General features: G+C 38.9%; 1 protein-coding gene across 1 annotated transcript; it reads left to right on the top strand.

Moving 5' to 3' along the window:
* Nucleotides 1-33,578: 33,578 nt before the first annotated feature.
* MTNR1A (melatonin receptor 1A) lies at nucleotides 33,579-90,957 on the top strand (the record flags this gene model as incomplete). Its single annotated transcript, XM_084266915.1, has 2 exons — nucleotides 33,579-33,771; nucleotides 90,089-90,957. 2 exons carry the CDS (start codon nucleotides 33,579-33,581, stop codon nucleotides 90,955-90,957), a joined length of 1,062 nt encoding a protein of 353 aa, XP_084123041.1.
* Between the last annotated feature and the right edge of the window lie 53,222 nt (nucleotides 90,958-144,179).

Genomic DNA, 144,179 nt, shown 5'->3' with positions numbered 1-144,179 from the left:
AGCACCAAGAAGCCAAATTAATGACAGTCTGACTCATTCACATAATCCCCAGGGTACTGCTTGGAAAACATGCTAAGCAGGATGAATTGCTTTCAGAGCTCGCATTTAACTTTGAAGAAACACAAAGGGAAAGATTGTGCTGCTGCATCAAAATGTTTCTGCTTTCCAATTTCATATCTTTCTCTGGAGAACTTGAAGCACTGACTAAACTTACAGCTTAGAGTTCAAATGCCTCCTGTTAAACAGTGGGAGCCTTGCAATGGCCATGCACATAATGGGAGCTTCTGCTTTGAGCTTCACTGCTGGAGAAGCCTCAACTCAGAGAAAAAGGTTAAAACACCCAATCCTATTAATTGGAGCTTGATGGTGTTTATTGAACTTCATTTTCAAGTCAAACACTATTCTGTCCCACTGAAATTTCACAGGGCTCACTTCCAGAAACTCAACGCAGCTGTTTGTTAGAAACACCTAGAAAGCAGGAGAACAAAGCCTGAGACAGATTAGAGACTTTGTGCTTAAACCCACATCTCACACTCATTGCCCACCTTGAGAGCACCTGCTGAAGTACCCAGAAAGCCATCTAACCTGGGCAACAGCAGAGATATAGAAGAGACAAGATGCACACAGTGTCCTGGGGAAACAAAGGCAACAAAACAACAGTAACAAGGATAAAAAGAAACAACCAAACACAGAAAGCCCCCACACCACACACAATAAAAACAACTTCTCAGCTCGGAGCCGGGTTGCACAGGAGTATGGTTGAGGACATTTGAAAATCAGAGGAAGGCAGATATTGTAAGTAGAGAGCAGCTGAGGCAGAGAAAGGTTTTGCTTTAAGTCCAAGAAAGTATATTTTAACAGTCTCAAAATCTTCTAGTAGGACATGTCTTAGGTGTTTTAGACACCTAAATTTGTAGCCTAGAGATTTCCTCTGATTTAGTGTGGGCTGATTCTTGCTCAGTCTGCAAGCTTTTCTGAGAGCTAGATACATGTTCCTCAAGTCAAAGCCCCATCTTTGGGGCTAGCAAACCTTCCCAGGCTGCCCTTAACAGCCTTCTTAAATGGAATATAATTTCCCTTTACCAGGGCTGCTAGAATCCATATGTACCACTGTACTGCTGCCATGACTGTCCTATCAGCCACCCTAAAAATACCACAAGGGGTTTTTTATCATTACAAGGAAGTGAGGCAGATGTATGATTAAGCCTCCTGGGTCTCGTGGGGACAGCAGTTCATTTCCTCTCCACTTCCTTAGTTCTGGTGGAGGTTAATAAATCCCATTGCCAAAATCCCATTAAGGAGCCCACAGCCACCTTGCAGGTCAGCACAGGTCCCTCCCCTCTTACCCCCACAGCACAAGCACACAGGAGGGATGAATTCACGTTCCCAGAAAGCAATGGCATCCACACTCACTGCTAAGTGGAGAAAAGGTCCCTCACTAGAGGGCTGACCATACCTGGCTCCACATATTACCAAGTCGACCCTCAGGCAAGGAAAACACACCAGTTACACCATACTTTAAATGCCAGGGATTATTTCTCTATATCCAGAGCAAAGCATGTTATTTTAAGCAGCCCTGATCTTTAGGGAGAGATTCTCCCTTTTGGCTATAACCAGTCACTTTCCTGGGGAAAAGGCAGAAGTATCTTCCCCCTGTATTCATATTCCATTTAAGTCCCCTGCTAGAAATGTGCTTAAATCAAAAACCACACTCACAAGTGTCCAGTTTGGCTGATCTCTCACAACAGGCTTAGAGTCTTATGGAAACCTTTCAAAACAAACAGATTTTCTCTCTCTTTCTCTCTAGAGATGGTAAAAGAGGATGGTGTAAGCACAGAGGGGATATTGAATAGTTCAGTCCATGTCTGAGGACTAGTGTACCAGGTTGAAACTACCTCGTTTCTATACCCTGCATATGCAGGCTTTCCCATTAAGATCAGCTAAACACATTGACATCCATTAACGACCAATAACCTACAGATTCTGAAAGATTAGAAAATTTTAGTCCCTTGACATTAAAAAACCCCTCAAAAGCTTACCTGATCTTTGCGTCTGTCAGTCTGGATCACAAGAACAATTGTGCTGCACTCTTCTTGTGAGTAGTCCTGATAATCTTGCTTCCCATTAAATCAGAAAGAAAAAGCCTTTTACTTTACTGAATCAAATCAAGTCTATTTACATATAAACAGAGGCAAAATTAAGACTCCTGGTGACTAAGTGAGGTTCCTGGCACTGTGGAAACATAAAGAGATCACCTTGACAAAATCTGACCCTAATCACTTGAGGAAGGAATCCTCAGGTGAACAGAGCATTTCAGAGCAATTCACATTTAACATCTTTATTGTCCCATACTTCCCACATAGCATTTGTTTACCACAAGATTAACTGTATAGCACCTTACCTCAAGACAGGTAGGGTACCTATCCTTTCCATGATTCTCTTTTGTGTTGGTGTTTCATGAACACCCTCAAGATGGGCCATCTTTCAACCTCCTCCCTGCCAGTGACTCCTCCCCAGCATAAACCACCCCTAAGAGCAAAAGTAACTCCTGAACTTGCCCTTTGCAATATGCATCACCCAGTGAGTAATAATTGAAGATTATCTTTAACAAAAGAAAGTTTTAAATTTAAACTTTGTAGGAGCATCCAAAGTCAAAGCTTCTTATGGCCATGATCAAAACCACCCAACCACCACAGAAGCAAGCAAGGTTTTCAAAGAGCCAAGAGGCAGCTGAAAGGCAACTCTTACCATGGAGCACACATTTTACAAAGATGTCACATCAGCAGGCTTGTACTGTTCATCTCAACAAGAGCTGAAAGACAGAAACGGAGACTGGCATGGTAAAACAGCAGAGCAAGGAAGGCTACAAGCTCCAGGAGACTGAAGTTGTACAGAAGTGAAGAAAATCATAGAATCATAGAATGGTCTGGGTTGGAAGAGACCCCAAGGACCACAGAGCTCCAACCCCCCTGCCACAGGCAGGGACACCAGCCTCCAGGCCTGGAGCTACACAAGGTTGCCCAGGGCCCCATCCAACCTGGCCTTGAACACCTCCAGGGATGGGGCATCCACCACCTCTCTGGGCAGCCTGTTCCAGCACCTCACCACTCTCTCTGTAAAAAACTTCCCCCTAATATCTAATCTAAACCTTCCCTCCTTTAGCTTTAATCCATTCCCCCTTGTCCTGCCATTATCTGCTCTTTTAAAAAGTTGAATCCCCTCCTGCTTAAAACAAGAAGGAACAAGCTCTGGTTAGTACAGTGCAGAGGAAGGTTATCCAGAAATGTTTGAGGAACAATGAAAACATGAAAAATGATTTTTTTTTAACAAACACACAAAAAGCAGAAAGTTCTATAAATATAAAAATAGTGGGAGATCAAGGTGTAACAGGAACCTTGGAGAACACAAGACTAGCAGACCTTCTCCCCACTGTGTGTCTGTACATTATGAGGAAAGTTGAAGTGTTTCACAGATTTCCAATGTCTTGCCATGAAAAATCTCACAATAAAAGGATATTAATGAATAAGAAGCAGCAGCAAAGACAACGTGGCACTGATTCAACACTCACAGAGCACATTAGGACCAGAGGGACACTGCCAAAACTGCCTCAGGACCATGAGACCAACCACTGACAAAGACACAAGATGAACCAAGTACCAGGTTCCCATGGACACAGCATTCAGGAAAGAATGCAAACACTAAGAGCAGGAAACTGCTGGTACTTGGTTCATTGTCAAACTGGACAATCTGGTCCATGGCTTGAAAAAAACGAGAACTGAACCCAATCACGTGGCTCCTGTCTGGGCATTTGCAGATTCTTTGTACAATCCTTTCATGTTTTCTTTTTTTCTACACATAAGAGACAAAAGAACACCTGACAAAATGATCATCATAAAAAATGTGCATCCAAACAGCTTGGTTTTAGCTGGTCTAAAAGCAGATCTCATACAGGCAACTGTGACATCAGGAGTGGAGTCAACATCAGGGGACAAAAGCTGCACATTTCTGCTTTCAGAAACACAGCTTCAGGTAAAAATATTAGGATCACTACCCAAAGATAACCAGATGAATATTTCCCAAAAGACAGAGGTAGACAGCAGCCAGCTTTGACTCTGAAAGCAAAAAATGGAAACCTGTGCTTTACGTAAAGCAGTGTTTACCCAACGTTTCCCACAAAAAGGTCAATTGTTTCAGCAGTTCGGAGCACTGAATAAAGCTGTGGAGGAGTTGTACTAGCGCCTTCTCCTGGCTTGTGTGAATTATTTCAGTTCTGTTCCTTCAGCATTTTGTTAAATAAAAGAAACAGGACTCACTCCTTCCAAGATGAACTACGGTCCACTTGGCCCCAGGGTGTTTTGGGGTTGTTTTTTTCAGAGTTCATTTTAGCAAGACACGGGAGCTTTCGTGTGGCTGTGCAGAATGAAGTTTTCAGTTTGGTGCCTGAACCAGGGAGAAGTTATTTTTACTGCCCTGTTTCTGAAATTGCTTTTCATCCTGGTTACTGTGTGGCAATACTGTCAGCTATGTCCTAGAATGGAGTTCCTTCTATGCCTTTCTAAGGTAACAAAGCACCAAAGAAATCTATTTTCCTCCACTAGAAACAAGCCTTTGCAGAAATAACTGCTACAGGAACACTCTTGAGTAGTATGTTAATTCACAGCTTCTAATCTTCCAAAAAGGCAAAGCATTAGTTATAATTAAAAACCTGTTACTACATCAAGTATTAGCTGTAATCATAACTTCTTCTGTCCCTCCCTCAACTAACTTTAAATGTAAATTAAAGGCCAGTAAAACAGGTAAAGCTGCTATCAAACTCTACAGCCTGAAGTTAATAATGCAGCATCTCACAGCACACAGACTATAAGAATGCAGAAAATAAAACTAGATTATGGTTGTTTTCCCTTTCAGGGAATATCATAGGTTAAAGGAAAAGTTTGCTTCCTCCTAATATTGCTCCTGAGCACTTTGATCACTATACACTTCATAGAAATTAATTCAGACTCAGTGAAATGTCTTTTCATTAGGATTTATAAAGCCAAGCACACATTCTGTATAACTAATAACTATTATTAGATACACTTATGAATTGACAGGATTTTATCCACCAATATTTTTGTATTTCGGTTCCACGTTCATTCAGAGGAATGATGTGGGAAACACAGATCAGCACCCAACAGCATCACAGGGCAACACAGCAGTACTGACACCACAGATTTGGGAAACGCTGGTAACCCTAACACCAGCACTCAAAGGCCAAAGACCACCCTACCTTTTCCAACTCCAGTTCTTTCATGATTTATCCATGAGTGCTTCCTCCTGAGTCTTTCAGGAGCAGCTCATACAACTCAAAACACACAGGTACATTCACTGTGTGTGGTGAAATATTTGTTACCCCTGACAAGGTGGAACATTTCTCCAGCCTCCTCTCTCTTTGATAAGTTAGACCTCACCACTACAAAGTGCCCCTCCTTCACAGTACACTGCTGGGCCAGTAACAAACAGAAAGCACAACAGGAATCGTGGAGAGTTTTTCAAGGATTCAGCTCTAGTTGCAACTGGTTCCTGAAAGGGCCAGTGCCCCAGAACAGCATTCACTGCTTAGCAGCCACTTCCTTCCCAACTGTTTCCTTTTACAAGAGTAGATAACAGCCCTGCTCACATCTCTCCCCTCGACAAGTCCAGTTCTGCCTCTCATGTAGGCGCTTCCCCAACTCTAGGCTCTTTGCTGGAGCACATCCCTGCAGGAGCTCAGCATGTGGGGGAGAAGCCAGTGGCCTGGCACGGCAGCCAGACCTCCGAGAGTCCCTCTGTCACCATTTCTCCCCTTCCCACTGCCGTCGATTCCCACTAACGCCGCTGCCCCGAAGGCGGCCGTAGCCCTTGGAGGTCGGAAGCGGAGTTCAGCTTCCTCCGTTCTGCAGCAGCTCGGGAGCATCTCTGACCAGCGCTGCTCCTCTGGAAGCCCTGCATGCACCACCGGCCCTTCTTGCCATCACAAGGGGCCGCTGTTCGCTGTTATAATCAAAACAAGCGGGTTTGGGAAGCCCTGCACGCATCAGCACCAAGCAGAATTCATGAGATCAGAGCAGAGCAATTGAGTGTTCAGAAATGCAGCAGCAGCTCCCGAGCTCTAAGGCGCACGCCGTGTCTTCCCAGTGAGAGATGCTTGTTTATAGGGAGAAGGGATTCGGGTTACTGCTACTGTTTTCAGGGAACAAGAGTCTGCGTACCACTAGTGTGCTGTTTATTAGGCAGCCACAGAATTACAAGTAACACTTGAACTGACCTTTAGATAGTGCAGATGGCACGCCAGCCTGAATCAGTGACACCGGGCATCGCACAGCAAGATTGCCATGGTTGCCTGGTGCACGAATTAGCACAGAAAAAAAGTCTTCCCTAAGGAAAACACACACATAAAGACTTGAAAGTAATGTGACTGAGAGCTGCAGTCGCAGTCAAAACACAGGATCTGACACCGGACAGATGAGACACCCAAGGGACCCCTGTGTTTCAGATCTTAGGATGACATCAGACTCCACAGCTGAGAGCTCATCACCCAGCACTGCATCTATCTGAGCCAACACACCTACAGCAACGCTACCTTAACAACTACTTCTATTACCAAGGCAGCATGATGGTAAGGGAACTTCAGTCTGAGGCTGATGTGTAATTAAATATTCTCTGAAGCATCTGAAAAGCATTTATTCCCAGGTAGAATTAAAATATAAATGATTTTTTTTTAAAAATGACTGCAATTTCTCATTCAACTTGTGATCACACCACCAGAGCGGTTCCTTGTGCTTAAATTATCAGTTCAAAGATGTCTCTGCTATTCTGTTTTTACTATTGACTTAGGACTTGGCCCAGCTGGGTTGTCAGCTTCTCGGGCTGAAGGAGCCACCTCCAGCCTTCCCATCTACATGCCTGGTTGTGCTCAGAGTTGCTTGGGTAGGAGAATTACCCACCATAGTACTCACGAGTTCTAAAATTACAGAACATTGTTCTGTTTGAACTGCACCACGTGCTGCTGTTTGTTACCAATAACATACTGGTGCAGCTGTGGAGTGGGTCCCTCCTCCCATTTTAGAGGATCGGGTATCATAAGGATCAAACAGTGATCACCTTATTCCTCTGAGGTAACGAGGAGTTAAACAGGAAAGCAAATTAATAAAGGCTTGTCATAAAACTGCCACACAGAGACCTGAACACTGCACAGACTGACTGGACATGGGCATAGGAGGGACCGTTGCTAGTCCAGACTCTGCTTCACGAAATGATATTGATAAGACCAACTAAAGGAAGACATGGTGAGACCTACACTGATACCCATCTTCTTCTCTGCTTCCTTTTTGGAAGACTGAATTAGAAAATAGAAATAATTTTACCCCTTGGTCTGCCTGGCCTCCTGTGCTGCCCACCTGCTAGCTGCTGGCTGACCTTCCTTCAAGTCTGCCCCCAAAGCAGCTCAGGTCCTTGCAGGATTCCCACTTCCCACACAACTCCAGCAAGATAAGCAGTCCTTTTGCAGCTTACCTCTGCCAAAGGCCTTATCCCCAGCAAACCTTCTCCTCTCTGTCCATTTCCAAATGCTGGCAGCCTTCCCCATATCTTCACCCCACTCTTCAGGTGCAGCCAGGGCACAGAGGATGCCCACTCTTATTAAGCCCTTCATACCAACATGTGGTGTTTAATGCAAAGCTTCACAGAAGTGAGCTTTCAGCAGCGATCTGAAGAAAGTCCACTTGACAACACGGATGGAGGGGTGGGGAGAAGGCAAATAGGATTTTGTGACTTCTGTTACTCAGGTTTAAAAGGGAAGAAGTAACAGACCTTTTACTTGTGCACAAACTGCTCAACAACGAGCCAAAACAAGTCCTCTGCTTTATTAGCCATCTAAACAGACAGATGTCAGAGACATTAATTCTCTTCCAAGCATACGTGCTGCAGTTCACCTGAAGCCTTGATGTGTTCACAGTTCAAATTGCCACCCTGGCTAATCTCCAGGTTGAACACATCCTTTTTTGCCACTGTGTATCTGCAGTCTTCACAGAACAATAAGCAGCACCACATTATCCTTAAAGATTCATCATTCCCCCCCTGCCCCATAAACCCCCTTGTTAGGCCCATCTACCTTGTCAAATAATATATTTTCCTATATTTACTTCCTATGGATACAGGTCAACATTTAACAACAATTTTTAATGGAGACATTTGTCTTAGAGTTCCCTTTCTCATACTGTTCACCTCTGGCCTTGCTTACACATCCCCATATATACTGACTTAGACTCAGGTTGAAAGTTCACCACTTTCCAGTTCTGTCAGCCAGCAAACAAACCTCAGAAATCTTAACATCAAGTCCCCTGTGACTGATTCAGCTTCTAAAGCATACAGTTCATTGGGTTTAACAACACATTTTCTTTCACACCAGATATGTTGTACAGTTCCACAGGACACCAAATGCAGAATGGCTTTCCTGAAATTGCAACCTAATAGTTGTAAACAACAAGAGTATTTGTATTGTGCATGCTCTGAAGTGGTTGCCTCATTTACAAGACAAAATATCAAGTTAAATACTTCTGGGTGGGTTTTTTTCCCCTCTCCAGAAGTATACATTTTTTGTGTATGATGCCATTTCTTTGGAATAGCTTCTGTTTTGGTTTTTAAACGTGCTGCATTGCTCAGCAAGAGGTGAAAGGCATTTCAGTGTTTCATCAGCTCTTTGCTGTAATTGCTAATCCTCTGCACCATCATGAAAGATATCTGTTTACTGTATTGTAATAGCACACTTCAGGGTGCACAGAGAATACTTATTTAGAGAGGGAGAAAATTACCTTGAAAAGCAAATACAAAGATGGAGGTGGAGGAAAGGCTACAGTAATAAAAGACAGTCCGCTAGGAAGAAAGCTAAATCAATAAAGACAAAAAATGGGGAAATATTTTTAGAGAACTAACTCTTGATAACATGTAGTTGCAAGGGACAACTACATCAAGTAGGGAAAAACATCCTTTTCTTAAACATTTGGCTATTGTGTACCTTCTTTACAGATAAATTGTGCCCAACAGGCTTCCTCTATAAGAAAGGATACAGAGCTGTGCCGGGAGAGCATCTTGAGACAGTCTCACAAGATACATGGATATTGCTTTTGAGACACCCCAAAGCCACTAAGACAGTCCCGTAACTGACCCAAAACCCGGAAGACAAATACAGCTCTGGATGAGGCTGGAAAGTGAAGTCAAGAATGTATCAACCCTCCCACCACCAAACATACTTGGTGCCCTATGCTGGAGTCACTCCCATTGCCCTTCACCTCCTACTCCTAAATCCATCTCCCCACCACCTTGTTCTTGTACAGCCTTCAGCATTGCAACAAGCCAAACCAAGGAGCCCACCTCACACAGCAGCTGAGCACAAAGCAGACTCCATTTCCCATGCTAGTTTGTTACCTGTCTGCAGAGGGACAGACAAGGGTTTTTAGAGGGCAAAAAGTGAATTCCCATTTTTCCTGGGAACATCATTTTCTCTGTGGCTCTTTTTAAATCAGTGAGGCATTGCTGTAGTCCTGTAACCCACAAATATTTTGGAAGTCTTTTCCTTCTTTTCACAGGCACCCAATCAGAAATAACACACTATCTTCCCCACCCTGAATCTGCCTTATTTGGAATCATAACATTGGGTTGGAAGGAGCCTTTCAAGCACTCCTTCCTCCTTCTGATTTGTAACTAATGAGGTCCTTGTCACATCCTCTCACTGTGGAAGAGGATATCCTCCCTCCTTTTCCTTGAACATAACACATGCAAGTCATCAGTTGCTTCACCATAGACAAACCTGACTTTACCTGCACACCCTTTGCAAGCTAACAGATGCCTGTCCAGTGACACGAGACTCTGTTAAGGCAGAAACTTAATCCTAGTAAGACACTCTAGGTAAATATCCTGGATGCCTCCCACAGGCTTCATTCCTTCCAGCACACAGGCATGTCTATCCACACCTTTTTCTTCCTCACCAGGCTCCTTCCAATTCTGCTGCTCAGCCTTTTCAGACACACACATCCTCCACCTGGACAGCAGTGGCAACAACAACATGAACCCCACAGGATTCAGGTGTGTATTTGCTGTTTGACACTTCTCAGAGGAGCACCTGACCTGGAGTCTTACTCTGCTATCTGGACATTGACACCTCTCAGTGGGAATTCACATTGATCTTGCATCTGCTTTGTGAAGAGCTACAGATTCTGGAAGGTATCACAAGGAACAGAAAATTAAGTGGTACATTTTTTGTAAATATTTATGATTTATTATTTCTTGAGTGCTAATTATTATGTGGCAGGTGTATTTACCAGAGGACAAAACCTTATTTCTGTGAAAACAGGATTGAAAAAAGAAAGTGATACAGGTTATTTCTCTTTATAAGCTCTTATAAATACAGGCTGCCATTCATAAATGTTAAGACTATGTTTGTTCTGCAAACAGATTGAAAATAAAAGCATCCTGGTGTAGCCCATAACATAACTCTGACCTCATACTATTCATGTGAACAGATAGCCTGTAACAGCATACAGAGTGTTATGCTGAGAGCAATTTAGGAAAGCATACAAACAATCTTTCCAACAGAAACTGTTTCTTCTAGTACATGATGCAGTAAGGTTAAGGCTGACTTTAAGGATTTTTCTTAACTTTGTCATGCATTTTGATCTAAGCTTTAAGGTTCATCTGGTATAGTTTAAAACTTCTTGCAGAGCCCTGGGGGAAAATACAAGACTAACAACATACAGGGTGTTAGGAGATGGAAAACACCTGTCTTATTGATTAAATACCTATTTGTACTAGGTTCATTTCCTTGATTTTGCCATTTACTTGAGTTCAAGCACCTACATTGTTGGGCTTCCCCCCTACTCCCCCCATCTTAAAAAATGTCTAAATACAATAGCTGTCCAGATTTAGATATATAAGTGTCTCCAGCATTTAAACTGTCTCTCACACAGCATAGAGGACTTTCTTTTGCAACTCAGCTATCTACTCTTGTTTTTCAGCTCCCATGGTGTGAGGGGCTATAGAGAAAGGATTGCAAGACTCATGTTCCCACTGTGCCCATATGCCATACATCTAAAATCCATTCTCATCAGAACCAGGACATAACTAGCTCGCTGAAGAAGAGCCATAACAGACTCTCACACTGGTAACAGGAATGCTTTATTGCTATTAAAGCTATTAATCTCCATAGAGAAAATAAACTATTAACTATAACATTACCTCATTTGCTATTATTAGCAAAAGCTACAGGATAGGTGTTAGGAATAATATGCCAGAAGAGGCAGAAGGATCAAAGAGGACGCAACACCTATCCAGGGCTTATCCCACCTCTTTTACCTCACTGAACTACTTCCCTTACACTACTGACAGCAGTACAACTGATCTCCTGATAGAGCTGTACCAGGGTTTCCAAGACCTCTCCCACCCAAGCTGATCCCACCCCTGGCAGCACGACAGGAGTTGCACATTTTGAGAGACATGCCTCCTTTCCCTCTGTAGGAAGTCACCCTGGCAGTACTGTCCACACAGAAGTCTCCTTGAAGTCCAGTCATCTAAATAATCCTTTGGGTTTTTTTTTTGTATCTGCTATGGAGCATAGGTTTAAGCAGGGATGCAGAGCTCATTCAAACACAGCAGGAACATACACCACAGTTGGCCAGACTGAAGATGCTGCAGTAATCACAAGTTATAGAAGAGAAAGGAAGGGGATGGATCCTGTCCAGCCAGTGACAGTGTTTGTGTTCAGTCATTGAGCACTCTTTTCCCTACTCATTTGAAAGGAGTTTCTGTCTCTCAAAAGGTAGTTACTGTATGTCAAAGTGATTTCAAATGGAAACAGAAGATACGTGATAAAGATGCAGGGCATGTGTGAGAAGAAAGCTTTTCCAGGTTTTTCCAACCTGGCCTCTCCAGACAAGCAGAAAGGATCTTAAAAAGAGAACTGACCTTGCTTGGACTACTTCTCCTGGCCATCAACTCCACACAGTGAAATTGGAGGACTCAAGGCAATTCTGGCAGCTAGGTTTTCCACAGGAACACACCTTCCCCAGAAGTATAAGCAGCAAAGTATCTGGAAATAAAGGTTCTCTGCTTTCACCTAAGGTTTCACTTGTCTCAAGAGCGTAACATGCACAGCTCAGTCTTGACACTGAATTCTGATATCTTGACCTAGAACGGAGACACTAAATTTTACTTCAGCATGGATTCTGAGCCACCTGTCATAGGGCATGGTTGTCAAGTTGAGAGCACCCACACCATCCCACAACTACACTGCACAGCCCCATATAAACAGTCTTCCCTATTACCAGGGGAAGGCACCATGTTTTACATTCACATGGCAGCACAGGGTCTCTGGAATGTTTGTGCCTTGACCCAATCTGGACTTTTCTCCATTTAATAGTTGTGCAGTGGTCAGTGACTGTTGCCTGACACATTTTGGCTTGAGAACAGGACTGGACTCCAGCCCTGGACTCCAAGATAGAGAAGGAAGTAATTCCCTGCATCCCATGTCAAACTTTTCCTCAAGACAATGAACTAAGATGATTTGCTTTGACACCCTCAACCTTTCTACTTCAGAGATATTAGTGCCATCAAGCCTCAGACTCAGAGGATCATCAGGACGACCACACCACCAGAGAAAAGGGGCTGATGCTAGTAAGTTTTCTAGCATGCCAGTTTCTATCAATGAGACCTCTCTGATTCAACATAGTCTGAGTTCATTAACCATTAGAGGGCACCTACTTACTCTGGTAAGTAACACCCTAATATTGTCACTGGATTTATAATATCGTTGTTGAGTTTTGACTAGCACCATGTATATGCAATGTTGTCTTTTTTTCCCATAAAAAGATTTAAAGCCTAATATCCAAATGTTTTCAAATTTCATTTACTCTTCTCTATACACTGCTTTACACTCAGTGTGCTGCACTCGCTTCTCACCTCCAATGTCACACTTAAAGATGATACTGTGTGTTTGTGTTGCTGGATCTCCAAAAGGGCAATTTTGAAGCCACAGCTGCCCTCTGAGGATTATACAGAAAAAAAACCTTTGCCCTTAAAAAGTATCTCCAGAGAGTAAGGAGCTCAGCCCACAGAGCCTCTCCTCATCCACAGTAACTACCCTTACCCAGGTTTCCAACAAACACCAGGCTCCACATAACCCTGAGGTTCCCTTCTCCTTGCTACTCCACATACACCCAAAGCTCAGCAGCTTTTTACTCAAATTCAGTGGAATTTAGAGAAAGCAAACATACACAAAATGATAAAAATCCTTTCCTCCTCTGCTTCTGTACTACCCATTGCAGACAGTACGTTATGCATGCCTTATTTTTTTCAACAGACTGGAAATATGTATTCTCATCTTCATTCTAAGTTTTGATTCCGCTACACTGAAGTTCACCTTGTGCTTCAGTGAGAACATTTTCTGGGCTGCTTCCTCCAACTGGCCTCTGAAACAAGCCAGTTGTGCAACTAAAACACACAATGTGTGCTCATTAAAGGCAATGACACACACACACACAACCTGGTCACACAATTACAGGTTAATCTGAACCAAGTCAGGCAGGGAAGAGACATTAAACAGCTGGTGACTCGATGAGGAAAACTGACTTCTTTTCAAGTGTGGAATTTCATTCAACAAGCATTAGAACATGTCTAACACTGGAAAAACGTACCCATGACACCCCCAGGCAGTTCTCTAACTCTAGGTTGCCTTTCCTACGCACAAAGGAAAATAAGGCACAGATAATCTCTGAACTCATCCCTAATGGGTACGTCTATGAGGAAGATAGAGCAATTTTGCCCCAGCTGTTCTCTCAATAGTTTTCCATTTGCTCTTTCTGTGTTGCACTGTAGGAGTGATTGCCACTGCTGCAAAAACCATATAGGGAAGAAGGTTGTGGAGGAAAGAGTCTCTGCTCTCTCCCTTAAGCGCCACCCGTGTTTTAGCCCCAGTTCTGTGAGGTACTGATCAATTCCATCAGATTTATTGGTATTTTGTGTGCAGACTTCACTAAATTGGGAAGAGATTATATTAACTCCAGGTGTCCAGATTCAAGAATATTTAAATAAGAAAAAAAATTCCTTTTTTTCCCACTACTGCCCAGAGTTTTATCTGTCTGGAAGTAAAAGCATCACAACATGAGAGACATCTGAAAATTATTCTAGTTACCACTGAAAGGGCAACAGCAGAATTTAGAATGGAATTTTTCTTTGAACAAATCACATTATAGGTGACAAAACCCAAGGAAATAAGGATAAAGTCCACGACATCAACTTAATTTTCTGCTAGTCTCAATATACCTGTAGTCAGGCAAAAGGCACACATCAGCTAAATGAGGGTATCCATAACTGAGCCAAGGGTTTTATGAGTCACTCATTCTAATTACAACTCTATTTCTTTGTTCTCCTCCTTAAAAATTCCTAAATATCACAATAACTGGCAGTCCCTACACTAAGTTAGCTCAGTGCTACATACTGAACTTTCTTAGTGAATCCTGAGGCATTAGTAGTGCTGACAAGATTACTAACAGTGCATAAGACAAACATACAGCGAACTAAGCCTGACACTTGTTTTATCTGGACACCACAGAACTATACCAAATTAAGGTATAATAACAAACAATAGAAAAAAATCTTAGCCCTTAACTTAGTAAAAGTTGTCATATCATGGAAAGCCTGGGTACCTTCAACTGGTAATAAATTATGTCAGCGAGTCAGTAAAAGAAAACACGAGCAACTTTGTACTAACTATGGATCTTCCCTCTGTACTGACAGTTACTTTTCTCTATCCTGACAGTTACAGGTAATTATGACAGATTGCATTTCTTTGGTAGTTTTCTTATCTGGCATACATTGTGACAGCCAAACAAGACATCATCAGCAGCACATGCTGATCCCAAGTAACATCACTGAAAACAGGGCCTAAATGACCGAGTCTATAAGGAATCAAGGCAAGAGACACAAACAAGTAACTCGTCCTGTACACCAGAAAAGAAGGTTCTTCATAAGTAACATCTAAGTGTTAGGCAGAGAGACAGATGTATTTCTGTACTGTAGGTCAACCTGGAAATCTATTTTCTCATTTAAGAAAAAATTCACAGCACCCAAAACCTGCTAGACAAAAAATAGAAGGGCACTGAAAGAAGTTCATAGAGATTCTATACAAGTAAGCATGGAAATAATGAAGGACTTTAAAATTGAGACTCAAACACGAAACCCAACCACCACCTTTCTGAAACTGCTCTCAGAAAAAAGCATCACACCAGGGTAAAAATGCACAAATCCTCAAAGCTTGTACTGGCAAGTTTTGCAACATTTGTTCTATTTAGTTTTCCTTTATTCAGCAAACAGCTAATTTCTGTATTTGGGGTAATTTCTTCAAGATACTTCATCAAAAAAAGTAGTCTATTTGACCAAAATTAGCCAATAATGCTAAGTAAATTTTGCAAATAAAAAAGGCAATGTGGTCAAATTATTCCACATGGTTTGAAAGAGTGAAAAACTTTGCTTTTGGATTACTTATCTCAAAATCCCAGTTCTTTACTTATAATAAAATAGCTAAAAATTCAATTGTCTCAATTAAAACATTTTAAGCAGTATTATGCCTGACTTCCTTATTAGTGAGATAGTTGTTCACCAAAAGCTGTTTTAAGTGGATTCTGTCCACAAGTAAATTCCTAGGTTACCAGATATGTAGAAGTCTCTGTACAGGCCAATTAAAAATAATAGTAACTCTACCACTCTCATGTGCTAGCTGTAACCTTGAGTTACACTCAAAGATGAAAGGGCAAGTCGTTTTCCACCTCCATCACTTTCTTATTGCGTCAGCTGAATTTGCTACAAAACAGTAATAAAAGGTTTCTCTTTGACCATTGCTTTATCCATTAACTAGGTGAAAAGCACTTCTTTATTTCATATAAAACAGTGAATGGCGAACACTTATCAAATAACTCAGAATAAACATGAGGAAAATAAATCCTTTTGTGGGATATGTTTTTATGTCACAGCTATTGGAGTTCAAAATAAGCTTTGGAGTTTAATACCACTGAAGTGTTATTATGTATTTGCCCCTTTTGTTTGATGCTATAGTATTTAAAAAAAAATACATAATGCAACTTTGGAAATCTCCTCTCTTGTTAACAGCTCAATGGTTTCCTCATCTCTTACATAAATAATAAACACAGCTTCAACCACTGGTATTCACCTCTCACAATGTAGTGCTACAGGTCAGCTCCTCACACATAAATAAGGGGTTACCACAGGGATCAGATAAAATATTGCTGACCCATTTTCACTGATTAAATTGCAAATTTGTTCAAAAATAAATCCAAAAGATGTGCACACCTGTCTAAGAAATCACAATGATATTGCCCTGTCTTCAGCTGGGGTAGAGTTAGATTGCCTCCTAGCAGCTGGCACAGTGCTGAGGTTTGGATTGAGGATGAGAATAATGTTGATCACAGTCTGATGTTTTGGTTGTTACCAGACAATACTTGCACCAAGTCAGGGACTTTGCTGCTGCTCACTCCACCCCACCAGCAAGCAGTCTAGGGGTGCACAAGAAGTTGGAAGGGGAAACAGCCAGGACAGCTGACCCCAACTGACCAAAGGGGCATTCCATACCATATGACATCATGCTCAGCATGTAACATGGGGGAAGTTGCCCAACAGTTTACACCACATCTCAGAACTAGCTGGGTATTGCTCAGCAAGTAGCAATCAACTGTGCCATGCATCTGTCATGGAGAGATAAGAGGGCTGCACTTCACTCTTAAGAGAGAAGCAACAATTGATATAAAACAAAGGGTGTCACAGTGTGTGATAATAAACACACCAGTAATTAAGATTCAGTGGTGAGGTAATCTTGATTATTTAGTGCAGAGAGAACAGGGTCAGATGAAGCTGTCCGGGAGACCCTTCCATTGAGTGATGAGGTTCAGAAAGGACCCCCTTGCTTTCTAAACTCCTGCTCAGAGAGGAGCCCAGGTGTGGCTGGATCCAATCTTAGTCCCAGACTTGGTTTATGTCTAAAGGATTATATAACACACAATCAATCCTTTATACTTCTTAGCTAAGATCACAAAGTTTAGTGCACTTACTTCCAATTCACTTACCAAGGATCTGTTGCAGTAAAGATTCTCTTGACCTCAAGGAGTAACCTTGAAAGGTATCCCTTTCAAGGGGAGATCCTGACATACAGTCCACTGTCACCTCAGAAGAGCTCTTGGGCTGCTCACTATTCATGGAGTAAGATGATTGGCTCATAGTCATATTTACATACCACCCACTGGTGCCAGGGGACACTGACTAGCACTCTGTCCAGGTGGGCACATTAGCAAAGATAGTCCTTGGCTACTGTGTTATCTGTCTTCCCAAAATCACGTGACGCAGATGCAGCCATCATAACCATAACCAATGGTTATCCATTAATCCAGATGTATGGAAAAAAGTCAGGCAAAGAGGGTGATATGGGGGGGGGGGGGGGGAGGGGAGGCAGCAAGCAAACCATACTGTCACAGCATCTTGTATATTCTTTCCTTATTCTCTTTTTCTTTTCTCTCATATTAAACTGTCTTTATCTCATCTCAAGAGTTTTACCTTTTTTCCCCATTACTCTGGCCCACATCCCCCTGGGGAGGAAGGGTAAAGGGAAGTCAGCAAACAGCTGTGTAGTTATTTTAGCTGCCTTGCAGGTTAAACCACAACAGATATAACATACAGCTAAAATTGTTAAGAAATTCTAAATCAAAAGAGCTTGTCTGCAACTTTTCACACCCCCAGCTTCAGTACTAATTCAGGTAAATCTCAAAGTCTATCTGCATAGTACACAACATCATACCCACACCATTAATGCAACATCCCAGACCACATACAAAGTATATGGCAACTTTAAACAATGTTTTACTGTCATTAAATATGAAAATAAGTCTAAAAGCAATATGTCCCTTCATAAAAGAGATCAAAGTTATATGGATAGTTATAGAGATCTAATCAATGGCAGAGAAAATAAACTTTAGAGAACAACATACCTTCAGTAGACCTTGCAGCAAATCACTGCTGTAATTAATCAGTCACACCAGCAAAGGAACTGTAGATCTAACCAATATAATTGAAACTGATGGTATCAAAAAATCACTAACACACAGCTTTGGCTAGCACAGATGACTTCTGAACACAATCTCTGCATTTTTATATTTAGGTTATTGCTGCAGAATTTTTCATAGTGGAAGTCCCAATAGGTAAAAATTTAGTTGAAAACTAAACTGATAGCACAAAGCTGATCAAACACTTCATCTGGTATGTATTCTTCATGCAAGCTACTGTAACAATCTTGAGCCTCCAAATCATATTAGCTTCCTTGAAAAGATGATAAATACTAAGGACAATAAGCCTTTGATTAATTTGCAATTACAATTGAATGCAACCCAATAAAGCTAGTAACACACACTACAACTACACAAGAAAGCAGGATAAATCTGACACCTTGGTTTGGTGGCTTTGTAGCTGTTAGGAACCCATCTGCAGATGCAAAACTTAGCTGTGACTGATTCACCCTACCAGGTGCAGCTCCTTAACATCAGCTGCCAGGCTGGTTGTAAAACATCTTAACAAAATGGGATAGAAAGACTGACAGGCTTTTGAAGCTGGGAAGTTTTAAGATGATCTGGCATCAAACAGTTCAAAGTGCTCGCTGGGTAATCATGTTAGTGATACTGATTAATTAGTGAGGAAAATCTCTTGTCAGATTCACTCACTCATGCACGGTCCCAGAAGTAGAAAATAGTGCTAGTGGAAGAAAATTGTAATCACAAGCCCCAACAAAACAGATATTTTTGGGGAAGGTGAAGTCCACTACAGAAGGAGATATTTATTTGTAGATCCATGTTGCTACTTTGACTGGAGCTGCCAAGGGTTGACTAAGATTCTGCATCTGTAGCCAAATCTTCTAGGACAAAGACCAGAGGGTGTTAGGGACTGATCTGCCAAGGTGGGCTTGACCACAAGTTTGCTCCAGAAGGCTGGCTTCTATGGGATTAACTCCTTTTCTGGGTATGAGAAATCCAGAGAAATTTGCTGACAAATGTCTGATCACATAAGGTCAGTGCAGGACTTTGCCTTCACATGACTGCATCATAACTGTACCCAGATTTCATTCCTGCCACCATCTTCTTAAATAACTTGAATTTCTTGGTTTTGCTTGCCCCTCTAAGAATCCTGAAGACGACCACAACATGTCAGTGATGAAGAAGGGTGTTTATAGGGATTTACATATCAGATTAAGTTCTGACAATAGGCAAAGTGGCAGCAGTACAAATTCCTTGTAGAAATACAAGAACCCAGAGATCATGATAATCTCTTCAGACTCTGTAGCTCAGCAGACTTCCCTGCTGCTACTGTGGTTTGGTAATATTCAAAAGCAATATAATTCATGTATCAGGAATCAGACAAAGTATAACATAACCCGATTCTTCTAATACCACCACTGATACCATCATTGCTCTGATCAAATTCTCCTTAAGGACTTCAACCTTTAAAGTTGCTTATGATGGGCTTGCTAATTATTTAATAATAATAAAAATGAATTCTTTAAAAGAATGACCATGTCCAGCTCAGTTCTCTTAAAACCACTCATGCCAATGAGAAAAAAAATTAAGCACACAAATCTCATCTACTCTTAGTCTCGAACAGCCAAATAATTCTAGGTTCAAACTAGGTTGCAACAGCTGTTGGTTTTTCAAGCTTATTACTAAACAATTGAGTACTCAATAAAACAAACATCCCTTGGATGTTTGGGGGTTTTAATTTTCTTTTAATCCCAGAAGCTATAAGATAGCCTGCACCTTCAGCTGTTATGAGATTCCAAGAGGAAGGAAAAACGTTTTCTGCAGTTTGTTATCCTTCTCAGCTAAACATTTGACTAGAATATGTGTGCTGCGATTTCATAATTTGATTAACTATGGTTAACTATGTCTTTCCCATACACATGGACCTCTAAAAAGCTTCTGGGCTTCTTGATCTCTCTCCAGCACAGGGTGCTCTCCATACAGGTAAGATACTATTTGAGGCACTGAATGAGTTCCTTGGGCAGAGCTGCCTCAGCCTTTGACTAAATACACTCTGTGATACCTCAACCTCTCAGTTCCATGGCTTCACAACTCCTAACAGATGACAGACCACACTTTACCCACTTTTGTCTTGGTCCAGTTTGCAGATACGCACAGAACTTTTTCCAATTCAGATGATGGGACCATGAACCACAGCAGTTAATTGCAGGTCAGCAACACACTTTTATGAGAACAGAATCAAGTCCATAATCTTTGGACCCGATAATCTCTTGAGGTCCCTTCCAACCCCTGGGATTCTGTGATTCTGTGATCTTCAGGCCCATTATAGTCCTTGTTCTGCCTGTAGCCTCTTTGATATTGACAAAGTCAAACCCATACCAAGCAGCAATTTGAGATGCAGTGGATCAATAGCCTGTCAAAATAAAACGTTAGTAGTCACAGTCACTCTGTCCATTTAAGAAACATCTCTTTATAACAATACAATGATATAGGCTATGTAGGACTGATGTGTAGACAATAAAAAAAAAGGTGAACGTGGAAATTTATTGCCCACCCTTTTGTGAAACTGCCCTAAACAAGGCCTGTAGCACAGCTACAAGCAGTGCCAACTGCACAAAGCCCACACACACCTTCATTTGCTGATTAGCTTTCCTCAGCACGATGTTTCAAAGCCTGTTGTCAATATTTGCCATGCATCTCCTTTCTCTGATTTTGCCTTTGCTCAGTCTTCATCACTAATCCAAACCCAAAATAGTTTGCAACCTTTAATTGCTAGTGGTACTAGTGGTACAGTACGTAAATTGAGTAGATATTAAATAAATAAATAAAAGGTAAGAAATTCTGCCAAGACACTTGAACTGAGACAGGAGAGGAAAATTCACAAGGCAATCGAGTTTCCTTTCGTGCCAGCTGTGATCGCTTATGACCTTGTTAGCGAAAAACACTTTTCTGTAGTTTGTCTTTATTTTTGTTTGTTTAGGTTTTTCTTGGATTGATTTTTGTTTGTTTTGGTTTGTTGTTTGTTTTTTTTTTTTTTAATTTGTGCTTTGTGTCCTCAGAGACAGCATAGCTTTTCCCCACAAGGAGCAGGGTCAAGTTAGGACTCAGTGAGGATAAAAAGTGCCTCACAGGATACAGCTACAATACTGAAGTTATCTTAAATTTTCACCAAGTGCAGGTAACATTCTGAAATTTATACTAGTCATTACTGAAGCTAAAATTTTACTGAATCGAAGGTTCATTCTGTTTCTTGGGTTTGTGAGGTTTCCTGGGGTTTGGTTTGGGGGTTTTTTGGGGAATAAGGGAGTGTATGTGGTGTTGACTTTGTGTGGGGATTTTTTAAAATAAGATAAAGGAATGGCAAAAGCCTCATCCAAATGTCCTGATTTGACTTTGATTGAGTCATAGTCAAATGTCAAATACACATTAGTAGTTGGTTATATTTAAGGATTGCCTGGAGGATCCAGTCAGATACAATTCCAGTTTAACTACAATGCAAACATTTAATGAGAGATTGTGTCTATCCTAAGAAGCTGACAGTTAAAATAGATAAGATTTAGAAATATGAGAGAGAATATGCAATTATCTCCATTCTACAGATGGAGAACTAAAGCATGCAGAGACTAAATGACCCGTCCTGGGTAAAGGAAAGGTTAGGTTAATACAAGACCTGGGCTAAGGGGTTCTTTCTGTATCCCCCCCAAAAAATCTTCCCAGCTGTAAGGATAATTGAATACTGTAATCAATGTCCTATGGACACTACAGAGCATCCATCCCTGGATGGAAGACTAAGTTAGAAAATAGGCCAGGAATCAATTTGGTTGTCTCTGTCACACAATAATGGAATACCTCAGAAAATGTCTTAGCATTCCTCCTAAGCCTGTTCTCCATAATGAAAAAATTACTTTTCTGGTCAAAAAAAAAGAGGTGTGCTTTATGCACATGTTAGTTGCTGGAAAAAAAAAATCACTACTTTGATGGAGTTGTTTTCTTTGCATTGTTTTGTTTGTTTTACTAAGCCTGCATCTGTGTCTTCGCAGGTAGTGACAAGGGACTTCTTATATACTTGTCAAGCGGGTCTCTAGTTCTAAAATAATTTCCATCTAATGCATCTCTCTCACATCAGGATTCTCCACCTGGGCCAAATGTTCTCTATTTATTCTATCCTTTTGCTATTGTTATTACTTTTTGTTATTTTAAAATTCTAACTGCAGCATGGCTTTTCTTCTGAGACCCTTCTAAGCGTATATCTGCATCTTGAGCTAATGTTATTTCTCTATCTTTCCCATAAGAAACCTGTTTATTTTCCTTGATGATGCAGTGCCTGGCCAGAATCTACTGTGATACTGCACAATTTACATGCCAGTTGTTCATTATCCATATTGCATTTTGCCTGTTGTCATTCTTTCATATAATGGCATCAAACCAGGATTCCTCCTCCCCAATAACCTAAGGCTGGTTTAATTAAAAACATTACTTGAGAAGTCATTTTAATACTCATTCGTATCAATGTTGATAAAAACAGAAAACAATTATATATAATAGGATCCCAAATAAGCCAAAATCAGTGTTTTATCTTAGAAAGCAGAAGTGCTGCCACAGAAAATGGCCTTACCTCAAGTTAACCAAACCAGTCAAACTGCAATTAATCAGGTGTTGAATCACAGAGGAGTATGAGGTTTGAGGAAGACTATGAAATATTGAACAAAGCATAGGCAATAACGTCTTGATTTGGGTTTAATTATTCTTAGAAGTTCCACACTGCCATTATTAATAACTTTATCTTTCCACTATTGCTGTTCCCATCTCCTTGACTATTGCCAGTGATAAAGACATGCAACTTCCATGTTATATATACAGATAAGATCCACTACTTGTGGCACAATGTGCACACTGTGCAACATGTAGAAGGCTAACAATTCTTCTGAAGTCCAGGGCTTCTACAGGAACACAATCAACCTGGGACTGAATCTTTGGAATATAGACTAAAAATCCAAATTTGCTGTTTTGACCATCATTTAATCTTTAAAGAAAAAATAAATCTAAAAAAAATAATAAAATAATCCACTAGCGATTTAGAATGCAAACCAGTGCAAAATTAGATCCTTTGGGCACTAAATACTCCAAGAAAACAGAGTAATTTCTGGTTCATTCAGTTCAGTAAGCATTCCCTTATGGTGCCTCCAGTTGTTTAACAGAGTGTATCAGAGATCAGAGAGGATGTCTTTCTGGATTTTTCGCCTCCTTTTTCCTGGTTATAACAACTTCCAAAGAGAATTATCTCACAGATAATTCTCTCTTGCTATAAATCTAGAAAGAAAAAGGGATCTTTCCAAATGTGAGAAAATAGAAAGTGGAAACCCACAAAAATGGAACAGCATTACAAAGACAATGAAGAAACCCGTAAAGTTAATTAAACCCCAGCAGGTTTTATTTGAAGTATGTTAGAGCAAGAGAAACGCAATGAGCCCGTAGCAAGATCACACTAATGCACACTGCAGAATCTTGGTTTCGTAGCCCTAACTTTTTTGTTTACATATCCTGAACACTTGGCAGAGACAAAAAAAGTGGCTTGTAAAGTAAATTGCTCGAGGACTATGTGAGATTTTCATCTATGTGAGAGTTTCTTCTTCTGCATCGTCATAATACGCAATGAACCTGCATGAGTGGGGTTCAACTGCTATGTTCAAGAAAAACTCCTATCTTGCTGAAACAAACAAAAAAGATTTATTATAACCTTTGAAAGCCAAAAGTGATTAAGAAAATATCAGTGAACAGGTTTTTAATGTGTATCCTATGAATTTAAGTAATTCCTTCCATTTTTTGTAACTTTGATGTGAGGTTTTCCAGAGGGTGAAGGAAGGTTCATGCATATTTTCAAGAACTCTTTTTACATCTGTAAAAAGAACCATTCCACTACATCAGATTATTAAATATTGTAGCATGAGCTGAGATACAAATATTACAAATTCTTATGTTAAATAAAACAGTTTATAAGAGCTTAGCCTGGAAACCTTGTGGATATAAGTAATTATACTCATGTGAACAGTGTCTAGCATTTTCATGATCGGAGACTAACTGGGTATGTTGGGTTTTTGTATTTGGCTTTTTTTTTTTTTTAATAGTGAGAATACATAAACTTTATGTTAACTATCATAATTCCCAAGGGGAGAAGGTTTTCAGATTTCTACTGATAGCTTTTCATTACCATGCATGTTGTCTTTGCAGGCAGTTTTGATTTGTGCATTGTCACTTTTTTCTTTTTGTTTTAGAATGCAAAACAGTTTCAGTGAAACCAGAAATATTTTGTCAAGGATTAATCATGGATTAATGATGTCAAATTTCTAAGCCAATACATTTAAATGGTGACTTACTGACTGTGTGTACTGCAAGTGGTGTTTATTGACTGATTAATCACCAGATTTATTTTTTCCTGTTTCACTGTCTTCTCATTTATCTTCATCTATTCTGTACAGGCTTTAGAGGTTTGTTGTTGGAAGAGGGGAGTAATTCCCATGAAACAGCATCCTCTGAAGGAGGAGAGAGCACAAGTTAATAAATACCTCTGTCTTATCATCCCAGGCTGAGGATTTAAGGATGGAAGTGAAATGAAAAACTGCAAGTGCAGAAATTACATTGCAGGGTGAGACTGTCTCAAAACTGAAGAGAACTTCTGTGGCTAAGCACAAGGACTGGGGCAAAATTGGTCAAACAAACTGGATTCCCCAGCAAAAGCATAGGGACATGTGGAGGGAGATAACATAAATACTAAAGCAAGCTGCAAGATGGTACCTGCTAGATAAGCACACACCCACGTGCACATCTTGCCACGAGGATGCAGAAAGCAGCGGATCAAATGAATACAATCAACCCTGAGCAGGCTGCGTGAGGAATCGCAAGATACAGTCCATGTTACCTGGAACAACCTGGGCCGAGTGTGACAGAGTGATGCAGTGCTGACCACTGACTTCAGCAGGTTCTTCTGGCCTCCCTTCACTGCTCCAGCCTTTTTCTGAGCAGAGACAGGAAATGAGACAGTCTCTTCGTGCATGCCCAGAATGACATTAACTGCCTCAGTACAGCCATCGCCGAGCTGGGTACCCTGACTGGCAGTTTCAGAAGAGATGTCAAGCTCCTGCTGTGAAGGCAGAATTTCCCTCTCACACATCACTGTCTCTGAAGTATACATTCGGGTACAACAGTAATAAAGACAGCATTTCTATCCCCTGGGTGTACTACCTATAGGAAATATTTCCCAGAGCTCTGAAGAGCACTGTATTCGCTTAAAGAAGTGGGGTTTGATTACTGAGCAACACTAAATGTGTTGACTCCTTTAGAAAAAGGACCACTGATGTGATACTTGTTTAGTCGTTTGAGGAAAACATCCCATTTGTTGACTTTGATATCCCAGAGAAGATTGAGTAACCTTTGCTGACTTTGTGGTTTATTTTCTGGCTAGGCTTTATATTGATGTATGACTCTTAACGACCTGAGGAGTTACTAATACTAATAAGGATGAAGTCTGGTGCATCATACTGAGCAGGGAATTAACAGGTTACAGCAGAAATTGTCACTAAATCCATTTTTTGTTCAACAGTGAAACAGAAAGGTAGGAAATAAAAATAAATTAAATGTGAAATAAGCTGTTGAAAGCAGTAAGAAAAAATAATATAAAGAGAAGCTGAACAAACAATTCAGCAGTACATGATTGCCTGCTCAAACAAAATCACCTATTTCACCTTTCTAGCCTCCATTTCTTCACACACATTCTGTCCTTAGAAACTGGTCATAGTGGCATATCACCTGGATGATTTAGTGTAAGTTTCATCATCTTCATAGACAAAGGGGGAATGGTAAATCAATGTCATGAGTTTATTCTCATCCACGAACTATACCTAAGCCTACTCTGGGTTTATTGGGGGGAGAGGGCAGAGGAAAACAAACAAGCAAAAAAAAAAAAAAACCAAACCAAGAAGTTATTTGAAGACCCAACACTAAAACAGGTTTTGGAAACACTGCAGACCAAAAAGACTGTTCAAAGATCTCCTCCTTACTTTACTGATAATACTCTAAATTAAGAAAATAGCTCAGCCCTTATTTGCTGGATAAACTTTACAAGCAGCTAGGCTACTGATTCCTTTTTCATGAGGTTCTGTACAGTATCAGAACCACTCATTACTTAGTTCAGCCTCTGATGATTTCTAATCCAATTAAGTCTTAGTGTTTTTCCTTCAATTCTAATTGCACATCTTGCCTCATTTTTTAAAGGGCCCATTGCCAGGTGCTCCATAGCATTACCTCATGGAATGGTGTCATCACCATTTCAGTCAAGTTATATTCCACTGATTTCAGTAAAGAATTCACAGCTTAAAACTAGAATATTGACTACATACAACAACCTATTGTGAGCGTTTTAACCTCTTCCCTTCCCCCACACTCCGCACCCAACCCCACACCCGGCTCATTCTTATCTAGCTTCATGCCAAAGACTATCAGTTCCAATTCTTCCCATTCATTTCAAACATTTCTATGTTAAACTTCTTTATGCATTCTTTGAGCTTGTATTTTTCCACTTTCATACACTTGGTAAGAACTATTCTGGCTGGATTTTATTATACAAAGCTTTACTGCAGTCAATTCTTTTCGTAGTCCCTTTCCAGTTCAGTGATTTCAATTCAAAACATGTCCCCTCTCTTCTCCATATTTAAACAAAAGGAAAGCCAAAGAAAACATTCATTCAGACTGAGAAAACAGTCACAGAAGAGAATACAAGGGAATATTGAAAGGTGTTAAAAGCTGAGAAGGAAAAACACAAGAGAGCAGAATATTCAAAGGCAAGTATAAAAAATATACAACCAGAAAGAGAATTGTATTTCTACTTTAAATCATTTTTCATGCTCTGTTACAGGAATACAGTATTTCCCTCCCTGTCATATGAAGTAAGAGTCCTGTGTCGAAAAGAAGTAATTGTGAAGCAGACAGGCTGCATTTGGTCAGCACAGTGAGAACGCTGGAGAAATGGGGGCACTGGAAGCAGCATGAACTTCGGTTTGCTAAATAATAAAGCACTGTAACAGCATATATAAAGGGGCAACAGCCTTGCAAGAAGGCAGCAGCCTGACAAGCTGCACCTGCAGGTATGTTCTGGGCCTTCTGGCAGTTTTAATTTCACTGCTGGATCATTTGAACTTCTGCAGTTAATGCGAGTGAATGGTATGTACCAGGCAGTGTCTGGAACCGTGCCCAGGAGGCAGGGTGGCAGAGTGACACGTTGTCATGACACTATAAATAAATGCTAGCACCATGGAAATCCTTATTCTTAACATTTTAAATGCAGATCTGTAGGAAGCAGAAGGCAGTCACAAATAATAAAACAGTTGTGTTCCCTCAGTGCATAAGTACGCAGCAACTCAGGGTGTCCTGAGGAGCAGCTTTGCTTCTTGCTCCCTGGGCCACTCAAAAGCAGTTCTTAGGGATCAGTATCCTGAAGAATCACTAGACAAAGAAATGGACAGGGCAAGGGAACAGATCATGTAGCAGAAGTACGGACTGAGGTGAGTGACCTCACTCTATACTTGCATAATAGCAAGTTAGGTGCCTTAGTGAGATCTACCACTAAAAGCACTGATGGAACACAGAGTTGGAGCCACTAATGACAAAGCCGAGTATTAATTCACTTATCTCAGCAACTTTGGTGTCAGGCTACAGACTTCAGAAAGTATCAGTCAGGACTTAGAGCCCTGAACCTTACCCACCTCATCCCCCTCCCCACACCCCAGGTTCAAAGTTAGCTCCAAATTATCCTGTAAAATCAAACTTGAAGGGTAGTGTGCTTTAAAGAGTCAGCTACAATATGCAGCATTGCACACTGCTACCCTAAAACACAGATGAGCCAAGATTTATTCCTATTTCTGTTTGCAGTTTCAAAGATAATTTTCTACTTATCTTGGAGAATGCTTCAACCAGTTGAGAATTTGCTGTTCTATAGCAAGAAACTACTGTTGCTTCCTTTTGATGCCTCTTGAGCAGAGAGTATTTATGTAGAGAAGAGTCCTAGTACATATTCCCATTTCTACAGAGTATTTTTCCTTGTCCTAGCCAGGTGGTGAGTCGCATATCACCTTAGACACTCCAAAGCCAGAAGCAGAAACAACCCATGATGCACAAGAACTGTTATAACAGCTTGATCTGAAAGCAAAACGTGTGCACTGAGGCAGTGCTGAATGAGGAACTAAAGAGCTGGTGTATCTCCCATCAATCTCTTACATCACCTGCTCAGAAACGGTATTCGTAGACAGGATGCAATTCACACAGTTATTTTAGGATTTACAATGTGTAAGTAGAAGATGCCACAGACTGCAAGTGTGAAAAAACCCACATAAATAAAAGACTTGTCACACAGATGCAACAGGGAAAGAGATGTGCAGATCGTGAAATAAAACGTGGTGAAATTTCAGAGCTCAAAATCATTCCTCTAAAAACCAGAGGGAGCAACAGCCAAGCATCACAACCAAGGGCATGATGTAATGAAGAGCAAGTATCTCCCACCACGGGATGAGGTGTGACATACTTATTGCCATGCTAATTTTACTGTTGAGGAAGTGGAATTGTCCCACATGTTTACCCACGGGCATATCAGCAAGAGATGAACATCAGCTCTCCAGGCAAGTTTGTGTAAGCACTTGAGGAGACCAGCCCAAAAGGCTGGAAGTTTCCATGACAAAAGTGGCTCAGCACATCACAATTAAGAGGAGCTATGAGGTTTTGGGTTTTCTTTTCCCTAGAGTGCCCAAGACCTGTCAGAGTCATAACAGTTCTTCAGCATAATGGGGGAACTCTGAAGGTCTCAAAATAATAAGCTTTACTATAAGGAACAGGACCAGGCAGAATCTGCACCCACGTAATTTAATGTTGAGCATTCAAATGAGAAGCTGTTCCTACTCTCCCAACTACTGCCTGCCACAGAAACACGCTGCCACTTCGTTTGCCTCATCCCTTTCCCCCTCAACCCTCAGATAGTTTCTACATTTCACCACCGAAATGCCTATTGGGATTGAGCAGAACACAGTCTGCATTTATTTCATGCAGCTCCTGGGCTTCTCTGCAGAAGATAAAACACCAGAACATAAAGGATATCAGAAGCTGATGCTTCACTGCCACAGGCACCACAGCTTACCTACCTTCTTGTCCCAGTACAGCCCTCTGAGGGCTTCTTCCCAGATTTGTGTCCCAGCCAGCCCCTTCCCAACTATGCTGTCATCAGCCTCCCCAGCTATTGCCTCTGATGGAAGAAAAACACTCAGTAAGTACCCTGGTGAAGACTTGTCCACGTGCAGACAAATGTAACACCTTTTGCCTTCCCACTCCATTCTCCACCAGGCACCCAAACCAGCACAGTTTCAATACTTACTTGGTCCTGTTTCTGATCACCACATATTCTAGTCCCCCTGCCAGGCAGCCTCCATTCTCTTGTGCAGAGAACCAGCTGGATTCCTAATTTCTTCTCATTTTCTATATTTCCACCTATCTTTTCAGATAGATGGTGTGGATTCATTACCTCCACACACTCCCTTGCTGGGTAGCAGCAAGAGCTTCTCCACAAGTGAAGGCAAGCCAGGAGTCAAGGGAAACCACCACACAGGTAGTGCCCACACCAACCAGAACACAGTCTCACAGGGTGTAAGAGCAGCATGCAGTCAGATGCTGACAACAGCCTCAATTGGCCCCAGACAGGGCAAAGAGACAAATCAGGATCAGCACCCATCTAGAGAAGCCAGGTAAGGTCCACGGGAGACAGGACTAAAGTCAAGACTGCACCATCAGTCCAAGGTCAGCCAGGAAATGAGGCCAGAGACAGGCCATGCAACAGGCACACAGAACACACCCACAACAGAACTGAAGCAAAGACAAGTCAGTGTACTTCTAAGAAAGACCAAGCAAGTTCTGTGTTTCTTTGTGCAATAAAGTAAATTCACTGAAAACTGATTTGGATCTCTGCTAACTTACAGTGAAGTCAATCCTGATTTAAATGATTGTAATAGGGGGTGACTGGCCCTAGTCATTTGCTTGTTCTCATGCCTTGATCACTTCTGCACTGCTTTCATGTAAAGCATAATTTAACTTCACTTGCTTACACTTTGAGAATGCTTATGTAGGAAAAAAAATGTTGAAAATGTGATGAAAGAGAGACCAGTCCTGGAAAATGTAACAGACAGTACCAGACAAACTGCCTCAAAGACTGTCTGACTGACTCTGAATGCCGATTGGTGTGAACTAGCCTGATCTTGTCAGAACTGCTCCTCTGCAGCTTCTACAGCCTGCTAATTTGGGTGGCACCTTAAAGTCTCCAGTTGTCCCAAATGTGAGTATACACCTGTGAAACCTTAAAAAGCAGAGTGTTTCCTAGGATGAGGTGTCCCTGTCAAGGTGAAAGGAGGACAGCTCAGGAGAAATGGGAAGGTAGCCCTGAGCCAAGTATGATGCTGTTCCCATTCTCCAGGAAGCAAAGTTATCACACAGAGGGATAGATAGCACAAGGGTTCTCAACGCATCTTGGTCCTTGCTGGGTCACCCTGAGGTCTCATAGGGTTTTCTGTTAGGACCTCTCCAGTTCCCTTTTCGGGAAGCATTCCCTTCCCTGAGCACTGCTCTCGCCAGCAGAAGCAGCTTTTGTGCAGAGTGTTCTCTCTTGTCACAAGACTAAAGCAGGACTGAGTGATGTCTCCACTCCCCTGTGGATCTAAATCCCGAACGTGTGGCTGAACATCCCAGCTAATGAGACAGATGACAGCAGTCTCCTCACGACCAGATTCCCTTTCTTTGAAGCAAAACTCTGGGCTGATCCTCATCGCTACTCTACCTTCTGGTTAAAAATATCTGACCTTGTGAAACTTCACAACTCTCTGTGGGCAGCCCCTCCCCGTCCACTGAAACACCCGATGAGGTCTACTGAGGACTAGGCAAGGCAGTTCTGCCTGTCTCCATGTGTACCTGCCCCTGATATGATGCCCCCCGTTCCCCCGTTCCCCCTTCCCCCCCCCCCCCCCCGATATTGGCTCCTCCTTATTTTTGTCTTCTCTCCCAGTTTGATAACCTTCTTTTATGCACCTAAAAGCCAGGCACCCTCGCCTTTTCTCTCTCCGCAAGAGCACCTACAAGAGGGGAAGAACGGACCGGGGCCGGGCTGGGAGAGTGCGCGCATCCCCCGCCCCCTTCCTCTGCCCGGGGACTGCGACACCGCGATGAAGGGGGGTGGTGGGGGCTGGTGGTAATGCACCTACTGCCCTCCAGTGCGGGCTGCTGCTCTCTATCTCCCCGGATGGGCTTTGCTCTCCTCGGGGCCATCTATCTCCCCGGGTGCGCTGTTTATCGCGGGAAGCGGGGGAAAGACAGGACACGCTGCCGGGATATTGAGCGGGTTTAGAGTCAGTTTAAGTGATCAGGCGAATCAGCGCTCTCCCACGAGGAAAAAACAGACAGATGCTGTCACGCAAGAGCGGGAGGCTGAGCTGCTGTGCTCCGTGCTCCGCTGCCCGCGGTGCTGCAAGAAAACCCCGGGTGAATCGTGAACCTCGGGGTTTCCCTCCCACCCACCTCCCTTACAGCCCAGCCCACCCGTGGGGGGCTGGCGGGGGTCCCTTCGCCGCCGCCCAGCCTCTCCGCGGCTGCGCTGGAGGTGGCGGCGGGCAGGCTGCCCCCGGAGGGTCCGAAGAGGAGGTTCAGTCCTGGGGTAAAAGCGCGGCCGTCGGTAGCGCCTGGGGGTCCGAGCAGCCGCTGCCGCCTTCGCCTAGGTCCCAGAGGGAAGGGTCGGACCCAGGCGCGCTGCCGCCGGTTTCTTATCACACCCGCGGCCGTTACGTAACGTGGGCGGCGAAGCCACCCTTGGTCATGACGGGTCTTAACGGCTCGTAACGGTGGCTTTAATTATTCACCACCAAGGACTCCCAGCAGAAGCGTGACCCTGGAGCGGGCGGGTGAGCGCAGGTTGCGCTGCGTGACTCGGTCGCGGCAGCAGCCGGAGCCTCTCCCGCCCCGCGCAGAAGCCGCGCAGAGCCGCGCAGTGCCGCTTCTTGCGCGCCGCCTCGCCTGCGCCGCCCGGGAGGAGCCCATACGCTCCTACTGCGGACCCCTCCGCTCCCTCAGCCCTCCACAACAGCCCAGGTTTCGGGTGCTCCCAAGTCGCCGTACCCCTACGAGTGCTTCAGGAGGGATCGCGCCCGCAGCCCTGTGCTTCGCGGAGTACAATGGGAACGGCCGCTCCCAGCCGCTGCTACCCTGAATAGGCGAGCAGTTCCTATGCCCGGTTTGCTCAGGTATTTTAAACAGCTTCACACCACGCAAACGACCAGATTCGGTGCCATTATTACAGTCAGAAGAAAGTGCCTATTTGGGGGTTGTTTTTTGAACCGCAACACCCACCGCACGAGGGTGGGAGGGGGTACCCCATTCATTCCACGTCGTCACGGCTGGGAATAGCTCACTCTTCCCTCCGCGCTGTTTTTGGAAGCGGCAGAGCCAGAGCCCACCGGGCTCGTAACTGCGGCGCGCAGCTCAGCCCGCGCTACCGAGGGGGTGGGGGAGGAAGGGAAAAAGGGGGGGTGCGGGGCGGCGTGTCTCCCCCTCCGCCACCCCCGTGCAGCGGCGGCACGTGGTGCTCTGGGGACGCGGGTCCTCAGACGCCCCCTCCTCCCCTTCCCCCCCCCCTCCCTCCCGCCCGCAGCGAGCGCGGCTTCGCGAGGAGCTTTTTATAGCAGCGCCGACCCGCTCCCCGACGGGGGGTTTCTCGCCGCGCTCACGTTACCGTGCGAGTGCGATGTTAAATAAAGACGGGGGAGGAGGGGCAGGGAGATCGGCGCACGCCTAATTAAGAGGCGGCAGGGGAGCTAAAAATAGCCGCGAGCGCCGCAAGCCAGAGCAGCGCAGACAGCGATTCCCCACCGCTCCCGCCGGCGCTGAATGGAGCGGCCGGGCGCTGAATGGAGCGGCCGGGCGCATGAATGGGGGGAAGCGAGGCGCGGGCGTGAATGGGGCCGCCGCGCCGGGCCGGGCGGGAACCGCGAGGGGGCGCTGTGGCGCCGCCGCCGCCGCGGCGCGGCAGCTGGAACCCCCGGCCGCGCACGTGCCGGCGCGGGGGCGGCTCGGTGTCACCTGGCGGCAGCGGTGGCGGCGGCGGCGGGCGGGGCGGGAGGAGCGGGGGAGGCTATAAAAGTGTCCCGCCGCGGCACATGCACACTTCGGGGAAACTTCCTTGCCGGAGCGGCGGTGGCGGCCATGGGAGGAGTGCCCGCTCCCGCCAGCCCCGCTCCCGCCAGCCCCGCTCCGCCCTAGGTGTGGTGGGGGGGGCGGCCCACCCACCCAACCACCCCGCGGCGGAGGGGCGGCTGTGGCCGGGACCCCCCGACCCGACCTCTGCGGGAAGCAGCGCTGGCGGGCGCCCCCGTTCCGCCGGCAGCCGTCTTAGCCTTTGGGGGAGGCGGCGGCAAGATGAGAGTGAACGGGAGCGATCTGAACAGCTCCGTCCTCCCGCGGGACCCGCCGGCCGAGGGCCCCCCTCGCCGCCCGCCCTGGGTGACCTCCACCTTGGCCGCTATCCTCATCTTCACCATCGTGGTGGATCTGCTGGGGAACCTCCTGGTCATTCTCTCCGTCTATCGCAACAAGAAGCTGCGGAACCCGGGTAAGGGGCGGCGGGGGGGCCCGGGGGGACCGCCCGGGGTGGGGTGGGGTGGGCTGTGGGATCGCAGCTGTGGGGCGCAGCCCCGTAGCCTTGTCGTCTGCCGGCAAAACTTTGCCTGGGCGCGCAACTCCAGGGCTGGGCACTCCTCGCATTCATCCTCAGCCAGCGGTTACCGGCTGTGACAGCTGCCAAGGGCTTCTTCATCCTCCCTGCCGAGTCGGTGATCGAGCGGGTAAGGGTATTTTTAGCTCCCGCCACCGAATCGTGGTGCTATTTTTAGCTCTCGACAGTTCTCACCTAGCAAAAAAAGAAAGGCGAGTGAGCCTGATTTTGAGAATGGGATTTAGACATGGCACTGGGGATGCCGCTGTGCATGCAGCTTGTGTCTCCGCGTACTGGGTGCTATTCATCTGATCGATTCTCTTTGAGTTGCAGAAGCGTCTCCAGTCACAGATATAATGGTTGGAGCTTCAAATCAAGCAAACACTAACTTACAGACATAGCAGGATTCGGAAAAAAAAAGCCCCACCCTGAGGCAGTCATTTAATTTTCTTTGTTCACCTCCTACTTGCTGTCCAGGTCTTTGGGGAATGGGAAACATCTGACAGAAAACAGATTTGGTCACGTTTGTTTTGGTGGGGTTTTTTTTTTTTTGAAAATAAATCTTTAATTTTGACAGGATATATTCTGTGATGGTCTATTGAGTAAATCCCTCTTAGTTCACGGATTATTGGTCAGACAGGCAGGAACTTCTTCAGATTCATTCTGCTTTATCATGTCAGACCAGCTGCTGCGCACGTGTACCAGATCTGTGCACTCAAACCCTATGCATCTTTCATTGAAAAAAAAACCATGGGAGCGTGTGGAGAGAGCTGCATTGATAATGGAAGCAGAATTTCACTCCCTGACAACTGAGATGCTGCTTTTATTATTTATTTCCCTACACACACACACACACACACACACACACACACACACACAACTGGCTGTCAGGTTCTTTGTTATAACTCCACTAAGATCATTAGCTAGTGGTTTAAAATTCATCTGAGGGGAATGTAAGCCTGAGCTTTGCTGTAAGCTAGTCTGATAAAGGTGGCTAATAGTGGACTCGGGCAAATGGTGTCATGTTTAACTTTCTAAGGTTAAGTCAGGTGATACAAACGGATGGTATGCTTCAGCTTTACTTGGCCACAGTGGAATGCCAAGCCACAGGATCAAAACAGAGACTAAGATCTATATTTTTCTTCCCTATGGTTGCCACTGATGTGAATTCTCTTCTGGGTTTCATTGACAGAAGTTTCATTCATGGAGCTGGCAGGGTTACACATCACGATGCTATGAGAGGAGAGTCAAACTCCAGAAATCCAAGTCATCGCTCCCTAGTTCCCTGGGAGATGTACAGATGGTGGGAGAAGGGGGTTGAGATAGGCGTGTTACTGGGGCTACGCTGGGGAAAAAGAGTGATTGATATTCTTCTCCCCCTTCATTACTAAATATATACCTGGGCTCTTCTGTGGGGAGTTTGCATTACAAAAACGTCTGGGGAATAAATGTGGGGCCTGTTTTCTGGAAACATAGCTGAATCACTGGGCTCTATGCATGTGCATATTCTGTACTGTAGATCTCACATAATCCCCCTTGAATCCCAACACGTGCTCACTCGCTCATTCTTACTGCATTTCTCATTCTTGCCTTTTCTGTCATAGTGGATGTTCACAACTGCAGCAAACTGGCAATAGTTATCTCCTACAGCTAGGGGAGGAGAGAATTCTTCTGAATGTGAATTATTTTAGGCTGGAATGTGAACTAGATACTGACTTACCCTCTGAAATTAAGGATTCATTAAAATAAATAGACACTTGGTACAAGATGGGAAATAGTATATAGTCTGGTTTAGGGTGAAAATGACAAGTTTTAAAGTACCTTTTTTCTTCAAAATAAAGGTATTTTTTAGTACATGGATAAAAGGAACCATTGGAGAGAACATAATTAATAAGCTTCAAAAAGGCATGCAAATTGGTTTTGGCTAATCCTGCAGAAGCCTATGCCCGGGCATAACTTTACTTACATGAGCACCATTATTAAACTTGGCCTTGAATTAAGAAGTGGTTACTCAGGTGAGTAAACTTATGATGAGGCATAAGTGTTTAGAAAACCCTAGCCTATTATTTGTGAGTATGAAGAAGAAAGTTTCCTAAATCTTGTTTATACTAATTCAGATTATGCAGGAAGATACTACATTGAAAATAATGATTTATACATACAACTAATTTGTAATTTGCTAATTATAAAGACAGTTACAACTTTTTACAGAGCTGTAATAAGAAAGAAACTTCTGATTTTACAACAAACTATGTTAATAAGTCTCTTGCTGGCACATTTATTGAGAAAAAAGGACACAGGATGAAAATTCTACTGGAAAAAGGTCAGGGAGGAACAGAAGATGCCTCCTGAAGAAAAAGTATCTCACTGAAGACTTTCTTCCTTCTTTGCAAGAGAGGACTATCAGAATAAGGAGTATTTAACACTTTACCCAAAAGGTGGATTTGGTGGGGGAAAACATCTTGCATCTCTGTCCCACTCTCTATTTTATAAATATTTTTGGAAGATAACTACAAATTGAACCTGTGGATTTATGATTAAATAAAGTGCATTGGGGAGTAGTAGGAAGGTCTAGAAAAACCTTCTCAACATGTGGTGTAACCTTCCTGACAGTCAGAAGGTTAGTAAAAGACACTGATCAAAGCAGAGAAGTCAGTATCTCAAAGAAGTTTTTCTCAGCAAGCGAGGAGTGTCTGATACTACAGGCTCCTTCATAGTCACAAGCATGGCTTCAGTAGATGTTCTTCTAGACACAGAAGCTGATGATGCCACTGGTAGGATCCTCTTTTATTTAATGTACTTGACTTGTAATAAGTTTCATAGTTCTGGTCTGTTTCTTTTCTTTATGGTGACTTCGTAACCTGACAGGCACCTGACACCAATTCAGTTCTGAGGGGGAAAAGCTGCAATTCAGTGCTGGCCTACACAGAGACTGAATTTGGTTTATGATGTCTGTGATCTTTTAACTTTGAAACAAAGTTCAAGGGAAACATTCAAGGCATAAGGATTTTCATGCCCATCTCTTGATAGCACATTCGTGCAGCTTGAACTTTAAACTGATGTGCTTTCTTTTAACAATTAATTATGAAAAGGAATGAGGTTAGCTCATTTTAAAAAGTTGGGTGTAAATCATCCTAATGTGTCTTGTTTTCAAGTGCTCATATTCATAGATCAGAAAAAAGGTCATTCAACAGTTCCACCCTGAAAAGATGAAATAACTAGCCTGAGGGAAGGTGGATTAAAGAACCATTAGGACTTTTGGCAACAAGTGGAGTTTTTGCTTGAAACTACCAATGTCTCAGAAAAGTGAAGAGATCATTTAAAGTGATTTATGTAAGGTTTCTCACAAATTCAATGACTGCTCAGTATCCTTATGCCTTTGTTGTTACCCACACTAAGAAAAACAATGCATCAAGAACAAGGTGAGGGAGCAGTTGTAAATCTCTGACTGTAGAGATTAATTTACTGCTTGTTATGTTAAAATGTTAGTTAACATGCACCTGTCATTTTGATGGGGGATTTGGATATTCAGTGATTGCAGGACTGGACCATTCTTAGGGTCAATAAAGAAGGCTCCCTTGAGTGCTATTACACCTCTTCTTTCTTTTCCTTTTGACACTGTTCTCTTGGCCTGATGGGTTGGGTTTTCCTGGGTACTTTACGTGCTGAGGTCTAAAGGTGCCCTGACTACCCCTCCAACCCACCCCTGTGTTGGAAGGAACCTCCAGCAGTCAAGAAGAGCCCCAGCAGTCTCACCCATGCCTTTCTGTGCCTGTCCTGTCTGCTAACACCTGACACTAGTTGGGATATGCAGGAGCTGGTACCAAGCTGGTAACTAGCACTAACTAGCATCAAGGCAGAAAGCTGCATTCACACCCCTTCTCACCCATCTCTTGTCTGTGTTAGGTGCATTTGGGGTTTTATACTTTTTCCCAGTTTCTCATGTCTTTTACCCAAGTGTTTTGTTGCTAAAACTGATTTTTATTACCAGTGAGTAAGTCTGACATTGCTGATGCCCCAGGGCCCTACAGAGCAGCAAGATAAAGTTAACTTCACTGGAGCTGTGCACATGCTTAAACTTAAGTATGTGTGTTAACTACTTTTCTGAATGAGATGGCAATGAAAGAGGGGAGAAAACAATGTTTGCTTGCTAGATCTTCCTCATCTGCATTAAGTCCAAACAGTTCTGTAAAGACAGCTCTCTGAGTGCTCAAAATAATGATCTCAAGAGTAATCCTTGACCAAAATCTGTATGATGGGTGAAGTCACTTACGGAAGAATTGAGGAACTCTGATACTTATGATTATTATTTTTTTTAAACCAATATTAAATGGTACAGCCATTACAGAGCTGGGGGGTGGAAGTTATCAGTAAGAATTTTATTTGGGAGGCTTTTCAAACTGGCCCTGGGTTTTGGTTTGAGCAGCGTAAGAATCTAGTTGGAGTGAGTTCCCCTCTTAGTGCATTTTCTAAAAACCCAAATTTTACATATCAGAATGGAACTATCTTTTGATAATCAGATTGGACATCTCATCAGCCTTTTAAGAATACGATTGTTCTTGATGATGTTTTGGTTTAAGTTTTAAAATCATGATGTTAAATGCTCTATTAAAGATTGTTTTAGCTAATAAATGAAAACTGCTGTTGTGAAATCAGACTAACGGTGTCATTGTTTTTGTCACAGGTGGCCATTGGACTTCTTGTGATGCAAGAGAAAACGGGTAGCCCGAAAAATATTTGACTCAAGGGAGATAACTTGTAGAAGATGAAGTTGTAGCACAGATTCAGGGTTCTGATGAAAACTGAGATGTTGGTGGCAATGAACATTATTTCAGACATGAATAACTTCCAGTATTAAAAATGGTAAGCTGTTTGGGAGGAGGGAAAATGTCTAGTGGAGATGCTGAACTTTGCCAATTCCTGAACAGAACTGAGCATAAAAATGCAGTTTAAATAAAGCCGTTCCTCAGTCTGGTTTTGATTGAATAATTTACTGAATCAAATGTTTACTTCAGAAACCTGTTTAAATGGCACTGTGCTGTCAGTGGCCAAAGGTAAAGTTGGGCATTTAAAATAATTAACACACTATTCTTACTAATACGTCTGTCAAACTCTGCTATTTATTCTTTCTGCAAGATTGGGCATTCTCAAGCTTTGAGGCACTACTTTTTCTAGTTTGCTGCTGCCAGCAGACAATGGTACTGAGATGCTATACTATTTGCCATCCATTAAGTTTATTTTTTGAGGGATTCTCCCTTTTCTTAGATGGGTTAATCTTTAATCTTTTCATTAGATCTTTTCATTAGAAATTTCTGATCTGCTTCTACTCTTGTATTTTCTGTTTCTTTTTACACTATCCACTCATCTGTCTTCATAGATACTTTGTCTCTATAGCATAAGACATCATCAGCAAGCCTCCTGTAGTGCCAGAAAAAGCTACCAACAATAGGCACCCAGTGCTGATATGACAATGTCTGTTCTGTTTCTACAATGAGGTTTGCTTTCCTAGGGCAATAAAAATGTTGCAGTGTCAATTCAATGCTGTGCATCACAGTTTAATTTTGCAGCCTCAATAAGAACCTTGTCACCCTTGCTGTTGGCAGTTTTTCTTCTGCTCACATCCGTGAGCTGCCTCAAATTCCACATTTGCCACTCCTGAGAAACAATTACCAACCTCTGTTTCAGGAGGACAGGCATTACTAAGAATTCTTCAGGGTAACAGAACATAATTTAGTAATGTTTTAGTGTTTGCTTATTTAATGAACAAACAAGCATGTATTTAATGTGTAGTTGAGCAATGCTTGGGACTACAATACATGTGTTGCTCCTGAAGTTTTCTTTGAAAATCTAGCCCTCCTAAAGCCACAAAGATGGGTGTTTTTACAGTTTAGCAGGATACTCAAAGTTCCTACCTTGTATGACAGAAAAAAGGTCTGATTATCTTCTTTCTTAGTTTTAAGAATGGATAAAATATACCAAAAAACCATCTTAAATTCAGATGATAAGCATTCTGAAAACTGCTTAATCTTTTTCAAGTAGAACAGAAGCTATGGTATAAGTAAGCCTGTTTACAGCCTTTATATAGTGACTTCTGTAGCTTCTACATAGTTTTGTGGTGATAACTGACTAGTAAGGGTACAAAGTTTCAAGTTCTACAGTTCTTGTTTTGATTTAAGTGAAGTTCACCATTCATAAAGAGAAGGCAAACACATAGTGCTTCTATAAAGAAACAACTTGCACCAGAAGGGAAAGAATTTAGTGTTCCTTCTCTACTCTGCCCTTGTGAAGCCCCATCTGGAGTACTGTGTTCAGATCTGTGGCCCACAATACAAGGGAGATGTGGAACTGTTGGAGGGGGTTCACAAAGATGATTAGAGGACTGGTGCACCTCCCCTATGAAGAGAGGCTGAGGGAGCTGGGCTTGTTCAGCCTGGAGAAGAGAAGGCTGTGGGGGGACCTCATTGCAGCCTTCCAGTCCCTGAAGGGAGCAGAGAAACAGGAGGGGAATCAGCTTTTTAAAAGGGCAGACAATGGCAGGACAAGGGAGAATGGATTAAAGCTAAAGGAGAAAAGGTTTAGATTAGATATTAGGGGGAAGCTCTTTACAGAGAGAGTGGTGAGGTGCTGGAACAGGCTGCCCAGAGAGGGGGTGGGTGCCCCATCCTTGTGCGTGTTCAAGGCCAGGTTGGATGGGGCCCTGGGTGACCTTGTGTAGCTCCAGGCCTGGAGGTTGGAGTCCCTGCCTGTGGCAGGGGGGTTGGAGCTCTGTGATCCCTGGGGTCCCTTCCAACCCTGACCATTCCATGATTCAGCTCAGTTTTTTCCTAAGTGAACTAATACAGTACCAGGTCATACAGTATAGATATGCTTTTTAAGGAATAGTAATTACCTTTTTGATGAAGCAGCTCTTGATTGTCTGAGTCCTGTACAGAAGTTTGGGACTTGAATTAGGTGTACTGAAGTTTTTTTATCAGGGGCAATACATCTTTTCCATTCCATCTTTACTACTCCGTGTAAAAAAGTCCTTCGGTGGTTCACTTGGAGTCTCTAATCTCTCCGAACTTCTGCTTTCTAAAACAAAAGAGAAAACAGAAACAGCTGATTTGAAACCCCAGAGTGTGTGGCCAAGCACTGGAATTCTGTACTCAAACACATACTAAGCAGCTGGAAAGGTTTATGGATGGTTTCAAGTTAATTATACCTTATTTGTAATGTCCACACCCTTGAAAGGCCTAGTTAGTTTCCTTCGTTGTGTAAATTGGATGGTATATGTAATTTTTCCATTTAAGCCTCAAGAAACCCCATTCTATATAATATATACACGTGATGCTGAGTTGTAAGATCTGTTTTTCTTGTATCACCTTGACTTTTCTTTTGGGGTGCAGAAGTAAGGTTAGCAAAACTAATGGGTCTTCAAGGAGAGGTTGCTGAGCAGAGGAACTGTGCCCCTGAACTGGCAGAGGTCAGATGCTCCCTTGGTGCTTGGTATTATGTGAAGCCAGTTGGTTGTCTCAGCTGCACCTGAATGATAACATTGTGTGGTTTTAGTGCTAGTCACAACTACATTGTTTAGCCAGGCAAGATGGCCAACTGTAGAGCAGTTGGCCAAAGTGATGAAGGGGCAGAGGGGTGGTGGAGTCTCCTTCTCTGGAGATATTAAAGACCTGTCTGGACTCCTACCCGTGCAATCTGTCCTAAGGAACCTGCTTTGGCAGAGGGGTTGGAATCAATGATTTTCTGTCAGTCCAAACCCTACAATTCTGTGATCAGCCTTTAAAATTGGAATCCAGTCACACCCTAGAGAAGTTTTAGCAGATACCTGCCTTTGTGTACGTTTTGGGGAAGAATCATGGATTTTCTTTGCCCCTCTGGTAGCAGCTATGGATTTCATTTGATGTTCCTGTTTTCCAGACTGATGAGAAGTTTTCTACTCCTTAGTCATGATTTTTAAGGATACAGACTCCTTCCTGTCTGTGGTGGGGACAAAAGAAGTGATTTCATTCTCAGAGGCGAAAGAGTATTCTTAGCCCAATACAGTTAGAGTATGGATATTTTTTGTGTTTGAGATACTGAATTGAAGGTTCTCCTCTTTATATGAATTTTCTTCATTAATAGCCACTATTTGCCCCTTCAGTCAAACACCACAAAGTCATTCATAAAATGAAGAATTGCAATCCCTTTTTATACTCCTTTAGCTGCCTATATATATATATATTTCTTGAGTAACAGCATTCACAGACTTTGAGACTGTATGTTGTTTAACATATAGAACTTACATATTATGGAGGATCAAATTTTGTATAAATTGTTTACTTCAGATGCAGTTTTGTTCACTTTGGATCAAGAATTAATGGCCTAGAAATAAACTCTGCACCTGTTTTTATTAACAGTTTATGGGTATTTTGCATTAACACGTTCTGAATTATAGTGATTATTTCCATTAAATGTTGTGTTTCCAGATTACCCCAGGTCTGTAATTCTAGGGTCTGCCTTCTGTCATTTGAGTATTGTAATACACTGTAATGTCTACACCTCACATGCAGGTTATGGACTTTACAAAACCTCAGTTCTTTTCCACATTTCTGTTATGCTGTATGACATCTGCCACCCTTCCCTGGGTCTGTGTTACTGAATTAGTTCTCACTTAGAACAAAGGATTGAAAGAGACTCTCTTAATCAGAACAGTAGGGGTAGGCAGGGAGCTCTGGAGATCATCTAGTCCAACCCCCTGCTAAAGCAGGATCAATTAGAGCGGGTTGCACATGATTGCATCCCAGAGGGTTTTGAATATCTCCAGAGGAGATTCCATGACCTCTCTGGGCAGTCTGTTCCAGTGCTTGGCCACCCTCAGAATAATGAATTTTTTCCTTATACTGAGACAGAACTTCCTCTGTTCTAGTTTGTGCCTATTGCCCCTTGTCCTGTCACTGGGCACCATAGAGGAGAATCTGGTCCCTTCCTCTAGTCATCCGCCTTTAGATATTTATAAGTGTTGATAAGATGCCATCTCCACCTTCTCCAGGCTAAACAGACCCAGTTGTCTCAGCCTTTCCTCCTAAGAGAGATGTCCCAGTCCATTGTCTTTGTAGCCCTAAACTGGACTCTCTCCAGTAGATCCCTGTCTGTCTTGAACTGGACATGGTACTTCAGATGTGGCCTCTCCAGGGCAGAGTAGAAGGGGAGGATATCCTCCCTCGACCTGCTGGCTGCACTCATCTGAATGCACTCCAGGATACCATTGGCCTTTTTGACCATGAGGACACATTGTTGGCTCATGCTTAACTTGTATACCAGGACTCCAGGGTCCTTCTTCACAGAGCTGCTTCCAGGAGGTCAACTCCAGCAACTCCTAACCTGTACTTTGCTTTGGGATATTCCTACCTAAGTATGGGACCCTACACTTGCCTTTGTTGAATTTCATTAGGTATCTCTGCCCAACTCTGCAGCCTGTCTAGGTGTCACTGAATGATAGCATAGCTTTCTGGTGTGTCAGCCACTTCTCCCAGTTTTGTATTGAGTTTGGCTCCTTGAGTTCAGTTTCCAGGTGTAGTAGGTGTTAATACAAATCCTTTCAAATCCTTTACTTTAAGTTAGAGCTCCTTATTTCAACTCAAGAGGGCTAGTCTCACCACCTAAATATATATTCTGTCAGTTTAGATGCTTGTGCTGCTGTACCCATGTTACTTAACATCTCTATTCTTGTAACAAGAGAGGAGAATAAAAACATCATCGCTTAGCTGTCATTTTGCTAGCCCAAAAAAGACAGATATCAAATTCTATTAGTCAATTTACAAAATAACCTTTCCTCTTCTGTAAGAGCACTACCCCAGGAGTATGGCTCATCTCTGGAAATACCATCCCTAAAAGCAAAATCCTGGTTTTACTGAAATCTGTAGCAAACCTCTTATGAAGGTCAGTGCCTATCTCCTCTCACCTTTTTGGCTGCAGTGCTGGCCCAGGAGTAAGAAGGCTGCTGTATTACTAACAGTCTTAAACCCAAAGTGCATTCGTCAGAGAAGTCTTTACCACAACTTTGGAGTAAGAAACAGATTTTTGTTGGATCACTGATACCCTTGCAATAAAGCTGATTGCAGATCAGGGTCATTGTACTCTTAAGTGCCTGATCTGTGCATCCTGAGGTGGGTGCCTTGAGGGAAGCCACTTATAATTTCATGTATAGTAGGCATATAAACTCTGAAGTCTGAGAATTGATGTTTCAAGTACAGCCCAGAGAATAAAGAAGACACAAAAGACCCTTGTTCTGGTTTTGGCTGAGATAGAGTTAATTTTCTTTTTAGTAGCTGGTATAGTTCTCTGTTTTGTATTTGGGATGAGAATAACATTGATGACACACTGATGGTTTAGTTGTTGCTAGGTAGTTGTAGCGTTTACATCAAGTCAAGGACTTTTCAGCTTCCCATTCCATGCTACGTGCAGAAGCAGCTGGGAGCACACAGCCAGGACAGCCCTGGCCAAAGAGATATTCCTGACCTTATAGTATCATCTGGATAAAACTGGGGAGGCCAGCCAGGAGGTGGGATCACTGCTCAGAAATACACTGGGCATCCCGTTTCTTTTTTCCTTCTGCATGTGGTGAGCAATTGCATTTGTGTATCACTTGTTTTATATTATATATTATTATTATTATTATTAACTTCCTTTGTTACCCTATTAAATTGTCTTTAGCTCAACCCATTAATTTTTTTTCATTCCCTCCCTCATCCCCTTGAGAGGAAGAGGAGTGAATGAACATCTGTGTGGTGCTCAGTTACCAGCTGGGGTTACACCATGACAGCCCTTTTTGGCACGCAACATGGGGCTTGAACAGTTGAGATAACAACAGGTCTGACCAGAGTGTGTTAAAACAAATTTGTAATTCATTATCCTAGGTAAATAGTTGCTGGTCATGATGTTGATTCACCCTCTCTCAGAGCTGTGGTGTTTGCTCGCAGCGCTGCGTTACACATCACCGTGCCTGCAGTGTGTGCCCCCTGTTGCGCTGGTTGCCATCGCCATGAACTGGGTCAGGGTTATCACTGTGGTGTACTTTGTGATATTGACTTTTATGATATGATAAACTTGTTGGTTGCTAAACTGATCTCAGTGTTGCTATTGTCTCTGTACTTCAGGAGCCATCTATTGGAAATTACTAATAATTACACTTCTTACACCTACTTTTTCTCCTTGGAGAGCCAGTCTATGGGGGGGAACACATTCCTTCACCTCCCCCAACCCCCGAGGGGTTTAATTTATGAATTTACATATATAGATGTGTCCAGAAACATTTCCTCCTAATTATTTGGGGTTTTTTGCAGAAAGTACCTTTTAATTTTCTTTTTCTGTTTTTTTTTTTTGCCTTACCAGCATCTATTGGCACATTGCAACATAGTTTTGTATATTGTCTGTGAGCATGCACAGTCTCTCTAGAAATGTGGCTCTCTCATATGGTAGGGAACAATATTCAGCATGTCTGACAGGGAGGACGGAGAGTACTGTTTCCTTATCTTTCCTCCACCTACACACAGGTGGCAGGTTTAGTTTGTGGTTTAAATTAGAACAGCAATATTTCTATAATTCATGCTTATTGAAACAGCTCCCACTGGGACTTTTGTGTTCGTGAGTGTTCACGTAAACATAGCTTTCGCTGGCCAAATTTAGTCCAATTATTCTGCATGTAACTGTCCAGAACTACAGAGTTAACACAATAATCCCCACCAGGCTACATAAGAAAGCTTTTCATCTCCTCTGTGTACTGGTAAGTATGGAGAACACATCAGAAACAAGTTTGCATCTTAGCATATATTAAATTCCTCATGGAGAGCTTAAAATGCAGTCGGATTTTCTTGCACTTTCTTGCAGCAAACCCTTTCAAAGATTGTTTTTAGCAAACAGTTGGGCATTTCTTTTACAGCATCTCTTATAAATTTGTGTTCATCCTACTCCTGTTTTTTGCAGTTGTTCAAATTACATTTTCTCTTGCCCATTCAGTGTATCCCACTGCTGGGAATCTCTGCAGTGCCTGATAAGATGGTCAACTATGAACATTTTGTTGTTTGTTGGAAACCTGCCTTGATTTTCATATCTTTTATGGCATAATACTTGTTTTGTTTATAGATGCTGTCCTCCAGCAATATTTTGTATCTAACACACCAAACCTCTGTCCGATTATTTTTTGACATTCCTAGGATTTTCTCCTGCTTCTGCTCATCATACATTTGCACTTTTTCTTGGACAATCCATGCCCAACGGGTATTATGCTGAAGATGGCATGAAGAGGACCACTCCCATATTGAAGACTAACTTTGCACTACCCTTGTTAAATTGTTTGCTGCTGAAGGTGGTTTTTTCTTTTTCTTCTTTTTTTTTTTCTTTATTCTCTGCATTTTTCCATTGAGGATAGTTCTGTCAGGTTTTGTCTGAAAGGCTCTTGTTTTAGAGCTGTTATTGACTTGGGTCTCTCCCTTATGGGATCCATTACACATTCTCTGAAAGCTGTTTTTTATACACTCTGTAATAATAGAATACTGAAATGCTGCAATGTTCTTAGGGGCATTACAAATACCAGCATTTTAAAAGGAGGTTGAGGGCTGCTTTTTGCAATTATTCCTGGTAATGCATACTTAGTGACAATCTGGGGAGGTTATTTATTTGAATAAAGCTTGCACTTGCACCTTGTTAATCCTGCTTGCAGCAATCATTATCTAAAACATGCCCTAAAGATACGTCTGACTCTGACAAACATGTAAATGCAGAAGTATGAATGGAAAAAAAAAAAAAAAAAAGAAGAGGGAAATAAGCCACATTGAAGCAACCTAAGAGATGTAGAATTTGCAGTCTGCTTGTTGTTGGTGCTTGTTTTGTACTGGGGTATCCCATTTGTCACAACAGTGATGCATCTCTTCACTGTAAGCTTTTCTAGTGGGTCTTTTTCTTTTCTCAAGCTATTCTGGTGACAGGGCTTTGTTGCTGAAATGCTTGCTGGAGTCTAGCTGCCTGAGCACATCTTTCTTGTGCTTCACAGAGTACAACCAAAGCAGTGGATTGAGTTCTAAGATTTTTTGCTTCTATCCAGATATGCATATTATCTCCTGTCCCTATATCTATTAAAAAAATTCTTGATCGGATTCAAATTTCCCAAAGATTTCACCCATTTCTGTCTCTTGAATTGCCGACCATTCCTTGTGATGACAGGACAGAAAGGTTGCTGACTTTACTTAAAACCATGGAAATTGCTTGCCTTGCAAATAAATCTCCAAATCATGATTTTGCTTGTGATGTTTTTTGGTCCACTCTCTTACACAGGTATTCCAATGAAGTAAATGGAATTTCCAGTAGTAACACTGGGTGGCAGCTCCAGTATATGTTTAATTTAAGCTAAAACCCATTCTGAAGATATATTTGCTAACATTTTGTAGGAGCACTTCTACATATTCATGCCATAAGTACAAATGTGACCAACTACTTTTTCCAGAAACACTAAAAATGGATACTTTTAGTATGTTGGAATGTTACTGGAAATAAAAGACTGTCCAATGATAATCTGTGAAGTATGCTTTGTGTATTCTGAAACTCCAAGTCTCTACTGAGGTAAGAAAGAGTCACATGAGCTGATAGGTTAATAAATGCAGTATTGCTGGGAAAGTTAGATTGATGTGTCAGCTATAGTAGGACACTCGTCAGACAGTGATCCTAAAATCAATCTTCCCCTCACAGGTCTAAATGTGAAGTTATTAGAAGTAAGCTACCAGTCTCTGCATATGCAGAGTAACATGGTTACTTAGGGCTGGAATCTGTCTCTTCTACTGGAGACTGTTCTCAGGACTAGACACCCAACACCCCAGACGGTGATTACAGCTGTAGTTAATATACTACTTATGGTTGACAGGCAGGGCTTCACCTCACGCTCTCTGTCATTCAAGCTCACTTTAGTCCACAGGGGGTCATTCAGCTACCAATCTCCAAATGGTGCTCTTCTCTCTCATGCTTTCTTGCTTGCTTTTATTTCTCTTGCTCTTAGAAAAGGAATTGGACTCATCAGAGCACAGAACACCTTGGGTTGAGGTTTTTTTCAGTTAATATCATTTGATACGTATCATGATTTTGATAAGTAGCCTGACATATTTGCCTTGAAATTAATTTACTGGTTGTAATAATTATTCAACTTAGTTTTTAGCTCCAACTTGGAGTTATCTTCAGCCACCATGCAGAGCAGTACAGCTACTTCAAGGATACCGCTGTACTGTCTGTGAGAAATGGATGGCCATGGTACTAGAGCCCATCATAATCCTTGTCACAATGAAGCTTTCCAGAAGGACCTTTTCTTCAGGACATCTTGATTCCACATGGCTCCTGATCAGTTTAAATTGCAGCATTAAAGAAACCCAGTTGATTCAGTTCTCCTATCTCTTCATTATCTGACAAGGATAATGGAACATTTTGCTGCTCATAACTAAAACAAAACTGTGTTTTCTAGAATGCTCTGAAGTACTGAATAATAAATGTAAGTGGGCATAGTTCATTTTGTCATTTTCTCTTGCCCTTTATTTCTCTGGAGTTTTCAAGCAACTTTAGGTTGTTTTCCAGCTCTTCAACAATAAATGGCAGCAAGCTCTCCAATGTTGTTGTTTGTGCTCCTTCAGAACATCAGACTTAAAAAAATCGGCTATTGAAGTTCTAGTGAAAGGGCATCGGTTGCCCTTTTCCTTATTGTCTTCCAGAACCATCTTCCCAGTCCTCTGTAGACTTCATTGACTCTATATCCATACTCAAAGTTCAGAAGTGACCTTTCTCTTTCAGTCTGTGTCAATATATTGAATACTAAATTTCTGAGCACTTGTGTCTATGTGACCTCTATTTCTTGTTCTCTCTGGGACTTTTGTTTTGGTACTGTTTTGTTTGTCCTATTTGTCATGTCTTTCCTTCCATATTTATTCCTACCCAAAGCTTGTAATTCATTACATTTCATTAGATCCCTTTATAGATATTGCTTTTTGTCATGATTTTCAAGCTGTCAGTGTAGAAAATAGAGAAATCCATTGGCTTCTGTTGCTTTTTTTGCAGTCCCTAAGCAATTTTTTCTACATGTATTTTCTACATCAAACCCAACATAATTTTAAACTGTGACTACACTTAAGAAACAATGACTTTTAAAATTACCCTTTAGCACTTCATTTTTCATTCTGCATCTACATCAGATTCCTTCCATTTACAAATCACTGTGAAATACCAGGAGTGTGCAGCTATGACAGTAAGTCTACGTAGGTAGATAGGCTTGATATCATTCCAGTTAATAACTATTACTACTAGTAGTATCTGAAAGAAGGTACAGCAGTAACATAACTTCAGTCAAAACAAATTCCAAAGATGAGAATTTTATAGCAAGTAGAGAAAAAAATAAATCTGAACCATCTGACATACACTATTATTCTGCAAGTGTCTTAGAGATATTGACAAGTGTTCTTTGCTTCTTGCTATTTCAGGTTTTTGTTTGGATCATGGCCACTGGAAAGTGCCTGGTCGGAGTTAAGCTGTTTAAATCAGTACCTAAAACTTTGTTAATTGTCCAGGCAGATTACTTATTTTAATGACTCAGCATTGCCTTCAGATTTTCATGGTGTACTGGCACTGTTCTGAGAGGATGGGCTATGGAAAAAGGGATTAATGTGAGTCTTGAAATTAGTCTCAGTGAAGTGGAGCAAATGGTAAAGTAATTTTGAACCTGAAACTCATAGGCAACTGAAATTTCCATCTGCTAGCTTTGTGAACCCATAAAAAAAAATAAACTACTGCAAGTTTCCTCTGTTACCAATGACTTTTACTTACACAGCTAACTGTTGTTTGGATCTTAACTGTAGTGTATACATTGCACAAGGTATCGACACCAAAAAAAAAGGTGACAGATATTACCAAAATTCTAGTATTAAAAGAAAATCTGAACTTAGCTGTAGTTAGGAGTTGTGACCTTTAAAGACCTCTGTATTCCCTGGAAATGATTCTTCCTAAGCCTAATTGGACTTGAGGCCTTTGGCTTTGGAATGGAAGATGCCACAGATGCCAAAGGATCTTACAAATATTCAGTTTTCAGAGCTTCTGAAGTTCTGTAATAGTCTATAATACTTTGTAAATGAGACTTGGACAGAGTAAAAAAATAGTCCAGGAAAAGAAAGGTATTAGACACATGCTGATTTAAAACATATATGGAATGGGCAGTTATGTATAGGAATTCCATATGCATAATTAATCGTATTTCAAGAAGAGAAAGGACTAGGGTGACCACTTTGTTTCCCTTCTATACAAACTGAAATAGGAATATGACTTTAAGATCAGTTTTATTCAACTAAAGTAATCTCAGCATAATCTTGGAAATATGTTCCAAGAAAATATAATATCATCTGGAATTGACAGGAGTCTGTTTTAATTTGACCCATATTGTTTATATATTTCTTGGTATTTCTTTGAGGCATATGCAATGATAAGTAGTTTCTTGTCAGCTAAGAATATGTCTTTCTTATGTTACAACTGTGTATCTCCTGTTACAACTACTGTTGTAGTATTGCAAAAGACCAGTTCCTGAGCCACTTTTGGACTTCACTGTTCATATGATACTGACTTATGTATAGTATCCCACTTCTGCCATTGAATTTATGTGTTCCAATACCTCATTATGTTCCCATGAATGTTTCGCAGCTCCATTCTGGAACAGTATTTTGTGTTAGTAGGACAGTCAGTGATTCTTTCTTTGACATAACTATGCAGGGAACATAATCTTCAAAAGCACCCTCTGTGCCATATGTAAGCCTTGTACCAGACTGACCACAGCTTTTTTGTCAGTTGGCTTGGTTTTCCATGGAGAGAACGTACAGTTAACACATTTGATTTCTTTCATTATGTCCTCAATGTTACCTAATTGAAAAAAAATGTGTAATACTGCGTATCTAGTGGGCTCAGTTCAGCTGATTGTTCATCTTCTTTTGTCAATATCCATTTTCCTTATCCAGAATAGTTAATTTGTTTTCACCACCTATTTGATTATTTCATCTTACATGTTTGTGGTTAAGTACGTTGGCTCTTATTTCTTAACAGTTATGTTCAGATCTTCAGAATCAATACAAACTATAGTTGGGAGGGTGCCTTAGGGCTTTCCTATTAACCTTTGTCATGACAAACTCACACTGCTTATGGTTCTTCCCTTTGTAGGTGTATTTCTGAGTCTATTCCCTAAAGTCTATTTTTCTGAAACTTGTGTAAAGGAGTATATGGATCGTTATGAATGTAGGAATGCCCCGAGCCCCTCAATGAATTTCAGATACTACACAATTAGATTTATTTCAGTGATGGATACATTTATTCAGAGCATGCCTAGTTTAGTGTATTTAGGCTTAGCAAAAAGGAAGCTTTTCAGCTTCAGTGACGCTGGAGGACTTTTCCAGAAAAAGTATTAAGAATTGTCCTTATTCTGGACTGTTGCTTCCATTGAGGTCATCTTACCTCAGGCTTTTTGGATTCCTTCACATTTTACAAGCTCAATGTCAGACTACCTTATCAGAGGGAGACCTGTAATCTCTATCCATAACAGTACATTGCTTCAGTCCCTTTAAAAAGCTTGTGATACACATTCTGTAACTACAGTGAAGAATACCAAGTTTCTCTGAATTCCAAGCTTTTTATGTGATTTATTCTGTAGTACTTTAGAGCTGAGGCAGAAATTTATGAATTTATCTTCTAGGCAAGTTATCTGTTGGCATATGGCAGGTTGTGATGATGTTTTTCACATTTGTGACCTATTACTTCAAAACTTTTGTCCATATATAGACTTGGTTGTGCAGACTGTTGGATATAACCCATATATTAATTTCTGACTTTAAATCTGGTAATCTCCCTGCTCTTTTGTGAATGGTCTATGAGTACGACAGCATATGATTCAGTCTTGATCTTCCTTTACATTTTTAAAACAGTTTTTGTGCAGCTTGTGAAATTCTGAAAATGTACCTTGCATATTGCAAGAATGATCACTTTAAAAGAATTAAACACCTGAGTTTTTTCTCGAAATATCCTTCCTTATAAATGGCTTTTGTTCACAAAACTATTACATTCAAAGAATATATGTCTGATGCACCTTCAAAAAATTACCTTGAATTGAACCGTGTAATTAGATGTACCATCATGATCATGTACTGAGGCAATTTCCTACTTAACTTTGCACAGATGTTTTTGGATGACATGATATAATGAAGATAAACATCAGAAGACTTTGGTTTGGGTTTTTTTCTGGAATTGTTCCAAAACATACTATTTTGGTAGGCATCAGTTAGATGGGAAACCTGGTTTCCACTACAGCATAGGTAGGTTTTTTTCTCTATAACTGCAACTAACCATGTTACTGGATTACAGGTACTGATTACTATCAGGTGGATTAAGTGGCCTCACTTCAAAACCTTTTTATTTCAAACATTTCCATATAATGCCATTTAAAACTCTTATCTCCATTTATCTTTCTTCTAGGTACATCGTGAAGATCATTGAATTAAACATAGGAGTTGGTTACTAGCGATACAAAGTTCAAGAGCTCATGAGAATTCTTTTAGCTTTCTATCCCTTCAGTCATGCCATTTAATTGACTTTTCTGCCTCATATTGCCTAGCTTCAATGAAAAAAAATGCTTTTGGATATTTCCACTCTTTGTATCTCAAGTGACATTTCAAGTACTGTCTAATGTGCCCCAGAATGCATTTTTTCTCATTTCTTGCACCAGTGCCTAAAGTTCAGGATTCTCACAGAACTGGCACCAAAATCCCCATTTTATCAGGTGAAGTACATGTTGTCATCTCTTCCACCACATTTCATAACTTTCCATACTGTTGAAATCAGAAACTGGATAGAAGGTACTGGATTCTGCTGAAAGCAGGAGATGGGCTTCAGTTGCCTTTTTCTCCTTGCTAAAGATCGCTCACTTATGAGAAGTTAACACTGTCTTAAAGTGTACACGTGTGAAATCTCTGATCAGCCCCTCAGTTTGGCTAAGAACCAGTTTGCTGTACTTCTTGGGAAATACTACAGAGCTTCTTACTAACAGGCAGCTTTTTCTGTTTTCTCCTAAGACAGCATGTCTGATGACCATGTTCAGAAGACTGCTGGTTGTCTGTGAATAGATTTATAGTAAGAAATTCAGATTTCATTTAGCTTGTGAATTTTCAAACTTCTAATAAAATTGTCTATGTCCTTGTAAATGAGTTGAAATACCAGTTGACAGTGATTATGTGTGAGTGAAAATACTACTGACAGCTAAAGTGTTGACATAAAATATAGGCACAGCAAAGCTTTAAAATCCCTAAAAGAAAAACTAACAATGCTTGCTATTACAGTTATGGTCTTTCCCACATAAACTGCAGACATCAAAACTTTCTAGAAAGTTTCTGTTCTGCTGACATTTACGTTTATCACATTGATGTTAATTTTAAGAGACAGTGAGTGGTTTTGACTTAAAAGTATTTTCATCACAGAATTAACATGCTTTTTACATTAAGATATTATCAGCCAAATACTTTCTCTCATAAAGGCAACAGCAAATCAGGCAGACTTCTGAAAAAATCTTGTCCCTGAAGAAACTAAACAGCAAAGCTGAGGTCACATAGATTGAACCACAAGTCAAGCTTCTAGTGTATGACTCAGAGATTTGTTAATACAGCTGTAACTTGTAAATAGAGATTTTTTAAAAAGCATTGGAGTGGTCCCTCTGTTGATATGCAGTGGTTTAAATATTGAACCTATTGTGACCAGTATAAGGGCAAAGCTCTTGGAAACACTCTCTTGTTTTCATTTCCATGAGCCTTATCTACCAATTGGAAAAAGTATTTTCTAAACCATAGAAAAAGATGAAAGAGACTTATGTTTATGACAACAGAAATTGAATTACATAGCAATAATAATAATATTTACCAATTTCATGCTTATCTATACTTCCCCATCATAGATTAAGTATCTAGGTAATAAACATTGCAACAGCACCAAAAAAAGAGGTCCTTATTAGAAGAACTGCTATAGAGTAATTAGGAATTGGGTTCATGCAATTATTTTTTATTTGAGGTCTGATCTCCGCAATATTCTGGAATCCTCTGTTGAGCCTTCATTCCAGATGTGTATTACAGTTGGGGAAAAAATGCTGTAAACTGAAAGCCTGTGTATTTTTATGTATATATGCTGTGTATGTCATATACTGTGGGTAATACATATCCCTGTTAATATGACATCTTTTATATTGCCTGGAGCATTACCCCTTAGAATAGTAATTTCACTGTCCATTCACACCTGCATATCTTTGGTTGCAGATGTTTAGATTTTCTGCCCTCTGTATGTGATAATACATCTACTATATTGTAACATATCTGCCTTCAAACCTAATTTCAAGTGGACTGAGTATCTCAGGCTGTTCTTTTCACTTCAGTGTCATATTTCATCTATTAGATGAAAATCCAGAGCCATGTGCCCCATTGAAATCAGTTACACTGTTTTTCTTTTACATTCAATTGAGTTTCATAGTAGATTTTGATAGCAGTAGCAATGCCCACGTTTTGTTGGGTGAAAGTGGGATGTCTGTGCCTTCACAGAGTGTTATAGTTTCCTACTCAATCTGCTTTAAATCAAACAAAAAGCTACTGATCTCTGTAATGATCTTTGCCTATTTAATTCACTTTCAAGCCACAAGAACCTATGGTATTTCTTATCCAGTAAGACACCTGCCTACTAAAGCCAAAACAGAACTTTGTAGATCAAGTGGTCTCCCTTCTAAAAGCCTTTATTTCCAGCATTTCCATACAATGCCAATTAAAACACTTTACACACTCCCAGTGTGCTTTGCTTCAGAGAGGACATTGGCCAAACAATCCTCTAGACATCTTTGTTTACAGTTGCAATCTGTGTATGGTGAATGAGAATCACCCCATGAGAAACCACAAGAGATAGAAGAAGTTGTGTACCAGGAACTGGAGCTTTGCAATGAATGTATATTGCTCTGCATCACTTTTTCCTCTCCTCATCCATGTGCCTGATGCACTAGGGCTCTGCAGTTCAGAAAAACGCAGGTGGAAAGTGAGTACCAGCTTCTTTCTCCTGCTGCGGAGTAGAGAGAACAGCAGGGTGGTTGAGCCTGATGAGTATTTTTGAGTTAAACTTTCCAGCTGTAGGGTCTATGGTGCATGTACCTCCTGTGCTGTTATGGCCATCCATAGAGTTCTGAAGATCTGTAATTATTAGTGAATGTGTTCTTTTTCTCTCCATGAGATGGAGGGATATTTTTGGGTGTGGGAACTAGTGACTGGAGAACAGTCCATTCTATCCACTTCAGGAAAACCCAAGTAGGTAAACAAGGACCTTGGAACTTGTTCCTGCTGGTTTTCAAATATAGTCACTTCACAGGGCACTCAGGTTAAGTTTCTTTTTCTTTTTTCACATGACCTTTTTTGTACCAGTGGAGAGGGGGCAAGGTGGTCACCGCTGGGATTTTTGTTGCTTCTTCAGATGGTGTTCAGACAGTAGTTTTTTTTTTTTTTTTTTTTTAACACATACAGGCTGGGGGATGAGATGCTGGAGGCCAGCCATGCTGAGAAATTTGGGGGTCTTGGTCAACAGCAGGCTGAACATGAGCCAGCAGTGTGCCAGGCAGCCAGGAGGGCCAACCATATCCTGGGGTGCATCAAGCATGGGATTGTGCCCCTGCACTGTGCTGCACTGGTGCAACCTCACCTTGAGCACTGAGTGCAGGTTTGGGTGCCACAGGACAAGAGGGACAGAAAGATATCGTAGAGTGTCCAGAGGAGGGCAGTGGGGATGATGAAGGGTCTGGAGGGGAAGTCTTATGAGGAGAGGCTGAAGTCCCTCCGTTTGTTCAGCCTGGAGAAGAGGAGGCTGAGGGGAGACCTGTGACATCCTGTCAAGGGGGAGTGAAGGGGCAGATGCCAGTCTCCTCTCTTTGCTGGCCAGCAAAAGAATCCAAGGGAACAGCATGAAGCTGCGACAGGAGAGGTTTAGGCTGGATGTCAGGAAGAGGTTCTGTACTGAGAGGGGGGTCGGGCACTGGCACAGGCTCCCCAGGGAAGTGGTCACAGCCCTGAGCTGGGCTGAGCTCAAGAAGCGTCTGGACGATGCGCTCAGTCCCATGCTCTGACTTGGCTGGGCCTGTGTGGAGCCAGGAGTGGGACTCCATGGTCCTTATGGGTCCCTTCCAACTCAGGATATTCTATGATTCTATGCAGTTCCATTCCTACACAAACCCTGTGAGGATCTGAACACCCTGGTCAATCAAGCTGACCACATTTACTTTGCAGGTCTGTGGCTCAGCTGTGTATGTCACTATTGGAATGTCCAGAACTAAAAGTAATTATAAATCTTTTTTTGCCTCCTTTCTTGTCTAAACTGATCTTAGGATTCAAATGTTTCTGAGACCAGAAAATATTCAAGATACAAAATGCTGATGCTGAATTTGCAACAAGTCCCAAGAATACTTGAGTTATTTCAGATTGTTCTGTCTTCATCTTATTGCAACACCTCCATAAAAGCAGAGCATGATTGATGTATTAAACATCTAGGGAAAAAAATTAGCTTCAGTGCCAGTTACACTTAAGAAGAAGAGACAAATGTATTTTATTTTCTATCCAGATGCTTAAGGCACTTTCTGCTCAAATGACTTGACTCTTCTTCTGGTAAACAAAGTATTCAAATGGAGGTTCCCAAGACTCATTTTTAGCAATGGTAACCGTAAGATTTCTTATGTTGTTGTATCCACATGCCTAGTATGTCCATGTTCCACTCGCTCAAATCCATGAATTTTTCTAAAATCAAACTCCGTTCCAACACACTGCATTCCCCTTTGGCTTATCCTTAGCTGCTTGAATTGTCACAAAAGTCATATTAACAAAGGCAGCTGCTTTTCATCAAAATCAAGTTTGTGATGCTCTTCTTTGAATACTGACAGGTCAAAGCTGTGCACATCAATTGCAGTCTAAAGTTCAGAAGAAGCTTTCAGTGCTGAATTTTCTGGGGCTTGTGTTTGTTGTTTTAAAATTAATTTCTGGGTGATTTTATTCCATGATTTTAGTAACCATCTTTGAATGTTTTTCACATGAGAGTTCTTACTGATGCTCTGGCTTGGCTGGCCTTGTGTGGAGCCAGGATTTGGACTTGGTGAGCCTTAAGGGTCACTCCCAACTCAGGATATTCTATGATTCTGTGATTATTAGGGAGGCAGGGTTTTCCTGATTTCTCAAGGCAGGTGGATTGTTTGGAAAAGACAAACATTTCCAGCAAGTGACTGCACTGTTTTGTGCCGGTGATTCCTTTCACTAATCATGTCTTTTAAGCTCAATGGCACTTTTTTGCAGACTTTCCATCCCAAAGTTCCCAGCAGCATGACTGTCATAAAATAACTTAATCTCTCTTCAGAAAAGGAATGAGGTTACTCCTGGCTGGAATCTCAGGCCAAATCTGCCAGACGTGTATACTTTGCCAATGGTATCATTAACACCTGCAGAAAGCAGAAAATCTTTTTAGACTCCATCTATATTGTAGTTATCCGGAATGGAAAAATGTCTGACATCAGTATTTTCAACAGTTTGGAAACTATGTAACCACAGTGATAGCTGTCTCATTTCTACCTGGCATATTGAAATGGATTAAATGATCTGTGACATTATAACAGCACATAAATTCTGAATGGGACACAGAAGCATGACCTTAAATAATTCAAATTGCTTAGGAATGTCAATATATATCAACATTTTTTTTCTAGTTGGAAATTTTGACCTGTTTGTTTCTTCCTTCAACCTCTTAGTCTTTTGTGCCCTCAGAATGAAATAGTTGTAGCTTTCAAAATACCATATATGTCAAATCCTAGAGGAGTAAGAGCAAATAGCTGTTGTTCGAATTTCAAGGGGTCATCCAGTCTGTCTTACGCTACCTAACACAGGATCAGTTCTACCAAAGGGACCCTGAAAAAGTATCTCATAGGTAAATCCATTATTGTATTTCAGAATCTGCTTCCTTATTTTTCTGCAGTAAGGTTATGGAGTAAAGACTGACTTTGCATCTATGCATACAGTAACTACTTTCTCATTCACTTCAGGAACTGTTGTTTCTCTTCCTCCTTCTAATGGCATTTGGAATTGCTGAAAAGAGCTCAAAAGCATTCTCATTGATCTCAGAGGGGCCTGTCATTGTCCCATGTTTGTGTCGTATACAAAGACTAAAAACACATAATCATTGTTCCAATAAAATACTACAAGATGTATTTGCTTCTCCTTTTCCTTCACCTAAGACTTTATGAAGAAAATTCTCAAAAGAAGTCAACCAATTAAAAACCTACTACGGATCATGTGAATCATCTTATTGAGGTTTACGACAAAAAATGTCTGCATATGTTGGAGTCTAACGTTTTGGAAGGCAGAAGTCCTAATTTAAAATGGTATTTTTAGAATCATAGAAGGATTTAGGTCGGAATGGACCTCTGGCATCCCTTTCCTCCAGCATATTGACCTCACAACACAGCTTGGTGTTGGCAAACTTGCTGAGGGTGCACTCGATTTCACTGTCCATGTCACCAAAGATGTTGAACAGTGCTGGTCCCAGTACTGACCCCTGAGGAGCAACACTCATTACAGACCTCCACATGGACATTGAGCCATTGACCACAACTCTTTCGGTGCGACCATCCAGCCAGTTCCTTACCCAGCGAGTGGTCCATCTGTTGAACCCATATTTCTCCAATTTAGAGACAAGGATGTCATGCTGGACAGTGCCAAATTCCTTGCATATTTTGCATTTTTATGTTTTAAGATAGATTAGCATTTCATAAAAGAAAAACAACTGCTTATTTTTAACATCTTTTTCTGAGAAGAATAAGAGTCCTTTTAATTTATAATTTGATATGACTTAACCTTGAGTGTTAACAGGGAGAGGTCCATACTTGTCCATTGAAAACATCCTGTGTTCTTGTTGAAGATTTGAGTTTTGGGTTTTTTTTTTCCTTGAAAGTTGTTTCCAGCACCCTGCTGATGTTAATGATCCATAAGTCAATCAGAATTTTCAGAACCTTATTATGAAATCTTGGTAAATTTGATGTCTTGCCAAATTCAGTTTCAGATTCTCTTTCTTTTTTTTCTGGTTTAGGTTTGTGGAAATTTTTAAAATCTTTTTTAGAATGGCCAAGAAAAGCACCTTAGTCTGTTGATACTGAGTAGTGATAATAGGATCCAACCTTGCCTGATTACATAAGTCACTCTCTAGAACAGTTTAACATCCTTTTTTGCAGATGACATCTAATAACAGGAAAAAAACCCTGAAAATCTTTTAAATTGCATTTCATTCTGCTTTTGATAGAAAGGATAAATGTTGTTTCTTCTATTGCTGTATTCTGAGCCATTGACCACAATTCTTAGTGTGCAACCATCCAGCCAATTCCTTATCCACCATGTGGTCCATCCATCAAATCCATGTCTTTCCAATTTGGAGAAAAAGATGTTGTGTGAGACATCCATTTTAAAAAAATGGGGGTTATGTTTCCCCTTTCCCATTATGTGGGAATTTCACTGGGCTGCCACAACTTCTCAAACATGATGCAGAGTAGCTTAGCAACTTCATACGCCAATTTCCTCAGGACCCATGGATGCACCCCATCAGGTCCCTTGGACTTGCGCATCTTCAGGTTCCTGAGATGGTACTGAACCTGATCTTCTCCTACACAGAGTGTGTTTTTTATTCTCCCAGTCACTGCCTTCTGTCACTCAGGTGATGTGGCTAGAGCACTTGCTGGTAAAGACCAAGGCAAAAAATTCATTGAGGACTTCAGCCTTCTCCATATCATGGGTAACCAGGTCTCCCATTTTCTTCCAGGGAGGGCCCATGTTTTCCCTAATCTTCCTTTTATCACTGATCTGGCTATAGAAGATCTTCTTCTTGCCCTTGATATGCCTGGCCAGATTTAATTCCATCAGGATTTCCCAACACAATCCCTCTCTGCACAGACAGTTTCTCTGCATTCCTCCTGTGCTATCTGCCCTTGCTTCTACCCTCAGTAGGATTCCTTTTTGCATTTGAGTTTGTCCAGAAGCTCCTGATGTGTTTACCTCTCTCCTTCTTTATTGGGATGCATCTCTTCTGATCATGGAGGAAGTGATCCTTGAACAATAACCAGCTGTCTTGGACTCCTCTTCCTTCCAGGGCTTTGTCCCATGGTACTCTGCCAAGCAGGTCCCTGAAGAGGCCAAAATCTGCTCTCCTGAAATCCAGAGTAGTGAGCTTGCTGTGCACCTTCCTTCCCACTTTGAGGATCTTGAACCATTTCATTTCTTGACCATTTTATGATCACTGAAGTCAAGGTTGCCCTTGAGCTTCAAATTCCCCGCCAGCTCTTCTTTGTTGTGAGAACAAGGTCCAGCTTGGCACCCTTTCTCATTGGCTTCTCTATCGCTTGGAGAAGGAATTTATCATTGATGCATTCCAGAAGCCTCCTGGATTGCTTATACCCTGCTATATTGGCCTTCCAACAGATACCCACATGGTTGAAGTCCTCAATGAGGCTGCTTCTACCTTTCTGTAGAGGAACTCATCTGCTCAGTCTTCTGGTCAGATGCCCTGTGGACCCTCACTATAGTGTCTCAGGTCCCTGTCCTCCCTTTGATCCTGACCCCTAAGACCTCAGTCAGCTCCTGGTCATGACACCAGTGTAAAACTTCAAATGCTCGAATTGGACTAACACAATGAAAATGAACCCCTACAGTTCAATCCCTAAATCGAATAAATCATTCCTTTTGATCTAGTTTTATTGGGGTGTTTTCCGAGAGTCATAACCTTAATCAGCTTCTGCTTTTACAGTCAGTGGACAGCTCAGCCCATTATCTTTGCACCATTCAACCTGTCAGAATTCATTAGCTTGCCATCTACAGAGAACTCCCTCTGCAACCAATTGCTTGTTAATTCATCTACAGCAAAGTCAGAGGGATTTTGTAAAAGAGACATTTTAGGCAAAGTATTTGATTTATACTTCCTTTGGCACTATTTAGCCAAAGGTTCAACAAATGTCAGATTTTTACAGCTCACCCAAGTTTGGTGAGGTTTTTTACTTCTTGAGATTTTGAAAGTAATCCATTGGCAGTGATTTTGGCAGTGGGCAAATACCACAATAAAAGTCTTGCGTGTTATTGCATTCAACTGTTTAGGACTTTTTTTCCCCTCTAGGGCAATTATCTTCATTAAAGGACACTAAAAATATTAAGTTTCAGAATCTTTCAATTTGCAAGTTCCAAAAGAGATATTAATTACTTGATGATCATAATGTATATTTTTCTGAAATTGCTATGGGTCATTGAAGCTTTCTTCTCTTGGAACACAGATTCTTCATTTTTTGCTAAGTCTGATACAATTTAGTAAGAATGTCTCTATTAGAATGACCAACTCCCTCTTTAACTGAAAACTAGCTATTTGATTTTGTTCATATATTGGAATGCTAAGCATTTGAAACAATACTGGACTGCAGTATTGTATTGAAGTTTATTTATAAAATGTCTCTAAAAATTGTACACCTTTCCTTGTTGCCTTCATAGGAAAGTCATAATAAAACAGTCTGTCATATGTAGGAGTTCTTTCTTCTGAATGTGTCCTCCTCCACAAATATTTTCTAGGTCAGAAAATACTTAAGCAATTGCCTGAACAGGGAAAATAGTGTTATATCAAAGGATGAGGCACCAAAAAGTCTTCAGATTTGCGGCAGCTACAAACTTTTGAAATTTGAGTAATGTTTGCGAGATTAAATAGAAGTGTGGAAAACTTATTTTAGACTCTGTTTAATGGGATTTTTGTTCATTTGTTTGTTATTAATTTTAGATTCTTACATCTCTACTTCTTAAGCAAGAATGGGTAGTATTTGGCATTCTTACTTTCCTCTATGATTTATATCATAGTTTCTCTCTTTTTAGAGTGTCATTCAAGAATTCAGCTGTAGAGTAGCAACCAAAGTACCTCAGTTAGGAGAACAGTATCAGAGTTCTCTATAAAATCAGAGGAAACACCTCGGAAAGCTGGTCAGCTGAGAGAGAATTCCCCATAGTGTTTTTCCACACAGCCTCAGAGGTTCGAAAGAGTGCCATGCAGATGGTTGATAATAATGAGCACTATTACGACTTTTCTGAAAGCCATCTTTTTCTCATTAAAATAACATCTGGCTGCTATTTGCTTCATTCCAATGGTAACTATTTCTGGGTTTTAGTTTTGTTACCGGGATAACTACTCATTTGTATAAACATATGGCTTGCCTGAATCACTGAGAGGAAGACTAAGGCCTATTAATTATAACAGAGAAATAGCAAGGTGAGAGATTTCATTGAAAAGGTGTGAAATTTCATTTTTTCCACTAAATATATATGACAATATGTGACACCCTTAAAAATGTATCAGAAGCCAGAATAATGAATGTTAGACACACAAATTGGAGGGACAAAGGATAGAAAAATACAACTTCTTGCTTCTCTCTCTCTTTTTTTAAAACTGATTAGAAAATAAAATAAATGCAACTGTCATTCTTATTAAGTAAATAATTGGATTTGACAATGTTCCTCTCAAATAATGTGAAATAAATATTACTACTTCTTACATGATATGAATAATTGCTTTTTTTTGTTCTTTCCTTATGATCAATTATAATTTCTATTGATCTTATCCTCTGCTTAAAAGCAGAAAAGTAAAAGCAGAGGAGAAATAAGAAAAAAAACATGTTTCGTGATAATCTGCAAAAAAAGAAATGGTGTATGTGCACTCATGTTCTATGAACAAAGGAACATAAGCAGTTAGCCTTTCATTCCTGAGAAAGCTCAGCTGGAGGGGAGATTGAGCATACAAGAGCAAGCTTGGTCTCTTTGATAGTCAGCACATCTTTAGCCAAAAAACATCCATTTGGAAAAGTTACAGAAATTTAGCTATCTGAGGTAGGATTTGTGTAAAGGGATAATACATTTCACCAAAATAATTGCTGGAAAAGACAGACTTCCAAGTGTAGACTCCTCTCATGAGATCTCACAAGAAGCAGCATAATCCAGGCGAAGTCCCGTTTACGCAAAAGGCTTTTAGTCTAATGTAATAATACAATAGATTGTAAATTCTATGGAACGTGTGTTCTGTGCTGTGCAGAAGATTAGAAACACTGTGTAGTCTGATTTCTTTTTAGTAATATTTACCACTTACTGGGAGCGTTCAGAGAACATACTCTCAGGCCTATGAGAAAGTCTGGTCACTATAGTGACATTCAAAGTAGCAATTAATGGTTCTGATCATCTATTCTTCAAACTGCCCTACCCAAACAGGAAAATGCTACGTGCAAAACATCTCTGTAAATTCCTAGATTACATGCCTGCTTTTCTCTGTTGACTCTTCAGGACTTGGATATGACAGATCCAGACAGCAGTCACTTTGAATTGTTCTTCTTAATTCCTTTCATTTAGCTGTTCTAGTAGGTGCCAGTATCAATTTATGACTCCACTGTATTAAATCTATAGAGCCTATAGAGGCAAGCTCAGATTGGGCAGGTCAGGCTCTGGTTGAACTTAATACATATTGGTTATTCCCAGAAACCATTGTTTTGTAGCGCAGATGATATTGATACACCTGAAAGGTGTAGAACTTTTCTGAAAGACACATATTCAATATGAGTTCCTGCTTAAATTTTCTCTAATTGCTTTTAACTGTGTAGTATGAACTTACTTTATCTCATCTGAAATTTCTGAAGATACGCCTTTTCCCCTGTTTCTCATTTTAATAAAGAAGATAAAGCCTAATGACAATTAAAACTTTCCTTGATTTCAGTATGAGAATTGGGTCTGATAGCAATTATTCACTAAGAAATAATTTCAACATAACACAATAGATCTAAGACTTTATCATCCTCATAAGTAAAAAAACACTTTATAAATTAACAAAAATGTTATAATTATTCAAAAGTACATGCAACTAGTTGCAATTTCCACTACTAAACACTAGAGGGGAAAAAAGTTCCGTGTTTTTAAACCATTAAGATGCAAACCAAGCTGTAATGTGTTCCATTCTATGCATCACTTCTCAGAACAAGAATGCAGTTGCTTACAGCAGCATTTGCAAAAGACTTTTCAAGTTGTACCAGGAAGTGATTAATTATACTCTAGTAATGTTATTGAGACATTGAATTAGCACTCAGATCTGAGAGAACATGGGATTTATAATAGTATTCTTTCCTAAGCAGTCAGCTGGTGTTAAGATGTAATAAAGTGTGATTTTTTAATCCTTATAGAATCAGAAAAACCATTAAAATACAGTAACAATTTTGTCCAGATAATGATAGCTGGTTCATTTCATTCCTGTCTACAGAATCATCTTTCTCCAAGTGAGTCCTCCAGCTTTTTTCTTGAACTCCATACTCTATATTCTGCTTTTCCACCAAAAATAAATTTAAAAAATCTGGCATACTAAGACCTTTGCAGAATCCAGATATTTCATATATATATATATATACACACCTAAATATATATCCAAATTCATTTTATTTGAAGTACTATGGAGATTTTAGAAATTCAGTGGTGTTTTCTCTGAGACAGGCACACAAAGCAGAAGCGTGTGACAGTCATGGGTAACAGGAAGCACAACAGATGTGTGCAAATGTACTCTTCAAACTAAGCCAAGAAACTTCCTAACGTAGATGTTGGAACATCTCCAATAGTAAAAGCCATATGGCATTGTGGGCCAGTGTTAAAAGTAGCGGGATGTTACCTGTTCTCTTTATGGACTGTAAGTTTAAGTTCAGCTATCTCCACAATTTTCAGAACTGTAACTTAATCCTATCTTTGCTCATTTCCTTATGAAACTGTCCTTATGGTAATTCCTATTACAACTCCTTAATGCAACCTGCTGTTTGTACTGCTGAAAAATGTGATTGAGATTCTCAAAGAAGCCCAAAGAATCTAGATTTCTGGTTCCCGCTGAACTTAAGTGAGAGCTGGGCATCCACAATCCTGAGGCCCATTTTAGAACCTTAGCCCAAGGTTCTCCTATGGGGACATCTGCTACATTATTACTTTGATTTCTTTGCTTAGATTGACCCATCTCAGTGTGTTAGTTTCAGGAAAAGGTGTAGGAATACTCTGTGTAGGGCAGAGATGCGTGTTAATCTGTTTTTCATATTGACAGATTCAAGCAACAGAGTAAAAGGGAGGAGAGATAAATAGAAGTGTTGGCTGGCAAGAGTTCCTCACCTGGTTACCCCTTGTCTGAATGCTACAGTAGAGTGAGAGGTGATGCTGTCCTAGTTCTACTAGGTGACAAAAGATGAATTGAAAAGTGAAGAATAAGACGAGCTTCCATTTGATACTTATTTGTTTTGTGAGAAGACAAGGATGCGACTACATTCATGGCTGGGGAGGGGAGAAAAAGATGATCATAAAAGCCAAAAGACTAACACCTTTCCCAAAAATGATTTGGGATTTTGGTTGGGTTTGTTGGTTTTTTTCAAGAAATATAAAAAAAAGAAAGAATGGTGAGATTTTCAGAAGTCCACAAATTCTTTATAAGGTTATATCCTGAAATGCAAATATATCTGATCATGCAGGAAAAGAGGGCTACAAAAAGATTGGCTGGTTTAGAAGGATCCAAATACACAGTTTAGACAGGATTCCATATAGCTCCTTTAAATAATTGAAAATATGTATTATTTTTTATTTATACTTTTACAAATGTGAGTTTATAGAGATTTTTCTGACAATTCTTTTATTAAAATTCCAATGCTTTTCACAAAATAAGGGCTTAATTATTAAAACATGGAACTAATTAGATAAAACTAGGCTACACAAAAGTAAAAGTAATACATCTATAATGAAATTGTATATAAGAGGGAGCACTTCATGTATTTTGAACAGCCTCATACATAATGTATAGCAAACAGGACTATTCAACAAGGCTGAAATGTTCCAGGCAATGATTTCCAACAATGAGTAGCCGAATTATCAGAACACATATCCATGCAATTGCTGATACAGTTACTAAGTTATCATCTTCAGTTTTAAAGATGCATAAATCACTCCAGTTAATACTGAGACTAATATATGCTCAACAAGGGGAAAATATATCTCTAACGAATGAGACGTCACTGAGATTTCTGAATATGTTAAACTGTTTAATTTTGTACTATTCTATCACACTGTTTTCTAATATTAATATTCAAAAACTTTGGCTATACGATGAATTGTGATCAAATAAAAAACATGAACAGAATTCAACTTGGTTTGTAGTAGGCAGCCTTCTGATATGGACTATGAACTTCTCTGATATTCAGAGGTTTCTCTCACAGCTACCTGCACTTCATTTCTTGTGCTATTTTTATACCAGAGACAATTTGGTATCATGTACCTGTACAAAATATTATATTATGTATGTAAGCATGATTATGTATATTGTGTATAATCAAAGACCTGATTTTTCTCCTGCAGTTGCATAATTATATATCAAAGCCGTGAAATCATTAACCTAGAAGGGAACAAAGAGAGGTCCCTATGGAAAGACTGTTTATATCCAGGAAAGCCTTTATTTTGTTCTGTGACTTCTGATTTTTTGTGTCATCCTATTTTCTAGAGAGTTTATCAATTGCAAACACAGTGTTTTACCAGTGTTGAAGTCATCACCAATAAAGCTTTTGTTATTGTGTTCTAAGCTATGTCAATTCTTAATCTCTACAAACATTTCTATGTAATCTAGAAGAAACAGGAAAATATATTTTGTTAATCTACTAACAAAGATTAAGTGCAATTCAAGCTGGATTAACCTGCATTCCACAAAATTGAACTCTGCTGTACTCAGGGTTAGGCCTCCTGTTTCATTGTACTGCACATAATCCTGAATGGCACAAAATGTTACTGAGAGAATTAGTAGTACAGTAGCTGAGATCCAGTACAGGAGTGTAAATGAAAGACCTGGCATAGTCTTAATTTCTTCACGTGTTCCTTTTCTGATGTAACAATGTGGCATACGTACTTTATATAGAAATACCTATTTCTCTCTGTCTATTTTAAATACAAAGATGTATTTCTACAAGCAGGCTGTTTCCTGATATGTTAGGAAGGAGTAGAATCTAGCCCATCTAATTTTTCCAGAGAATCCCTCACCTTTGAGTAGCTATGTCACAAGCCCACTTGATTGCCATGATCTTAGAATTCCATGCTTACGCTTGTATAAACAGAACTTGCAGGGCAACAATCCCATGAGGCAGCAACAACAGGCTAGTTATAGCACCCTAGGACCTCACAAATGACATGAAATCCTTAAGCTTAAGGCACTGAAGACCAACTCATACCAGTTTTTTAAGTGTTCATTTTCAAGGAGATAATGTTTTTTTGTTCAGAAACGGAAATTCACAGAATCATTTAAGTAGAAAAGGTCTAGGACACTGTCCAATTGGGCTTTGAGCATCTCTATTATCTTTCTGACAGTGATAGTCTGATCTTGTAGTAAGAAAGTGTTTTCTTATGTTCAGATGGTTTATCATGTATTTAGAATTGTGCTTACTGTCTCCTGTCCTGTCATGAAGCACCACAGAGAAGAGTACAGCTTCTTCATCTTCATTCCCTCCCATCAGGTATTTATACACATCAATATGTCTCCCCTTGAGGCTTCACTTATCCACGCTGAACAGTTCCTCTAATCTGAGCTTCCTGAACTCTGATTTAACCAGTAAAGACTGGTAAAGCCAATGGCGTCACTGAACACTTAGGCCTTCAGCATTTCATTTGCCACTGGTTCTCCTGCCCCATTCAGAAACTGGCCCATGTTTTCTGTAGTCTTCCCTTTGCTATTCATGCACTTGTAGAATCCTTTGTTGTTGCTCATCACATTCATTGACAGATACAACTCCAGTTGGCTTTTCTAACCCTCTCCCTTCATGATTGGATAGGAATGTTATACTCCTCCTAGCTGACCTGCCCCTGCTTCCACTTTTCTGTGTTGCTCTTCACTTATTCATGAAAGTCTCTGCCACCACTGCTTGGTTTCCCACTTGTTGGGACAGACCCTTCCTGAGCTTGGAGGAGATGATCCTTGATTATTTGCAACTTCTTCTGAGCCACTCCTCTCTCCAAGGTTATAGCCTCGGAAAAGCTTGGAATCTAGGGCTATGATACTGCTTTTTGCCAATTTGTAGAACTGTAGAAAAGTTTGGGTTGGATGGGAAATTGAAGATCATCTAGTTTTGACCCATGCCATAGGCAGGGACACCCTGCACTAGAACAGGTTGCCCAAAGCCCCATCCAACCTGGCTGTGGACGTCTCCAGGGATGGGGCTTCCAACAGCCTCTCTGGGTAACCAGTTCCAGTGCCTCACCACTCCAATGGTAAAGAATTTATTTCTAGTACCTAATCTAAATCTCCCCTCTTTCAATTTAAAGCCACTACCTCTTGTCCTATAACTACATGCCCTTGTAAAAAGTCCCTCTTCAGCTTTCTTGTAGGCCCCTGTTAGGTACTAGAAGGCTGCAATAAGGTCTCCACAGAGCCTTCTCCAGGTTTAATTTCTGCTCTTTGGATCCACCATCTCATAGCCACTGCAGCCAGGGCTGCCTCTGACTCAAGTTCCCAACAAGTTCTGCCATCTTCATAAGTATCAAGTCTACTATAACAACTTTCTTTGTTGGGTCCCCAATTCATATGCCAGAAGACTATCTTCAGTGCACTCAAGGAACCTGCATTGTTTAAGCCTTCTGACAGGTATCACGGAGGTTGAAAGCTCCATGAGGATTAGAGCCTGTGAATCTGAGGTTTCTTCCAGTTGTTTGAAGACCTTGTCTAGTTTGAAGAAAACCTCATCTATTTCTTCCTGATCAGGGAGTCTGGAGCAGATACCAACTACAGCAGACCATGACATCTACCTAGTAATCTTCACCCACAAGCTCTCAAGTGACTCATGACTTATTCCAAGGCAGAGCTCTATGCATTCCAGCTCTCTCTGTTACATGTGGTGGAGTTGGCAGTGCTAGATTAATCGTTAGACTTGATCTTCAGTCTTTTCCAACCAAAACAATTTTATGATTTTATGATTCTATAAATGGCAACTTCTCCTCCTTGCCTTCTCAGCCTGCCCTTCCTAAAAAGCCTGCTAACCTCCAGTGCAGCATTCCAACCATGTGAGCCATAGAGATAGTTTGGAGAGGTACCCAAGTGTGTTAATTCCTCAGTACAGGCCTGAGAGCTTTCTCCTCAAGGCTTTTCTGCAGGCACTTTTTTCTTTACATGCCTATGCTCAAAAGAATTTCACTTCAACCTCTGTTGCTTTGTTGATTGCTTTGTCCCTTCTGTTCCCATCACTTTGGGCCCTGGGATTGCCTATTTATTCTTTTAGCCAGAAACAATTTTTCATGCCACGTGCAGAAATTTTGCAGCAGTGTCTTAGAGACCCTCTTTCAAATCTAATTGAAAAGTTTCAGACATTGAAAAAGGAGGACATCCAGACAGGAGTGTCTTTAAAGTGTTTTTCTTGAGGCTTTATCATATCTAAAGATCTTATGAAAAAAGGATTTCTTAATGTTTAGAACCCAAGTTTGATACTTCTGCTAGCACATTATATGTCAATAGATTTCACCTCATCTTGGTTTTCATCATAGTCTGTACATCTAATGACTACAAATAGGTATAAAATATGAAAATATTCCAGAAATGTACTTTGCTTTCTTCAAAAGATAGGAAAATACTTTTTCCTCTACTCTTTGTTGTACTACCATTTAGTTTGTAACCAGGAAGCTTCAGGATAGTGTCTAATATAACAGCTAGGACAGTTTAACACAAGCAATTGGTAAAACAGTAATTGATGGCTAATATTTGTAAAGCCACTTCAAGCTGCTAGATGGCCAATTCCAGTTAAAATTTATGGAGAATGTGAGTTCAAAATCTGAACTAAAGTTATAAAAAGGGGCTATGATTTAATCTGCAATTTCTTTTCAGTGTTGCCTCTACTGTCAAGTAATTACTAAGCCCACTCTACAAATGTTATATGTTGGTTGTGTAGCCAGCCTACATAATTGTTTCAGTATGTACAAAATTAAAACCTACATTATGTATATTCAGCACAGCTGAATGGTCCTTTCTGAGGTCTATATTGTGTGTTAGGGCCATTCCAAATGCACTTAAATTGCCTGCAAACTGTTTCCATCAGCTCCCCATAGAGTAGTAAGAATCACAGTGATGTCTGTGCCCTGGCTAACAGATAGGTTGGAGAGTACTTACTTTATAGAAGATCTGGGGTTATCTTTGCACTTCAGCTCACACGTGCAGGAAGTGTATTGGTTTAGTCCTTAGAATAGCACACTAAGCACTGTCAGCCACTACAGACAGCTTTCATGATATCTTGGTTTTGAAAAGCAATGTTGAAAAGGCACTGCTACCATACACTGGGTTGCTGCTTGTAGGCCTATTTGGTCTGGTTTGGAATATTATTAGGGAGTTCTCAATAGTAATTTATTTTTTAAAAACAATACTTTGCAGATCCATTCAAATTATTGGGGATTTTCTTGGGAGGAAAGACTAGTGACTACTTGATCAACTAGTATTCATATATGATTTTTCTTATCAAAACCCAAACCCATACAGTTATTTACTACAGCATATTCACAAGTCATCTGTCCTGACTGTGATCTTTTGAAGATGGAATGCATTTAACCTAAAGATGCAAGCATTATGAGGAGAGAGCACAGAGAGCTGCAGTGTGTTCAAATCATTAAGTTATTACTTTATTAAAATAGTTTTTGTTGACCCATTCATGGATGCACATTTAAAATACTAAATTTACAGAATATTGGCTCAGAAAAGATTTATGGCATCAACTTGGACACCTATCTGTTTTTCCAACGAAGAGGGTTTTTCAGAGATGTCATCGCTCCTTTATACTTGACTTTTCTTTGAGCATTGAATTTTGAGAGCATGCTGGTTATTAGCCTCACTTGAAATGAGTGGAGCTTGGCAGGTATGTATATACTATGTATAATTTATTGCATAAGAAAGAAGTACCTAGAATAAGGGTCTTCAACTTACATATTAACCCACACTTGAAAGCTATTTAATTTTTTTAAAAGCATACTACAGGTGTAGATTTAAACTTAATGAAGCAATGGAAATCATCTTTATGGCAAAATTATTCACTGGATTAATGGTATCCTTGAAATAAACACAACACATTTCATGATGGTTCTGTCTGGGTCTTTGCAGAGTTCTTTACAAGTAGTATGCTGTAAGCCCTCAAAAAATCAGGAGGCAGAATTCTGCTGTCAAACATGCAAATTCAGACTGATTTGTTCATATTGTCTCAAAACTTAAAACTAACTGAAGATCCTGAAGATTTAGTCTCCCTTGGATATCATTACTTCTAGAGACATATTTTGCATTTAAATATGATCTGGAACTGAACCAAAGCCTTTATCTGTGTACTTTCTAGCTTAACAGAGAAGGAGAAGGTTTAGAAGTTTATTTAAAATTCCTCCAACCTCGATCCCTGTCTATATCAAATATTTATTTAGGCATATTTTGGCTAATAGACATGAGGACCCCAAAAAACTTACCTCTACCGTGTACCTCTCCCTCCATGCAGATTTCTTTACACTGAGTCATTCCTATTTCGCCGATTTCAAGGACTGTTCATTATTTTCAGTGAACAGCTCTGTCGCAGTTCACAGTCATCTACCAAGAAAAGTATTAAGGTTTAGCAACAATGGCTAAGAAAATAAAGATTTTTCCTAAATTATAAGATACCTATCTTGTTTTGAAAATTATTTTAAATATAGAGAGTAACATCTCAGCCAAAATAAAAGGTTGTAAATGAACAGCATTCCAACTGATGACATAATTATTATATCCTGTGAAACTCTATAGTATTATGTGTGTAACAAATAAATAAAAAATACTATTTCACAGCTCAAACAACTGGCCAGAAATTTCATGTATGTTGAACTGCTGCAGCTCCCAATAGCATGGGATTTGTGAGTGTCATAAATAAACAGACCTCTAAAAGCTCAATGTTTCATAAAATGAACATCTGTTCAGGTAATAGAATAGGAAGTTATACCTATGGTGAAACACTTTAATGTCTGAAGTTATACTTATTAGACTAGGTTACATGTCATTACGAATTGAGAATTACACATACCTCACTTTTGAGGGTTTTTTTTTTTGTGTTTGTGAATGTTCTTCCTAAGTGGCCAGGGATGAAGAAAACTGTATCTCATATAATGATAGATGAGGTGACTTAAAGAACATTTTCACCCAGTGTCTGCCCATACAAAGAATAACACAGCTGAGAAGCAGGCCAGAGAGCCACTGGATTAGAGGGCTGGAACACCTCTACTATCAAGACAGATTGAGGGAGTTAGGCTTGCTCAGTCTGGATAAGAAAAGGCTTCAGGGAGACCTAATTATGGCCTACCAATACTTAAAGGGATCCCACAGGAAAGGAGGAGACTGACTGTTCACCAGAGAGTGCAGTGATAGGACAAGAGGGAATGGCTTCGAGCTGAAAGAGGGCAGGTTTAGATTAGGTGTTAGGAAGAAATTCTTTACTACAAGGGTGGTGAGGCATTGGAACATATTTCTCAGAAGGGCTTGTAGAAGCCCCATCCCTGGAAGTGTTTAAGGCCACATAGGATGGGGCTTTGGGCAACCTGGGCTAGTGGAGGGGTTGGAACTAGATGATCCTTGAGGTCCCTTCCATCCGAAATCATTCTGTGATTCTATATTCTATTTATATTCTCTTGACTTTATAAAAATGCAACAGGCATGATTCTACAAGTGTTCATGTTAACTGTTCAATGTTTAAACTGATTTTGCTTGTTAAATAAAAGTTGAGAGTTAAACTTGCCAAGGATATGATCGTAATTTTTAGCGAAGTTTTCTATTTTTAAGCGATTATTATGGTGAAATAATAGGATAAGATTTCAATATAATAAAATTATAACACATCTGTCTATTTTTTGAAAGTATGGGAGAATAATGATGATTGAATTTCATCCTTGGTTCAGATGCATTGTCAAACGTATGTGACTCTATGTGTAAGAAGCCACAAAATAGCTTTATTCTCAGTGCCTGTAACCTATATGGTTTCCTCAAAGTTATTGTGATTGTGTGGATTAACTGAAGCAAACCCAATTGGACCTGAAAGTTTTCCTCCCATACAGTGACAAGAAAAGACACAGAAATGGCATGTAACAGAATCACCTCTCTTTGCCTTGAATGAACCAGAAGGTGAACACACGCCCAATAGCAGTACTTCTCCTGCAATGATTATCGCAGTTACAATTCTTCTCTAACAACAAGCCCCTTTTAGAGCTGGTAACATGAATGGATATTAGCACAACCACTCGCTCTTTCACTTTTTGATATCTTTCATGGCTGGTCTGTGCCATGAGAATACAGGGCCATAATTGGAAGATTCACTCAGACTAGTGACTCCGCTGTGTTTCTTGTATTCATTCTTAAGCACAACCGAGAGCAAATAATTCTATTCACAGAATGATTAATTTTACAAGAAAAGACGTCAGGCTTGACAGATTTGTTAACTTCAGTGATGGCACCAACATTAAATGAAATATAAAGTATTTGCCAGTTAGAATAAAAAAAAAAATGCCAGAAAGTCTGGAAGTATGTTTAATGGAAAATTCTGCTAGAGAACATAGGGATTTATTTACTCTTTCAAATATTTAATAAATATAATTTTTTTTTTATTCCAGTACAACCTCCATAAGACATTGCTATGTGTTTACAATGTCAAGATCACCAGTATAGGATATTTATTTTATGGTTTCTGATGATTTCCAGCAGCTATATAAGAAATACAGTCAAATTCACTTTAGCTTGACACATGCCATTGCCAAAGGCACCAAGGTTTTCTTAACTGCATGACACAAAAACTTCAGGGCAAGAAGCTGAGTGATGGACATGATATCCTTTCACATATAGTAGACTAGGGAATATGAAACATTTTTCTTCATAGACTCTTTTGCCTTATATCATCTTGCAGAAATTTATTAGTGAGAGAAAGAAAGGAAGCAAGAGTTGGTCATAGTGTGAATAAGGTATCTCCAAATGCCTCATTCCTTTTGGTTTTGGAGCCACTGTGTTCTGGAAGATGAGCTCATCTTCTAGAGCCAACATGTTTTTCACTACTTGTTTCTCAGACTGAGAGAAGAGATCGGAGATCAGAGAAGGAAGCAGAAGGATAAAAAAAGCCACCATCATTTTGGAAGCAATCCATTAATTTATTGTCTGTAGAAGTTAAATAGCTTCAGTATTTTCCGCTGGCTCAGGTCAAACTGGACATGGACATGCCACAGGTCTCTTAAGATTACTGGAAACTTGGAATTTGTTACAGCTCTGTTCTTATGAATGCCACCATTCTTTTGAAAATAAAAGGTTTGCTTTTCTGACCTTTTAGCAAAATATACAAGACACAAAGTTGGCTGTACTAAGTCTTAAGTTTTCTAAATTAACATCTCAATCCAGCCTAGTTACAATGAGATTTTTTAAAATAAAAATAATACCTTTGATCAGAGAATGAACTCTGAAAACTAAATGAAGTTTTACAGCAAGCAGTGACCTTACAGTATAGCAAGGCAAAGCACCATCCATCAGCAAACAGCATAGAGTGTCTAAAAGACACTTATCATAAACAATCAGTAATTTTTCTGAAATTTCTTCTAGAGTGAGGGACTGGTCCATCATCCATTTCTCTAGTGTTCTGGGTGAGGTGGTTTTTTTTATACATAGAATTTGAATGGATCTCTACATAAAAAGTTCAACTAAGATGAGGAAATATTTCTGCTTTCTGTAAAAATCACTGGTTTATTTTGTTTAGCCTTTGCCAAGAAAACCAAAGAGTTGAGATATCTGGGTTTTTTACCCTTGAATTTGTTTCAAAGGTTTGTTTAGTGCTTTATGAGTCAATCTATTGGGGTGCTTTTATTCACTCTTAAACATGTGCAAATAAATGAATTGCATTTGCAGAATGGTTACTTTTACAAGAAAAGAGTTTATACCTGATTTGTGGATTTTGGAGACTTCATCTTAATGACTTAGTATGTTGAAATTTAAAAAGATACTACACTGAAATAAAAAAAAAAATCTATTGAAATCCCATTAAAGTTTTTTGTAATCATGCTACACTTTCTGAATTTGATTTAAAAAGAAAATAAAGCAGTTGAGTATAGCAACATTTTAAATGGCCAACAGCTAATATTTAAATTCTATTTCTTGTCAGAATTTTCTTCTTGAAAAGAATTGATTTGAAATCACTACAGTCTAGATTTATTTTCTTGGGATGAAGTGACTAAAATAATGAAATGCAGCAATTAGTCCTAATGGAAAATTGCAGGTGTCTTCCTTGAAGGGTTTGATTGTCTGCAAAAACAATGAGTGTGAGAAATATGAAATACAAGATGTATTTATGATGGTTTGATAATTTCACTAGGCTTCTGTCATTGACTTTTTGTGGATTCCCTCTCAATTTTTTGTAGAATAATAGTCTCAGTGAACAAGATTCTGTAGGGAACACTAAAAAAAAACCAAAACAAAAAAATCACAGTATATTAACTACTGTTCTCAGTGAATCATTTTATGTCTGAACGATAGGCTTATCACATTAAAAAATACTAATGTACTCATTTATTACTGTAAATCATAGTCCAAATGCTCTATATTTGTATAAATAACTGAAGTATCTGTGAGGTTGATTAGTAATTTGAACATATGTACGGCACAATTTTTAAATCTCAAATCTTGTACTATGATCAAATTTACATTAAAGTTGGAATTTTCATTATGAACTAAAGGTGATGGTGAGTTTGACTAATCTTTCCTACTTATGGAACCACAAATGCATAGCAGTCCATGCTTTTCCACAATATTGCTAAGATTATGTCCAGTCTTTTTTTTTTTTTTTTCTACTGCAAAGAAAACTGAGAGTTTGATATGGAAAATGAAGCTACAGTGTTTCATAAAAAATTATTCCCTAGAACAGATTAAAGAAAGCAAGCCAAGCACTGCAATTTGCACCAACAATTGGCTCTGGTGTGTCCTTTGTCCATGGCACACAATCAAATTCTCTCTTTGGTAGAGAGAAATAGTAAAAAGCTAACATCTGATTCCTATCTTCACACTGGCTGCTCAACTAATAAGAGCTGAACCTCAATTAAGCCTGCCTAAAGATACTGAGTAATTAGCATCCCAACAGCTTTCTCACTTGTTTTCCGAATAGATCTTGGAGCAGAAGACTACCATGTCCTATCGGTTAGGGTTCACTAAAAGGCAACAGTAACTATGGAACAATGCTGTATTATTTTCCCCTGTAACACCTGCAATTTAAATTTTATTAACTTAGTCCTGAAGAACATATTTATCTGTGGCAAAATGTATTTTTCCTTACACTAGGACTCTCATTCTCTTCCAATTTTTTAAAAGTTGTCTCGATATCCAGTCATTTGAAGGAGTTTTGCCATGTTGTCACTTTTACCATCTATTTTACCCCCTATTCTTCCTAATTCAGGGGCTTGTTCAGCAGTGTGGAACAAGTTCTTATTCTGAGAAATTCTTGCTTGTTACTGAGTTGGCCGGATGTTCAGACAATTAATCATCAAACGAAAAGTTTGGTGGCTAAGCTGAGGTAGATACTTTGTCAGCAGTACTGAACCCGCTCCTGCTTTGTACCTCTATTGTCTTCTACAAATCTACTGAAAATCTCATTTAACTAAGTTTCTTCTTATCCTTGAAGGAAAAGGTTGGATGTGTTTGTTCATTTGTTTGACTTAGAAGTTTGGCATAGGTTGGTAATTCCATGCAGACTAAAAGGAGACATTTTCAAGAACTGTCTGGAAGATGAAAAGTTTAACTACTGTTCTCTCTCTTAAGCCCAGCTAAAGGTACGTGTTTCCTCTTTTTTTGCTCAGTCTGTGTGCTACATTCTGTTAGTAAAGGCTTATCTGGGTGAGGCTGTTCCAGCAAAAGAAATGGAAGATGATTCTCTCCCTTAGAAGCAGCTGAGCAGGGTCAATAAAAGCAAGCACTGGACAAGATTAAGACCAGACACGGGAAGGTATCAAGAGAGCTTGCAGCTACAGCATGGACTGAGATGTCTGATAACAGAAAAAAGATCAGGCCCAAGAAACGGGGAGAAGAGGACCACAGAAGACCAAAGTCTTTGACTAACATCGATCCTGGAAGAAAGGGTGCACCTCTAAAGTACAAAAGAGGCTGGGGAAACAAATAAAAAAAAATATTCTTCTTTCCCTTAAATGGTTTTCTTCATCAAGCTCACTGTAAGGAGAAGGTTAATTGATCTATCTTTAAGCTCTGACCAGCTCAACATCCTGCCACACCAAAAATACAGGAAGCAAAATGTACCTAAAAAGAACTGACAGTGTCCTATTCCAGATCTTAGAATTCATAAAAAAAATCTACTTGGACTTCCCTAAAATACGAATTCAAGTCTATCAGGAAATTAATATAACAACACAAATACTACTAGTACCCACACACCAGTGACTGCAGCTGACACACACAATTTGAGTACAAGAGTTTGAAAGAGATTTTTATGTTACCAAAATAGTTCCTTCTGCATCACAGATCAACCAGTTTTACTTCACACAAATGGCGGCTGTTAGCCAGGGTCTACATATTCTTTGAAAGAAAGAAGAATTCTCAGATCTTGTGGGGAAGCCCTACTGCTGTTACAAGATACATTAATCTGCTAAAGCAGACATTTTTGTGCTCATACATACAGTTAAGTGGCTCTCTGAGGAGCTAAAGCTGTCCTTCACTTTTAGAACTGCTGAAGGAACCTTTTCACCTGCAAAGCTAAATAAAGATGTTTCAGAAACGAAAGTAAGGAAAACTAAGGAGGCTTTAGCCTCCACTTTTTACCATTCAGTTACCTGTAAAACACTTTACAAGGATAATGTGTAAAATAGCTCAAAGTAATGAAAAGCAGAGGGACTATTCAGTGCTAGCTGAAGCTAAGGCTGCCTTACCAGTTGCTTGCCCCTCTATCTTTTTCATAATAAACTTCATGTTAGGTTTTGCAACACAGTATAAATATCTTTGACATACACTGATTGTACAGAACCTCTTCTTTCTGGCATCCATTCAGCACAGGGATTTTTTTTTTAGATATTATTTGATATTATTACTGGCCTTTCTTTGAGTACCCTCTTTATTTTTAGCTTTCCAAGTAGAAGTGTTGACCTCTGGTTTGTTAATTTTTGTTAAATAATTAAGTATTTTGGCACACTAAAAACCTGTACCTAAAAAAAAGATGAAGAACTCAGGATTAAGGTTCAGAGGGAGAACAGGCAAGGTTTTTACTAAATATTTTAAAGGATACTATCTTTAGCTGTCTATAGTTAGCTTTTCAGCTTGCTTAAAAGCTTTTTTTTTTTTTTTGGTAAAATTCTAACATTTAAACAATGATAGAAAGAAGCATAAGAGAAAAAAATGGCATTAAAAAGTAAAGGAGCTCCAACAGCTAAGAGAATATGTAGTGTTACGAGACTAAGATTATATTGGTGGTATAGTTTTCCAAATATATTTTATTTTCAAACAGAGAAAGGGTTCACATTTTTTACAGTAAAGGTGTTGAATTTGATTTTACAAACTGTGTTTGGATTCTCAAGCTGGGCAGTTAGGATATTTCTGAGTCATAAGAAATATCAGTGGGTACAAATACTTCAGATGAGATATCACAACACAACTTTTAAATGCTGCCATACTGAAATTACCATAATCCAAAATCCAATAATTTTGACAGCAAGTATTGGTTTCAGCTGTTTATTTCATTGTACTGGACAGATTTTTCTGGTGCTGCAGGTTAAGTAAGAACCCTGAGTATAAGTTCCAAAGATGTATGACGGTACTGAAAGTCAACAACACATATATTTCTTTCCTATCAGCTAGAACCAAAGCCTTATTGTTCTTTTTGACTACATTTGTTGATAAACAGACAGTATAGACTTAAATGCTGGAAAAAATAAATGGTTTCCGAAAAATTCCATGCCACTCTTTGTGAAATAAAATACCAGAAGAACCAGAAAGTAACTAAAGATGGAAAAAATAATAATTCAATAATAAGATTAGGAGATATATTGAATCCATGGAGCCACTTATTTGCTCACTTACACTACTTTAACTTGTCTGAAGTCAGTGGAGTTAGCTAAATCATTATTTTAGACAATTGCTTCTTGTCAAAAACAACTTCTAAGTTCACAATAGCTTGGCAAATTCATCAGCATGCTAAATTACACATAAGTGACTTCTTAGTAAAGAACTTAATTTAATACTGTTAAGATAAAAGGCACAAATCCACACCACATTTCATTTCTAATAAGCATTAAATATAAAAGTAATTTATTTTCTAATTAACTAACAAAGAGGATACTTAAAAATTTCGGAAGTGTATGGCAGTATTTACTACAGAGGAGGAAAGTCCTTTAAAAGATTGACCTCACTTATGTAAGCTATGATGTCAAAGGACAATCATACCTGACTCATTTACTTGTTTCTCTCAAATAATTATTGCTTGAAAAATTCATTCAGTGCTGTGCGAAAAATCCTATCATGCAAGAAAAATAAGAAAGCAACAAGCAAAAAATTAATTCCCCTCCTCATTGTAACTTCTAGAGCCTGGCCAAACTAAAGCAAACATCTGTGTAAGTTTATCATTCAGTCTGATGGCAAAAAATAGATGATTCAGTTAAGACCTAAGTCTTAATGGGAATAACAGTAGAAAAGTAAGAAACTGTTTTCTCCAGATCCGTTTTCGTTCTATCAGAGCACTACAAATTAGATCTTTGGTGAGGGAGCATTAAGTGCAGAGAAATCATAAATTTCCTCCAGCTTTGTGATACAAATTAAAATACAGATTTTAGTTAAGATAGTGCAGTGTCTTCATTCCTTCTCCCTTCATACAAAATCTCAACAGCAGGCTTAGATTTTGTCAGCAAAAATGTATTTTAAAACACACATCTAATATAAGCAAACAAACACTGTTTCTGAGTCAATTATACTATACAGGTGCTAAATGTGATACTTAATTATCTGTAAGAATCAGGTAAAGAATGAATAAGCTACCTACGTCCTTAATTTCTTACAAATCTACCCTTTATCATATATCTAAATCCATGTTGTTTTAAATAATACAAAAGGGGAAAATTTACTACTGCCTCTAAGCTTTTAACACACTTACGTTGCCAAGGCTATCATTTTAATTGCTTGCTGTGGCACTCCCAGACAGATTTTTCACACCGACATATTTTTAAAAAGTTGTCTGAAACCAGAACTGCTGCTTTGTCATATTTTGAATCTTCTTGGCACTCGGTGTAACCACTTCAGGTTTTAATTGTATTTCTTATAATTTATTAGGCTCCTTGGTCTTGTTGCCATGCCTGTACAAGTTCCACTTCTTTAGCCTTCTAGTTTCCAGTGCTAAATCTATTTCTAATGCTATAGAAAAGCAAGAGTTCTTGATACCATCAGTTACTTTACCCAACAAAACCCACTAATATTGCAACTAAAATAGCATTCTTCTAGTGAATTCCCCATGATACTTGATATCATTTCACTCCCTGTGGTCTGGAGCCAACTTCTGGATTTTTGCTGTCACAAAACAGAAAATGAAGGAATGAAAGGGACACAACTGGGCTGTAAGGCGGTAAGGAGGGAAAAGACATAGGGTGATGGAATAAATAGAAGGAAGAAAAGTAATAGAGAAATAGAGAATGGATAGGGGAAGGGATAGTAAATAGACATGCTTAATTATATATGTGATATTTTCTAAAGGACTGATTCCCAGTTCCATGGCAGATGTGCTACCATTGCTGATTTTAGAAGAAAGAACAGGGAAGTCAGTTTGAGAACACATTTCATTAGCTTTGCTGTCTAGTGTGGGCTCTATAGTTAAATGTGGAATTGGCTGAATAACCATCTATACTGTTACAAGTCTTAATTGAAAGAAAACTGATTTTTTTTTTTTGTACTCTTGAAAGATTTTTTTAACTTCTTTTTCATCCCAGGAATAATTCTATAGGCAAATTCTGACACGAAATCCTGTTACATAAAACTTTGACTTTCAAAGAGCTTCAGGAAAGGAATTTCATGTTTGCAACATTATATACAGTATAGTAGTCTGCTATCAGTTATGTGGTTGAATCTTTTCTCTCCTGTTTTGTCTAACTTATGTTCTCAAAATACATAGTACAAGTTGGAAGGGAATGAACTGTATCTTCCAATTTTCTAGCACCAATCCTAACTGATTTATGAGATTTTGTACAAATACAAAATTATATTTCCCAAGCATTCCTCTCTGCCTTTTCGTGCTTTTTGGCTTTCATTTCTTTTAGTCTCTGAACTGTATTATTAGATTTATTTATCTGAGCTGTGATATTACTGTGATAGCACCATTTTCATGCTCCCATTTATTTCCAGTCTCCAATGCAAATACAGCTGATGGGGGAAAAAATACTCTTACACCGATTCTGCTGTGATGCACTTCAGTAGCGTGATCCTCTGACATCAGCAGTATTGTTATTCTAATCAGTTTCATGCAGCTTGCTGAACTGATGACAACCTTAGTGTTCTGAAACATCTAGGCAATACCTTGGTGGAAAACAGGCTGTTCCACAGGATTTTTTTCCTCACAAATGAATCACAGAAATTAGAGATAGAAAAGATCAAATCAGAAGTGGTAATATAATTCCCTTCTGTAAAAGTGGATAAGTTTCTCAGGCAAATCTATTTGGTCTCTGAAATATTGTCATCATGGTAAAAAGGGCTGATGTTCAAAGGGAATAGATGTCCTGACCTTGAAAACACACCAGCCCAGTGAACTGTAGAAAGAACAGTCCAGGTGGATACCAGAGCCAAAACCAGAGTCGCAGAACTCGAGACATCCACCACTATGTCTGCCTGACCTGGTTTCTAACATCCACTTGCAAGACAGCAGGGCTTGTTGATTCACTTCAATGTCATTACAAGCCTTCTTGCTGTTTTACTTTATGTTTTAGTTCACCTTTCACTGAGTAGACAAACAAAACCTAAGTTAAGAATGAGTTAAACAGAATTACATCTTAGTGGCTGAATTGTTGTGACTTTGCATTTTGGTGAAAAAACACCCATAGAATTGAAGAAACTAAGTATTTACACATTGAATGGGGCACACATCTACAGCAATATTAAATCTGAGTACTGGGAAATATACATAAGGCACTTCAAACATTTGTCAAACAGTAATTGAACTTTTTTTAATCAATGACTGTCAATGAAGCGCTTGAAAAACTGAATTGTTCACTTCAATTTCAGGATGACTTCTTTAACAACAGTCACTCTCATCTATCATATATTATAAAACTACAAAACTGTAAGACAGTTTAATACAAACTTGTTACCAAACTAAAAATGTATTAGCCAGATATTACTTTGATAAAATTTTAGAGGTTTCCATAAAAGAACAGAAGAAGTCTTGTTCAACTTGCTGCCTATTCGAAAGCAAAATATCTTGGATATGAACCTGATACATAGAGTCTCAAAGCAGAATGCTTCATGGGACTGCATAATGGAACAGAAAGATGAAAGTATCTTGAGGTTTATTTGTAGCTCCAACTGCTATTATTTCAAGTAATTTTAAAAACTCTACTTCTTAAAAGTCCTTAAAAATGACCCAAATCCTGAAAGACTCTAGATTTTTAAGTTTAGGTCCACAAAAGATCATCAGTCAACTCCTACCTGCTCCTACTTTAGGTGCCTAAATGTGCAATGGTAGTCTAGGCCTTTTCTTCACTGCTGCTTTATATTTCCTGCACATAAATTGATCCAGTGGATAGCACCACCCTTCTTGGCATACCCAGAAATACCTTAGTCTTGCCAGTACTGAGATATTCATATCCCATACACCTACTAAATCTACTACCTAGTACAAACTACTCCTATTGTGTGAACAGTCCAATACAAGAGACATTGTCAAAGCATGAAAATGTCATAGAAAACTGCCAGAGGCAAGGTTCATCCCCAAGTCTGTAGCACCCATCCAGCAATATGGATTCAATGCCTTTCTCTGCCTGACAGTAAAACTCACATCACTTTTCTCTCATGAGCCACCAAGAATAGCACTGACAAATATTTTTAGGCTGTAAGGAGAGCAGTAGCTGACTCGCTCATACTTGTGCCATGGGACTTCAGAAAGAGATGGTGGGTGATAAAGTCACAGAAAGCTGTATGTCATTTGGCATATCCACAAAGCTACTCAATCACATCTACATACTGTTTAGCTACAGCCAGCTTGGATCAAAGACTAGAATCCTCCATTCTTTTATTCTGAGTATTATATAATTCTTCACTGCCATTTTCTGCCAATTATTCTTTCACGCATCTAATTTTCTGGGCCAGAAGATGGCATAGGCAATTGTTACTGCAGCTTCACTGGAAGTTTCTGTATGATAATTATTATAATCTAAATGCAGTATAACATTTTCTTTTCAGAGTGCATCAATATGATCTTTCATTTATGCTGTGCAGATTATATAAAATTTTCTTCAGCTTGCTGCACACTAGAATAAAGTGTCACAATATGAATTATTCTGATAACATGGTATTTGACAAATCTATTCTTCCATATATTTGAATATACAGTTATATAGTTCTCCAGCTGTCCAGACTTGCAAGACTCAACACCCTGAGTTTCCAGAAATTGTGATTAAAACTTAAGGTTACTCAGGTCCTTGAAGTATCTGAACTTGTCTATGACACTCAGAACCAGACGTAAATATTTAATGCTCTCTCCTCAGTGCTAACAAGCTGCTTGCCTGACATCATTACTGCTGTAGGCAATTGCCATGTCTGTAATTACACATCTGGTTTCATTAGTGCCCCAACTAGAATAGAGGGTCTGAAAATCCTATTATGTGATGGGGGTGTATATCTGAATAAGGTGTTCCAAAATTCACTAAATAATACGAAAAGAGAAAGGTTTTCCTATGTCTGCTTAAAGCTAGAAGGTTTGTTGTGGGCTCTAAGCCATTCAAATTTCCCTGCATTGCCACCTGCAGCATCAGGGTTAATTTGCTAATGAAGAGCAAAACCCACAGGCCCATCACACTATTCAAATTTAATGTGCACGTGGACTTCTTGATTCAGACCAGGTTTATAAATAGTGCCTTTAGTTTAAAAATAGACTTTTCAGATCTAAGGGAGTTGATATTATGATCTGTAAAGTGAATGATGCTCCCAGGAGCAACTGGAGCTTATGTAATATTTATTCCTACATTTCTGCTCAGCTGTTTTGTGCCATTTTGATGCTGAGCTGCAAGGACTGTTAGTTCCTTAAGCCTTTCAGATTTTTCTTTAGTGAAGCTGGGACTGTCTGCATGCTTGCTTGTCTAGATAACCTTACTTGGCTTTGGGATTTTGCCTAAGAAACAGTGGCCATTGATCTCACTTACAGGTATTTAATAATTGTTATTGCATGTGGCCTTTGTGGAATTCCAAACTGTGCTGCCAGGTACAGCAACTTTCTAATATTGAATTGATCCTAGAAACATTATGGACAGATCTTCCTTTTTCTTTAAACTTTATGGCTGCTTAAGCTCCCAGGGAGAAGTTTCTGAGCCTGCTGAGCTAAGCTCAGTCTCCAGTTACATAAACAAGGATATTTTATTAAATTTGATTAGGCCCTCACAAAACCAGCTTTCACGCCTTGATTTTATTGTTGTTTGTGACGTTTTAAAAGTGAAATACTGATGTTAATGGAACAATATTCAAGACAAAACCAGATCTAGTGCTAACATGTCATCCAGACACCCCTTTGTGCGTGGAAACTGCCATGAGAGGAGCAGAGGCATGACCAATAGGTATGCCTAACAAAATGCCTTTCTAAGGGAGAAATTAAGTTCTTAGGGATAAAATGAAGCATATGCTATTGAACATAATGCTTAGCCTTCTAATTTTACTTTCTTCACATACTAGACCACTGCCTTATTTCTTGTGATGACTGACATTCTACTGCCAGAGATTCTTTTGCTCCTACCATTCAGTTGCAAAGGGGAGTTACTAGTTTTCTAAACCAAGTGTTTTGCCAGCTATCTATCAGTGCTGTCACTTTTGCTAGATGTGTTGGTATGATCCTGTGTGCAGGTACAACTACGAGGTACTTCCTGCTGCAGGCATTCATTGGCATGCACCTAATTTTGGTTTTCTTTTCAGCTGGGACCATAAACCCCCAGATTCTGAGCAAAGGCTGGATTAATAAGAAATGTTTCAAAATGCTAAAAAATAAATAAATCTGTAAGCTATCCTTGAAAATCAGTAGAAGTATTTGTGCTTTAAAATGTAAATAAGAATAAGAAACAAAAATAGTAAGAAATGAGTGCTTTAAAATATAATCAAGTGTTGGAACCATTAAATATATAGAAACTGTGGATATAAATGTAATCTTGGCAATATTATATTTTAACAAATTACAAGTTCTAGAAAACTGGTAATAAGTTTATAGGAAAGCATCCTGTTAATTAAGCCTAGTTATGAAACAATCAGAAATGACAGCTAGCTTATCTGGAAATACCTGGCAATAAAAAAAAAGTAGATAAGAATGGCATGGACCTTGTAGTTTTAAATTGTTTGATCTTATAACTGGTCCAACATTGCAAATGTTTACATGATCCTATTTCCTTAAAGATATATTTAGGAAGTTAACATGAGAGGTCTGAGTCAATGACCACTGAAATAAAAGCTTCATATGTGACTTCAGCGATAGCTGCATGTACTGTTCAGTTTTACTTAAAAGCAAAAGCATCCCCAGTTATCATAAATTCTCTATATCCCTCTTAGCTAAATTTGGTGCACCCTGAAGCACTAATGTGTAAGCAAGAATCATCATGTTATGTACTTTAAAATGTAGCCATATGATGGAAACACCATGGTGTATGGAAAGTGTTTGTTGTAGGAAGTCAATACATTATTTGTCTGGGAAGTCTTTTGAAATTGGCAAACAGGAACAGTGACCTGGCACCAGTACTAGAAGGTATAGAAATATCTTGGGGGAAAAAAAAAGAGAAACAGTAGTTTTACCAATGTTGCCAACAAAATGAAATCTTCCCTAAAATTTATTCAGATTTCCTTAGTACCAGAAAATCCTAGCTGGTACTAAGGGAATCTAATCACTTAATCGCTGTTATATTTTTCCATAGATAATTTGTTTTCCTTTTTCATTTCTTATTTTTCTTTTCCCAAGCTAAAAGCTTTGGAAGAGTTAAAATACTTCATAGTCTCAGGACTTGAGGAAAGAGCTCTGCAGACCACATTTCCTAACACTGCAGAAAGAATTCATTCTTTTTTATCTGCTGGGAAAGTGCTCAGTCCTCCAGTCTAAGGGAGGCATTACCTTCAGGACATGCTTAACCCTAAACTAGGGAAATAACAATTCACATAATTTGTCTATATCTTGCCAATAAAAGTTGCTACTTATATTTGCATAACATACACAACTACATCATGTGGTTCATGTTTGATGTTCTTATAGTAATTTTTTACATCATAACAATTAATCCCATAAGCATATTTTCATAATCTGTCAGTTTTTACACTCAGTTTATGTTGTATTTTGAGCTTGGAAAAGTTAACATGTATAGGAGAGCACTTGTTTCTTTTCTGTTATTTCAAAGCAGTTCTTCTTTAGGTCTGACATTATTATGTATTTGCTGAGTAGAAAGGTACCTTTTTCAGAAAGAGTGGTGAAAATATTTATTGGAATGTTGCTTTAGACTGCATTTAAAAGCATAGCCTGCTAAAGCTGGATACCAAGAAATTATCTTACTTCCCATATATATTTGCAGCACATCATCTGCTTATGAAGTTTATTTGACTTTTGTCAAAGTCAGGGAATTAAACCTCTGCCTTCTCAGTTCAGGCAACTGGTGTTAATACAGAGTAATGCATTCTTTAGAATCATAGAACAGAATCATAGAATATCCTGAATTGGAAGGGACCCATAAGCACATCGAGTCCAACTCCTGGCTCCATGCAGGACCAGCCAGGTCAGAGCGTGGGACTGAGCACATCATCCAGACACTAGTTTCATAAACCACATTTTTCACAACAACATGGTCTCACTCTCTTTAGAGAATGAATAGTTTCTGTTTAAGGAAGAGTTTTATTAAAACTCTTGTTGATTTTGTGTCTTTTTAAAAGGTGCAATATAGAACTTCAGGTGTGTTTATATCATTCTGTTCAAACAACTCTGAAGATGAAAATTCATTTTTTCCTTTATCTTTTTTTTATGGTACTCATGCCTACAATACTAAGTGCTCCATAAACACGAGAGTTTAATTTCACAAGAATATAATAATTTTCCACTAATGGTGGGTGCCTAAGTCTGGGATTGTATTTTTAAAGCTTGTATTGTGTGAAAGCTCAAACCATATCAGACCTGACTTCAGAGTCTGAAATATTGGACCTCATAATATATAGCAAACATCCTAATCCCAAATCATTTTTCTACTTGAATTTTCTATTCTGTCTTAAAAGTTCGATGCTCACAAGGAAAACATATCTGAACCTGAGTTTAAAGATAACCCTTACTGAAAGGAAGGTGAAAAGTCCTCTCTGCAAACAGGTTTTTGTTTACCATGCAGTTGCTAGCGCAACGCTTTGGTCATCCAGCTGACACGCTGACTGTGAGCTGGCAGCCTGGGACTTGCTTTCCAAGCTCAAGATTTTTTAAAATAAGACAGGCTCACAGCCTCCAATTTCCATATGAAGCAGCTTGTATTTCCAAGACTTTCACAGTTTGTCGCCTTACAGCAGCTGACTGAAAAGATAAGCTGTGACACCAGTCTCTGGAAGTCTGAAATTTTGCTGATTCAGAGACAGAGTGCATACTCTTCCTAGACTCAGTTTCCAAATCACAGGGTTGCTAAAATTATTCAGAGAAAAGTATAAGTATACCTCATGTCTTCTTTTAACAAAGGGCAAACCCCTCTGCACTTCTAGCTTTTCTCTTATAGCTGAACCTTTTGCCTCAAGTGTGTAAATAATGGTAATATTTGCAATATTAATGAAGAAAACTAGCAGAAGTTTTGATGTATGGTAGAAGAAAAAGCTTGGGATAGCTAGTGTTCACCTAAACAAATTTATAAGCAAATGTAAAGACAATTCTCTGAACTGTCACATTTTCTTTGTCCTATCTGGAGGGAAAAAAAACCTGCCAACAGCAATTTTTCATTCACTTTTCACCTCTTGATTCATAAATAAACACAGAGCTCTGAGTTTCATATAGTCCATCCATTCTTATATCACTTGCCACTACATCAAGGGTAAATTCTGAATACAATGGCATTTTTTTTCTCTTGTTGTCTTCTGTTTAAAGGAGCTCTTCTATTTGTGCTGAAATAATCTGGAATTCTGCCAAAACCTTCAGGATAAGCCTATTTCAGTCTGGCAGTGAATTCTTGGGCAAAAGAAGAAACAACTGCAGGCACCATCAACAGAAAGTTATCTATAAAACCAGATACAAAATCTATGAAAAACTAGTGTAGCAGTTTTTTAACTGAGGCCATTTGTCCCAGCTGACTTTAGAATAAATATCAAATATGGTACTTCATGCAAGTATCACAATTTAAACAAAAGAGAATAAGTAGCATCCTGAGCCAGATCATTTCTATATTTTTCTCTGTAGGTGTTTTGCAGATTTAATGTTTATACCTGGCCATTTAAAGCATGAGTAGTGAAAGAATACGTATTTAAAGCTGGTTTAGATAATGCATTAACAAAGAAAAAGTTGTTTTGAGAATTATAACAGCTAAAATACTCTATTGGTCCATGGCTACTTTTACCTTTTATTTTTACTTATTTTTATCTATTTGTATTTTATCTGCTCAAAATAAATGCATAAAACAGTCCACCAAAAACACTTTGGGTTAACACATCACCTAAAATCAGAAATATGTATTCCTAGAGGTTGCATTAGGAGTAATATTTCATCTTCAGTGAATAATCTTGGAATTCTGAAGTATAATGTCAAACACATACATATGTGTACATGGATGCACAGACATTTATATACCTACACACATGGATGTATATATACACATTTATAGCTTTCAGTAAATACGGATGTGAATAACTAGACCAATACATGTAGTACTTATTTAAAAAAAAAATAATAAAAGCTATATCTATGTATCTTGTGCCCTCCTCTGTAGAAACTGGATTGACTGGGAGGCATTCAGATGAGTTATCATTTAAGCAATTAAAGAATATATAGTCTACGCTGAAAAGATTAATTCAAAGCATGTAGTTATGATGGGTTCTGTTGTCGTTGGGGAAAAATTAGGGATTCTATCAGGAATTAACACCATCTAAAATAATCTACCTTTGTTCAAATTATAAAATGAACCAATAGAAGGCATCATTGGTTAATTTTCCAGTTGGGAGGCAGAGAAAAATATGACATCACTGGTCTTTGGGATCTGCTGATTACTCCCAGCACTACTCCTTTTGCTGAAAGGTATGTGTCTCAATTTAGTAAAGACAACTAAATTAGTGTTCAGCAAGAAGAGTTTTTCACTTGAAATTCCAAGGATGCTTCTTCCCAAAGTATGAATTGCAACAGCTTAGTCAAGTGTTAGCCAGCAGATTAAAAAAGAGTCACTTTAAAAGTCACACTAGTGAGCCTGGAATACAAATGGAAAAAAAAATTATTTCAGGACTGGAAAAGTTAAGGCATAATGTAAGAAAAAGGAATTAAGTTAAATGTGGAAGGTAAATGCTTTAAAATGTACACATTATTTCTGCTGATTTTTCAAGACTGAGTATTTCAAACCAAAGCAAGGTTCAAAGTTATGAATCTTTTAATTTGATAGAAATTTAGAGTCTGTCTAATTGGAAGAATCCAAATAAATGAGATTATAAAAATATTAGGTCATGGTAATTAAACTTGAAGAGTTCTCTTTTAAAGGGTGCATTTTCAAGCCACCTCCTTTTTAGATTAAAAAATAGAATCTTATTTCTGCTATGTGACAATAAATTTTTATCTAGAAAGAAACTAATTATATTTAAACCATTTCACTAGGGATGGTCATTAACATAGAGATATTCAAGAGCAGAAGTGACAAAGAAGAGCAGAAGAAAATCTAATACTTGCCTTTTTATATTTATTTTACAGGAAATGTGTTTGTTGTAAGCCTGGCAGTTGCCGACTTGGTTGTAGCAATCTACCCATATCCACTGGTCCTTACATCTGTGTTTCACAACGGATGGAATCTGGGATACCTTCACTGCCAGATTAGTGGCTTCTTGATGGGCCTAAGTGTCATTGGATCTATCTTCAATATTACAGGCATCGCTATCAATCGGTACTGCTATATCTGTCACAGCCTCAAATACGACAAGCTGTACAGCGACAAGAATTCATTATGCTATGTTGGTATTATCTGGGTCCTAACGTTTGTTGCTATCGTGCCCAACCTGTTCGTGGGATCGCTACAATACGACCCCAGGATTTACTCATGTACATTTGCACAATCCGTGAGCTCAGCATACACCATAGCAGTTGTGTTTTTCCATTTCCTGCTTCCCATAGCCATAGTTACTTTCTGTTACTTGAGAATATGGATCCTCGTTATTCAGGTAAGACGAAGGGTTAAACCGGATAACAACCCCAGGCTGAAACCACATGACTTCAGAAACTTTGTAACTATGTTTGTGGTGTTTGTACTGTTTGCAGTCTGCTGGGCTCCTTTGAACTTCATAGGCCTTGCTGTGGCTGTCAACCCAGAAACTGTAATCCCTAGGATTCCAGAGTGGTTGTTTGTATCTAGTTATTACATGGCGTATTTCAACAGCTGCCTTAATGCTATCATATATGGACTCCTGAACCAGAACTTCAGAAGAGAGTACAAGAGAATTATTGTCACTTTTTGTACAGCAAATGTTTTTTTCCAGGACAGTTCTAATGATGCGGGAGACAGGATGAAAAGTAAACCTTCTCCACTGATCACAAACAACAATCAAGTGAAGGTGGACTCTGTCTGAAATGGGAATCTTATTATTGTCACTCGACAGCATCTAAATAAAGTATCTGTTTTATTAGACCTTCTGTTAAATATTATAATGAAATATCTCTTCTACACTGAAAGCACTTTGATCAAATTCCTCGCATGGTATTTGGAAACTCAAGTTACAAAGCCTTGATTTACAGATCCTGTTATACAATCTCTCATACAACAACACAATGATATCCTTGAGGGAATTGCAAAATTATGCATGGATGCATTTTTTTTTTTCTTAAATGGAGACAAAGAACTAGAAAGATATTGAAACAGAAGTATCCACATGGCCTAGCTCAATAAAAGAAATCACAAAACTATTCCTACCACTTTCTGCCTGCTTCTTCTGGTCAGGTTATGTTCCTGATTTTAAAACCTCTGAAAACCTCCTTTAAAAGATTAAATCAGACCATTAGGAAATGTATTAGGAAACGTGAAGTGGGAAATCAAGGTAATTGAAAATTCATTTGGATATTCGATAAGTTCTTCTGCCTATATTGCTTTACTCCTAAAATGGACATGATTATTCATTTTTTTGAGATTAATCCTCTCCAGCCCTCCTAGGAATGGTATTCTCGATTGACTTAAAAATTTTAAAATAGCGATTAGGAGGAGATATGTACCCGACTGATTATCTTCAAAGCTACAAGGGAAGGAGCATAAACAGCAAGAAAAGAGTAATGATTCATCTACTCAAGCCTTTCAGGCATGAAAAAAAGTGTAGGAGGTTTGGGAAGAGGAATAGAAGCCACCATTCTTTCTGAAGAGACAGTAATTCACAAAATGGGGGAATGCCCCAGGGGAGTTTCTGGGGAACACCTCCTGGAAAAATAAGTGAGGAAGGACTGTTATTTCTCACTTGTGTACAGTACAGAAGTTCTATGAGAAGATTAATGAAGAGGAATGGTGGGTGAGGATGACAGTTTGGTCTGGTTAGTGGAATCTTAACTTCATGAAACCCTAGGAAATGAGAAATCTTTCAACATCTTTCTCAACTTGATATCCTGAGAATAGCCTGAGACTGTAGGTTATTTTGTAATCTGCCACAGATAAGATTTTCAAAGTATTATTTAGGTGTTCATTGCAATGATGAACATAGTGTAATAACCTAGAACAATTAGACACCTTTAAATAATAGCAAAGAGAAGATGCTACTAATGACTCTTGGACAAGGAAGAACACATGACTTGCAGGACAGGGCCTGCCACATAGACTTTCTGGACAGCAGGCACCTCTTGAGTGAGGGAAAGCATGTGGTGAAGTGAGGAAGAGTAGCTAAACAGACTATCTCCTGTAATGGTGAATCTCTTTATCTTGAATTCCTCTGGTGGAGAAAAGCAATTCACAATAGGATTCATCTTCAAATTGACCTTAAAAAGAAGGAGCATTTACTTCTGGGAAGATGCTCCACCTGTCATACCTTTTACTGCTCAAGTGTTCATACCTACACTGATGTTCAAGTACACTTGAGCTTTTCCAAGCCAATTCCAATCATTTCCACTGGACTAAGAGTTTCTGAATAGCCATCAAACTTCTGTTAATCTATACTAAAATGTGGATCTTACCTAAACAGTTCATTTATTACTTGCTGTACTGGAGATTCTCTTGATCTTATATGTCTTAGAAACCAACAGTGACTCTATGTCATATAATTCCTTGCACTACATACAAATCTAACAGCATTTCATCTTTCTTGGGTCATAGATTAGTGTACCCTTGACTTTATAATGAACTAAAATGAACAGATTCATATTTACTTGAAAACCCCACTGACATTTTGTCAGCTGACTGGTTTCTTACCTTAAAAATAGGTGCCTCATGTCATGTTGACAATGGAACTAATGAATAACATTGTAACACCCTGGAAGTTACCTAGCAAGTCAATGCATTGCCAGGGTGCTCGATTCATCTTTGTTTACATTTGCCAATCAGAACCACTGTGTAAATAACCAGCTCTCTTCTATTGTGGTATCATCATATGATGTGATATGATATAACATGATTAACAGCATAAAGTATATCACAGCTTTCTTCACTGTGATTTCATCCTTGGAGGATGCTTAGCTCTGTAATTTTATTGCTTTGTGTGTAGTGATTTCAGAATAACAAGGGAGGCATGACCACCTTATAAGAAAAGAAGTTATTTTGCGTAAGAAAAAATACTATTTACATTCTTAAACAAACCCTTGCCTTATTTAAAGCATATTTTCAATGAAAATAATGTCTTACGATGCATCTAATAAAGTAGCATATAGTTTAAGTAGCGGAATCATTAGTAAATTTAGAATTCTTAAAGATCTTTCACTTGCCATTTCCAACAGAAAATGTACATGTTTACCATGTCCACATAATTATGAGCCGGTTCAAGATACTGTATCCAGGATTGTGGGTTATCTGAGGAATCAAAGTCCCCTGTAATTCACAAGTGCTAAAGTATATTTTTGATTATAATGAAAATGGTTTGCTATATGCAATAAAATATATTATACCAAAGGTATATATTTTGTTGAATAGGCCTGTAATAAAAATGGAGAGCATTTTTCAGATCTGATATTTTGAAATATTTGTATTAAATCTAAATCACAGAAATGTGCATGTTGGTGATGTTATGAGCTGCTAAATATAGCAATAATTTTAAGAAATTAATCTCTTGTTCTTCTTTGGGGGGAGGGAAAAGTGCTAGTCTTTAGAATTTAATTTAATATGGATGAAAAAGTTTAGAAATATCTGATGTCCTCTTCAAATTATTTTGCATTTACTGCCATTCTGAAGTATATTTTAGGTAAGTTTTCCAAAACCACTCCTTGAGAAAGTGAAAGAATAATGATGCTTAACTCTGCAGTAATGATTTCATTTAATCATATTCTATTGCTTCAAAGGACTCAAAGCGATTTATGTAAGACAATCAGCAGTCTTGTCAGCTGTTCACGGACAGTAAGCATGACAATCTAAGTCAGCACCTCACAAGATCAGACTCTTTATAGTCAACAGAAAAAGGAATGATGAAAATGATTGTGATTTCTGGCCATTCTAAGGAGATAGAGCTAGAAACTTATCCAAAATCAGTTGCTTCTGTGCAAGAGTATGGGCCATGATGTATTCTTTACATTCCAGGTCACAATTTTTTCCCCTGTATGAAAGGCTAGCATAGCAAAAATGCACTATTTAGAGTTCTATCTGGAAGTTTTAGATAGTGTACCTGTCTTATTGCAGTCACCAGCTTTGGATGGATTTCATTCTAAAACATGAATCTACTGCTCCCAAGGGAACCCATCCTTTTCCTGTTTCCTATCCATTTCTGGTATAAGTCCTAACGAAGCTGGAGAACTTTTGTGAAGGAGCAGTGAACACCCATATGCAACACACTGAAGACTCACAGCCTGATTGACCCTGACATCCTACAAGCATTTCTTGTATCACAGTCTTGATTATGTTGACAATCTGAATATGACAACACAGCTTGAACCCTTACAGATAGATATGTTTACGGGTGGTCATCTTCATTACAAACTTTACATTTACAAGGAAGTTTTAGCATTATTTCATATTTACCAGCAAAGAGAATATTAATGAGTATATTAATATCAATGAACAACATATTTATTGTAGTTAAACTGTAGCTGTATTTAATTTGGAACAATTCACTTAAGAATGCTTTGCACATTTTCTTCTTTCACTGGCCTAGTGTAAGTTCATAGGTATGAATCAAATATATGTTATTTCAATAGGCATAATATATAGCAATCAGTTTACTACTTTTTCTTATTATTTGATTTAGAAGGTAAGTCTTTGAATTATTTATAATAAACATACTATTGTAATTAGTCTGTATTGCAGTGTATAGTGCATCCTTCTACAATCAGTTTATATAGCACCTTTTTCTTCTTTTGAAAAACTTTTCAAATGGTATCATGTTAAGTCTCATTAATTACAACATACTGAAGGGAACTGTTATTTCCCTTTAACTGCACTGAAATATAATAATAAAAAAGTTCCTTAAAATATTACACACAAGTGCATAAGTATATGTTGTCATCAAATTTAAAATAGAAAATCATAAACTCTTCTATTTGAACATCTTGTTCTCAAATTGTAGTAGTACAGATGGACTGTTATTATTTAATTATTTTTAAAGCTGCACTTTCTAAGTATCATTAATACAGTTTACAAATAATTAAGAACTACAAATGTCTGTCATCTTTTCACTGAGGCTTGCAAAATTACATGTGTTAAAGTCAAATTTCTTGGAAGAAAAAGTACTCAAACAGTGGCCTGGCTGATACTGTAACTCCAATATTTGCCTGTGTTAAGTAAGAATTCCATTATGTGGTTTTATGAATTTACTCATTAAAAATATTATTCCTACCTCAAATATGTGTCTGGGAGGTTGCAATAAAATATAGGGTAAAAAAGACTTACAGTGCAGGTCAATAGCCTTCAGAAGTTTTAATAGAAAGAATAGTAAATTCAGCAAAGTACATGTATTAATAATGGTCACGTAAAATATGCTTCCAAATCAATAAAACACTGATCACTCAAAGCATCCCTATTACCAAACACCGACCAAAGTATGAGTATTTTGGGAAGCATGTTATTCATAGATCCTTATACCATTTCCTCCTGAACTTAAAATCAGTGTTTGAGACACAATGTCTCATTTCAGCTCACATAAACAACAACTTCACTGATTCATGTTCGCTGAGGATTCTGGTATATTATATTTCATAAATCTAAAAATTAGTTATTTTGAGCTATTACAAAAGAAATACATGTTTCATTTCTAAGAAATTCATAAATTGTCAGCTGTCCATGTTGTGGGGAAAATGTAAATTTGCCTGCTAAATATCTGCAAAATTAACCTTATCCAGTAAAAATTTCTCTCTGATCTGTCATTTTTATCAATGAATATATAAAGTTAGCACTCTTTTATTTGTCTTTATTCTTAACTATACAAATAGTATCTATTCAGCAGAAAATATTACCAACACAAGAGATTTGGGAGATCCAGAGACAGAATAATGGTTTAACCATTATTCTTTGTGCTTATATTGCATACCTGCACAAGGGTTTCATTTCTTTGCAAGAAGAATTTTACTTTGCATGTTTGTTTCTGGATTCCAAAGGTGCTTATCCTCAAATACATACTCTTCACTCTTCTTCAAAATGTACAAATAGTCAGTTTTTCATCATTTATATAAAAGCCAGAGCCATACAATGTGATTATCATGTGTGTGGTTCAGACCAAAATATTTTTCCACACAACATAAGGAGTGGGATTTTTTTGCTGCAGAGAACTGCCTATATAAACCCTAAACAGGTACACAAAACCACCACAATTCCACTGAATCACAGCAAGAAGATTCCCTAAGGCTAGCAAGCATAAAAGTGCAAATACAGCATTAGGAAATCCCTAAACCAAGGATTACTGTAATGATACCTGGAGGTATTATCACCATATCTTGCCCTGTTCTTATCCTCTTCAGTATAGATACTGGCCAAAGGACCTTTAATCTGACTACATATGATCTAGAAATGATCTAGTCCTGCAAAACATGACTAATTCAATGCAGTGCACTTTGGAAGATAAAGGGTTGATCATAATACTTTTTTTTTTCAAGAAACTGCCAATGTCCCTTCTCCTAACCCCTTATAACCAATAACTGCTAAAGAAATATGTTTTAATATTATAGCACAGTCAAATCCTAGGAAAGTAGGATACATTAGGATAGGGCAGAGCAGGACAGTCACTCAAACTGCAAGTTATTAAGTAGGCTTAATGACAACAGAAACACATATATGGACAAGAATGACATCAAAATCATAACTTCTACTAAAAGTAAAGTAATAAGATACTTTTGTTTGCTTTTTAATGATACAGCATCAGATGCTTAAATATTCACATGGTAAAAATTCATTAAGCCTTTTGTGATTATTTTTAAAGTCACATAAGTTTCATGTAGCTCTATTGATTATATGTGCATGCTCTACAACTTTCAAGACATGTAAAAAGACATGTTCCAAACCCACTATATTCAAGTAGATGTTTTCATCCAAGAAAAGGAAATATAGCTACTACAGGCATACACAAACTATAAAGCCCCCAGGTCCCCAAATATCTGTTTCAAACTGACTGAATGGCTAATATGCAAGTAATTTGTTTGCTACTTTTTAATCTTTCCCGAAAGTTCAATGGCATTCGATGTCTCCCTCACCATAAATTTTGCCTAGCTTGAAAGCAGAAATATGAACTACTTCATTTATATTTATATTCAAACAGATTATCTGCCCCAACCAATTTTTGCAATTTTGCATACAACTCCTAGGTATACATCTCCTTCTCAAAAGAATCCTTTCTCCTTTCCAATCCCACATGATGTGCTTTCATTCCTCAGTTCTGACCACGCTATCAGCTTGGTTGCCCCTATTCCATCTGTCCATACCAGTGCATGTATGCCATAATGGTTTGGACTCTGAAATCTCCCTGTCCTATTGTGATCTCTTATGAACAATTATTTTTAAGAGCATTTTGTATCAATTAAAGACCTTCTTGCAGACAAACTAAACACAGTAGTTTCAGTACTAGTCACTCTCAACAATCTATGATCTAATGTAAGCATAAAAATAACATTATTAGAACCCCCCATGGGGTTCTATTCTTTAAATGTAAACCTTGCTTTATAATAATTTTATTACTTTTCAATGCTCATGAATCCTATTATTGCCCCCATCTTTTTCTCTGCATGTCAAGAATCCAGCTGCTGTGCCAAGGGAGGAACTAAATAGTCACTAGAAGAAGAGTTGCACCTGATGTCTGCAATGAGCTGTGATGGGGAAGGAAATCAAATACGGTGTAGATACCACTAAGTATTGAAGCATTTCACAAAAAAAATAGGTGTCTCTAATATTTTAAAGAAAGAAATTAGACCTTGTTTCAGGAAAAGCTCAGCAACAGGGAATAGTTAGTAAGAAAACATCCCTGATGCTATCATCAAAGGGCTGTTATGGGGAAAAGGGAGCTCATCTTATACATGAAACCAAGATTTTATTGCTAGTCTAGTTAATGTTTTAATGCTATGACAAAAAAAAATGCAAGTTAGTCCACTCACTATTAAACTGACACTTCAAGTCCAAATCATCTTATTGATGCTCAAAACCCTTACTGATGTTGTGATTCAAATCATGTATCTGTCTACATATTAAGTATAGTTTCATACATAAAACTTCCTAGCATATACACCTTCCCATTTATTGCTCACTCTTCCACAGACCCCTGGGTCACTTTTATGCTCCTATCTGTTTAGATGATGAAGAAGCTTAAACTTTTTTGCAACCCATAAAGCCACTGAAACCTCAAAACCTGAAGAAAAGGATCAGCGTGAGGGCAGTTTCTCTGTGTGTAAATTTGCTTATAACATTTTTTCAGTTTGATTCTTAGCAGCACGTCTGATAGGAGTAGTGGAACAGTCACTCCATCTAGTAGTCTCCAACTACAGGAGACAGCAGTTGAAACACAGAAGTGGCAGCCCACAATGAAAAGTCCTATGTTTACTGGGATATCTTTTGTCATGCAAAGCCCAGGGTACGTGAAGACACAGGGAAGGCATTTTGTCATTCCAAAGACACTTAAAGGTCTATTACACAAATGTCTGCTACTAATTGGGAATCTAAGAGGCAGACAGTCAGTCTGGTCCTAAATAAGACTCTTACATATCTTTGTTTTACTGTTTCTGTTTTTGTCTTTCAAGACAGTTCTTGCATTTGATTCACAAATTGCTAGAAAACTGTTGTGTGGGAAAATAGTAATCCAAAGACAGAATCCATCTTAGGCAGTTACTTCACTGCTGTTAGAAACTGTTTCCAAAGCAGTTAAGACAGTATCTTGAAATAATCGGTAAGTTTCTTTATTAATACAGCAAAGCAACAATTTCTTTTTTTTCAGTTAATTTATCTTCTTAAAATATTACCTTGATGTCTAAGAAATGTTTTCATAATACAGACAATACTACCTAATGCATTATTTCTCAAAAGATAGAAGAATTCAAAATAAAAAATCAAACCAATTGCTGAAGAAACAATTGGGTAACATTTGTATTGAAACTTGAAATAAAATATGATCAAATCTCCATAACAACTTTCAAATAATGAGAATATTTTTTCATAGTGTCCTTACTTAGGACATAGCTTGCATATAAACATCAACACACTCATCAAAAAAACCCCAACTGTTACTGTTTTTCACAGATCAGTATGTATGTTCAGGAAGACAAGCCAAGACACTGTTGGATGTTCTCATAAATAACTCTGCAGAGTGTCACTGGGTTGTATCTAAAGACAAATATTAGTTATTACAAACTAACCATGCAATCATAGTTAAGGGCAGAATGATGATAATGTGAGCAGATGGAATGAAAAAAGTTCCATCCATAGTAGAAATACAGAAAGAAGGAAAATCAGACCAGAGTCTTTAGTCACATGAAAGGATTTTTAAACAGGCATTCAGTTTCAGCCTCATCAGTTGCTTTATTTTTTATTTTTCTTCTTCAGTATCAGGTTTGGGCAGTGTTCCATGATACTGAGAACAGCAGTTTAGCATCTGTCTATGACATTCTTGGGTTCAGTTCTTCCTTCTATTTTGGAGGAAAAAATGTTCAAGGAGAAACCTGATAATGCATTCCAAGTATGTCTGGATACAGCTGGGTATACATAATTGTAGGCAGCTATGAAAATTAAGTTTGCATTCAGTAAGGAGTAAGTAACAGCCATCAAGAATGACTAAGGCATTTGAAAATCATATTTATTACATTTGTTTTGTCAACACCAAATAAGACACTGAGTTATAGTGAACTATTGGACTTGCATTTCCCCTGTTATCGTACTTTTCATTTCATTTCATTCAACCTAATGCTTTCTGGCTGGCAGAGTTGTCAAAATAAAATTTTGGGGTGGATATTACACACATGTTTGTGTGGGTGTGTGCATACATGGTCTATGGAGGTGGGCTAGAACAATATGATATAAACTAAAATAGCAAGGTTACTTCCAGTATGGCAAGAGTTTCTAGTGCGTGTGTAGAAAAGCACAAAGCAATGGCCAGTGTCTCGTAGATCACCCTATAGTAGGTCATCCTTTTCTCTCAGCCTGATTTGCTAAATTCTTGTCTCTGCTAGATTGAGGAGAGGCAAAGCAGGCAGAGTGGACTTCCTGGTCCAGTGTTTACCTCCTGATCTAATATATTGCTGTACTTGGTGCTAGCAGAAGCACCATGAACACTTAGTGCAAGAGAGAAACAACTCAGAATGGTTTTGCTGATGTTTATGAAGTTCTGGTGGGCATGGATCACAGGAACCCCCTAGTGACAACCATTCCTGGTTCATTTTCCTGTTAAATAGTCCTAATTTTTTCCTTTCCTAGGCAATAGGGAGCACAATTGCTGATGCCAGGGATCCAGGGATCAAGGTATTAATGGGTTTGAACTGAGTCATGACAGCAGACACTGTGAAGTTTTTTTCTCATTTTCAAGGCCTGCAGCAACAGAAAGTGAATCTAATTGGCAGAATTTCATTACTATCCAGACATGGAAATTTAGAATTTTCTAAGTTTGCCACTTCTAAAAATCACGTGTTTTATTTCTGGAGTTGAACTGAAATAGAATGTAACTACCTTATCTTAAAATAACAGCATTTCTTTTCTGAAATTCACTCTCTCACATATATGTCAGGATACCTTGCAGGTAAAGCAAGTTGGAAAAGTTTGGTATTTGAACAGGACATCTGGACAAAAACTTTCCAAGTGTTATCAGTGAATTTCATCCAGTCATGGTAGTCAATACCAGTCCAATTTTATTATGGAAGACTGGAGACATTGCGGTCACATTCAGACAAAATGTATTACCAGAGCACCACTATTTGTCTTTTTATAAAGGACACACTGTGAAAGGATCAGTAAGTTATGTCCAAAGTCAAGCCTGAGTTACGTTCTTCCTGCCTAAAGGTCTCTCCACTGTTGTAGAGCTAACCTGGTCTATTTTTCCTTTCATACAGTAAAAATCTGTTTAACATTGATATGCATTACTACTCCATTGCAACAAGAATTACACTCCCAGGATGGCTATACTTCATTACTAAACAGCAGCAACAGAAATCGTTCCTTTAGCCAGCCTTCAAATACATATATACTTTTACTTGCAAATTGTGTAGGATAAATTCTCTCTACTCAAATCCACACCATGAATTGAATTTATTTCTGGAAAAAAACAAAGTGAGACTTAATCAGAATTAAAAGGAATAGACTGCAATTGGTCCCCTGGGTCACTTCCAAAGTTGGGATTGCAAACCCTAATTCTTCACAAACCATGAATCAAACACACAAAAGTCTGAGAATGGCAATTTCGAGTAATAGCAAAAGTACTTTAATTTGCCTTCCATTTTCAGTTTGTTAAGATGCAATAATATTCGTATAATCAATCCTTCCTTAAAACCCAGAGGAATAGGCTTTTTTTTTTTTCCAGGAAAGAGTGATATACTCCTGTAGCTGTTTCTAGGTGAAAACCAACAAATGTAATCATGTTGAAATCAGAAGACCTATTAGGATACATATGTGAAAAACAGAAAAGCACCCTTCATGTACTTCTCCCATGTTCCATAACACAATAAGGTGCTTCAATAAACTTCAGTGTTCCTTTATCACTTGAATGCAAAATAGCTTGTGAGTAGTTGGATGGATAAAACACCAGACATCTTTCCACACTTGCACTCTGTCATTCTTTTCATCTACTATTTGCAAATAGTCCTAGGGAGGATGAGGCAATGTGAGGACACCATAGTGAATGAACTGCATGTATATAATCTTCATTGAGAATTTTATTGCTATTCAGTACTAAGGAAAAAATTTATATGAAAATACAAGTAAAGTAATAATAAAATAAAATTAAAATTGCTGGAATACGCACCTAAGAATGAGGTCTATTACACATATTAAAAATATTTCCTCATTAAAAATAAACCCAGATAGTATTCTTCCAACTACTTAGGGCTTTTTTTGTCCCTTAACTTCTAATCCAGAAACCTGACTGTGGAAGTACTTCAAGATCCCATGTGAGGACAGCCCTTAGTAGCAACCAGAGAAGACATATGTACCAGTACAATAAGGGAATCTTGTGGATTTAGTTTAATAAGATCATTTGGGATTTTACAGCAGCATAGAGCAAATGACATCTGTACTCTCCTTACGTAACAGTCCCAGGATTATGAATTTTTTCTAGAGCTATCAGTTTTTATTTGGATCAATTTATCACTGCCATTGTCTCTGAATTATTGCTTTGAAAATTAAAACCAAACCAACTCAATAATATACAGTAATTTATTCATAGCTATTGTTAGCTAAATTTTTGCAGTCCTAAAAACTACACTTTTTCACATACATATAAAAGAATCAGGGCTTTTAAAATACAGCACCATATCAGAATTGAAGAATTCAAAACAAAATAAAACTAAACCAAACTCAGGATTCCTTCTTGAAAAGAATGTTATAGTTTTACTCAGTCTGCTTTTGACAAAGCTAATTTTTTTATCTGACTGGAGGCAATCTAACATGTTCGAGAGATGCAATTTTCGGTTGGTCCTTGAGAACTAAGACACAGCTACCTGCATTCATGAAGCCAGTATATTTTTTTCTTAGCCTTAAGCAAACTCTCAGAAATTTTCCCTACTCTTGTTTTCCTTTAGAAGCACTACCCAATATTTTTATCCACTCAAATTCACATGGATAATCGTGTCCTGTGCGTATCGTAGATGAGAAGCCTCCAAGCTTGCGTAGGACCTTTCTAGAAATAGCAAGAGAGTGAGCCATGTGCTAAGTAAATTGTTCTGACGTGAGGCTCATAAGTGCAGCCTCTCCAGTATAGAACTGCACACAAAATTCTTATATGACTCATGTGCAGTCGTTCTTTCACCTGGCAAATGCATATCTATTCATATGGTGTAGTAAACATTGAACTCAGTAAGATTCTTGCACTGTAAATTAACTAGATCAACGCTGGAGACATCCAAGGTATAGGAGTGGATTAATCTGCTGCTTATTTCAAAATTCAAACTCTTCCAAACTAACCCAACAACTATAAGTGGTTCTTCAACCTACTGATATTAAACTAAAGGCTCCTTATTCTTTTGTTTTCTATTTTTGCTAATATATTCATGCATTCCCCCACATACTTCAATCAAGGTGTTTGCACATCATTCTCCTAATCTTTTTTACTAAGACATCAATCTCACAATATCCATTGAACTGTATATAAGCCATCTAACAAGTCAAAACTACAAAATCAATGAAAATGTAAGACTTCATTCTTAACCTTATATATTGTAATCTTTGTAATTTCAGTTTTTCATAACACATTATTAATAATATCACACTGTAATAGGTCATGAAGTTATTTTTCTATTCTGAATTCTTAGGAAATTTCAATAATATGGAGGATTCATAGCTGTTTTATGTGAAAACTGAGGCAAAGCTTTGTCAAACATTTGTGTCTGAGTGGTGTTACTGCAAACTTCTGGCTTAGTGAAACATCACTGATGAAAGAACAGGAATTTTTAAAAGCTTTCTGGAATTTATAGACCCTGCTTAATTTGAATATTCCTGACGTTCATTCACATTCTGTGAAAGAAATTGTACCTTCTGAATCTGAGAAAAAATTTTTAAACATACCTTTTAGACTCAATTCCTATAAAATTATAATTTAGTTTGCTTTCTATTGCCTGTTTTAATTCATGTTATTTTTATTTTACATTCAATTTCAGTGTTTGGCTAGTGTGCAATTATAAAATTTGTAGTCCATATACCCATCTCAGGATGACATAGGGTACAGAGGCAATAACATGTATATGCAGTTTGGACTGGGATTTTATTATATTATGAATGCTGTCATTTAAGATTATCCAAATTATAGTAAACTTTGTAACAAATTACTTGATTAATTTAAAGCGCAAGGTTAAAGATTTGCTGACTTAGAGTGCTTAAGAAAACTAGTTAAATTCAAATAATGAACATGTGAACAATTTTTTTTTTAAATTTGTAGAATTAAAAATAAAATTCTTCAAATAATGTTAATAGTTCAGTTTTCATTTCCTGTAAGTGCATAGGTACCATAAAAATGAAGAAAGCTACTCAGAAATAATAATGTAACTCTATTTTGATCCAGGGATGAATTATCTTGATTCCAAAATGCACTTTGATCTAATGGATAGAAATTATATTGTGTATAATTCTAGGCAGAACATTTCAAAAGACTAGTGGAAAGATCCTAGCCATGTAAATTGTTAAAGAGGTCTTCTCAGAGGCCACAAAAATGTTCCCATTCTCAGTCTACCTTGAAATGCACACATTTGCTTCAGGATCTGAGATACACACGAAAACAGGAAGGTTTGATGAACTTGCCCTTCTGAAGGAAACCAAACTTTGATAAGATCTCACATGGAAATTTATTTATTACTGTACTTTCAGGTGAAGCATCTGAGGAAACCTCAAGAAGCACTATAATAAAACACAGTAGTAAGGAATGTTCTCCAATTGCCCTATCTTGAACCATCCATTGCCTTTATGTTAAAGCCACGCATTCTGAGGTATCAGAAAGATGAATCTGACCCAAGAGCCAAAATCACTCACTGTGTATGTGATAACAGTGCTTTCTACCTCAGCAAAGAATGAAATCATGGACTTCATCTAACTAAGCTTTGTGCAGTGATCCACAAGATAAATTACATACACGACTATATGTATATCCTGCCACTGTAAGTACATATATCACTGCAATGGTGGAGCATGGGCGTTGACAAGCATGTTTAGGGTTTTAAAGGTTGTGCTGGAGCTTCTGCAGACCCACAGAGGATAGCTGGCCCCGTGTTAATCCTGCGCACCCACAAGCACGTACACAGGGTGCAGACCTACACCCCATAAAGCCTGTCACCACCTCTCTGCATGGTAATCATAACTTACCTACATGGCTCCTGGCTCCAACCCCTACCACAGCCCAAGCCAAAAGCATACGGTGAGCGCTGGTCCAGTGAATGGCTTCAGGCCTTCAGAGAGCAGTGGGTAGGCACACACAGCCTTGCCCAGGTATAGGCCCACAAAGGCTGCAGACTGCTAACAAATAATTGCCTTCCTGAACTCAGCTCTCAGATTGCCTGGGGAGTGCCCAAAAGGGTACTTAGGAGCAGCAGATTAACCTGAGCTGGATGTTAAGGGCGCACCTGGTGCCACCATGTCAGGCCTCTGTCTGCCAGGAGCCCAACAAAATGGTGGTCCTCTGAGAGCTTGGGTGCAGGACTTCCTCAATGGCCAGCTGCCAGGTAGCTGTCCTTTATCAGGAATTCACAGCCAGTTGCCTGTCTCCCCTATCCACCGAAACATGTGGGCTTCAGCTAGCAACACTGTGATTCTGCAGCAGCCTCCTGCCTTTTACCTTGACCAAGATGGCACCAAAATGTTCCTACGCACTGCCTGGTACAGCCACTGTATGCATGAAGCAGAATAATATCAGAACTTTAAAAATGAAGGCCAAAGTTGTTTCACAGAGTGCTGGAGCAGGTGTGTAGTACTCAAAAGCTGAAGTACGGTCTGCATCCACAACCATTTGCTGAATAGAAGCAGTAAGTGAGGAGCACAGCCCAAAGTGGGTTTCAGCTTGTTCAAGCCGCAGGCCAGGCAATGACTTATTTATAGCAATTTCCTGTCGAGTTCAAGGGGTGTGTGGGTGCTTGACAAGAATGTGGATCACAGAAAAGTGGGTAGGTCAATCTGTTACAGGGAAACAAATAAGCCAATTTTCAATTAAAGTCCAGCATATTCTTTCAGGCAAAACATGGCAGGCCAAGCAGAGCACCTGCTCCTGCTGCAGCCCAGAGGCACTCTGATGAGCCAGCTGTGACCAACATCACCTCCACTAAAGCGGGAGCTGAGGCTAGATTAGAAACAGAAATGTCACCGCTGGGAACCAGACACAGATCTCGCAGCGCTGGCAAGCGGTACCGCAGATGGCCCCTGTGTCCCTTGTGTATATCTGCTAACGTCAGCATCAAGGTGAGGGTGTCAGTCTTTTGTGTGATTAGGAGAGCTTCCCTGCCAGATCAGAAGCTCTGCTTCCAAACTACCAGGTGAAATTTAGCCAGTGAATGATGACACACAAAAGGTAGCTGGACACAGACTAGAGAGCAATATTGGCAGAGTTCTCGACCTCTGTGAGACCAACAGTTTAGATGTCAAGGGACCTTTAAGGCTTCAAATTTTTTCACCTCGATCTAGGTATTAACTTAGTGTGAGGGGAAGATAGGTGAATTTGCAGGAACTGCAGCCAACACCTAGAAATCTGGGGTGAAAAATTTTGAGGAAAACATACCCCAAATCTATAAAAATATTACTTTTGTAAAATATAGTTTATAAACTAAGAAGAGAGATTGGCATTCTATCCAACACCTAGGAGAGTTTACCATGTCACGAAATTTGTGCATGTGCCTTGCAGCAGGAATTGCTCTGGGAGCATATCCTTAGTTGCTCACACAAGCCTTAGTCCTTGCTTCATTATGTGTGTCATCACCATTATTATTTGCATAAAGCTGGTGGTGTATTTTTCATAACCTCAGAACTATCAAATTATTAAAAAGGGACCATCTGTAGGAATCACATAAGGATGTGTCTCTGCCTTTAAGAAGATGACTTGGAGGTTCACATTCACAGACTTTTGCAAAAATTCATGCATTCTCTTTTCCTTTAAAAAATAAAGACATTCCCATTGTATCAGGGAAAACTATTGCTATTCAAAATGTATAGCTGTGCATAACTGTAACAAAGTTATTTATAATGTGCTGTGTAATGCATATGACTGGAGGACAAATCATTCAAAACAAATATCACAATTAATTCAAAGCAAACAGGCTTGTTCTGCAAACAGGTACCTCCAGAATTGGGGCTGCATGCCAACTACAGTGTATTTTTAGAGTTCTTAGTTTTTCTATCTGGCACACTGTTATCAAGGGGACATTTGGAAATAAGTGTCACAGTGCAATTACCAATATCCTAATCTACAAAAAAATACTTTTTGGAGGCCACAGAGTCCCTTACTGCATTTGATAAAATTACATGGTGAGCATTCTGATTTTGAATGAGTTGGATCAGAGGATGGCTTTAATGTCTCACAGATATGTCTGTAATTTCTGTAACGCTTTCCATATCGTGTTGTTCTTTATTTTATTTGGAGTTCTGAAACAGCATGAGGAGTATTAAAATGAAGTGACAGCTACATTTAATTATGGCATAGCTGATGTATCTGCACAGAACCTTAACTGAAAATTTCATTTTTCTTTTGGAACACTTGCAGAGAAAACATGATTTCCTCTGGCTTTTTTGTTTAACATTTTTCTACTGATTTATCTACCGCTTAAGGAAACGTACTATAGCTGATCTCAAATCAAACAGCTAAAATATCAAGTGCTACCAAATAGTGGCTTCTGGTTGACACATGAGATAGATCTGATTAGTCACATCTCAGTGTTGCTGGTACTGGACTGTGAATGCAGGCAATTCTAACAAAAATATTCTCTGTCTACATTTTTTTAAAAATGCTATTTTCAGAAGCTCCAGCTGTGTATTTTTCATATGAGCTTCTTGTAAGCATTCCCACCAGAAAGACTGGTCAGAGGGTACTTGAAGAAAATAGACAGATATAGAATATGGCCATAGCTGAATAGAATTCACTTATTCAGGAAACTACTAATAGAAAGTGCTGGTAAAATCTGTCCAGCTCTAACATCTGGATGACTTGTATATAGAAAAAAAAATTAATCCTACTTTGAAATAAAATTTATTACAGTTACCACAGTATTCTGGGACCCCGTGTCAGTTATTCCAGAAATCCAATTTATTGCAGATACATTGGAGGGTCACAGAAGAGGTAAACAGTTGCTGTCATGAAAAACACTACAGGAGTAAGTAGGTAGAGGATAGAAAATTTATTTGTTCATATTATTTGCTTTAGGATATTAATTTCATGCCCAAATTAGAACCTAGCAATGGTATTTGCATTAGCTGTGCTTTAGTGCAAAAACAAATCACTTTGTTATTATGAGTTAGCAGTTTTCCTTCTTAGAGGAAATAATGAAAAGCTCTATTTCTTGGACATATAAGCAGATGAGCCATCCCCATAGCAACCGAAGGACGTATCCATCACGTCATTCTGTCAAACAGCCTCTGCATGTGACTCCAAGCTCACATTCCTTACTTCTATCTGAAAGTAGGTTTTAGTCCTGCCATCCAATAAAATCAATACTCACTAGGATGTTTTCTACCTGCCATATTTTAGAAATAGGAACCTCTTAAAGCACCTTTTTTTTTTGTCTTAAAGCAATAACAAAGGTAGTTTCTTTGTCAGTATACTGAAAGATAATCAGAACTAGAATTAACAGAAAACAGATCATTTGTTTCCAGGAATGTGAAGGCTCCTTTTGCCCTTTGTTGTATTTAGTGATTCAGTCATGTCTTTGTTACAGAGCGTTATCACAGGTTCTTTGGACAGCTTCCAGCAGTGAGCCTCGCTTATTTAAACACTGTGTTTCTCTCCTAGAGTTATGAAAGGGGCTTTGATTTTTTCCACCAAAAGGAGAAGTATCCCACTGCAAACATGCTTTATAAATCAGACAGCAGGAACCAAATAAAATTCTGTAGTGTTAAATGATCATCCATTTCCCTTGCAAACTCTAAATCAGGATTTTATTTTCCTGTTCTCCCTATCTCCAAAAGTGTTACAAGTCAAGCTTCCCTCTCAGACCGTAAAAGGTCATTTTCACCTTACCTCTCCTTTCCTCTTCATCACCCTCAGATTCTAACCTCTACACCTGCCTCATAGCAAGAACCAAAACATCTGGCCTCTGTTTTCCTGGTCTAGTTCCCCAAACAGTCTGTCTGAGCATTCCAAAATGTTATATAAACAATGGCTACTTATGCTTTCGTGGGTTCTGTATTTTAACCTAACAAAGTTAGCCCAAGACAGTTTCTGCAAGTCAAGTGACTACTGCAATACTCTCTGGGAGAAAGAAATACACTGTTGCATCATTAGGTAGACCTGGAGGCAGCCTTATTACTGCGGTTTTGAGCAAATGTTCTTTGTTTGCTGCGTGGTTTGTGATTAGTGCCAGTGGTCCCTAAGAATAACACATAAATCTTCACTGAAATCCAAAGTCTGAGTTTAATTACAGAATGATCAGACTCCAGGACCACCTATGTCCATGAAGCAGTATGACAGTTATCAAAGGTATGGGGCTTAAGAGATGGAGAAAATTAAGAAGGAGAGAAGGCACCCTCTCTATATACCATTACATTTAAGTCATACAATGGTACACACTTCACTGGGACATGTGACTCTAGAATCTCATCTTTTCTTTTCCCCAATAATGCTTTCTTTTGTCTTTCATGAGTAGGACTGAAGGATGTATATCAAAACTGTGCTTTGTCTTTCTCTCTCTCTCTCTGAAATACACAGTTAATTTTAGGTTTATAAAAATTTTTGCAAAATGTCAATTTGCCATACCAGAATAATGTTCTTGAAATCCTATCTAAACAAATTCTGACTGGTGGTATTTTTCCAAAGCAGATTATGCAGAATCACATCAGTGGAACTGTTTCCTATGAATACAAGTGACTTTGGCAACGCCCTGTAGAAAGAAATCAGTCAAACCATGGTAAAATATCCTTTCTTTGTTAGGTGTCATTAGTGAAAACAAGAATCAACTCAAGTACGTATAGTGGTTCCCTTTGTTCAAATAAAACAAAATATTTAGGTTTTAATCCTGAGACAGAAACTTTCAGACGTTGGGAACTTCAACTCTAAATTGAAAGAACAACTGTTTCCTTCTCACTTTCAGTCTAGTTAGTAGCTCCAGGGAAGATGAACACATCTTTGAGTAGTGGGAGGTAAATAACTGTTCTCATAAAAAGAAATCAACAAGGCTAAAAAAAAAAAATATGGATGGCAGCCTGCAGAGTTTCTATTGGCTCAGTTACTTCACATTAGTGTTGAAACATAGTGTTCACTCACATGGGACTTCCTTATGAATGTAGTTAGTCTGCTTCTTCCACCAAATATGATTCTCCTTAACTGCCATCAGTCCAGGTCTGTCTAGTTCAAGCTTTGTGCCAACAGATACGCTGTATTTATTCCTAGTCTTGAAAAGACTCCATTTCCATAGTTTTGCCTTTGCCTACTTGTCACCTAAGGGGACACTAGTCCTTTGTCAGAGTCACTAGTCTTATCAGTTGTCCCATTTTACAAACACTGTTGCAATGTGCTGGCCTAAAGAAGTTTGTTCCACCTGACTTCTCATTTGTAGAGTTCACTTGCATTAATTGTCTCAAAATCCAGATGCAAGTGGAAGTCTGGGCTGCCACTAGACCTCCATTGTGCCTGATCATTTCCTTGGTGCTTCTTGATCTGAGTTTATGCACATCAACTTTCAAACTGTTGTCTTGACTAAAACAGAAAAAATAGACATATAAACACAATCTTTTGAAAAAAGGACCACATCCTATTTTTAATAATCTTTGAGTTTAGAAAAAAAAAATCAGTGAAAAAAATTTAGCATTTTGAAGGCTACACATTATTTTTCTGAAATGTTTTCTATAAGATGCGTTCAGTATAGAGAGCTTCAAATATTAACCTTAAATGCAAGTGTCATGTCTTTAGCTGATATAACGTTAAGAAAATAGATCTGTGGCTGTTTTCAGAAAGATCAATATAGAAATTTGATTCAGATATGTCATTGCTTCCCTTTTTTTCATAGATCTGCAGACATTAAATCATGTCAGTTTCCATTAGTGGGAAGATTGTGAATGAGCATACCTACATTTAGTCTGTAATTCCTTACTGGTTTATATTTAAAAATTGGTAGGCTCTAGTGTCCCTGCTCAAAGCTGTGGCTTCTCAGTAGGAAGTGCAAAATCTCAAAAGGTACAAGTAGCACATAGGCCGGTGCCTCTCAAAGGGTGTGCTGTGGAAAATAGTGTGCCATAAGAACAGTGGAAATATTGTAGAATCAAAGAATCATATAATTAGAGATCACAGAACCATAGAACAGTTTGGGTTGGAAGGGATCTTATAGACCATTTAGTTCCAGCTTCCTGTCATGGGCAGGGACACCTTTCACTTGACCAGGTTGCTCAAAGCCTCATTGAGTCTGGCCTTCAACACTTCCAGGGACCTCTAGAACAAGAGGAAATGACCTCAAGTTGTGTCAGGGGAGGTTTAAGAAAAAAAATCTTCACTGAAAGGGTTATCAATCAATGAAACAGGCTTCTCAGGGAAGTGGTTGAATAACAATCCCTGGAGGTATTTAAAAGATGGGTAGATGTGCTGCTTAGGGACATGGTTTAGAACTTTGTCTTGGCAGTGTTAGGCTAATGGTTGTACTTAATCTTAAAGGTCTTTTAAAACCAAAAAGATTCTATGATTCTAGGGAGGGGATATCCACAACTTCCCTGGGTAAGTTGTTCCTATGCTGCACCATCCCTCACAGTGAAGAATTTCTTCCTAATCTAAATCTCCTTTAGTTACCCCTTACCCTATCACTACAGGCCCTACTAAATTGTCTGTCCCCATCAAAGGCTGCAATAAGGTCTCTGTGGAGCATTCTGTTCTTCAGGTTTATAAACAATCCCTCCCCAGCTACCTTGTGGGTCCCTTTTACCTACACACCCAGTGTGCTTTGCCATTTGCTTTTAAAGTCTAATCTTAAGAGCCTGATAGAAGTGAGCACTGGTAGGAATTCCATGAGAGCAGCCTATGCTGGCCATGCTTGGGGTAGTTTTTGAAGATCTCCTTTATACTTTGGTGGTGCCCACCAAAGTCTCTCTATCACTCTCCTTTTCAGTTGGACATGAGAGAAAATGACAGGAGGCTGCAGGTCCTGCCAGGAGTTTGGTTCAATGTGCGCTTCCCATGGGGGTCATAGTGTCCTTCATATGTCTCCACCTTCTCCAGTGTGGGGTCCTCCACAGGCTGTAGGTGGGATATCTACTCCTCACGATCTTCCATGGTCTTCAAGGGGACAACCTGCTCCACCATGGTCTTCTTCACAGGCTGCAGCAGAATCTCTCCTCCAGTACCTGGAGCACTTCTTCCAGCACCTGGAGCACTTCCTCTCACTTTCTTCACTGACCTTGGTGTCTGCGAAGTTTCTTAATATCTTCCCACTCCTTTCTCTGGTGGCAAAAAGTGGCCAGTTGCTTTTTTTTTTTTTTAACCTTCCTAAATATGCTATCACAGAGGTGCTATCACTATTGCTAACAGTGGGTCTGTCCTTGAGCTGGCTGATACTGGCTTTCTGAGAATTGGGGGAAGTTTCTTGCAGAAGCCTTCCCTGGAGCACACCTTCCTCCACCAGAACCTTGCCATGCAAATCCACAACAACTTCCAGTTTTAATCCAAACTAAAGTGCAGGCCAACTATAAAAACTTGAGATCAAGTCACCATGTGGCAATGAGTCTGCATAGGGATTGACAATCCTGCTATTTTCAAAGACAAGCTAATTCGATCAGCAATATTTCACTGCCCTGATTGCTTCAAGTAGCAGACAATGGATTTCTGTCCACTCATCAGCCCTGGTAACAGATTGGAAACTGCAAACAAACAGCCTGTGTACTTAACTATATAAATAGCTTGTACATAAAAATAAGGCACTTCCCAAAATGTTGATGTTGGTGGATACACAGTACAAGTGTGTAAAGTTCCTGGTTTGCTTTTTACTAAGTTTTTGTTTGTTTTGTAAACTGAAAATATTAATCAGGATGAACAATTAAAATGTTACCTGAAATACCTAGGTCAATAGAAACCATGACTCACAACGCTCAGGCCAATAAGCCACCACTGTTTTTTTAGACAAATGATTTATTAACAAGAAGAATGATTAAAAAAGCTTTTTTTTTAAATCCCAACTGCTGTGACTGATCTTTTAAGGTTAGCAGAAATTAAAAGTCAAGTATTCATTATCACTATTTGGCCACTATTTGGTTAAAGCACCTGGATGACTGCCTGTATGTCCCTTTGTATCACTGAATTAGTTTCCTTTCAGATGTTGATAATTATCATAGATTCACAGACTGACCTGGGTTGGAAGGGACTTTAAAGATCATCTAGTTCCAGCCCCCCTGCCATGAACAGGGACACCTTCCACTGCCAGGGAGGGGGCAGCCAAGGCTTCTCTGGGAAACATGCGCCAGTGTCTCATCACTCTTAGAGAGAAGCATTTCTTGCTAATATCTAATGTAAATCTACTCTCCTTCATCTTAAGGCCATTACCCCTTGTCCTATCACTACATGTTCTTGTAAAAATTATCTTTCAAGCTTTCTTGTAGGTCCCCATTAGGTACTAGAAGCCTTCCCTTCTCCAGGCTGAACAAGCCCTACTTTGCCAGCCTGTCTTCATAAGAGAGGTGTTCCAGCCCTCTGATCATCTTTGTGGCCCTCCTCTGGACATCCATGTCCTTTTTCTGTTGGGACCCCCAGATCTAAACCCAATATATTCCAGGTGGGGTCTTACAGAGAGAGCAGAAGGTCATAATCACCTCCCTCAACCTGCTGTTCATGCTTCTTTTGATGCATCCCAGGGTACAGTTGGCTTTCTAGGCTGCAACCTCACACTGCCAAATCATGTTGCGTTTTTACATGAAATAACATCCCCAAGTCCTTCTCCTCAGGGCTACTCTCAATCCATTCTCCACTCAGTCTCTATTTGTACCTGCACTTTCACTTGCCTTTGTTGAATTTCATATGGTTCCTCTCTGTCCAACTTGTCCAGCTCTTGCTGAATGGCAACACAGCCTTCTGGTGTATCAGCCACTTCTTCCAGTTTTGTATCATCAGCAAACTTCCTGAGGGTACACTCCCTCCCTTCATCCAGGTCAATGATACCCTACCCTGGTAAGGCCACATCTGGAGTAGTGTCAAGTTCTGGGATCCCGAGTTCAATAAAGATGTGGAACTACTGGAGCGACTCCAGGGGAGGACAACAAAGATGATGAGGGGACTGGAGGATCTCTCTTATGAGGAAAGGCTGAGAGAGCTGGGTCTCTCTAGCCTGGAGAAAAGAAGACTGGGAGGCAGTCTTATCAACAGTTATAAATATCTAAAGGGATGATATCTAGAGGAAGGGGACAGTCTCTTCTCTGTGATGCCCAGTGACAGGACAAAGGGCAATGGGCACAAGCTGGAGCACAGGAAGTTCCATCTTAATGTAAGGAAAAAACTGCGAGGGTAACAGAGCACTGGGACAGGCTGCCCAGAGAGGTTATGAAACCTCCTTCTCGGGAGATACTCAAAACCTGTTTGGATGTGATCCTGTGCAATGTGCTCTAGGAGATCCTGCTTTAGCAGGGGTTTGGACTAGATGATCTCCAGAGGTCCCTTCCAACCCCTACTATTCTGTGATTCTGTGAATTCTGTACCTCTCTCCATAAAGGCTGTTTTTAAGGGAAACAAAGTATTTCCTTGCCGTGATCAAAAAAAACAACACCAGCTTTATGTTTTCTCCAACTTGTCCCACATAACAGACATTGATGGCATTGTTAGTGCTTTTCTCTCCTTCCCCTGGGTTCCTTTAGTTCTTCTTGCTATATGAAAGAACTTCAATATTTCATTTAAGCAGATTTAGCATTAAATCCTCTATAAACCCACAGAGAACATTGGAATTGCCAGGGCCTTTATGTGATATTTCATGTAAATTTCACCTATTTTTGAACTTTGTTGTTTATTTCATCTGATAGCTTTTTTCAGGTTATTATACAGTCTGGCTAAGATAAGAAACCATTGCCTAATAATAGCAGACCATAGACTGATAGCTGTGCCCAGAGGATGAGGCAGGCTCAAAAACCATCAGCTAGAATACACAGGACTTCAGGAGATTTGGCAGTGACTCCTAAAGCTGTGTTGCTTTTATACTGGGATGTATTGCTATTATACTGGAGTGTAAAGAAGCAAAGACTTGTTGTGGTCTAAGGACAGTTATGCAATTGTTTTTCTTTAGAATTAGCCATAGCATGATACGAATGAAGAGCAAAACATGCCATCCTTGTGCATAGACAGGGCCAAATAGGACACCAGTGATCCTCTTATTTTATCCCTTACCTATGATGTTGTAAGCTGTGAAGTGCTGTCTGTTGCACTCAAGGCAGACTGAATAGACACTTATGTCAGGCATCAGCCTCAGTCAAAAAAGGACCAGCTTCCAGACTGGATCACAGGTCTGCAAATAGACCTCTGAAGCTCAGAAAACAAATACTACTGAGATGGGACTATCAACTAGAGGAGTGAACTAAACAGATGTTGTCCAGATCCACTGTACAGAAAGCAGATATAAACAGAACCTGTCATGATGCTTTTCACACAAAGAGCTGTCTTTCAGGAGAACAGCTCTGGGGCCATGAGAAATGAGTGGGCTGCAGTCTGCCCTGTGTACCCTCACTGCCAGAAAGAAATTGGTGCTGAGATTTTGCACAGACTTGAGAGATGGAACAAAATCCACACTGCCTCTGCACACTCTCTCTGCAATCAAAAGGATATGGTTTGCTTTCTGAGACTTTCAGAAGGTTTCAAACAACACACAAACAAGCAAAAAGGTGTTGTGATGAGTCAGAGCATGATGTAAAGGAACAACTGCAAACATCTTTCAAAAGAAACAAAACGTATCGTTGCTCTATCCTATTAGCCATGCACAGAGAACCTTCGCCTAGAGAAAGAACTGTGAGGGAAAGGAGATCATAGACTACTTCTACCCTGAAGAGTTAAGGAAGGTCAGTGCCAATCAGGATGGGGTTTAATTAGTTCGTATAGCTATTAAAAAAAAAGAGAGAGGGAAACAGTATTAACAAAATGTCACTGTGGACCTCAAATTACACATGTTAGGTAGAGCCTTCTTACACCTGTGGTATTTAAACAAGCTGTTGGAGTGATAATGAGTGATGTGTTCTTTTGGATATTTTAAGTAGGTTCTGGTTTTTTGTTTTTTAAATTGCTTTATATATTAGTCTACTCAGCAGTGCCTGTGCAAACAGCTGGAATTGGAGAATGAGAAGCTTCTCTTCCTGAGAAGAAAAAGAGGTATTTTAAATGTGTCTTTTGATCACTGTAGTTCTGAAGAGTGTGTCAGGCTTAAACTAGGCAAGCCAGCAGTAAAGGGAAGCCTGTCCATAAAGGTCATTATTTCTCAGTCTTTGCAGAAGCCAGTCCACTTTTTCTAATGATAGGAATTGCACACATAATACAGATTTACACCATATGTTGATGTGCCTTTGTTTTAGATTGTAAAAGAAGATTGAACCAAGCTTGCTAACAGGGCAGCAATGGCTCTAGCAAATTATCCAACCTCCTGAGGGTTATTTTGGCAGCAGTCTTAATTGCAGCTGTTGTCTCAGCACTGTCATTGTATAGCTATGTTTTAAGACGTTTTTGGGGTTTTTTGGTCTATTACATTCAGTTCTCTGGCAGTCAAGAGTCCACACTGAGATCAGCCAGAAACATGCAGTACTAAGGATAATTTGATGTACCCTCTTTTACAGCTTAGATGCTGAACCAAGAAGGGTCTGTAGGTGACATCACTTTCTGAAACTTCAGTCTCAGTTTTGTCTTCCAGATGGATGCTACATACAAAGTAACTCAATTCTATATTATAATTTAAATGTACCTCTGTTTTATGGTGAGGAATCAATGGAATATGTTACTTTTCCATTGCAGAAGCATCCTTAGTGTTTTATGTTACATGAAATTTAAAGATATAGTAATTTACAGAACAAATATATGTTTGGGTTTTTTTTCTATTGTCACTGTTTCTGTTGGATATGATTTAGGGATTAAATCTATACCACGTTTCATTTTGGTCTCTCTTCTGCAGTGTAAGAAACCATTACAGTCCAGTAGAAGAGCATAATATCACCTTCATGATTATGTGTAGAAATAAAATTTCAAAAAGTTTTTTCTATCTACATCTATTGGAAAATTATTTGCAATCTTACTTTAAGGCATAATTTAAGTGTTGTTACAAAGTTAACACAGAAAATATCTCTTAAATCAAGTATAGTTCAAAAGTAATTCTGCTAGGTAAATCTACAGAGTCTCACGCTTTCATTTGGTACTGCACGATGTATAAATTGATTTTCTAGACTTAGGAGGACATATTTAGTTCCTTCAGCTTTCAAGAGCATGATGCTTTATCAAGCTGTCTTGTTCTTATAGATGGCAGGGCACTGAACACCTCTGTAAGCAACAATTTGAAAATAAAAAGGAAGGAAAAGAGAAACTGGAAGAGACAAGCCACCTTTAAAATGTCACGACTTAGAAGCACAGAAACATGTATTCAATCATTTGCGTCCTGGAATTGTTTCAGTTCTTTTGGGATTGTGTATCAGGAAAATGAATTCCCCTATTTAAAAGCAGTGAAGTAATCCTATGTCAGATTCACATACAAAGGTAGAATCTTTAGTGGGTTTACTGTGAGATTACTGCTGATGAAAATGCAAATGGCCTACTTGATTCTTAGGTGATTTCTAGGACTTTTCATTGAACTGAACCAGTTTCCCAGGATATGTCTCTGATCCTGTATGCGTATTTATACAGATCTAATATTGCTTATAGTCATATTCATGACAATTTAGTTAAGTTACTGCTACGTATCTCAGGGCCTCAGATTGAGTTACGCAGCATATGCTGCAGTCATGTGTATTGCAACATAGTTAACATTTATTCTGTTCTCCTGAGCATTGTGTGACAATGGCACATCCTAGAATCTAACTTTCCAGCAGAAAGAAAAAGTCTGGTGACTAGTTACAAAATACTTATGTATACAGGCACTATTGATCAAACCTACATATATATGCCCACAAAAGATTAGTCTCTAATCTGCCTGTGAAGTCTTTTTGTCTCACCTCAATACATAAATAAGGCAATATTGTCAGGAGTGAGATAGAAAATCACAGCCAGATAGTCTGACCATGTCAGAATGGCTAATGTAAGGCTAGTCATGCTAAATCACCTTCCATGCTTTGAGCCCAACCAGTTCCCTCCCTGTCACATCTCTCTAGTTGCCTCCAGAGAATATGACTGACATACAGGCATGCAGGTCATCAGTGGGGGCTGCCTCTGAATTCTTATCTATCACTTGCAAACAAATTATTTTTATAGGGGTAGAAACTGTAATGGTCAAAATTGGGGGGGTCAGTATTTTTGGGGGATATGATTATGGTCAAAGCAACTTTGTCTGACATGATTTCCTTATTTTTCACCACTGATGTCTAGTTATTTAGACATCCATTTCTATGAAGTTACTGTATTATTTGTGGAAGTATGTCCAATACAGACACCGTTAAGACTGGTGCCAAATATAAAATGTTACCTAACATTCATATTGGCACAAACCCCATGATTCTAAAATTACTTCCCAAAAAGGGAACCAAATACTAAGCCAAGATAGCTTGAATTCATGAGAAGTGGTGGATATTTATGATCGTCTTTTAACAAACAACTACTCACCCAAATATTAAGAAAAAACATTCTGAATAAGAAACAATTGTGTGAAAATGACAATCTGCTTCTGGACAAATCTCAGGCAGAATGAAGCAAGTAAGTTGGCTAATTAAATCACTCATTATGAATTATTCATTCAGCTCAAGATATCATGTCTTTATATAAATGATTTTTTGGTGGTATGCATTCGTTTTCCTAAGGCAGTTTTAAATAGTATGATTGCTAATAATATCTCATTCATTGGACCCCTCAATCCCATTTACAAGCAGGGCTAGTTACTGTTAGGAAGGCAATAATGATTTTCTTTCCCTGTCTTGGGCATATTCACATTTATTTACATTTTATAGGAGAAAAAGGTCCTAAGAGAGTTTTGACTGTCCATGCTGACATGGGAATAGGTATTGTCCCTGACACATATATCCTTCCCCCAAATTCAGAGAACTGGCTTTATTTTTTATATTTAAAAAAAAAAGAAAGAAGAGGTTTATTATCTAGTGGGGAATGAAATTAGATTGATCTTGTCTGATTTTTTTGACTGTGAAATTGGACTGAAAATATTTTCCCTGTTAATTATATACTTTACTTGTACTAAAATACTGGAGAGAGTTAAAACACCTTATAAAACAGACAAAAAGTACTAAAACCCTGAAATAGAAGCATGGTTTCTCTTTCTTTCATGTTTGATTTCCCCCTCACTTTTTTTTTGTTTTAACTAGGGAAGGGAATGAAGAAAGTAGAAAAGGAAATGTGAGGAGTTGGAAGATGCAAAAGTTGTGGTCGTAAGATTTCTTGTTTTAAATCAGTTATGTATTTTCTTTATGGAAAAGAAGCGTTTTTCATGGCTCTCACTTCTCAAAAATGACAAAAGTCCTGCTAGGTCTCCAGCATCTTTCCAAAATTTGGATACTGCTCCAGCTGTGAGTTATCACTTAGGAAAACTGTAGCTCTGTGGCCTCTAGGTTGGTTATTTCAGTATTGACATTAAACCTCTCCCTTTAACAACCAAAATGCTTGCTTTGGTTAGAAAATAAAACTCACTGAAAAATGTCTTTAAGAAGACTTTATCTGCTTTTTCTCTACTGGCCTGAAAGGAGGACTCTGTATTTTCTGCAAGTCGCTTCAAATAAGGATTAAAAATATGAGGTTAATATAATTTCTTCAAACATCTGAATTTAATGATTTCTCATCTATTTTGTTGCTTACCACTGTTTTTCTCCATTTTTCCCAACGTCTCCTTCAAATACTCAGAAGTTATTAATTTTCTCCATGTTTGTTGACCTACAACAGCATTTCACTATTTTTTCACTTCTGAAGTTTTGATTCACTTTGTTGGCTACATATTTTATCTTTTGCATTAACATAATTTTTCCTTGTCTTACACTTCTTGCTATATATTCCCCCCTTGTGTTAAAATTAGTGCTAAAATTTCCATCTAGCTTCCCTTTGGCTGTCTTTCTCTTATCTTTCCATGGTACAGAAATGATTCTTTGTTCCTTTTATTATGGTGACTTGCATTACTTCCTCCGTCTTGCCTATGCATCTGTTCAGAGGATTTGCCTACCTGAATTTTCATTTGACAGGCTGCTTCTCAGCTGATTGGGAAACATCTATCAATTTTGCACTCATGTTGACACATAAATTCTAAGTATCTTGTATACTTGACACTGAGCATCATGCCAGATATGTACAAGACTTAGTAGGGGGACTGTTCACATTATACATATTTATTCAAACTTTTGAAAATGTAGATGAATAGAACAGTCATGGCTTAATAAGTGAACACATGCCCAGTATTCCCATCTTACATTGCAGTATGTATCTAGAGGTAACATGTCTATGAAGCAGATAAAAATTTTGTGTGGAAAAACAGGAAAGGTTTCAGAAGCAGGAAAGACTATGGATAGGAGGCAAGAAGATATAATACTAAGTGAACTAAAATTTTATCTACAGTTTTAAATATAATTAAGGGCCAGGGAATTCCGGATCACCATTGGTTCTGGATAATTGCAATTTGGCTGGGATTAATGCTTTTCCTCAAATGAACATAAAAATTCTACAGCTTGTCTCAATATCTCACATATATCAGAAACTATGAAAATCTGGAGGTGTAACAAAGGAGGTAGCTTATTTATTTTAGTAAAGTACATTGATTGTTAGCAATAAATGGCGAATAGCTTTGGCTTTTCACCCTACATGATTGGCAGTGTTTTCTAACACTGAAGATCTGTATTTATTGCAGATATCTTTTTTCCAAGTGTTTCTCCTTATATCTCATTACTGAAGGTTTGGCAGCCTATCTAAGGTCAATGAAGCTGAAGCTCAAAGACAGGACTGCTGTGATATCTTACTCTGTGTATGACTATTGATACTTTCTGTGTTTATTTCTTCCCCACAGTTTGTATTTAAATTCAGACATAGTCATTACCCAAATGCACTATGGAGTGGTAGGATACGGTTTGTCCTCACAGCCTTTTCTAAAGAGAAAACTCCTGTAGCTTTGGCTTCAGTAAGTTTTACTGGAATATAGTACAATGTCTTCAGAAAGGATGTGTTGGCATCCAGTAACTCCGGACCACATCATGAGTCTAGTGTTGCAGCAGATGGAATGCTGTGTTTGGGAGTTAAAATGGGAGCAGTGCTGATAACACCCTGATGTTTTTAGTTGCTGTCAGACAGTCAAGGACTTTCTCAGCTCTTCATGAGAAAGGAGGGGCGAAGCCAGGACAGGTGACCCAGCTGACCAAAGAGAGTATTCCATGCCAGTTACGTCCTGCCCAGGATATCGGGGGGCTGATGGGAGGAAGGCCTGGGGCGGCTCCGGGACGCGCGGTTCTTGGGGGACGGTCGGGTTCTGGGACGGCTCTGGGTGGCACGGCCTGAGCTGTGGGTTTGGTGAGAAACTGCATTGTGTATCAACAGCTTCATAGATTTTTGCTCTAAAGTCCTGTTAGCATTGTTATATTGTATCTTTCTGTTATCTTAGTAAACTGTCCTTATCCCAACCCACGGGCCTCTTAGTTTCTTGGTTTTGGGGTTATTTGCCCCTTCCTTTTCCTCTTCCTTTTCCCTTCCCTTGCCTCTCACCCCGCCCACCCTCCCCCGCCCTTCCCTCTTCCCCTGCTCTTCTGCTCTTTTCCTTTAAGGAGCAGGCAGCTGTGTGGATCTCGGCTCTCAGCCGGGGTAAAACCACGACAGCCTTTCCCCAGGGATATTGGTAGTGTCTGCTTGCTGGCCAGATTCAGAGGTGTGACTGCTCTTCAAGTTCAACATAACTGAGCAGCTGTGTTAAATGTCCAAAAAATAAGCTCACATTGGAGATGGAGGCCACAACTTTTATGGAGGTTAAATGACTTCCAATGATCTTATGGTGATGAGTTAGGATCTTTTGACTACTAGGAAGCCCTTACACTTGTGAAATCTCTGTAAAGAAAGCCAAGTGGCAATGTCTGAAATTATAGAGATGCAAAAATAATGCAGAAAGTGTCTTATATGGCTTTCTCAATTCACTTATACTGCGATTGTGGTTTGCTTGACTGCAGTGATGAAACTGCTCTGGAGCTGAAGCTACAGTCTTTGTGAGAATGCCTAGCTGCTGATCCTTTTTAGCTTTTTTTTGGCAATGCAAAGGAGTTTCTCCACATGCAGATATTACAGATGCAGTGCAAAGATTCAGAAAAAGACTCATAGAATCATAGAATGATTTGGGTTGGAAGGGACCCTAAGGATCATCTAGTTCCTCTAATCTCTTTGAGAAAAAATTTGGGCATAATACAGGTGGATTTATCAGCTTGTGAAGATTGTTTTTATCTGCTGATACATTTTATTCCAAGGATAGCAGCTGATGTAATCTAAAAATGAACAGTACTAGGAAAAGTCAATTAGGGTAAAAGTTCTACTTTCTTTCCTACTCCATAATGGTGTGCACAAGAGAATTCACAGATCTGTGAATTTATAAAACTTAAATACAAGGGCTTCATAATTTTTTCTAAAAGATAGAATTCCCTTACCAAAGAGATATGAGGACTTGATAAATCCTGGTCTGCCAAATACTTTTTAAAGGAGAGTTGAAAGTCATATAGTGATGCTGGTGACCAGTTAAAAATAGCATGAACCTCCCCCCTCCCCCAGTCCCCAACCTCTTAGGTTCTATTGCTTTGCTGGCTTTTTTTTTAATTAAATTGAAGACTGAATGACACACACTAGAAAAGAATATCACTTGACTTGGAAAAGAGTAGCAGTTGTATCCAGTCAGAGCCCCAAAACGTCTTGTTTTACATGAAAAAAAAAGGATGGAAGGTCTACTCTGAGTGTTCCAGAGAAGTCTGATGTCCTTTGCCTTACATTAGCAAAAGACTTTGTATTTTTAATTGCATTAGTGTGCAATATTGCTTTTTGTTGATCAGATTAGCTCCTAAGAATGCAGTGGCAAATGACAGACATATTAATGTGACTATTGAAGTTTAACTGATTATAGCATTATTACAATGTTAATAATAAAAGGATAAATAATATATACAGGGTTTCTGGTAATAGTAATTCTAATATGAAGAAACATACCCACCCCCCTTCCTCAAGCTCCATTTTCTGATACTATTGCCTTAGGTTTTAAACCAGACTAGTGCTTTCAATAGGAGTAGAAATGCATCCTTAAAGACTGACTCTGTTATTAGAGTGACTGTTTCAAAATAAAACATGAGATGTTAAGTTTCTAAAGTCTCACAGATTTGTTTCTCTACTTTTTACTTTCTATAAGTGAGCAAATCTGTTTGTCTGGAGCTTTTTTTCTCTTTATTTTTCAGTGCCAGTTTTGTAATCTCAGATTGGAATTTTGCAGTTAACTCTGAGCTTTCCTGTTCCTTCATCATTACCACCACTTCAGGTCTAACAGGGCACTGTCTGTCTCCAGGGGTCAAAGCCATGGCACCTGAACTGGCATTACAGTCTTTCTTCAGTTAATGGTTTTTTAACAATATTGACTCCAAATTTCTGTAGGAGTAAAAAGCAGGCAAAGTCTATTTTATTCAGCAAGTTAAGGAGGTATCATCTGAACAAGTTGCATTTTTCATTTTTTACACAAGTTTATCTGTTCTTCTATGTTTTCTTGAAGATATTAAAAAATAGGCTGCAAGCCAAATTCTTCTGCAAAGTAATGTTTTTGCCATAACTTTGATGTAAGATTCATAACATTAAGTTCTTTACAGAACTAGTTGTTGCAGCTATTAAGAAGTTATATTCCACAGACTAAACCTGAACTTTCCCAGAAGTTCATTTCATAGTTTCCAGACAAGAAAAATGTATACTAAGAAAAAGTATATCAAATTTATGCAATAGATATTTTATCTATTTTTATGTTTAAAACTTTGTCAAAAGATCCCTAAAAATGTCACAGGGAGATTTATCCTCATTGATTAAAGGCAGATTCATGCAATGTAGAAGATTGCAAGCAACTTTTTGTTTAACAACAAAAATACTTAATTATATACACTCTAAATCATACATTTTTGTTTAATGTACCTAAAATACCAAGAAAAGTACTTTGCAAAAATGCTGTCGTTTGAATGGGGAGCTCATATGATTTGAAATTACAGAACCAATGTTTTTTCCCGTGCTTATAGCTAAGTGTCATATGTGTCTGCTTTAAGCACTTTTCTTATTCTGACTGTAATCTCTGTACCTACAAATTTATGGGTTTTTGTAGCTTGTATGAACCTTCTTTAGTACAATAGTTTCCATAGACTGCACCAGAATATCTTTTCTCCAGGCTAAACAACACCAGTTCCCTCAGCTGCTCCTCCTAAGACCTGTGCTCTAGACCCTTCACCAGCTTTGTTGTGCCTCTTTGAACACGCTCCAGCATCTCAATGTCCTCCTTGCAGTGAGAGGCCCAAAACCAAACATAGCACTCTAGGTGCAGCTTCACCAGTGCCAGGTATGAAGAGACAATGACTTCCCTCGTCCAGTGGGCCACACTAACTCTGACACAAGCCAGGATGCTGATGCTTCTTGGCCACCTGGTCACATGCTAGCTCATGTTCAGCTGGCTGTTGACAAACCCCCTTGGGTCCTTTTCCACCAGGCAGCTTTCCAGCCACTCCATGTCTGTAGCATGGCATGGAGTTGTCATGACCATGTGCTGGACCAAGCACTATGCCTTGTTGAACCTTACATAATTTTTCTCAGCCCATTGATCCATCCTCTACAGATCCCTCTGTAGAGCCTTCTTACTCTCAAGCAGGTCAACACTCCCACCCAATTTGATATTGTCTGCAAATTGACTGAGGGTCTACTCAAACCCCTTGTCCAGATTACTGATAAAGATATTTAACTGGTCCCAATATATATATGTGTGCATATATACATATATATATATCTATATCTCAGAGTTTATAGATCAATATGGACACATTGCTTTCCTGAAGAGCTTACAATATGAACAGAAAAGACAAGACGGGAAAATAAAAGAATACTTGTTTTCTTGCATTTATAGTCATCAAACTGATGCAAAGAGAATTGCCACAAGAGATAGCCAGTAGGAATCTTGGAGGACAGCTTGATCTCCTGGATATGATTGTGCTCAACTACCTTCCTTTCAATTGACACATTAATTCGATTGGTAACCACAGAACATTTCAAAATGTGTAATGATGTCTGCGGGTCTGCCTGAGTATGTAAACTCATCATTATTACTAGATTATTCTGCCAGAAAGGCAGAACACAATTAGGAATGATTTCTTACAAATGAAGTGTCACCTATGGATTATTGTTTTAAATGAAAGAACAAAAATACCATTTTTAGCTCTGAATAGTGTCCACAAAAATCTACATTTGCTGGATAAGGACAGCACGTCTGCATAGTAGTTAAGTCTTCTGACAGGAACATGAGAGTCGTAATCTTTCTTACCATAAAGCAGATTATGTCCGTGGGCAAAACACCCACCAAATTCACCAATGAAGCTCACATGAACTGCTGTGTATTTGTTATGATGCATTACAGTACTGTGCTTGCATTGATGGATTAGAAGTGAACACTTTTCCCTAATAAATTGCATCAAATCTTTGATTCGATACAGCTTGTTTTGAAAGGCAGTGCTTTTGGCACTGGCAGGGGGATGCAGGGGGGGAGAATAAGTCACAGCTCATCTGAACTCCAAAATGCAGTTAACTGCTATTTCAAGGCCTGTAGCAACAACTTCAGAGATGAAACATTAAAAGGACAGCAAGTTTAACATTACGTAAGTATGAGAAGACAGGCACAAACAGTTAGATTGAAATTATATTTAATTCTGGTAGTAGTTAAAAATTATTCCCTTGACTGCGTCTCACTTTTCTTTTAAATGTTGCTGCAGACAAGTGTGAAGAAAAAAGAAAGTGTAGACCACAATCAGAAGAGAGAAAAATTTAATGTTTGTCCAGTCTGAGATGGGAAACACTAATTTAAAGTTCTGTCAGATGTAGGAGTGTGGATTTAGCTGAAGCAGTTTCCTTGCCCTTTTGGCAAAGATCACCATCTCAGTAGCTAGAGCAGAATAGGGTGCTTGTCAGCTGCTGCACTTTGACATATTAATAAAAACTTCCCTTTAGGAGTTGGAGACTCACAGCCAGACTGTGAACCAAGACAACTGTAAGAACACACACTCTGTTCTCTGCTATTTCTACAGGGCCACAACCTTTAGCAGAAAGATGGTTCAGATAGGTGAGCACAGTAATGTCTTAAAACAATTTATAAAAGATCAGTCTATCAGAGATTGACAAGTTATAAATTTTCCTTTCTCACTTGTGGATTCAGCTGCAGTTTTCCTACACTCAGATTTGTCTAAATTGACATCTAATCTTTCCCTATATCAAAAAAGCATATGCTTTATTGTATAAAAATTCACTTGATCTTTCTAAACCCTGCGATATGATTCAGTAACTTGAATTCATCTGATCACAGTATATTTTTTTTCCTTTTTTCCTCATTTTATTTTCCAGGGAATGCAAACAACAAAATTAACTTGGATTTAGAGGCATGTACCTTTGACTATGCTGATCCAACCTCAGTGCCTTCCATGTACCCTGCCTCCACCCCAACACTCTTCAGAAGATGAAGATTAATCCTAGTGCCAATTTTAAAAATGCTTCATGGCATTTAGAGAAAAGATTTGGGAGACACATCTGAAGCTTATACATTTCCATTGGATATATAAGAATATTGGCAGCTGCCTTTCACATCCTTGCTATTTTCAAGTCCACTGCTGCAAATTTAGGTGATGCTTCTGCATTTCACATTGATAGCCTGTCCCCTTTTCTACCTTCCATACAGCATATTTTTATTTTTTAGATCAGTCAGCAGTTCCTTATTCAAAGATTTTGGCCACCAGCCATGTCTATTCAGCTTCTTGCACATCGGTGTGGACCATTAGAGAGTGCTTTGTGAAGGTTGTCCTCCTAGAAGATCAACTAGGTGCCCTGGACCTCTCTCTCTTGCCTGGCAGCATCCCATGGCTTCCTGCCTATCAGTTCCTGGACCATGCCAAAGTCTGCTTTAATGAAGTCTCCTGCCTCCCTTCCCCAAGGATATTAAATCTCTCCTGTCTCATAGTCACTTCAGCAAAGGCTTTCATCAACTATTATGCATCTGATATGTTCATCATTAATTGTCCCTAGAAATTTGCTGGATAGGGTACACCCACAAGGTAATATATAAAACAAATAGAGCAGTTAAAGTCAGCAAGCAACTTCTTGTGTTGCCTGCTTCCTGCCTGGAATTGTCTCATGCTGTTCACATGGAACTCTAGGTCCATTGCCCTTTGTTTCATCCTGTCCTCTACTGCCCACACACTCTATACTTATTGATGATTTTTCTAAAAACATGCAGGTAGTTCCTATCTGCTTCATCTTTTATCCAATAATAAAGAAGTGTGAACCACAGAATCATAGAGTGCTTTGGGCTGGCAGAGATCTCAGATAGTCCAGTTCCAACCTCTCTGCCATGGGCAGGGACACCTTACACTATATCAGGTTGCCCAAAGTCCCATCCAACCTGGCCTTAAACACTTCCAGGTATGGGGCTTTCACAACCTCTCTGGGCAACCTGTGCCAGTGCCTCACAACCCTCACAGTAAAGATTTTCTTTCTAACCTCTAATCTAAACCTACCTTCCTTCAGCTTGAAGCCATTACCTATCACTGCACTCCCTGCCAAAGAGTCCCTCTCACACTTTCCCTTCCACTTACCCCTTTAAGTATTGGTATGCTGTAATTAGATCTCCCTGGAGCCTTCTCTTCTCCAAGCTGAACAAGCCCGACATTGCTGGCTCATGTTAAACTTGCTGTTCATCAACACCCCCAAGTCCTTCTCCTCAGGGCTGCTCTCAACCCATTCCCTACCCAGGTGGTAGCTGTGCTTGCAATTGCCCTGACCCACATGCAGGACATTGCACTTGGCCTTGTTGAACTTCATGCAGTTCACATGGGCCCATCTCTCCAGCCTGTCAAGGTCCGTCCGGATGAATCCCTTCCCTCCAGCATATTGAACTCATCACACTCTTTCTAATCTAAAACTTTAGACAAAATTGTTACTTACATATTCCAATAATTTATCTTTTACTCCTAGCAAGTAGTTTCCCTACTAGGAGGGAAAACCACTACTATTAGCATTGGTTCTGTTACAGATAAGGAACCTGAGGCATAGAAGGGGGATCTGCTTTTGAGAATAGATCTTAGTATATTAACTTTTCAAAGCATAGTCCTTATTGTGAAATTTTTCTAGCTCCATTTAATTGTTTTAGAAGCCAATTTTTAAACATTTTGTGTCTTTTAAGGTAGTGCCAAGTACTCTGCAGAGTTCCAAAGGACAGTGTTTAAATTTCAACCTAATAATTCTTTTCTGCTTACCAGGACGCTATGTCTGTCATAGAACTTCCTGTCCTTTCACAGCCTTTTCTGATCCATCATCAGCAAGTCTGTATTAATTTTCTTTCATTTTATCACCTCTTTATTCCCATTACTTATTCTAAATCAAAGTATGGTTTAGATTTCTTTTGTTTCCATTTGAATTCTAATCAAATAGTTAATGAATCTCGGAAGCCACACTTTGTTTATTACACAGGGACTGTTTTATTTTGGTTAGGCTTTCATTGAAGACTCTTCTCACATTGTCTTTTCAACGTACAAATTAAATGATTGAAGAGACACTACTGGAGTGTCAGGACCTTTGGGACATTTGCTCATTGTATCTCAAGCATGCTCATTAATTAACTTTCCTTATGTATAAAAAATCACAAACTGGAGAAGACAATCAGACTGTTTTGTGGTCACAGCCTCTAACAGGTTTGTCTAAACCTTGTGATTTTTAAGGACCCTAGATCTACTTAAAATATCTTTTTACATATCTACTTTAAATCCTTTAAATAACCTTAATGGATTTTGTAGTATCTAAAGGCTAAAACTTTTGTTCTCTCATACTTAACCTCTATACTAAATGTGGACAACTTAACTCATTACCTAGTATATTAAGATTAATAAAATCATATAAGCAAAAGAAAATTTTCCCTTTTGCAGATGCAAGTGATCTCTGATTTGTACAACTGCAGGTTGTTATAAACTCACTCTAATGATAACAAACACCCCTAAGATCTACTGAATGCTGTATTAATAATTTTATGTTACCACTCATCATACTGTTTATTAAAATTTACTAATGCACTGTGTTAGAATCCTGTTTGTCCTACATACTGTACTTGCCTGTGGCTTAAGTCAGCCAAGAATGAAGTAGCGTTAGTGCTTTAAAGAAAGTAGCTGGCAGAGATAGTGTGTGCTTATCTGATTAAGGAGTCTGCCTGTCTAGAGTTAAAGGCATTGTTTTTCTGTTTTAAATTTCTAAAACATCTATGGTAATATTTCAAGATGTGATCACGAAATCAGGTGGTAAGGGATGACTAGGAGGATACTACCCAGAATTAAGAATTTACAATGGTTCTGTGAATTAAAAAGAGCCTGGATGTTTTATTGTCCTTCTGCATGCAATAGAAAAATAATTTGGTTTTCTTTTTTGTAAGCTTTGAAAGAGACTAGGGCTTTCTAAGTTGGATAAAATGGGGGCTGAAGAACAGTTTATATGACTCTTCTTTGGCAGAATACATTGATTTGTATTTTCTTTTACTGCTTTTGCACTTAGAAAAAGGATTAACTTAGATATTGTACTGGAAAATCATGAGATGTCTTAATTGTTTATTCTGAATGTAATGATATGCCTAAGAACATGGAGAGAGGCCATAGACTACAATTTCTTTTAAGTTGAGCAGCGTACATTGTACAATCTCCCCAGCAATCTCAAAAAAATTAGAAGTTTTCAGAGGCTTTTCTGTACTTGCCTGTTTTAAAGGGAATTTCATACTGCAGATGTTCCGGAAAAGTGAAGAAACCCAATGTCTTAGATCGGTTAATACATCAATTAGTTGTCTTCACCTCAATCCTCTAAAGAAAGAGATAATACCATGATTTCTTGAGAGCTGACTTTGATAACATGTGATTATTCCATCAGCTTGAAGCACTGGTACATTATGAACCACTTGAATCATAAGTGACACTCTGTCTTTATTGTTTCCTTGCTGAAAAGTGACTAGACAAATGTGTGGTCTGCCAAGCTTGCATATGTCACACAGCTCCGTGCATAATGCAATTAGGTGGAGAAACAGGAAAATCCATAAATTGCTACTTGGTTGGTCTGTTTGAGTTTGCATAATTCTACCCTAGTGTCAAAGAATCGGGGCTTTTCTTTTAGCATCTCTAAGCAAATGGCTTTGAAGAAAAGTTGCAAAAGACTGAACCAAAAGTAGATAAAATAAGTGGTGTATTCCCCTCTGGGAAAGCAGATGTGGGCACTGTACTGTATGAATTTGTACTATAGCAAATCTGTTCACCTGTTCTTGCCATAAGATTTCCCTGTGACATGATGATAAAACACCTTGACTACTGACATTTTTAACATCTCCTCATGTAGTCTAGCAAATGCCATTACCAGGAGAAGGTGCCAGGCTTTGCACTGACCTGTCAGTGCAGGGTCTCAGCACTCACCTTGGCCCAAGATGGTTGTGGCTTGTTTTGACACTGGGCAGTCATCAGCAACTGCTGCCTGACCTGTTTTCTCCTGAGCCCTGGGATCAAGGCATCTGTCTCATCCAAAAGATGAGGAAGGAGAACTCCCTCGCTGCACTGAAAGATTAGCTGTCTTTTGACAGCTTCTGACATAAACATTTCCACACATTTTAACTGGTGCTGATTAGTTATTTAATGCATAAAAGGGCACAAGTATTTGCATGCATGTATGCCTAATCTCTAATTGACATTTGCTAATGTTTTATCAAATACTTATCTCTTGTTGTAGTTTTGCATGGCTGGGTTCTGGTAGAGAAGTGGGGGCTGTAGGGGTGGCTTCTGCAAGAAGCAGCCAGAAGCTCTCTGCAGGCACAAGAGTAAACATTGGCTGATACAAGGCCAGAGTCGTCATTGACTGAGCCCATCAGTGATGGTCATGGCACCTCTGGGAATCACATTCAGGAGGAAAAAAAGCCCTAGCAGCCACTTTTTGCCACCAGAGAAGAGAGTGAGAATGTGTAAGAAACAGTGCAGGCACCAAGGTTAGTGAAGAAGAAGAGGGGTGGAAATGAGATTTTTCAGGCACCAGAGAGAAAGATTCCCCTGCAGCCTGTGGAGAAGACCATGGTGAAGCAGGTTGTACCCCTGTAGCCCATGGATAATGATGGGGAGCAGAGATCCCATCTGCAGCCCATGGAGGACCCCGCACCAGAGCGGGTAGAGACACCTGAAGGTCATTGTGACCCCATAGGAAGCCTGTGTTGGTGGAAGCTCCTGGCAACAAAACCTGCAGACCATGGAGAGACCGACCCACACTGGAGCAGGTTTGCTGTTACTCTGTGGAGGACCAGGCTGGAGCAGTCTGGGCCTGAAGGTAGGCACTGCATGGAAGGGATCCATGCTGAGGCAGTTGCTGTGGAGCTGAAGCCCCAACAGAAAGGGTTCATGGTGGAGAAGTTCGTGGAGGACTGTCTCCCATGTCTTCCCACGGTGCAGCGTGGGAAGGGTGTGAGGAATCTCACCCAGCTAAGAACGAAAACAACTTGCGAGGAAATGACCAAAACCCCTACTCCCCCAGTCCCTGCCCCTCCTTATGCCACGATGAGTGGGAAGAAGCCTAACAATTCATTGCAATTTGTTCAATATAATTCTTGCCTAATGAGAACACAAGAATCAAGTGGTTATTAAATAATTATTCTGCCTTTGTTATTAGGTTTGGAAATTATATTTGGGTATTTATTCCTCTTGTCATTTTTATCTTTTCTGAAGTGCTTATTTGAGTAGCAAGAGAGAGTCTATGGCCTCCATGGTTGTTATTTAGTGTAATTTACAAGAGAGAACCTAGGGAAGTCTGTGACACAAAATGAGGATATTAGCAAAGCCCAGCAGTGGAGAGCAACAGACCAGTGATGTTAACCAGATTTAAAATATGGAGGAATCTGCAGATAGGAAAGAAAGTACATTAATCTAAAGCTAAAACCACCCAAATCTAAACCCAAAACACAGGTTCAACTAATTTCAAAATCGATGGATCGAAAAAGTGTTATGCAAAAGGCAAACTGTGTCTTGTGTACCCAGTTTAACAAAAGTTACATAGAAACTTTAAAATTCAAATACACACATAACAGGTTAACAGAATGATGCCTCTTCTTTCAAAGGATGTAGGTGTTTGTATTGTATACTAGGGTATCTTTTTGAAACAAGTATCTGTATAGTTTCCTCATAATGGAGGTGGAATTTACATAAAGAATTTACATAATGTTCTCTTTATTTTCTAAAAAAAAAAAAATTACATCAAACATTCCCCTGCTATCTGTCCAATAACTGCATCAGTTTTGTTTCTTTTTGTAACTACTAGTTAATTTTTGTGGGATGCTCATTTATATCCATCCCTGTCTTTATCATCATGCAGTATTCTTTTTGAATTTCACTTATAACTTCTAATTTTATACTGAGCAAGACAGTCTGTTGGCCAATATCAACCCCCTGTTCTGCTTTAATCGAAGAACAGTTACTGAGCAGTAGATGTCTTCATTTTTACAAATGTTCTTATGAAGCAGTGTATGTGCTACTGTACTGCCGAAAATCAACTTTATCTGCCCTATTCCTTGTAGCATTTGATACAAATCCACAAATAAAACCTAGTATCATATAGTAGTTTGGAATACTGAAGCAAATGGCTTTTCTTGGCCTTCCTCACTTTCTCATACAGCATATCTTGTTTGAGTGATTGCTTGAAAAATAATACACCTTTTTTAAAGTACTGTATAGTTTTTCATATACCCATAAACCCACCATTGGTTTTGACCCTGCTGTCCCATATTAAGTATTTGCTATCTTAGTTCTCTGTTTTGCTATCATTTCTTTGAAAGACAAATCTCACATTTCTCTTCTATTTTAATTTCATGGATTTGACCAAATTCTGATTTCACAAACTTAAAAAAAATAAAACTTATAAATCCATGTACTTTAATGCAATTTCTTCCAATTTACTATCTGTGTGGAAGACTACAATCCATTTCCTACCTAATGTATTTTTACTTATCATTATGCTCAGAACTCTAGAGTTTATTTCCCAATTTCATTTAATCATTTTATAATTTCAAATGTATTTTATTCCTCAATGTTCCATTATTCTCTTTATATGTATGTATTTGTTCACAAAGATTCTGCTATAACTTCTCTAGTTACTTGCTTTCTGTGGCTAAAGATTTTTTTCACCACTTGTCTCAGTTAATCGGTAGTTAAAGACCTATTTTCAAAAGTAGATCTTTTTAAAAATCACAGATTTTTGCAGGACTGAAAAGTACGCGGTTTGGTTTGTGTCTTCAGGTTTTGACATTGAAATCTCTTTAGACTTTCTGAGTTTCCTGTAGCTAGGATTAAATTTAAACTAACCTATGTGCTTCCTTAGGTGACTTATTAGATAATGTTATTTTATCCCTGCAAATGCTAATAACTCCAACATACTTTTATGTCCTCCAATTGATTACCACAATCATATTTTATCCACCCATGCAACCTGCTGGCACAAAATTTCACAACTTATTTTTTCATAAGAAAAACAAGTGGCCAAAAGGTTACCACAATGCTCTTTTTTTTTTTTTTTCCTACAGATCAATACCCTGATTACTCTTTTCCTGAGAAATCTCCAACCTAATATTTAACACATTCTGAGGAACTAGTTCAAACATTCTGTCCTAAACATATCTAAGATTTCCTATGGCTACTTTTGCATCTTAGTAACAGAAAAACAGTTTCATAAGAGCTGAGAAATTAGTTTTGTAATTTTACAACTCTGACACACTTCTTTATCAATAGGTTACATAGGAACATAAGAATAGGAACCCACCACCCTTTGAAAATGATTATTTGGTCCTTAGCAGAAAGAAGAGAGAGAAGGTTGTCAGGCTGGTTAGGATAATCTTCCAAAGAGGTATTCATAGAATCACAGAGTCATACAATGGTTTGTGTTGGAAGCGACCTTAAAGACTATCTAGTCCCTCCCAACCCCCCTGCCATGGGAAGGGGCAGCCTCACCAGACCAGGTTGCCCAAAGCCTCATCCCACCTAGCTTTAAACATATAAAGGAAACATATGGTTGATTAAATCAATTGTGTAGAAAAACCACTGATAGCCAATAAATACATATAAATTAAATACATTTTCTTTGGCCTGTAAGTTTTAGGAAAAAGGGGTCTTAACTTTTTTGTTTGGTTTTTTTTTTTACATATCCTAGTGTTATTTCGGACTAGAAGCTAGAGACAGCTATGCTACATGAAGGATAAAAATTTACCAAATATTTCTGTGGGAATAACATTAAGTTCTTAACAAATGTAGAGCAATTATTTTTAATGATATATTGAAAAAAGAGTCAGAAACGGACTGAGCAGTAGTTTTGGTTGATAATCTTTAGCATTGTGCAGGTTGTTCTCAGTATGACTGACAGCACTGTAGCTTCCGACACTGGGCGTGCTGGAAAGAAGGTTTAACATATCAAAATTGTAACCTGTGCCTGGGTACTGGGTTTGAAATTTGCACCACATCCTTATCTCTAAATTGGAGAGATGTGGATATTATGGGTGGACCATCCAGTGGATAAGAAACTGGTTAACAGCCCGTAGCCAAAGGGTGGTGGTCAATGGGTCTATGTCCAGGCGGAGGCCGGTGACAAGCGGGGTCCCCCAAGGGTCTGTCTTGGGACCGGTGCTCTTTAACATCTTTATCAATGACATGGATGATGGAATTGAGTGCACCCTCAGCAAGTTTGCGGATGACACCAAGCTGAGTGGTGTGGTCGACACCCCAGAAGGCAAGGAAGCCATCCAGAGGGATCTTGACAGGCTGGAAAGATGGGTCCGAGGGAACCTAATGAGGTTCAACACTGCCAAGTGTCAGGTGTTGCACTTGGGCCGGAAGAATCCCAGACACAGATACAGACTGGGAGAAGAGCTTCTTGAGAGTAGCCCTGCTGGGAAGGACTTGGGGATTGTGATGGATGAGAAACTTAACATGAGCCAGCAGTATGTCTTGCAGCTTGTAGGGCCAATGGTATCCTGGGCTCCATCAGCAGAGGGGTGGCAGCAGGGACAGGGAGGTGATTGTCCCTCTCTACTCTGCCCTCGTGAGGCCCCATCTGGAGTCCTGTGCCCAGAGCTGGGGCCCCCAAAACAAGAAAGATGTGGAACTGTTGGAGAGGGTTCAGAGGAGGGCCACAAGGATGATTAGAGGGCTGGAGCGCCTGCCCTACAAAGAGAGGCTGAGGGAGCTGGGCTTGTTCAGCCTGGAGAAGAGAAGGCTGTGAAGGGGACCTCATTGCAGCCTTCCAGTACCTGAAGGGAGCAGAGAAACAGGAGGGGATTCGACTTTTTAAAAGAGCAGATAATGGCAGGACAAGGGGGAATGGACTAAAGCTAAAGGAGGGAAGGTTTAGATTAGATATTAGGGGGAAGTTTTTTACAGAAAGAGTGGTGAGGGGCTGGAACAGGCTGCCCAGAGAAGTAGTGGATGCCCCATCCGTGGAGGTGTTCAAGGCCAGGTTGGATGGGGCCCTGGTCAGCCTTGTGTAGATCCAGGCCTGGAGGTTGGTGTCCCTGCCTGTGGCAGGGGGGTTGGAGCTCTATGATCCTTGGGGTCCCTTCCAACCCAGACCATTCTATGATTCTATGATTCAATGAAAGTTACACGGTGTAATGATGCAACAGCTGCAATCAGCAAATTTGTACAATTGCTTTCTGTTGTGTTTGTTTCCATCCACAGCATATTACAGAAAATTGCCAGACAGATTCATATTATTAAGTAATGACTTAAAATCATTCGCAGACTTGTAGAGACATGTTTTGAAACACCTTTTAATCTTAACTAATGAAAATTCACTGGTGAAGTTTTTACAAAGTAGGATAAATTGATTTCAGATATCATAATATATGAGAATGCATACGACACAAATTTACAAGGAAAAATTAATATTTTATGAATGAATAGCAATAGTTATTAATAAACTGCATTTATATATGTATACTCTAATAATTCAAAATATTACATATGTTCTCTATTGCAATTATGTATTTGTATTTAATCTGTATGTGACTAGCTACAAATGATCTTAGAATCATTAAAGCAATTGTTGTGCGAAGTGCCACCTTTTTATTCAGCAGGAATTCTCCCTCTGGCGGAATTTCTTCACTCTGTCTCTGGGTAGATGAACTCTTTGATAGACAGATTCACTGAGTTTGAAGGGAAGTGTCTCTCTTAGGCTATTAATAAGAAAAAACACCACTGTAACCATATGGGAATGCTGTGACCCCAGCAGTCAGCTGTGCTTATCCACACTGAATAACTACTAAGGAAGCTCCATAGAGAGATTAATAGTTAATGTTTTCCTTTTTATTTTTTTCCTTTTATAATGTTCTCATAACATCCTTATATTATTTACAGGCTAACAAGAATACTCACGTGTTCTTCTGTCGTCTTGTCTGCCAAACTTGTGAACTACTGTATGTAATATATTAACAAATTGCTGCAGGAAAGACAAAAAAATTCCAGAGTCACAGGAAATCCTTGGCAGAGTTTTTAATGAGTCATCACAACTGCTCCATTTAGGAGATTTTTTTTTAAAGGTTTTTTTTTATATATATACAAAACTAGATCTAGTTATTATTTTACATATTCTGACAAAGATCAATGGACTTTTGTTTGTTTTGAAATCGGTATAAATCAGTGATTTGCTTTCACTGCATAACTGTGATGGGAAAAATTCTTCCCATGTCTTTGTTCAATTCATTTTTCTATACTCTTAAATCACTAGGTGTAAATGGTGCTGTTATCAAATATTTATATTTATTATTAATATTATTATCACCATAAAGACACCAAGCTATTTGGATGCTGAAAGGGAGTAGTTATCTTAACTAGATGTAGCATAAAAGGGGCTCCCTGGTACAAAAAAAGACAGGGATCTCCTGGAAAGAGTCCAGCAGAGGGCTAGGAAGATGATTAAAGGCCTGGAGCATCTCCCCTATGAGGAAAGGCTGAGTGAGCTGGGACTGTTCAGTCTTGAGAAAAGAAGACTGAGAGGGGATCTTACTAATGTTAATAAATATCTCAAGTGTGGGACACAAGAAGAAATAGCCAGCCTCTTCTCAGTGGTCTGTGGGGAAAGGACAAGGGGCAATGGCCTCAAATTGGAGCACAGGAAGTTCTACCCCAATCTGGGGAAGAACTTCTTCCCAGTGAGGGTGAGGGAGCCCTGGGACAGGCTGCCCAGGGGGTGTGGAGTCTCCTTCTCTGGAGAGATTCCAGCCCCGTCTGGACGCCGACCTGTGCGACCTGTCCTAGGGACCCTGCTTTGACAGTGTGGTTGGACTCAATGATCTCTGGAGGTCCCTCCAACCCCTGTGATTCTGTGATTATGTGAAAAGCTTCCTGTAGGACTGTTCTGACAACGAGTGTGGTTCCACTACTGTGTCATCCTCTCAAGCATTTTAGGTTTTTAATTTATCTACTTTGCTTTCAAAGATTGGTATACACACCTATAATTGTTCACATTTATTGATGTACCTACTGAAATGGGAACCTTTAGTCCCAAATTGTCACTGTACCATTAAAAAAATTGTTTTGGCTCATAAATGAAGCCTCCGGAACCAATTTACTTCAGGAACTCATCAGTGATGAGTGCATCCTGTTGCTGTGGTAGTGAGTGTTTAAAATATCACTGTGTGGGTGGTATGTTACCATGTTACTTTTTACAATCCAAGCCCTTCTGATTAAACAAAACATAGAGTAAAAGTAAATTAGAAGTAATTTTCTGTTTACAAGTTCAGATTTCATTTTTTAAAAATTACATATTTAAAATCAATATAAATTGTATTAACCTACTCTCATACAATTGTGTTTGTGTACTTTGATTGATTATTAATCTACAATTGCTTTGAAGATTATTTGCCGAGAAGAACAAAGTCAGGATATGAGATGCTGCAGCAAAACTGAATGGTTCTATTCTTATTTTTATATCTTTGACTGTGTAGGCTCCAAGTACTGACAAGTGCAAAGCTCCTAACGGGTTGTAAAAACATTATATGGCTCTCAGAATGCATATTTTTAGCTATCTCTGTCTATATCTCTGTGTGTGTTTCTGTGCCAGTTTAAGAATAAACACATTTTAAGTACAGTACTCCTCTATATCCCTCTCCCTTCCAAATGGAATGATCTGTTGCTATGACCACTGTTGCAGTGAGTCAACATCTATTTAAATCTAGTTGGCTAGCAACATGCAGTCAATCACCGGATTTCATTGGCTGAATATTCCCAAGGGTTTTCTAATTAGTAGAGTATTCCTCTCCACTTAAAATGCCATGTAATTTTTTCAGGCACATACTGCTTATTTAGAGCATTCTCTCTCTCTTTCTCTTATTCTCACTCTTTTTAAAAAGAATAATTTCCTCCTCTAATCCCAGGGATGTTGTTAAATAAAGAGCCCATACATATATGAGTATGTGACATATAGGTACAGACACACTCTACCACCAAAACAAAGTGCAAATCAGCTATGATAACTTTATCTTATGCCCTGAGAAATGATCTTGGAAAGGACATGATGTGATTAAATAAACCAAACGCACCTCTAAGCAGCTCCATCAATTAGCATTTAAGGATACTTGAGTTTGTTATAACTGACACTCTAGTGATATACCAGAGGAAAATGAATGTCCTTTCTTAAAAATAAAGTGCTGACAAGTAGTATGGACAAGGAAACAGTGTTGTTACAGGGGTCAATAGGTCTTTTCTCTCAATCACTGTGGATCTCTTTTATCAACCTATTGCACACTTACTCAGCTTGCATAGATAGATGAGGGAAGGAATGCCTGCCAATGTCTTATCTGAGTCACCTGGAGGAGAGGAGGTCCCCAGAAAATTTCTTCTAAATTTAGATGTGAAATGAGGTACCATCAAGCAGATGGAGCTGCAGAGCGGTGAAGTGGCTCCTTTTAGTACACATGAGCTATATTTAGGCTACACGATCCAGAGGCAAATATTAGCCCCTAGGGCCATATAAGTGATCCAGGCATGTTTTAATCATACATCAGAATGAGATCGGATGCACAAAAGCTCCCATCCACACTTCCCTTTGGCAAGAAAAGTACTCTGTTTGATTCTAAGAGAACCACAGCATGGTGCAACCAATTCTTGAAGACCAAGACAAATCTTGTGCTGTGCATCTCTTGCATTGCCAGGTCATATATTGAAGAGACCATTTCATAGAGATTCCTAACCTCTTTGTTCTAACTGTCAGCACGTAAACCTTCATTTTCAAAAATTATTGTAGGTTTTAGGTTGCTCATTTATTGTACTGCAGCTTTGAAAATGAAAGAAAATCAAATCCCTTTAATGTGTCTTAAGTTGCTACTGTGATATCAATAAAAGAAGAATATAACCCCATTTAAAAATTTAGACCACAGCCCTTGCCTTTTTGTTTTAAATAATTCTCAACCCTTTGTTATTGCAAACTTTTGTTTTCCATTTTGCTAATTTGTGTTTTCTAGTTAAGTCTTCAACTATAACTTCAAAAGAAAGAAAAGACAGACTAATGAATTTTTTATAAGTAATCCTGTGCCAGTTTTGGAAAAGACAATGTAAGTTTTGCCATACATCATATATTATCATATGAAAGATTAATAACAGTTTTCCATGCCATCCAAACATGTAACAATAAACATTATTAAAAATACCCTAACATAATTTGTACATCATAAGCCTGAGCAGTGATTTGCAGTCCAAGTAGAAAGGCACCTCCAGAAAGGGATAGCTTTTTGCAGCCATATCACCATTGATGTTAGTTTTTTTATAAAACATAATCTGTGAAACTCATTTCATAAATCTTTTTTGTAAAAAAGCTATTATAATCAAATCAGGAAATATTTATTTCATATTCATGACTTATTAATAGAAGAGCTACATAAGGAACCAAATTTAGAACTCCAAAAGGCAAGAATTCAATCAAAATATATTCCATGAGAGACAAATTAATTTTGATGACACTAACAGCATTAGCAATTAAATGCAAAAGGGCAACCACAGTAATCAAGCCAAATAAACTGCCCAGGTACACAGGGGGATAACACATCCTTAAAAAATGAACGCAGACTTTCAGCCTCATAGGAATTAAATAAATATTCCTGTTACCTTGAGGGTGGAAAAGAGGAGAGAAAAACTGCCAAAATATTGTATTCCACAATAATAATATATAAGTTCATGTCTTTATCTGTCTATATATGGAGCTGACTTATACATCATTATTTTTTTGTTTCAACTACCTGGCATACTGAGTCTCCATACTCCCTCTTTTTCCATGTGGTTGTAACATTTCACAACTGTTTAAGTGCTTTGATAGTATGTGTTCTAACATCTTGATTAAAGAAAAGATTTACAGTCTCAGAGCACTGTGAAACATTCTAGTACATAAAATTTTTTAAGAAAAATCAGATAGTTTAGGTTAGGTTTTTTGAAAATATTTGAAAGAATTAAGTATTATTCTCTATCTTTGTCAAGTAGACTATAAGAATATAAACTGGAAAATCACTGAACTTTATCATGAGTTCCTTAAGAGCTGAATTTCCCAGAGTATTTGCAGATATATTGTTTTATTTGTCTTATGGACAGCATTAATTATGCCATGATTTAAAACAATTTAACTCCTTGAACCAAGGATGAGATTTGAAGGGTTTTCCTAAATACATCTGACACCAAAGGATGTATGGAGAGTCAAATATGGATTTGCAAATCAGAAACTTTCTCTCAGGTCCTCTTATTTCTTCTATAGCTGAGATAGCCCTGGGTTTATTATTTACATTTTAAGAAATGGGGAGAAATGGCTATTGCACTAGTAATTAACAGCTGGCTCCAAACTGGACCTTAGGATACATCATTACTAAAAAACCCACTAAATTAATATTAAAAGACTCAACACACCACCACCCCCAAATTTACAGAAAAGGTAACCAAGACAGGAGATCATGTTTTCTACTGAAAGTAGCGGATAGAAAATGTCAGTTTAACTCTCAAGTCTGCCACAGGCTAAGCAAGCCTTTTACCCACTTAGTGCCCCAGTTTCTCTGATTATAAAAAAAAGGCTAATCTTATTTATACACTCACATATGGTGATTTCAGATCCCAAACAGGAAAGAAATGTTAGAGAAGTGTGAAGTATATTTTTTTAGAACATAACAATTGCCCAAACAGTCAGAATCTGAATTTCTAGTACATTACAAAGGCTACTAATTACTACAGTCATCACCCTCGTCATCTGTTAATACCCTGATATCCTATTTCTAAAAAGTGACTAGAACTGGATGCTTGCAAAAAAGATTTTAAAAAACAGGTATAACCAAAGAAAACAAAAAATCTGAGTATAGTTTCTTTCTAATTCCCAGTGTGGCCTGATCTATTGTAAAGAGAATTTGTTTTTTGCTGGAGAGAAGGAGGGAGATTTGGGTTCTGTTCTATTTAGGTCTGTTTATATAATCTTGTGGTTATTTTTATGTTTATAGATGAACATTTCACAGAAAATAAAAGACAATGAAAGGGAAACGAAGGGGAGAGGGAAGGGAGCGGAGGGGAGGGGATGGGAAGGAAAGAGAAAGAGAAAGAGAAAGAGAAAGAGAAAGAGAAAGAGAAAGAGAAAGAGAAAGAGAAAGAGAAAGAGAAAGAGAAAGAGAAAGAGAAAGAGAAAGAGAAAGAGAAAGAGAAAGAGAAAGAGAAAGAGAAAGAGAAAGAGAAAGAGAAAGAGAAAGGGAAAAGAAAGGGAGAGGAAAAGAGAAAAGGAAAAATAACGGAAAGAGAAAGGGAAAGGAAGAGAAAGGGGAAAGGATTTCATGTAGATCTTTCTCTTCCTCTGTTACCCTTCTCCAGAGGGACCTTTTTTGTTTCTACTTCTTTCATTAGATGAAAAAAAAAATATATATATATATAAAAGACATAACATTTTGTGAGACTTTAAACCTTAAAAAACTTTATTCACAAACAGTCCTTTATCAAATGTAGTTTTCCACGGTGCAGTAACTTGCAGAGTGCATCTTTAAATCTGAGTTGCAGATTTTTTAGTCTGGTGTGCCCGACATTTTAGTCGTGTCTTCTTGACACTACATCCACATAATTACCAATGACAAAGCTTGATGCTCTCTTGCTACTAACGTGACTCTGTACTGAGCTGTCGGATCATATTTGATGATGATGGTCTTTTGTCGAGGCTTGATATCAGTAAAGGAGGGAGAAATTGTGAATTGCGCAAGCAACATCATCTGTCTTTCACATCTGTTTCTAATTACATACAGTTTGAAGACTTAATGGAATATCCCTAAGGTTCAATAAGCATAAGCTGAGATGACAAATTAATCAAAATTTCCCTTTGATTTTCAGGGATCTTTCTTTTTAATCTGTAATTTTCATTGGAAAATAACTAACAACTCAAAAATTTTACATTTGATACACCGGATCTCATAGGTCTTTTGGTATTTCCACCTCAAACATTCCCATCATCAAACAGCTTTCCAAAATTAAGGAAATATAGTGCAATATAGTGTATTATTGATGAAAAAATAAACTGTAGTAGTTTTCTTTCAATTTTTGGTATGTAGGACTTGGAGTACTTCAGATAAGGTTTTCCACTTTTTTCTTTTTTTCCAAAAATGTATTCATTTTCCACTTTTTTTACTTCATTCATGAGGCTAGAAATGTTTTTTAACATTAAAACTTTTTCCTGTACTTAGCAATTCTAAAACCAAAGCAAAAAGTAGTACAAAATCACAAGGTATTGTAAGACCTTCATTACACATTGTTTTTCTAGAGCTCTATGATAGTAAAGGAGAAGAGCATAGATTCTTGTATCACAGTAAAAGAAACCTGGTAAGGAATATTTGCATAAGCCTTCAAAATTCAGTAGTCTACTGGGGACTCCCAGAGCCACTCAGAGTCACATTTGTTATTCTGCTTTGAGTGACTGCAATGTCCTTACAGAGGACTTTTAAAAGAATAATCATGAAGGGTGTTAGTAACTTCTAGGATCTATATTTTTGTTGTACATTAAAATGACAGCCATATGGAAAAGTGTTATTGGCACATACCCTAATGTCAGTGTCTAGTACAAACATTAAGCTGTATGTGGGAAGGGTGTAAGGGAATCACTTTCATATCTTCAGGCAAAAGAGGGGTTTAGCTTTAAGCATTTTTTCTAATCTGAAATTTAGGAAAGTTTTAAAACCTAAAACTTTCAAACTTGTGTCTTTCCAAAGAAAATATCAAAATATGGAAAATAAACAACATTAATTTAAAAAACTTCCTTTTATACCAGAACACATCCCACCTACCTCTGGCTGTGTATGAACAAAGAGCTCTGCAAAAAAACCCCAACCAGGACCAAACCAACAACTTAAACCTCCCAAACAAACTAAAAGAAGACATTGAGTCTATGCCTCTTCAGCACATGATACACTTTAGTGCTAATGAGTATAAAATACTACACAAGGCTGGCATATTCTCCTATTAACTTTCCTAGGTTACAAGATATTTAGAATACATTTCTGAGTTTATCAGTCTTTCCATGTAACTGTAGGTCACAGACTTATTTGTAGGAACTTATACTGAAGTATAACTTTACAATGAAGTGCCTTGTTATCAAATAAGAACTTCACTATATATGTGGCTTTAATAACCCTTGAGAAAAACATTGGGAGTTCTGTTGTTCACAGTTTCTAGATATAGTGCTACCTGTTTTAGTTAATTTGGCAGTTATGACTTCTGAAACCTGCAGCTGGGTTTTGAGAGATTCCAAACTGATCACTCTGGCAAGTAATTTATGCCTTTGTTTGCACACTCATCTTTCTAAAAGATGAATCCACTAATACCTCAGATGAGAACATTCTGTATGCTAAAAAAGATCAAAGGACTCTAGTCCAAAAAGAAAGATTGTGTACTACAATGCAGAGACTTTAAAAATGCAATTTTGAAGTTCCTGTTTCCTGGAATAGCATCCAGACTAATGTGATTGTTCAAAACCCTCATGATGATGCCTGAAGGAAGTTAAAT

This window comes from Gallinula chloropus, assembly GCF_964237585.1.
Source record: "Gallinula chloropus genome assembly, chromosome: 7".
NCBI lineage: Eukaryota > Metazoa > Chordata > Aves > Gruiformes > Rallidae > Gallinula > Gallinula chloropus.
This window is presented reverse-complemented; position numbering and strand designations above follow the sequence as displayed.